The sequence below is a fragment of the Platalea leucorodia genome (assembly GCF_965183815.1).
Source record: "Platalea leucorodia genome assembly, chromosome: 17".
NCBI lineage: Eukaryota > Metazoa > Chordata > Aves > Pelecaniformes > Threskiornithidae > Platalea > Platalea leucorodia.
Window position 1 is genome coordinate 6,771,658 of NC_138839.1, and position 144,179 is coordinate 6,915,836.

At 41.4% G+C, this 144,179-nt stretch overlaps 1 protein-coding gene across 2 annotated transcripts; it reads left to right on the forward strand.

The window, feature by feature from the left end:
• Positions 1-12,755: 12,755 nt before the first annotated feature.
• On the forward strand, positions 12,756-73,416 carry PRDM2 (PR/SET domain 2). 2 transcript variants are annotated; one of them, XM_082328914.1, is made up of 9 exons: positions 12,756-12,844; positions 20,644-20,717; positions 29,561-29,678; positions 30,967-31,070; positions 34,639-34,791; positions 41,553-41,679; positions 64,011-64,121; positions 65,554-69,928; positions 71,913-73,416. In XM_082328914.1, exons 2-9 carry the CDS (start codon positions 20,709-20,711, stop codon positions 71,923-71,925), a joined length of 5,010 nt encoding a protein of 1,669 aa, XP_082185040.1. In that variant the 5' UTR covers positions 12,756-12,844; positions 20,644-20,708; the 3' UTR covers positions 71,926-73,416. The 2 variants fall into 2 exon arrangements, with proteins under 2 accessions (XP_082185040.1, XP_082185041.1); XM_082328915.1 differs by lacking the exons at positions 12,756-12,844; positions 20,644-20,717; positions 29,561-29,678; ... (1 more) ...; positions 34,639-34,791; positions 41,553-41,679 and adding an exon at positions 42,210-42,266.
• The last annotated feature ends 70,763 nt before the right edge of the window (positions 73,417-144,179 follow it).

Below are 144,179 nucleotides of genomic sequence, written 5' to 3' on the forward strand. Positions count from 1 at the left end.
CTTCATGAAAACCTTTGTCATATTTGTTACGTATTTATATGCTACTGAAAAATTCTTAATTTAATTCCCTTTTGTAATTTCACGGTACAAACATTCTAGAAATACAGACTAAAAATCCACGCAGAGGTCTATAATCCATATGCAAACTGCTGCAGTGTTCTGTGACCGAGCTTTCATTGACTTGTATTATCTAGCTTCCCATTACTAGCTCAGGACTTCAAAGGTAGGCTGAACACAAGCGACGTGGGTTTTAGTAGAATTTATGTGGAAGATAGGATCTTTTCTGCTTTGCAAGAAGTCAAACAGCACATTGTCCTAGGGCAAATACTTCTGTAAGCTGAAATGAATGATCAGTATACATGCTCGCAGAATCGAGGCCCAAGGTCAGAAGACTTCCTATGCATGAGAACACATCAGGAAACAACAGCTCCATACTTTTCACCAGCTGGCCAGGTCTGATTTTTATTCACAGGGAACAACATTCAATATATCAACACATGCTTTTAACGTAAAAGTCCTTATTCCTGATCACATTCATTCCTTTATAGTTAGTAACAGTAACGTTCCCTTTTGCAGCTTGGCTTTGAGTCATGAATGTGGCTCTCCCTAACAGACAAGTAGGCACCAGGCTTCCTGTGAGAATGCCAGATGTCACTAAAAAATATCATAAACATAGTTGTCCCCTTGTATTTGTGTCTGTGAGGAAGATATACAGCAGTAGCATGCTATGAAAGCAATGACTTGATGCATAAATATTTATAATACTTATAGGCATCAGTACAGCAATTCTTACAAGAGTTCATCTAAGGCATGTTTTCACTATACTAACAGAAAATGTCGGAAGAATGAATTCAATAAAACTAGCAACAATTAAGTATGAACCAGAAGAATTATGGAGATCTCAAGTTACTCCTATAAATTTAAAAAGTGTTCATTTATAGTTAAATAGCAATTAAAACATGCAGCAATTGCTTTTAAATGTAATTACTCACTATTTTAAGAGCACCTGCAGTACGCTATTGCATAACCATATATTATTTCATGAAAAAGTAAGTACAACCCGCGCATAAACATTTTCCATAAAGTTCTCAGACTCAAAAGCACTGGTGTATCATTCACTTGAGGATGACGAGTACTACCTCCAGTTCAGGAGAGTATGACTTGCCAAGGGTTATAACCACAGGTAAGCAAAAAGCCACCAACCCAGGAGTCTTTAAACATTTGTCCTGTCACAGCTTCATAGTAGTTCAAATAAAGTGATGTTACATTATGTTTTATGATAACATGATCCTTATAAGAATATTAAGATAGCAACAAAGGACACAGGGGGAAAAAGCAACTTACTGAATCCACCAAGAACCCTCAGGTCAGAAGTATGCTGATTGTTTTTGATAAAAAAAATTCCATCTAAAAATAATTTCTCCTCCACTATCTGAAGTTTAGTAGCATAGATACTGCTGAACCACTGCAATTTAAAGCTTAAGTCATAACTGGCCTACACCATGCCTGAAGACATTGTTATGGCTATTTATACTCATCTACCCAACTAGATCAAGTATCAGATTAACCATATCTATCCTTTTCTAGACAGCTTTTTTAACTTAAAGTATTAATCATACTGAAATTCTCAGCATCTAGTTTTGTTAGACAACTACTGATGGATATACAAGGTAATAGTGGATATGTAACTTGACATTAGGTGCCATAATGAGAAGTTTGAATTAGTGCTTTGTACTTTTTTCACAGCTGCAGCATGGAGGCATTTATGTATAAATAAACCCAGCATCACACTAGCCATGTGTCTTTGTCCAGGCCTTGTGTATTTAGGCATCGGACCAAACCCACAGCTCCCCCTGCTCTGCAACAAACAGTTGGACTGCAGCACAAAGATCCCCATTCAATCATGTAGCTTGTTAGGCTCTTCCAGGCTGGAGAAGTCAGATTTTCAGACTCTGGTAAATGCTAAACTGGCAAGTATCTTAGCAGGCAAGGAGTGCTGCACATTCCATGCATTTTCAAGGTTGTGTTCTGTTTCCAGAAAGCAGTTGGGCAAGGATGATTGATTTTGAGAGTTCAAAACCAAAACCAAACAGCGCCATCCACAAAAAAAGCAGAAAATGGAAGGAGTAGGGAAAGTAGAGAACTGCAAACCATTGCCTTCACTAAAATTTAATTTTCATTCACATTTCCAGATTGAGCTAAAATGAAACAATGGACTTGCCCACCTGTGGGGGCTATTTCAGATGTTAAGCCATATCAGTATTCAGATAAACTTGCATCAGGAGAAAAAAAAAAAATCTTAAAAATCTTTTGTTCTGACAGATTAGAAGTTTGTCTCAAAAAAAATCATTTTTCCAAGGTCAGGCATGCAGGGGCCCTAGGTCAATCTGATCTCTTCCTGCTCTACACTTCAGGTTATCACAGAATCACAGTTCTAAAGTGTTCTCTGGGGTCTCACAGCGCAAACACAAGGATGAGGAGCCACTTAATTCATCCTGGGCTGCTCTTGCAGTACTAGGGAGGGAAGGAGGAAGTGTTTTAATAAGGATTTAGGTTCATCCACTTCTAGTCAATGATTTAACTCAGTTGCTGCTCAGTATTGCCTTTAACTTGTTACCAGATGGCAGTCTTATTGTAGGAAACATGAGTTAAAGGGCTTATGTAATACAGAGAAATCCATTTTCTTAAAACATTAGTAGCTTCCTGTTCTGCATAGGAAAAAAGACAGAGGGGGTCTCTGAAGAATAGGACCAACTCTTTCTACCATTTTTCCCCTCAAAAACCAAAAGGAGCTTCTATTTTTACCCAGATTTTATCGGAATTGTTGTTGCATTGCATCAGTATCACTCTTACTTTGCTCCCTTTCCTATTGGAAAATAAGGTTGCAAGTACTTTCTGCTACTCTGGAATGACTAAACATTTTCTAACAAGGCAATTTTAAATGTATTGATGTTTGTCTTCGGAAATTAGTACTGTATGTCTCATTTGAGCTGGGAAGCAACTCCTATTTCCTGCTTTTATCAACCGTGTTATCCTCAAATAACACATTCCTTTAGAGTCCTGTAGATATTTTGCCTCATGACATTTTTGATTCATCCTATGCAGGAAACGGGGAAGGAATTAGCAGGCTCAGCAGGCGTCCTCAAGGGAAAGAGATGGGAACACCAGCTCTTCCTCATTTCCTATCTACTGTTTTGCAAAAAACCCACAGAAGTTGAATAAGCAGTAATAAGTGAGCATAGCATACACATGCTAGCTTCCTTCTTGAAGGAAGGTCCTCTCCTATGCACTTAGCACTGATGCAATTGGCTGAGAAATAGGGGACAGCCATTTGCAGAACTGTCAGTGTTTTCCTGCCTCCACCCACACAAATTGTTTATACAAAGAGAATTAAGAAAAGTCCACTTCTCACAACTTAGACATAGCTTTAGAAATTGGTGGCACAAGAGATTTTGACCCAAAAACCAGCCCATAAAGGTAAGTTGTATAATAAAATACAGCTTACATTTTTAACAGGCAGCCGCTGCTTTATTAGTAAGGTAGTGGAAGAATTTACATAGTATAAGTTGCTGCATAAAGTTACCCCTGTGATCCAGAGCTAGACTTAGCCTGAGGAAACTCCTCTTGGCACTAAGATCTGTCTCATAAGAGACAAAATATTAATGAGATTACAAAAACATACATTGCTATTAACCACAACTCACAGGGAGGCAAACCCTGCCACCTGTTTGTTTAAACCTAGAAGTGCTGAACTTAAGAAATGTTTAACTCATAATTATGAACTTACTCCTTGAAAACAGTTTTCCTGATGGATTCTTCTAGCTCATTTTGTCATGATTAATAATTACCTTTGTTCTACAACAAGCATGCTTGATTGACTGAGTGGAAAGTAATAGCAATATCTGAGAAGGTAAAACATGCTTGCACTTCATGCAGAAAACTGAGCAAGAACCACAAGAATGACTTAAGATTTGATACACCTGACAAGAAGCAATGTATAAAGAAATACACAAGCAGAATACTAAAATGAAAGACTCCTCACTGCAGGCTAATAATGCAGATGCACCATGACTGCACACTCAGTAAACTGTATCCTAGCACCAGCTAGTGGTAAGAATTAATGAAGGCATTTTCACAAGAAAAATGAACATGTCCATAAGAGAAAAGCTTCAGATTATTATATATTGCCTCCTAGCCATCAAGCCTGATTTTGTTTTTTTCAAATGCTTCCAACAAAACCAGTTATATATCGGTTTCACAGAGCATGCCTACACCATCTATACAGCACCTCAAGTGTTTTTGATTGATCCAATTGCTAGAAGTTGGAAGAAGCAGCAGTACAGACAACCACCAGATGCTTTCTCCATACTCAGTGCTATTTCAACTTCAGAGCCAGCTTGTCACTACACAAGTAGTAGGTAGCCAAAACAAGAGTTAAATACTACTCTTACCGTCCTTCCCCTTCCACAGGGTATTGCCAGCATCTTCTCTCAATATAAATATTTCTTGCATTTAAGTTTAAGTGATTAATTCAGCTGAGAAACTCGTGGTCATCCATTTTCTGGACCTAATCCTGTAGTGTTTGAATCCATTTACTAAGGCAGCCCTAAAACATATGCTCTAGCTTGCAATGGATACCATCAAATGTCGGCTGATAAATTTAAATTTCCCTAAATTTAAATGGACCTTATCTTTATTCCTGTGTCACTGTTGGTGTAATTGATACAGATTAATTTTAACCAGTTACTAGCCATCACCTTAGTACTAATCCTATTAAGTCTGACATAACTTACCCGACAGACTAAAGACCTCAGCAGCTGTCAAGTTCCAGAGAGGGCAATGTTCAAGTGAAGCATGTCTATTCAGTCTTGGACAGAAGTCACCCGTTCTGTAAAATGGAGAAAAATAAAGTCTTAGGTTCCACAGCCTGTGATCAAGAGGTAGTGAACTGACTTCACTGACTTGGCACCATTACCCTGTACCATCAGACATCCTGGTTACCTTTTGGCTAAAGTCAGTCATGTGGGAATTGTGGGAAGGCCACTTGGAGCACATGTATGGAAGCCAAATATCTATGACTAACTAGGTGTGACCGTACCATCAGTTCCATAAAGTGGTCCTGAAAGAGAACCTCTCCATAGCTATAGGAAAAGAAGCACTTTCTGGCCAGCAGATGAGGAACTTATGTATAGTGTTAACAGGCAAGCAACAAAATCAGACAAGAATGACAAGCGAACCATGAAACTCTTGTCAGTAGTGTAAAACTCCATTGATAAGCTTGGACACTGCTTCAACTTGTGAAAAATTAGATTTTTATAACAAAACCTGCTAGTGGTACAGAGATGACCCAGGCTGTAGAAAGCAGAAATAAATATAAGGACCGTGAAAGACCTTGAGGCTAAGTTAGAAAGGATCACCTAAACCAGAAGGAAGTGAAAGAAGCAGGAATACTTAAGTGTTTGAGTTTTAAGAGTCTCATTTCCCAGGACTTTTCAAGCACAAGTTACCTAAATATCTTAGTAGTTCAGCCAATTCTCTTGTCTGTCAAAAATGCTCTTTTAAAAAAAGTAGTGATATTACTTAAATTCAGAGCTATTAAGGAATCAGTAACCCTAGCAGTTCAACTCTGTCTGTCTTTCCCAGAGAAATTATTAGTTTAAGCGATAACATGCAGCACATTGTCTCCTACTTTTGTAAGGGCAAATTAGAATAGCACAGAAAGTTTTGATAATAGAGACCTTGTTCCAATTAACAAGACAAGAGTTGGCCATATTGGTATCACTTGGGCCTAGCTACTTCAAGGCTACTTCAGACCCTCTGATAAGAAAAATCTTGTCTAGAAATATTTTTTTCCTGCCATGGCTCACTAAGAAGTTTTCTGTCTCTAACCACGAGTCATCTTTTCAGTTACCCTGAATACATTCAGTCAGACATCCAGATTTACAAAAAAGGTTTTGCTACTATTTGTCTCTAGTGTGTGCTGATATTATGTCCCTGAGTGCTTCAGCACACCCAGGTAACCTGAAAGGCTAACTCCTTATTTTAGGGAGCACAATAGCAGCAATATTGATATCCACAGAATACAAAAAATTTAAGTGTTCAGAACTTTAATCAACTAAAGATTTGTAGGCTTCTCTGACCACCAGAAAGTGTAAATTGAAGTGCAAGTCCACCGGAACACCACCAGGTGGTATATGTTCTCAATGAAAATGCAGGGAAAATAAAGACGACTTGTACACACATAGCCAGATCTACCTACATTTCAAGCACAAAAAAGTGACTACACAACATAATCAACACAAGCAAAAACTTCCAGACAAAGAAAATTAAGAAGTCTATCTGGCAATAAACAGGGGCAAGAGAGGAACAAAGACCAGCACAGACTATGCCAAAACTAGACAGCTTGTTCTTGTTCAGTGTGATTGAATGATGGGTTCTGGAGAAACAGTACTGACAGTCACAGATGTGCCCTGATACAAGTGAAGAATACTACAAGGAAGTGACTGAGATCTAGAACAAGAGTGTTTGAGACAAGGTTGATACTGGAAGCTGTATTTTTATTGTAACAATGGATGTTTCCTTCACGTTCCCCTCACAATTATCCAAAATCTGTCACCTGCCTTTTTAACGCTACCGGTCTGTTAGCCTCACTGGTTTTGGATACCTCTGAAAACACAGGGGGATTGGCCTGCTCTAGCCTTTCTCACTCTGAGAAGGCAGCATGTTGCAGTAAGCTTTGTAGAGACATTTATAATTTAAGTGATCAGCTTGAGAGCCCTAGGATTCATACACAGAAGACTTCTACATCAAGAGTGACATGCTAAAATATTCATAAATTATGTGAGTGTATTTAATGACTCCAAACTAGCATTATGAATCCCACGCCAGAGATAAAACAGTATTTTGCTCCCCTACATCCTTTTACACCCTTTGCAAATAAGCATACAATGACACTCCTAAACTAAACTCCCTTTATCCACATAAGAAACTCCATTTGTGTCAGTACTTTGGTTATCACAGTTGAGATAAACACTAATTATTTCCAGAAAGAAATGCAGATTTGAACTTTGACAAAGATCCTGTCCTATTGGATCCTACCATAGCTTTAAAAACATACTGTCCATACTACACAGATCCTCTGTCCCCTTTCAAATGTTAGTAAGGCCTTACAGCATAACAGGAGGGAGTCTCATCCAAGTTTTCCCTTTAGCACTGTTTTGTTTCAAGCAAAGTATTGAAATAACACCTAACATTCTATCTGTGAAAAGCAGCAGTTATTAATGAGAGAAATTAATACTCTTTTTAATCAGAAGGACATAGGCCAGATTCAACTACCTCACACAGCTCTTGCATTTCTTTAAAAGAAAGAGTGTTAAATACCAGGATCTTTTTGGTCCACCTTTCACTTTTAAAAGCTATATATTAACTGACTCAGAGCAGCATGGAAAAGTGTAAATGATTTGGAACTTGGATAATCAACAAGAAAACAGGGAAAAGCATACTTGATTACAGGATTATGGGTCTCACTACATTAGAAGCATATGAAAAAAAATTGTACTGAAGGTACAGAGGTATTTTACTCACACTCAAAGCATGCAGACTAAATATATAGAACCTGGTTAAGTGACAACTAATTAGAAAACAATACTGTCTGCTATCAGTTGAGCAAAGCACAGCTGTTTAGAGCAAGAGTGATGGGATAAACCAAAAATACACAGGCTGGGAAACTACCAGTGAGGCCCCTAAGGCAGAATAATTGGAATCCCTGTAGTTCAGTATATGTAATATTGAGCTGACAAATCATGCCTTATGCCTCAGGTTTCTCCAAAACTTCAAATCTAGTTTCACAGATAAAGTAGAAGTTTGTTTGTGGATATCACATTACTCCCTATTCTTGTGTCTCAAAAGGCAGCAGAAATCTGTGAAGATGATTATAGAATTTAACCCATTACAAGTCACTGCCTGAACGATACAAGGATTTTACAAAGCAATTTTACTGCCTCTTGTCTACCCTCTTTTGGTTTAATGAGCCCCACTGACACCTAAAGAGGTCAGTATTACTATTAGACAGCTTAACAACACTACTCAAGTTATTTCAAGCAACTCCAAAAGCAAAGTGTGTGTTTTCTAAGTAATTTATTACCACACACAACTAACTTACTATTCAAGGATACCCTTATAATAGGTTCACCAAGCACTTGCCATACATTTGTATCATGGCTTATTTGCATCCCTTGTCTGTTCATTTATCCTATTCTGTTCCTATACTAACTTTACCAGGTTAGTACTTATGCTATTACACCCACAAGCTAGTATTCATCACAGGCATTCTCATCTTTATCTTAAGGAGATCTAGAGCATAGATAATTGGCTTGTTATCATAAATATTTTTATTATTAATTCATTATTATGATGCAGGGGCTGGGTCATGGGCAGACTCAGTGAAGTATTTTAGAAGCTTTTGCTATGATTTCTAGCAGACAGAAGTACCCTACCGCTTTCCCCTCGCTTTTCTTTCATGCTTTATTTTTCCTTTGTATTACTTCAGTCATCCTGAATTTTGGAAAGAAAAAGAATCTGCTGTAAGATACAAATAGAAATGCTATACTATGCAGTACTAAATGAAAACCTTTTACTATATATATAGTAGTGGTGCTTACAGTTAAAAAGTAAGTTTTTTGGTCAGAAGTGATTTCTTTAATGCACTGAGTATCCTTTTATTCGTTGAAAGGCCTTGGGGGACGTTTCAAACTAGAAGTTCCAAATATTAAGCCTAGAAGAGACTGTGCACCCATTTGTATAAGAATAGAAATAAACAGGATACAAGTACAACTGCATATTTACTACCAAATAGCTGACACGTTTGAGCAGATGGCTTAGGAATACCTATGGGAAGACCAGGACTACACACAGCTCATTCTGATAATAAACGTTCCAACTGCTAGCTACCAAAATTACTGATAAACTGACAGCACCAGACAAGTTTTTTTTCCACTTTTTACAGTGATTCACATAATATGCTTATCACAGCTACATTTCGTACAGATATTGAATGAATATTACTGTTTTCTACTCAGAATTTTGACCAAAAGAGATGAACTAACACTTCTTTAAAACACCTACAAGTGTGAGTTCCTTTGTTTATAGATAAAATAATAAATGCAAATCAATCTAAAACCCCATCCTGTCTTAGAGAGTGATTAGCAAACTCTTCAACATTTAGATTCTTTGTTTTTACTTACTCTCTTGTAACAGTTATATTTAAAGTCTTATTAACTAAAAAAATTAAAATTTGAGTAATATAGTTTGCCTTAGCATTCAAAATTCTTCTAACATTTATAACACAAACCTTCCAAGAAGCTATGAATTTTAACAAGAACTTTTTTGAAAGTATTATTATCTTTTATTATTATAAAACCATAACCTGGTATTAGTAACAATTACATACACAAAAGGAAACAGCTGGAATGAGCTGCCTGAGTAAACAGTGTTTCTACTTAGCTCAGAGCTCTAACTTTGCAAGAGTCCCTTCTTCACCTATGATGTAATAGAGTACAAGAAAAATAAGTTAATAGAATAGGTAGTATAGAATCATAGAATTGTTAAGGTTGGAAAGGACTTCTGAGATCATCAAGTCCAACCTGTTAACCTAACTGCCTGGTCCACGTCTAAACCATATCCCTAAGCACCACATCCACACATTCTTTTAATACTGCCAGGGACTGATTGTACCACTTCCCTGGGCAGTCTGTTCCAATGCCTAACCACTCTCTCCGTGATGGAATTTTTCCTAATATCCAACCTAAACCTCCCCTGGCACAATTTGAGGCCATTTCCTCTTGTCCTATCACTTGTTACTTGGGAGAAGAGACCAACCCCCACCTCACTACAACCTCCTTTCAGGTTGTAGAGAGCAATAAGGTCTCCCCTCAGCCTCCTCTTCTCCAGGCTGAGCACCCCCAGCTCCCCCAGCCGCTCCTCCCCAGCCTTGTGCTCCAGCCCCTGCCTCGCTGCCCTGCTCTGGCCACGCTCCAGCCTCTCCACAACCTTCTTGGGGTGAGGGGCCCAACGCTGAACACAGGATTTGAGGTGCAGCCTCACCAGTGCCCAGTACAGGGGCACCATCACCTCCCTGGTCCTGCTGGCCACACTATTCCCAATATAAGCCAGGGTGCCATTGGCCCTCGTGGCCACCTGGGCACACTGCTGGCTCAGGTTCAGCCGGCTGTTGACCAACACCCCCAGGTCCTTTTCCACTGGGCAGCTCCTCAGCCACTCTTCCCCAAGCCTACAGCATTGCATGGGGTTGTTGTGACCCAAGTGCAGGACCCAGCATGTTAAAACCAACAGAGTTAAGTAGTCATCATATAAGCAATTATACAGCTATAAAGAATGTCATACTGATTTAACATTCTATTTCTACACAATAAGAAAAAAACTGTTTTTGAGCAACTAGAAACAATTTCAGGTTTAAAAAATGATCCATTAAAAAGCTGTTCAAAGATAAGCATTTAATACTAAAATATATCAAATAATCTTTTTAAAACCTTCAATTAAGCCAGGTATAAACCAAGAAAACAACCTCAACTATACAATATTCCTACTTTATTACTACACAAAGCCAAAACCAAGCAAAATCTATAAGGAAATAAAAAAATACAGGAAAACACAGACAACCAGCCTCACTGAAAACAAACCTCACCTTCCCACTCTAGCCCTCAGCCTAAAATGACTATGGTTTTCCACCATGACTTTTAAAGTGACATCCTCCAATCAGTAGCAGGGTGAGTCTTCAAATTAAGCCTCGGAAGAGCCAGTACAGCCTTGACCAGGAAGGAACAGAGAAGTAGTATCAGTATTTGATCAAAAGCCTTTATTCTTTTCAGCCTTAAATGAGTTAGTAAACATGAATACTGTAGTAATGAAGTTATAAAAACAAAATAGAATGAATAAACTCAAAAGAAGTCTTAAAAATATCAAGGTTTCGTAGTTAGTGCTGTAAGTTTGTGGGTTAGCTTGTTGATACCTACTCTGCCTGGTTTACAATCTCAATAACAATACCTCTAGAATATAGGGAAAAAAGTTGCAGAAATAAGAAGGTAATAGGCTAATTTATTTTTTAAAAGGGGTGTGTTGTGAGCTTTTTTGGAAACTTTTTCTAGAGCTGTAAGTATGTTGAGGAAAGTGATAATTTGTATTATTTGTGATACTTTTGGGAAACCTTATACTTAATAACCTTGAAGGCAGGAAGGTTCATACTCTAGCTGATATGGTATGCATTTTGTTTTATGTCTTTGTTTTCTCTGTTATAGGTATGAGGCTCTAACATGTCAAATGGGAGCCTTGTTTTTTCTTAAAATAACCCCAAAACTTACACAGGTGTAATTAGTCTAGCTTACTTATAAAATGAAATGTTAATACAGCTAAATTAGAATTAAATTAATTTAGCCTATTAAGTTAAAGTAGTTTAAACATATTTATATGAGGATTTGCTACTACTAAAATTAGAGGTTTCAAAACTGGTTTTGGTATACTTAAGCAACATTTTAAAATATAAACATATCCTGAGTGTTCCAGGTGGGAAGATCACAGTGTCCTGTTCTTTTTCAGTCTGCTGTTGGTTGGCAAAGTTAAGCATTACCACAGAGGCATTCAAATTCTCTGGCTTCAGAGTGTGCGTGTTCCTTATGCTTGAAAGGTTATCTTTGTAGCTATGTTTGTTGGAAATATAGTGGATTGTTTTAAAAAGCTTCAGTTTGACAAGAGTGGATAGCTGGCTGATTTGCTTGGCTACTTGCTAAGGAAACTTTCCAGCTTCATGGAATGGGACTCCTCTATCCTGGTACTATATGAGTACTTAGTGCATCCAGTTTTAATGTTACTCCTTGATGTACATGCACAATGAATGTGAAAACAAAATAATCAAAGAAACATAAAACCTTTCTGAACTTTAGACCTCTAATGTATAACTGTATTAATGACTCCCATCTCCTACTGGTTTAAGTCAGGGGGTTTTCCGCTGGAAAAATGGCAAATTCTTAATGTTGCCATGTGAAAAATAGTCCTAGCCCATGAGGATTATATCTCTTTGACCGTATTACGAATACAAAATTCAAGTGAGAGAGAAAATTATTTTGCTCTTGAAATTAAAGAAAGGGAGACACTGTCACGCCCTGCAACACAAATACAAACATCTCCCAGGAGGTGACTGTGGGCTTTTTTTAACTCTCAGGTACTTGCTCAGACATTATAGTGAGAAAAATTAGATTTACACGGGACAGCACAATACATGTGCAGCAAAGATGGGCCTCAGCCTGTCAGACTGCTAGCCCGGAGAAACGCCCGCGCCGCCGCAGGGGGAGAGGATCTTCCCGCACATCGCCTCCAGTTATTCCAATTATTTCCCCTCAGCCACTGATTTTTTTCCTCGTTTTCAGTCAGAGGCGAGAAAACCACCTCCCTGCGGAGCTGCGTTACGAAGAAAATAAGAAAAACAGACTAAAAAAAAAAAGAAATAGGGAAAGAGAACCTGCTCTTCTCCACAGCTCATTGTCTGGGATGAGGGTGGTGGCGGGAGGCCGCGGTGCGGAGGCCGGCTCCGGCAGGTGGGATGAGCTGAGGCGGTCTCGGGGAAATACTGGGGGCGAAAGGGGTGCGGGGAGCGGGGGGCGGCGGGCGGGGGCGGCCCCGCTCCGGAGGGGGTCCCGCGGCGGGGGGACCTGCCCGCTGGCCTCCCCCCAACGTCACTTCCGAGGCTGGAGACAAAATGGCGCCCGGATGGTGCCGGAGCTGAGGCCGCTCCGCGCCGCTCCGAGCCGGGCCGCAGGCGGCGGCAGCGGCGCAGGTGAGAGGGAGGCGGCGGCGGGGTCCGTCGCGCTGCCCGCGGGCGCCGCCGCGCCGGAGGGCGGGACGGGGCGTGGGGGCGGTGGGCAGAGCCAGCGGCGCGGCGCCGGGGGCGCGGCTGGGAGGGGGGCCCGGCGCCGGAGGAGGGGACCGCGGCGGCGGCCCGGCCCGGCCCGCGGCGGAGGAGCCTCCTTCGGGGAGGTGGAGCCGCCCCGGGGGGGGGCCCGGAGGAAGGTGGCAGCCGTGGCCGCAGGGTGGGCGTGCGGGCTGCAGGTGCGAGGAGTGAATGGGGGACGTGTGCCCTGCGGGAGCTGGGCGCGGGAGAGCCGCGTGGAGGGAGGGGGCCCGGGGGGTGGGCGCAAGGGCGAGGGGGGAGGAGGATGGCGGCAGGGGCCGTTTGGAGGAAGGTCCTCCATCCCCTGGGCTGCTTTCCCAGGATTTTTTCTTGAAAACGCTGCCTCAGAGGTGTCAGCGGGTGAAGCAGAGCTCTGTGACCGCTGCCAGCCTGAGGTGGCGAGACAACTGTTGTCTTCCACATAGTTCGTAATACACAGGCTTCAAAAGTTTTTATAATTCACACGCCGTAAAGCTCCCTGCAGATGAAGTGTCTGCCCAGTTGGGTGAGCGGGGGCTCGGAGAAATTAATTTCAGAATTGGTTTCCTCACTGGAAATGCCCTCCCTAGGACATGTCCCATGAATCAGAGATTTCTTCGCGATGGTGCAGTGGTACCGTGGGGGAGAACATTTGGGGTGAGAGAGAAAATTTGCATGTGAGGCACTTAGGACAGATCGAGTGTAGTATCTTCAAGTGCATTTTAGATTTGAAGTCAGAGCAGCGTGTGGAGTGTTGCTGATAACTATCTCGTGAGCGGGTAGCTGAAGTCTTCAGTAAAGTTTCTAGTGGTTTCAAATTCGTGTGAAGCTGTAAAATTTCCATTTTGAAATAGTGAAGAAAACTTCAAATTGTTTTCAACTGTTTGAAGAAGGAAGGGAAGGTGATGTGGTTGCACCTGCTATCTGATCATTCAGTGGCAAGAGAAATTTTTTTCTTATTTGAGTAATCAACAGTGGACAGCTCTTGAGAACAACAGGACTGCTTGCGTTTCTGATGCCACTCCAGTTTGCTGTTCCCAGTCTATGCTCTTGACTTTGGGCATGTTATTTGGATGCAAAGTCTTTTTCACTTTATTCGCACATACTAAGTAGATAAGGAGAACTGCAGATGTACGGCGGTGTGGTATGTAATTATTATGTTGTTGTCTTTTGACACTTGCTACATTTTAATAAAAATGATGTGCATGTTAAGAATTCAGGTATGCTTTCCTTGGTATAGACAGAGAGGCCTCCAGCTCTTCCAGCTATTGAAACGCGTGATGGTGAATCAGTGATAGCGTTGGCACTCCAGATAGAGAACTGCATCATTGATAGATGGGGGGGAGTGACTTTTAAGAAATAAAAGAACTATTGGACTTGCAGAGACAGCAACGAGAACCATGTAGTTGTACCTGTTGGTTTTCAAGTATATAGCTCCCCGGATTTCCTAGGGTAGAAGTGTCTCAACGGCCTGTCTGCCCATGGCATAGACCCTAAAAATGAGGCCAAGTTTCACTTATAGCGAAACCCTAGTTACGTTAAATGAAAGCCAAATCATTGCTTTGGATAAAATACCTTGGGTAGAAACGCCATGATGAGTGTGGTGTTTAGAGATTCCTGAATTGATGCCTGTTTAGTGTAGGTACGGGGATCTGAAGAACAGCCTTCTTCCAGAGTAGCATGGAAGGTGGGGGAAGGATGTGGAAGTACTTATGTACATTTATATGTGCATCCTCGTTTTTCTGCATGAATAGTTGCTTGAAAATGGAAGGGAAGTAAAGCAGAAAGTCAAAGCAAACTACTATTTTTCTGTAAAAACAAAAATGGCTCTTGAAGTCCATCCTCCAGTGCAGCGATGGTCCCATTTCACTATTTTCCATAAAAGCCTTGATCCTTAGGGGTAAACAAGCAACAGTGTATAAAAAGGAGATCTGAATATGGTTGCTTACTAGGGGGCTGGCTGTTGAAAACAGAAGTTCAGAGAGATTTAGAGATGACCAGTGTGGTAATGTATTTCTGTATCATTGCTATCCAGATGATAGTTTATTTGCAGCGTGCCTGCAAGACCTTCGAATGAGCATCTCAACCAGGAAAAAAAAAAAAAAATTAGTCTGTGGCTTATCGCAAAAGCACAGCACCTTGATCATCATGAGTCATTTGCTTACTGGTAGAGATTGGATACTGCTACTTGTATGGTTTTTTATGAGGGATTTATAAACAGCTGGAGATCATAAACTCATGTGTTGAATATCTGCATGGGCATACCTTTTTAAAATACTGTAATATATTTGCTGTTGAACTTGTTAGCATGTGAAAGAGCAGGTATGATCCTGATACTTAACGACCTCCCCCCCCAAGGAAATATTTTTTTTTACCAATGTGTTATTGCTCTGATTGTATTCTTAGCTTAAAAATATTTCTTCTCTGCCTCTGTATAAAACATGACTGTAGACAAAAGTGGGAGGCTGAGTCCTGCTTTGCAAAAAGAAATCACTGAAATGGTCTTCGTCATGTAGTAGTAAATCGGCAATGTACTTGTCTGAGAAAATTTTTGTTTGAAGTTACTGGCTTTGCAAGTAGAATTAAAAGGTGCACTTATGTCTGAGGATTGGAATGGTATTTCTGTATATTTGCAGTTGTTAGAGACATTATTTTCTGTTGCTTCTCTTGACTAGTTGCTGTTTAATAAACTCAGGTTTTATTTTTGTGTTGGTGATTTCTTGGCATGGTTATTTGAATAAACCTTTCTAATGTATAACTGTTTGGTTACATGGCAGTAAGCAAAGCCTTTTTTCTTAATGGACAATAGGTAGTAGATTTTAGTGTTCAGAAAATCATTGTTTGCCCGTTCTTTTTTTTCTCCGTTCTTATTCTGGCAGTCTTGAGTAACTGCAAATGTCGTTGCAATTAAGTGCCCATAGATAGTGCTTCTTGTTTCTATCAAATACCTATTTTAATCTTTCAGAGTTAACATGAACTTAAATTTTTTTTGGCAAGCTTTGTTTTACCTAATACATTGAAAATTCGTGAATTAGAGTATTTCAGTATTGAATTGAAAAAATGTAAATGTCCTGATGTTTTTTAAAAAAAAATCATGTACTGCAACTAAAAACTAAAACAAAGAAAAAGACAGTTTCCAAAGCCCTGCAGTATCCCAGCCTGAACCTTGGTCATTAGGAAAGCAGACTGTGAGACTTTCAAGTTTTGTTCCTGGTTCTGTGATGAACGTGTTTTTACTGGAGCAGTGATGTAATGCACGTCCCATTTTCAGCTTCCAGAATAGGACTGATACTCCTATGCCTGGTTTTTCCTTTCTCTGAATTGAAAGCAATACTCTCTTTCAAAGGGCTTTTTGATTCTGGGATATTGTAAAAAAAACCCCAAAACCCACATAAAGAAATGATAAATATGGCTTATAAAATCAGAAGATAGACTATTTGGCATAACCTAAGAATGCTTACTAGAAGTACCATCTGATTTAGTTTGAAATAGATGATCTGTGATGTTGGGTTTGTATACAATTACTTGCTCTTGTTTGCAGACGTTATTCCCAGTAAGTTATATTTTTTTGTAAGGGAATATTTAAAATTCTGAAGTGTAGAATTCAGAAACAAGGTCAAAATGTTTCTTGTTTCAAGCGTTTTGTTTTAGAGTGACCACAGTGTTTCCTCAAGTATGAATACCTCATATATTCTTATCTACATAAATCCAATTTGTTGCCTAACAATGAGCCTTTCTAAATACACTTTTCTGAAACTCTAAGATTACGTGATGCAGTAGATCTTCTTTCCCTTTTGCTTGTTTCCCAGATGCTTTAATGTCTTGAGAAAGTGCATAGTATTTTCGTACTCATGAGATACAGTAGTAGGTAGTGGTTTGAAACAGATATGACTTGGCAATGTTTTCTGGAAATTAATTTAAAAAAATCAAGTAATTGTACTGGTGAGTGTGCTTCATTTTTGGCATTGAACCTTTATTTATCTTAAGGACTTCAGTGAATCTTCAAGGTTTACCATGGTAGATGTTATTAACGGTATTCGGGTCTTTGACCAGTAGATGCAGGTATATGTTGCTATTGAGTTTGGAGGAAAGGTTGAATGGAAATAGGTACTGCCTCTATTTGATGGAGCTGCTGATGTGACTTTCGAAGTACTAACGCAGTTATAGACCATTGCTAACTTTAAAACTTATTTAATGTGGTCATCATCACTTCTTTAAACTTAATATATCACAATTCCCCTGATGACAAATCAGAGCAGTATCATTTTATTTGGGGCTTTCCTGGAAAATCTTGCATTGGACTTGACTCTGTGTAGCTAAAAAGTCATTAGCGTATGAAGTGAAAGCCTGTTTCTGCTTGCAGTGACAAGAGTAAATACCTTGTTGGTAGTCATTGATCATATGGGGAACTAATATTTGTGCAGAATTTGGTTCGTGTTTTCTTGTTTTTCTTGTTTTTGTTGAACTTGGTGCACTAGAAGTTGAAACCCAAATTTAGTGTTACAGATACTTTGTCTTCTGTTCTTATGTTGTGTTTCATTTAGGTAGAAAGAAAACTAGTCACTGTACGTAAATCTCTATATAGTTTTAATTTTTTTTTTTCCAGTGTGATTAATCCTGCTTTCCATGTAGTTGAGTTCATTGTTAAGAAAATAGGTAACATGGAGGAACGAAAAAGTAGGGAAATATTTTCAGGTATTTTTTCAGTTAGAGAGCTCATACATGTAACTTGTCAGAACTGCAGGTATAAAATTTTAAGATGAAGTGTGTGTTTTAAATTAGTAGTTTTATTAATGCTTGTTGAAGCTTTTGGTTTACCTTAGCTTAATTTCTCATCTAATTGTGTTTTATGGTCAAGTGGTTCCTCTGGTAACTTGTAGCTGAAAGAGCACGGAATAGCGCAGTCTACCTAAACCGTGTTACGTGGACATTTAAATCCATCAGTATATTAAGATTTGTCATATTCTCCTAAGAAATACCATTGAGAGGTTCGGATATAACCAGTTCTATAAAAGCTCAATAAAGCATTTAAAAAATTTGTAAAAGTACCACGCTTGTTTTTTCTTTTGAAAATGTTTTTGAAAACAATATTAATTCTAAGCAAAATAATGTTGAATTAGTATATGAAATACAAGAAAAGTGTATTTTTACTGCTCAAATGAAACAAAGTTAAAAAAAAAGTATTTGTTTTTCAAATTTTTTACTAATTCATTTAACAACTCGGGTAAGAAATCTCAGCTTAGAGGAAATTTTCAGCTTGACAGGACTTTCCTTTAGCATCGACCCCTTCAACCCATCACTTAATTGATATTTACTTGTTGTCTCTCAGATTCTTTGCATTTAGTGGCTGAGTAGTGATGGTATTGAATGCTTGCTTCTGTAAGAGAGCGCTTTAAATCCTTGTTGCCTTTACTTATCTAGAGTTCTGGGTTAAATGCCTTCCTTCTTTATTCAGTGTTGAAAATCACGTATGTGCTTCAGATGACTGTCATTTACCGCAGTGTAACATATGTGCACTTCTTACAGTAGGTTTTCTAAACCACTTTCCAGAGCCGCGATAGAAAAATGGTTATGTGAACTGTTACGCCCTTGTCATTGAGGGACTGAGAATCTTCAGTGAGAGGGAGGAGAAAAGGTAGAAATAGGCAGCTGGAGACAATAATCACTTAAACTCATCTGCTACAGCCATAGTAGCTCATCAGGCTGTGCTCTAAAATCGTGTCAATAAAAGGTTCTTGCTTTTGTTGTCTTTATGTGAGTAATCGTTTTTTTGTTTTGTGGCCAAGTATAGAAAAACATGACATTTGTTACTAAAAATAAGTTGTTTTTCACACTAGGAAATGTTTTGATGCCTCTCTTGCTGTCCAAAATATTTCATTTATAATTTGACATTGTGTGGGTATTGTTCCAATGAACAATGAATAAAAGAGCATTGGATTTTTCTCTGTTATTCAGGCCTCATCTCAAGTACAGAAGTTTATACCGACTCCAACTTTTGCTTTTTCTTTCATCAGCATTTCCATGTGCTAAGGCGCCTTTCAGCAGATGACAGGCAGTCTATGGATCAAATTTCAGAAACCATTTGCCTAAAGCATTTGTGCAAAAATGTCTAAAGTAGAAATCGTATTTGTCAGGAGAGAAAAGAAGTCATCCAGGCTGAGGGAAGCAAAGGGTATGTGGAAGACGTGTGAGAAACAACTGCGTGCTAATGCATGAGAAACTTGGAGACAAAAGGATGTTATTGTCGTGGCAAGATTTGACAGTCTCAGGGTAACGAAGCCTGGGGAGCGTTCCCTACTTGTTCAGTAGTTTCTTGGTGTTGGCTATGTTCTCCGTCAGCGTTAGAGAAAACTTTAGAAAATGAAGAGCTTGGGATGTATCATTCCTAGGAATTGATTTGTATTTGACAAGATGTGCTGAAATAAGTTAGAAAGTTGTAATAGTACGTTCCAAAAAGAATGCTTTTCTTCCGATGTTTAAAAGCTGTTCAGATGGAGCTCCTTATCCTGTAACTGGTCTTTGCTGGTAAACTGTAAATCCCACAGAACCAGTTGCAAAACTGGAACTGAAATACAGATGTGTCAGATGTAGTATGGGAATATCAGAACAAAAGGAGTTAATCCTGAAGAGCTGTATACAATAGAAACATCCTTTTCAAGGAAATATTTCCCTTTTCTTATGAACTTCTTGAGCAACGCAACATTTGTATGAAGCTTGGCAGTATTTTCACTGTTGTTATGCAGCGTTAAGAATTCTGACAGTGCAAAGATGTGAAGGATTATATGAAATTTAGTTGGAGTATATTTTGCTTGAATGTATTTTAAATTAAATGTTAGTATTTATACAAAGTACTTAGTAAAAATCAGTTAATCATTGTTGTAATGAGAAAACTAAAGAGAGGGAAGAAATAGCAGTACTTGAATAAAGTGCTTTAAGTGATTAGGTACCAGTTAACCTCCAAAAAAGGGTATTGTTCATTTATTGAAAATTCTGTGTGGCACCAGGAATTATTGTTATTATTGTTTCCAGCAATAATGCTTTTTTGTATGTATTTAAAAAAAAAAAAAAAAGGAAAGGAAGTGAGTTGTTATACGAGACACTTCGATATGGCATCATTCTGACTAGTTTTGTCTTAAGTCGTGAGTTTCCAAATCTGATGCCTACCTGAACTAGGGAACCTTTTGAAATCTCAGGCTTCTGTTAAACAAGAATGCCAAGTGCGTTAGTGTAATGAAATACCTTGATAAAAGGCCCAATTTTAAGGAAGAATTTCCTGTTTCTAATACGAGAGAGTGGAGGCTCAAATGCATGCAGTTTGTTAATTTGAAAACCACTTAAGGACTTTCATAATGCTTTGATACTAAATTCTAAAGGGATCTGACCCCTAAAGTTCTAAAAAGTACTGCATCTTAAGCAAGCTAACTTGTTTTTAAAAACAAATGAAACAATCCTACTTGAGCACATTTCTGTTGCATCATCAGTTAAAACTGAGAGAAAGATTAATGGTAGATGTCTGTCTTGAGATTATTTATATACATTTGAGCTATAATAACAAAACTATAGCTTGGAGCAGATTTTTTTGATAAAGCAAGATGCTGCTTTGTGACAAATGCTTTAGGAAGAGAAACTACAGGTCTGTGTGTACTTTCAATTCAGTGTACGTTTGTAGGTAGGTACGTGTTACAATTGTCTGTTTTTCTTTTTAGGGCTCATGTAATCAAAGGAGTTTCTTTGTTGTGTGTATCTTTTCAGAACACAACAGGAATTCAAAATGAATCAGGTGAGTATAAATGTAAGACTTTATCAAAATACTTAGATGTTAGAACAGTTAATTATTAATAAGAAAAGTAAATCATCCACTAAAAAAGAAATGTTCTTTAAAATCTTCAGTGTCGTTAAATTTCATAATCCTCCTTTCCACAACGTGTATGCTTGTGAGATTTGTTTTATTTCATGGATTCAAGTTTTTTGTGTGTGAATTCCCTTTAGCAGCATATAAGTTATTACTGCTGGCATCTCTTATAAGAACACCTCTCCAGAAAAATCTGTTTCATCCCGAGGCTTTTGGTAATAATTCAGCTCCGTATAAAAGTGGCTTGAAAATTGAAGGCTTCCATTTTTTTTAAAACCTTTTTTTAACCACTTTACCTTTTCAAATGTGCAGTGCACAATCTGTCGCAGAAATGGATTGACCAGGAAGTGTCAGACTTTTCTGGAACCCTACGTGTTTCCCTGTTTCCCCTAGAATCAAGTGAAAAGACTGGGAAAGCGCGTTTGGTTTGTGATGCTGTACTCCATGGATGCAAGAATGTCCTGACTGGAGGGTGTTGTTTTAATCAATGCCAAGTGTACATGATTTTATTTTGCGTTTGTGTATCCAAGTAGGAATTACACATCTGTTTGTCTATCATGCACAAATGTATTAATTAAAGATACTTATAGAAAAAGTACATGTTGCTTTAAATTTTTCTCCTAAGTACTTCCCTCTTTGGATGATCTTACGAAGTCCCTTTGGCGTGGGAATGTGAACATAGGATATTACGCTGAAGGAATGCCATTTTTAATTTGCTAAAAAAGTTGGCTGTGAACAGAAGCTTTCTTAGCCAGAAACAGCCACGGTACACCATCATGTAAAGTGCTTTGTATACTTTTTTTATTGATGCCTGTATCTAATGAGTGCTTTTGTTGCCCTTTATGCCCTTACTTGATCAGCAGCAGCATTGAATACAATTAGCATGTTGTAGAAGCATATAGAACATAGAAGTATGCTCTCACTAAAGTTAGAGAAGTATATACATAAGTAATTACAGTGTGAAATGGGTTGGTGGGATGTTTCCTGTTGCTTTTTTCCTCTTATTTAAAGTGAAAAATCTTGAAAATATATACATGTGCTTATTTAAAAAATAAAAAGCAAAATATAATCTCTATCAGAGCCTTGAAATGTCCTGTAAAAAATATATATCTGTATTATATCTATACACAAATATAAATTATCATATACAATACAAATAACATTTGCATTAGCACACTTTGAAGCATTAGTAGTCTAGTTTGGGGTAGCTAGGTTAACTATTGCTTCACAATTTATTTCTATTGAGCCTTGAAATTTTTTCACCTGTAAGGTTTGTTTTGAATGGACTCAGGGGCATGAAGCGAACAGCCTATTGCTCTCTCTGCTTGAGTAATAATCCTGCTTTATTAGTCGTCCTGATAAGCTTTGGATTCTGCTAAAATTCTGCGAGCTGTAGATCCTAATCTTAAATTGTTATCGTTGGCTGTTTCCTTCCCATTTGTGTGTCCATGTCTCCTCGTGTCCTGTGTGTTGTTGTGTCCCGTCCGTGTCCCCCCGATCCGTTTCTAGAATTAAGATTTCTGTGCTGTATGAAAACAAATCCTTCATCTTTCTTATTGCGACTGCTACTATTGCCCATGCAGTGCTGTGATGTACGTCATCTTACAGTTAAATAATGAGATGACCCTGCCTCTGGGAGTAGCTAAAATAGCTTAGAGTCCTTGGTGTTTCTGGCTTTCGCATTTAGTTTCCAAAGTCTACAGGGCTCATATGGCTTTTTATTGTTCAGTTACCATTCGTATTAAGTGTGTATTTAGCATCAACCCTGTGGTGTTTTTTCTTGCAGCGCCCTTGTCATTTCATTCACTGTTGACAAGTTGTAGTGCCAGGTCTGTATAAGAAATGTTTTTGCCTGATGCCAAACATCTTTCAAGTGTTCTGTTCTCATATTTCTTTCATTCTGCTTAACTCTGCTTTTGGTGTGACTTCAGTGACCCTAAAACTAATTGGGCTATTGTTAATTTGGTTTATGTGAAAAGACTGCTAGTTTTGTCGTTTATCCCATAGAAATCTTGTAGTAGTGAAGGAAATCCTTTTCATAAATACTTTGATATGGCCTCCTTGTAGTAAGGAGAAGACAGACTTTAAAAAAAAAAAAAAAAAAGCAGCTGTTGTTAGAATTGATATTTTTGGGTTTCTTGGAAGATTGCTGCCTCAGGATAGACAGTATGCATTCTCTCTCTTTTAAAAAGAGATCTGCCTTTAATATGTGAACTACTTCATCAGAGTATGCTGAATAATTTATTTCGAAGAAACAAGCAAACATGGGGTTTTGATTGGTAGCATTTACTGCGTCTCAGACTGCATTAAGATAGAGTAGGAAGAAGGTTGTGTGCTACCTGGAAAACTGCATGGGTAGTCACTTAAAAAATGGTGAAGGCTTACGGTAACAAATGATACCTGCATTTGTACTAAAACTCCGTCCCTGCATTCCTTCTGAATTTTTCAATGATTATGTCAAATATTTCTGATACACCTTTAATTTTCAAGCACACAGAGTGAAATTATTGGCAAGAGGGTAGCCAGATAAGGTTCTTGGACAAGCAGAGACCTTTCTGCTTCTGACTTACCTTCCTTGTGCTAGCTGGCTGTTTGCATCAGCAGTCTTCCTCAGTCACTTGTCTCCTCACAGCTACCTCTTCTAACTTCTCTGGCAGGTTCCCCTCTCTTCAGTGGCATCCTTTCCTTTATCTTTTCATTTATCTTAATCCTGTTTCCACCAAAACATGACACTAACTGAATGTTTGTCATTCATTACACCAATCAGGGTGATTTCTTTTTTTCCTTTTTGCTCTAATCTCTGGTCATCTGTAAACATCTTGTTGCAGGTTCTGTTTCTACTCTGCTTAAATACCGCTTGTAACATTATAGTCTCATTTGTGGTTGGTCCATGGGTACAACTAGGTTGAAAGTGGTGTGAAAAACTGCTTAAGCAATGTGTTGAAAGGTACTGTCAAAGTGATTGGACTCTGAATTCGATGCAAACAGGAAAAGATAGTTCAGGCACCCCTTCAGCCCTCAAATGATTTTTTGGCTTTGTTCTCAAGTCACTTCACCCCGGCTAATTTGAATGCTAGCAATGTAATATTTCTGAACTTCAGAGTAAGAAGCTTAGAAGTGAAATAAGCTTCAAGGGCTTTTGTATTCAAAACTGCAGTCTTGGAGTAAGTGAAAAATTCCATATTAGGACTTCAGTTAAATGCAGAAGTTGGCTGTGGGACATGCACCAGTACGCTGTCCTTATCAAGAGGTGAACTTTTTAAACAGAAAAATAAATTTAAATGTGATTGTTAAGTGTTGGTGGAAAAGTGATTGAGATATAGTATTTCTTCTTTTGGTAGACAGACATTCCTTGGGGACAAGTTGTGATCTGGAAAATGTTTTAAGTAGCTACCTTTAAATTGCAAATAAAATGAGATTGCACTGATTTGACTGAACTAAATTGTTGTTTATTTTACTGTTTAGTATTTGGTTACTTATTACCATTCGTTTGAGGTGTGAAATGTATTGTTATGTACTAGGCCATATCCAATTTTCTGGTACTTAAGAAATCTATTAATATGACAGGTGTCGAATGAGTCTGAGCGTTGTGTTCTCGGAATGTAGCTGCTAGTCTGTGAGTTCTGTGAGTAGATGCAGAATAAAGTTCTGATTGTCTATTACTCCATATAAATCAACTTCTTAAATGATAGAACAGTTTGGGGATATTTATGGCTAAAAGGAGGTGTGACTATTAAGGAATATGGCAGACACATCGGAGGATATGACACAGTGCTATACACGTCTGTCTAAATCAGTTGAGTCTGATTTTTGAAGTTTTGGTAGGTTAAAATTTATTTGCAGGCTTGAGATTTTTAACTGCTCATCTAGCTAGGGTTGCAAAAAAAAAAAAAAAAAAACAAAACAAAAAAACAACCAAACAACAAAAAACCCCCCAAAACAACCCAAAAAACCCCAAAACAAAACCAAAACCCCCCAAACAAACCAAACCCCAAAATGAAACCCAACCAAAAAACCACCCCACTTTTGTGAGCTTGAAACTTGAAGTGCGTTGTTCTGATAGCTGTCTTATTCACTCCCTGTAGTCCCCCTCACCTGTGCCTATATGTAATTTGTTAGAAGCCACTGTGAAAAATAGGCTTGGTTCTCCCCTAATGAAATCATGGGGTAATGTACTGGAAAGATATTTAGGTTTCTTTGATATGCTGAGAAGAGCGTGTTTCTTTTTTGTCTGATGAGACGTGGCTTCTTGCATATCAGTTCAAGGCTAAGAGATGTCTGAAAGTCAGACTTCTTTCATCACTATTTTTCCTTTTGGATTGTTGGAAGAACAAAATAAAACTTTGCTCTGCTTTGAACAGACTTCAGCTATTATAATGAAAGAATAAGTATTCCTCCCCCCCCCCGGTCTCTTCACTCTCTTGGATGGGAAGGGATTTCTGGCATTCTGTTCCTTCCATGGTTTCCAATTTGGGGGTCTTTCTCCCCTACAAATAGCTCTCTAGGATGTGTCTGTGCAGCTGTTAGGGCTTACCAAGGCAGCGCTAGAATAACCTTGCTATGACTCCAGTTTTATCATTTTTCTCGTTGTTGCTGTTAAAGCTGGCAGAAGACACGTTCTGGTGACTTAACTCAGCAAGTCACGTCCATAAATGTAGAGAATAATTGCCATACGCAGCACCCTCACAAAGAGTGGGTGCTAAGTAGAAAAGGTTGAGAAGCTTTATCTGTTTTGTTTTAGAGATAAAAAACTTAAATTTGATAGCATATAGAGATGCTTTTTAAAATATATTTCCAGTAAACTTTCAGCATAACATAGTTTGTAAGTGGTCAGTGGAAAATGCTCTGAGCATTTCTCAGTATAGGAAAACTACTATCGTATCTCTGCTTCATGGTTATATGTAAAAGCAAGAATCATTTCCAGAAAGTTGGGGTTTACTTGGACAACTGTAGTGTTGCCCACGTTGTTGTTATTTCTCAGTTTAACACCTCCTAAAGCTTGTTCAGAGCTTAAGTATAACATCCTTCATATTAGAGTAGTTACCGCCATCACCACCAGTATTTGTTTCTGGCCAGAACAGTCAAGGTTCGATGTCAGGGGGCAGATAGGTTTTTAGGGCTGTTGCATGTGGTTCGACATACGCCTGGTTCTCACCAAGCACAATTCTTTCATAATGTGGCCAGATTTTATGGGAAGCTGTGCATGCTTGTAACTTTGAAATTCTGGTCATTTTTATTAGGAATAGTGTTTCCTTGATTATAATTGGGTGATAAAGAGCTAGTTGCTTAATGACAAGTGTGAGTAGTGTTTACTGTTGTGTTACACAAATAATAGTATGAATAATATTATAAGCAGCCTATTGAACCTTTTAGGCTCCTTAAAATGGAACTAATCACTTACTAGTCATTCATAAATCAGTTATTAGCTTTCTATTGCCTTTCAAACTTAAATATAAAAATACTTGAAAACCTTTTGTATTAATTATAACCTGCTGGCTAAGGATTCTGAGCTATTGATTTATTTAGAAATTATGATTAACATTTAGGATACTGGAATAATAACTTCTATGATATTATTTAAAACCCTTTATTCTCTCTAAAAGCTGCTTTTAGCTTATTCTGTTTGTTGCAGAGCAGTAAACTTGACATGCAGATACTTTAACGTCGCTCTTTGGAGCGAAATGGCATGTTCGTAGGTTGTAAATAGAGCGGTAGAAAGACAACGATAGACCCAGTAGTAGCTCTGTGAAGTACATTAAAATACAGGCTTCATCGTGTCCGCTGCCCTGCCATAAGGGTATTATGCACATCACTGGTCTCCAGTATGTGCAGGGTAGCTTGTCTCTGCCCGCCTGACGTTCAGTACTGGGTAGTACAGGATAGATGTGTGTTTACGGCAGAGTAATGGTGTATCCCAAGTGCAAGTTCTGTATATACATTGGAGGAGTTAGTTTACTGCAACATCCTCAATTCAATAGGTAAAACAAGTAACTTTTCATTTTTGTGAACTGTATGTACTTCTCAGAAATTTGAGTATGGTTTTCTCCTTAAGTTACTGTTCAGTCTTTCTCACAAGTGATACGTTTTCATGTAAGGCAATACCAGAAACTATTTTAGATTGTTTTTTGGGGACTGATTAGATTGAGTATGCCCAGAAGTCATCATGTGAAAAGGGGAAATAAAGAATGGCTAATATATGTGAAATTATCCTCAGTGTGGTGGGTAGCTGATGTTCTGGCTTTGCGCTGTATTTCCAAAGTCATCACTTGTGTGTTTCTAGGCAAGTTATTCCTGTTGCTGAAGCTTTACATCATTCTTTCCCTTATGCACAGAGGCACACACGGTTGTTTCGTTTGGAACTCTTATGTGCGTGTTTAGGAAATGACTGACAAAATTAAAATGGAAGCCTGCGTGAGCAGGTCCGGACCCTCAGACCGAGCGCTCTGGAGCTGGAATTGCCCTTTGTTTTGAAACTTTGGGATGTCCTTATGCTCTAAGCTGAAATACCAGTTAGCTTTCATCCTGAACACAAATAGTACAACACTAGGTTATGCTCAGGAAAATTGCAGTATATCTCAGTTTTCACTTAAAAGAATTGAAGGATTCTTTAAAAAACTACATAGAAAGTGGAAAATGCTTAGAATTGTGTTTTGAGTACAAATATTTTTAGAACTTAACAACTTTTAGCATTTAATTTCCTACTTCTCTATTAATAGACATGCCTTTAATAGTTAAATATTTTTTTTCCCCCCTTCCTATTGGTCACCAGTACTTTCTATGGACAGATATTTATGTGAAGTCAAACAGAAAATGGATGGTTGATAATACATAAATGCTTTTCCAGTCATCGTTTTCATTAATGCTGTCCATTATAGTAAAAAACCCTCTGAAGTGGATCCAGTCAAGCCTACGTGATTTTACCAACCTTTACTGAAAGTCATGTGCGGAGGGTCATAATGGAGAAACTGCTTTGCTGGCTCAAGCAGGTTTATTTGATCCACATTTGTTCTACATTTTGAAACAGAATTTGCAGGAGATGAGTGTCTAGGTGTTAAGAAAAGAAAATGGAACACAGTTGCTGATGCTTTAGTGCAGAATCAACTTGCATTATACTTCTGTTTTAGGGACTTTTACTGTTTTATTCTTTGTAGGAAACCCAGGATTTTAAAAAATTGTCAATAGAACGGTTATGAAATAAAATGAAAAAAGCCTCCTATTCTTCCTGTGTTCTGGCCGTTCTGCTGCATACTGTTTTAATCAAATAAGTGTATTTTAGCATGCCAGTTCACTTGTTTCATGTTACTTTAATTACTAGTACCATGTTTCAACAGTATCATTTGGACAAATGATGTATATGTCCCGAAACACTTCTAACGACTTCTCTCATCTCCTGACTCTTCAGTATTCAAAAAGTACGCAGCTAACAAAGATTTCTACTAAAAGCATCGTGTGTTGCACTTAAATATACTAGTCTTTCAGAAGCAGTCAGAAACATTTTCTAGCAGAAGAGATCGTATTTAAGATCTAGTGTACAACTGAAACTTAAAGCAATGAAAACTTTGTGGCTTATTTTCAGAAAAGATTTGGTCTGAATATTAGATTAGGTCTGTTGTAGCTGTCCGTAACTTAAAGGGAAAATTAATCTACCTCCTTTACTTTTTTAACTGAGTTAGACTTTCCAGGCAGGTTCTGTAAGAGCTGGCACGTTTCCCTGCTACCTACTTTTTTGAAGAATTTGAGTTGTCAATTTCAAAAATGGAATTAAATGTATTCTTTACAAGTATGTTGTGTAATCAGAGTAATTCTAATGCTTCAATAGAATGTTTAAGGAAATGTAGATTTTTATAGTGATAACGCATAGATAGTAAAACTCTAGGACTGTTTCTGTGAAGGCTTATGTGATACTTTTTTGAAGAAGTCTCAGCATACTAGACTGGGCAGGTAGATCAACTTTACAATGTATTTTATCTGAAATTTGCAAGAACTTTAATCAGAAATGGCACAAAGGAATGTTGTTTCAACATAATGTAGCATGTAACAACGCTATTACTGACCTAATTGATCAGTAAAAATAACGCAACTGAAAACTGTTCCATGGATGAGTTTTAGATTACCATATTAATCAGTGGTTTCTAAGACTTAACACTAAGCCTGAACTCTTCATATGAAAACTATATTCTGAAAAGTATAGATATTTTCCCAAGGTATAGAACCACAGTACTTCTCTGTTCATTTGTCTTTAGGTATAACATAGTAGTGCTGTCAGGTAAGTTATATTCAGACAGGAAAAATAAAATACCTTTAGCTTTATTCTCCAAGTAACTCAAGGGAGAATTTTGAATTTGTTTTTAGAGAGGCCAAGGAAAATGAATGAAATGGCAAATGGCCTCAGAGATACATGAAAACCTTTTCAGTTAGATTTCCTCCCTGTATACTGCTTGTAATCAAAACACATCCGTTAACTAAAGCAAAAGAAATTTACAACAGCTTTAGTTAGCAGTGTTTTACATATCTCTCTAACGTGGTCTTAGAGCTCTGCATTAAAGCATAAACAAGTGTGATGAAAATAATAGTGAAAACTTGAACGTTCTGATAAAAAGATACTTCTACATTAGTGTGTTGATGGAGGGGACCCTAGCTGAAATGGCAATTTGGAAATTTTACTTTAATTTCAAGTCGGGAGTTTTTGTAGCTCGTATGGGTTGATCATCTGTTGTGCTGTTGTTTTTATCTGTTAATGGTCGTGGCCCTTCTGGCTTTTTGACTTGTAGAACACAACTGAATCTACAGTCGCTGTGGAGACCTTAGATGATGTACCTGAGCACGTGCTTAGGGGGCTTCCCGAGGATGTGAGGCTCTTCCCATCTGCTGTTGACAAGACACGGCTCGGTGAGTACTGCAACTGTGAAAAGAGAATGAAGATTTTTACGCTAGCTCACATAAATTACAGTTGCTGTGAAAGTTTGGTGGCCTCCTGTGCAGCGTAGAGATGATGCCTGGTGCATTCTTCTGAAATAATTTCTCTTGGAAAGAGTGGACAGCTTCTAAGTTTCTCCAACATCCCAAGAGGATGTTCCCAGAACATCAGAATTGGGGTCAAAGGCGGACCAAGATGCCAATAGATTAGGTAATGAAGATACTGATATGTTACTTCAGTAGTTTGTTTTCATTTATAGCACTTCATCAGTTTTGTCTTTTGCAACTATCTTACTGTTGCCTCTTTAGAATGCTGCATCTCACTGTCCAGTCAATATAAAAAGTTTAATTTATAAGAACAGATTCAGTGCAGACTTGAAGGCTGCTATATGGAGGCAAGTGTTGTTTCTGTAATATGTCCAAAACGCTTGGCTTCTTTCTTAACAAAGTTTAACCTGGGAGAACTTTGATGGAAGTCAGAATTGCAGACTGGATATTTGATGTTGAAAGCTGGTAGTTTGAGGAATAAGCCTGACAATAGATTCATTGCTGCTAGTAACAGGTTATAAGCTCCTTGGAGCAAGGTTAATCTTTTCTAGTATGAACCTGATCTAGCATGGTCTGAATGAGAATGTTATGTTTAATTAGCAATTATTTGTCAATCTGTTCTTAGTTTTCGTGCTATAAAATGTGAAATGCAGCTGTCCGTTTTCAGTTTGGTTAAATCTTGTCAATAAATTTGTGGGCAGATGCACATATTTTAACCAATCCTAAATGGTTTTTTCCTTCAAAATATGCTATTAATTAGTTTCACAACTTTTGTGAGGGCTTCATTTGCCTGGCATTGTTTCAGAGAAAGCAAATAGGATTTTTGTTTTAATAACATATTTACTCAGCAAAACAGCTGAAATCTAGGACTTTACAATATAAAACCTGTAATGCTCTTACGGTATTTTGAATATCACCTGAAGGACAAGAAAAATCGAGGTAGTTTTTTTGTCTTCAGAGCTACAGTAGCGCATGAGCAAAGAATGAAACAGGTAAATGCTTAAACCTTTCATGATTGCAGTGAGTTCTGGGGAGAGGATTGTTTGAATTCATTTTAGTAAACTTCAATTTCCTTATTGTGATCTTAAGATTGTAGAATGCTCCCCAATCTGAGACAGACACATGTAATGATCTTTAGAAATATGAATTGTGAGTAGAAGATTTGCTTGAGATAAGTTAGATTAGTTTTAACTACTGGTATGTGTCTCTTCAGGTGTCTGGGCAACAAAATCAATTTTAAAAGGCAAGAAGTTTGGACCGTTTGTTGGTGACAAGAAAAAAAGATCTCAAGTTAAGAGCAATGTATACATGTGGGAGGTAAGAAACAGCTTGTAAATGGAAAAAGGTATCTGTCGCTAGGTCAGTATTTTGTATTTAGCCTTCAGTTTTTCCAGAGATTTTGGAAATAGACGTGATGTGAAATAGTTGCCATCTATGTCTGCCATTACAAATGGTTATTTATATAGATGCTTGGATTGAGCAACCATTCTGAATTACAAAGCTTTAAGCTATTGTCGTTGTTTTAAATTGCTGTAGTAATTTTCTTATATACTGTCTCTGGATCACACCTCCGCTTAAGAGTCTGTTGCTGATAAAGCTTTGCTTTGTTGGCTTGTACCCTGAGTGATAGCCCTTCTGCAGCAAAGCACTGTCAACTGCGTATGTAATTAGGGAAATTAGGAGGGTATGGGATCTCCTAAGGAAGCCACGGCACTCCTCCTCATCTAGCTCTTTGAAAACCAGCTTTGTTATGGGAATTGGTTTTGCTTTTGGAGTTTTTATAGCAGTTCTCAACTGTTGCAGTATTTCTTGTGCTGCTAGTGTTTGGGCTTGCCTTAAAGCAAATACTGTCCGGACAGCTGAATAGCTCTTTAAGCTCCACTGATAGTCATAAGACCTTGGATATTACGTAGGTTTCAAAATGTAGGTGTCTTAATCTGGAGTTGAATCCTATCTACAGTGTCTTTAAGGCAGTTCATAACTGCTTCCAAAGACCTCCTCCATCTTTCTGAAGGATGCCACATACAACTGGCTTTAGCAAAGCAAATGGTCAAGGAGGGGAGGGATGGAGGAACTGTGGCATAGCATGTTCTGGAACAGAGCGTGCTAGTTTACAGACTTTTAGGCTAAAGATAGTGATAGTAGTCATCCTTCTGGCCCCTGGCCTGCAAAAATTGAACTGCATAAAACACTGGATACACATAGAAAACTTCATGTTCGCCCCTATCAGAGGGGTTGATCTAGAACAATTTCCCTTAAATGCAAATTCACATTCAGGAAAGTAATGAAGTGTTCAAGTATAATATTTGTTGCATTGAGCTAATATTATCACAAACTCCACTGCATAAGGTATCTCCAATTTTGATCTGGTACAAGAACACTTAGTGAGATTGAATCAGTCAAGTAAATTATTGACCTTGCAATTGTTTTTCTCAGTGCTGGATTTTGAGTGTTCTCAGTGGATATGTCTTAGTATTTTTTTAAATTTGTGTTGAGAAGTGATAGTCACAAACAAGCTGTTAGAAAGTTTTGTAGTTTGCAAAGCAGGCGATAATGGGAACCCTTGCTGGATTTCAAAGTAATTGTGTGTTGCTTTAATACTGATTTTGGAATTTTAAAAAAGCAGCTAAAATGAGACCGCAGCAGTTGGCCCCATATGCTGATATCTGAAACCACTCCAGAATCTTAACTATTAGAAAATATGGTTTGTAAAAGGATGGTGGTGTGTGGGAGTAGTTAGGTATATTGACCTTCAGCTAGGAGAACAACCTTTCCCACAAGAATCCCATTTGTTTCTTTAGTGAAGTTAATCTGAAGGCTTCTAAAAGCTGGCATCTCCAGTCAATTTTAATAATTTTGAACTGTCATGCTAGAGGATCATTCTGAAAAAGATGAGTTTTGTGTGTCAGTGTATGCTTGCTGTGTCTGAGGAGAGAAATAGAGACTTGAACGTATTTTCATTTTCTGTCGGAGAAAAGCCACAAATAGGAAAATGATAGCAAGTGACTGAAAATCGAGGGAAATGCCGTCTGCCGATCTAGGATGACTGGCACAACTGGGCTGAATACTCTTGATCATGGTTTACAGGAATCACTTAAAGTGGCAGTGTTACACAGAGGGGTTGGAGCTATTTCCTTTCTCACAGTGCATAAGGCCTTTAAACAAAATTCTCTAGATTAGAAGCTTTAACTGAAAAGTAATAAAGTATTTTGTTTTGTGCAAAAAACATAATCTAGTATAAAAAAATAATAAAGTAATATATAAAAAAAGCAATAAACTATTATGTTTTGCCATGTATTCCATGTCTGCTAACTCTTCCACAGCATTGTTTGGCTCCTTTCTTCCATTTTAACAAAAAGGATTGCATTTACGGTCTTGCTCTGTGAAGCTGTTTACGTTTTCATATTACAAGGGCTGGGTGTGCTGATGAACATTCTTTCAAAAGTCAGCTGATGAAATCCATGCTGGAATAGTTTAAGTAAGGGAGATGTTTTCTTTGCTTGGAAAGGAACGAAGATGAATTTGTTATATTTATTGAAACTTTACCTTTATTGATAAAATTCTATTTTATTAAATCAACAGTATATCAACACAAAAGAAATCAAATTTGTTAAAAGGTTCTTGTTTTAAGCTGTTGTAGAAATGTACTTGAAATTGAAAATGTAAAACAATTGGAAAAGACTTAAAATTGCTTGTAAAAAGTTAAGTATCAGAAACAATGAAAACCTACAACATTGTATAACAGAATAGGAAGGCGACAGTGAAATAGGAATTGAGTTTATTCCTTATCTGTAGTGGTGCTAAGTGACTGTTGCAGGGGGTGATGAGCTAGGGAGGCTGGGTTTTGAAAAGAGCTCTTCCAGGCAGAGGCTGATATTTATAGACTTGACCGAAAGGAAAAAAGCAAATAATAAGATGTAATGGAATTGCACATATTTTTCCTTTTTTGTTTTTCTAAGAATCTGTGAGCTGCCCAATACTTCTGAGACATTGCGTACCTGTTAGTATGCCTGGGTTCTGAGACAAGGTAATGGAAGAGTGGTAGTTCCAGTTGCCACACAGTGGCATGTTCTTCGGTTTGGAAAAAAAATGTATAGCTTCCACTGATAGCTCTTCTTATAGGCATCTAATTTGGATTATAATAACAAAAGTGGGAGATGCATAACATGTCTTGAAAGAGAAGCAGAGTTGCCTGTCAACAGAAAATACTGAAGATGCCAGTAACCTTGCCGCTGTCTTGAAATGTGAAACAGGAGTAGGTGTTAAAAATTTTTCCCCAAGAACGGAAACCAAAGAATTTACACAGCATCTTGGAACATGCAGAAGTTTATTGACATGGTCAATTTTTTAAGGTGATTGCAAGATTTCTGAAAGGTTAAGATTTTCTTTAATACCCTGAAAGAAGATTAAATATAAACTATGCTTTCCCTTTTCATTCCAAATAAAGCAAATGCTTCTAACTTACTATAGAGTTACTTTTCCCAATTCATCAGATAGTAAAAATAAAGCTCTATTGCCTTTATATCTTAAAATCAGTCATTTTACTAAGCGCAAAATCTAGAGAATCGTTTCAGGCTTGCCAAACTGAAAAGAAAGCATAAAATGTTTTAAGTGTTTTGGCTTTTGAGCCCAAAACCTTCAGAGAAGGGCTTGCAGGCCAAAAGTTATTTTTTTCCAATTGGACCAGTTCTGCTAAAAAGATTGCAGAAGACCAGCAACGCTCCCCCCCGGTACAACCCCTACCTCTGCTCACATCCTTTGTGTTGTCTCTCTCCTTAGATGATGATTACTACTTTGTGTAACTTTAACACATGTAGTGTTTTAGCGTATGTACGTGTCGGTGTTAACAGTTCTCCATTTACTTAATGCCATTTTTGTCTCATAGGTGTACTACCCAAACTTGGGTTGGATGTGTGTTGACGCAACTGATCCAAAGAAAGGGAACTGGCTACGATATATAAACTGGGCACGCTCAGGAAAGGAGCAGAATCTGTTTCCCCTGGAGATCAACAGGACCATATACTACAAAAGTTTAAAGGTATCAATGTCTGATGAGTCGTTACTGCTGTTACCTGTTATTATTACTGCCTTTTATTCCCCTTTATTCAAATCTTATTTTTTTTACTATTTGTATTAATCAGATTTTGAAACATTTTATGAAATATAATTAAAATATTGCAAATGCTGCATTTCATTGGTCTAAATTCTTCTGTGCCAATACAGTTGACATTAAGATCTACTGTTAAAATATAGGATGTGTATGAACACTGTCTCTATCTTGTTGGTGAATTATTTGCTGTAGCACCAAATTTGATACAAACTAGAATGAAAAACTATAGCAGATTACATAAAGTAAATGTTTTTCTATTTCTGTAGATACTGAGACGCTTTCTACTGAGGATTTTTTGCAGAAATAGGTTACTTTTATGGTCTTTGCATTGTATAGCAAAGATTGGTGTCAAGATACTTTTATAGGAAGCTTCATGAAACAAATTTTCCTGGTTTTATACCCTTCCAGTTTTATTCAGGGAGTGGGGGGCAGGAAAAAGAGTGTAATTTCTGGGGCGTTGTATCTCCCAAACCAAGAAAAAAAATGGTTTAACTCTAAGTAGTGGTAGAGTATGTTAGTGTTAGAATATCATGGCTATAAAGTATTATTTGAATCCCTGATCAAGAACCTACTACCAGTGAGTATATATAGCTCACTTTGTTATTTAAAATGCTTTTGTGGGTTTTGGGCATACGCAGCCTTGCTGTTAGGCTGTTGCTGTTTCTCACATTTCTCGGTAAGGCTGACAACATGTATAAGTAACCAGTTCACTTAATAAAGGAGTGAGTTGATACCATGCAGTTTTGAAGTTTATAGGGCAGTATAGCAATATGTAAAACTGTTTATATTTTAGTTCACTCAAACTAGATTGAAAAAAACCCCAAACCTTCTAAACATTTTCTGAACTTTCTAATAGCTTTGAGATAGCATTCAAGTAGAGGTTCGCTGTTGCCAGCCGGATTATTGACTTCTCCTCAGTGTTTATTCACTGAGGGCAGGCTCCCAATGTGAATCTGTAGCCAGCTTAGTTTTCTCTAGACACTTCATCTTGGGTTGCCTCTGCCTTTGCCCGTAGTCGCACTAGTTCATTAACGTAAGTGTGCTTCTGGAGTCGCTCTGACATTTTAAATTCCTCTCTCACTCAATCTTTTCTGCGAAGATTTTAGTCCTGATAAAGACAGGCGTTCACATATTTCACATTTGTTTTCTGATGGATAATGTTGCACTTTGGAAAATGATTGTACCGCTGAAGGAGGCTGAGCACTGCTGACAGAATAACAAATACCTTGCCTCAGCATCTGAAATATCCTTTTGTTGCTTTGACTGTCTTCTCCTGCGACTTGATGAATTTTATCCCAGTAGGTCTTGCCAACAAGGTCATAACTGCCAAGCAGCTCTTTCTGAAGACATTACAGCAGCTGATAAGGATCGGTTTTATTGGTTTCAAAACCTGTCTGGGATTTGTTGCAGTGTGAGACTTTGAGTTTGGGATGCGAGGTTCTTCAAAGAGCCATCTTCAGCAGGGTTTATTTGCCCCTGCAGCAGCTGCTTAGATACATGTGCTGTGCCTTTCCCTGTGTGCTGTGGGATTGTTTATTAGCTTCAGTTCAGTGTTAGCAGTACCAGTCCCAGGCAAGCTTCGGGAAATTCCTGGGCTACATCAAAAGAAGCATGGTCAGCAGGGCGAGGGAGGGGATTCTGCCCCTCTGCTCCGCTTTGGGGAGACCCCCCTGGAGCCCTGCGTCCAGCTCTGGGGTCCTCAGTACGAGAAGGACATGGCCCTGTTGGAAAGGGTCCAGAGGAGGCCACAAAAATGATCAGAGGGACGGAGCACCTCTGCTCTGAGGACAGGCTGAGGGAGCTGGGGTTGTTCAGCCTGGAGAAGAGAAGGCTGCAGGGAGACCTTATTGCGGCCTTTCAATACTTAAAGGGGACTTGTAAGAAAGATGGGGACAGGCTTTTTAGTAGGGCCAACAGGGATAGGACAAGGGATGATGGGTTTAAACTAAAAGAGGGCAGATTCAGACTAGATCCAGGGAAGACATTTTTTACAAGGAGGGCAGTGAAACACTGGACCGGATTGCCCAGTCCGGTAAATGCCCCATCCTTGGAAACATTCAAGGCCAGGCTGGATGGGGCTCTGAGCCACCCGATCGGGTTGGAGATGTCCCTGCCCATTGCAGGGGGGATGGACTGCGTGGCCTTCAAAGGTCCCTTCCATCCCAAAGCATTCTGTGATTCTATGATTCTATGAAATTCATGTCGGTGTCTGCACTGTGTGCTAGTTGCAGGGAGCGTCACATCAGAAACGGCGTTACCTCCAGGCTGCCTCTGCACGAAGGCTTGCTGCTGTGCCTCTGAGAGGCCAGCGTAGGAGCAGGAGCTCTGAGTAGTTTTGGGCTTGGGTGTCGCACAAAGCAGGGCGCCGGGACCTGAGCTGGTATAGAAGCACTGAGTTGTTTCTGCCCTGTAGACTTAGTTCCAGGAACGCAGTGCGGACATGCTCAAACTAGTTCTGCATGAGCTGGGTTGGGATGACTTGGATTAGTAATCCCAGCTTCATGCTGCTCAGGAGTAACCAAACTGTTTCCAGGACCAAGTTAGTCAAAGAAGCATTGCAGCCGTGGTTCAGCGGTGCGCTCCTGCTGTTCCTTGATTGTCACTCCGTCTGTGACACAGGTAGCTTGGCAGGTAATTTAAGAGGTGGCTGTAGAAATGTCTTGAGTTGCTACACTGTGCAAAACTAGGTTATAATGTAAAGTTTAACTTAACTCCATATTGGGGGGAAAAAAGCTCACAAATCTGTAATAATGAATGTTTGTTAAAAGCACATACATGGTCCAGTTATTTTTTGAACCATCTATTTCAGTATATTTTATTGAAAATAAATAGAGAAGTGATATGTAAGGAAAATTCTGATCTTGCTAATCTGTGATGATTTTTGAAGGGAAAGTTTGACATGAAATTGGACAGTTTTCACTATCATTAAATATTCAGCATTCAGTCAGCATACTGATAAATCAGATCAAGATTTAGAAAGTCGCATTGTGTGTTTTTGAATAGAACAAGCGGACTGTTGTTGCAGTTTAATATGAATATTTTAAATCCAATGTTCTATTTAATTTCTTGTCTATTCCGAGAATATGAAAACCAAAGGAAGACATTAAGAAAGCTTGTTTCATCTAGTGTTTTGTAAACTTATTTTTCATTATTTAAAGTGACAAATTTATAGTAACCAGGCTTTTTAAGTAAAGTTAGCGTGAAGAAATTGGAAGTTAAGCTGCAAGTGACTGACGGCATGGGTAGGAGAAGTATAATGTAGAGGAGGAGGTTTCGAATGTGTGGTCTCAAGGGCAAGTTACTACATTAAAGCATTTAAATATTTTCTGTTGTATCAGTTTTTACTATCCTGTACCTTAGAAACCACAGGGAAAGTTCATACCTTGGAAGACGATTGTGCTGTTTTCTGCTTACTTTACAAAATACAGTTGCTTATATGTCTGCTTTTTATTTAAAGGTTTTTGACTCGCCTTCTGTATCAGAGATGATGATGTTCTTATAGGGTCCATATCAGTCTTAGATTCACATCACACCTTACTGACAACTGAGACAAAAGAAAGCATGTAATAAATAACATCTTAAGCGTCCTTCTCTTTCTGCCTATAATGTGCTGTGGTGTGTACACTGCCATTTCAGAACTGTTGTAAATTTACCGGCCCAGGTATGTACACATGGTTCCTTCCTGATCTTTATCATAATTCATAAATTTAGGGGAATTCCAGTTGGTGATGAATAAACAGCACAGTTTTTATTTACACCCAAAAGAGAATTAGAGTGGCTTGTATGTCACTTTGTTCTGCCTTACGTTGAAGCATTTAAAATGTTGTCATAGCTATCTGTTTTCTCTCAAGGTTTTCTTCAGCTTTTTGTGGGTTTCTCATTTGTAAGTTAAACAGGCTGATTTCCAAGCTTCTTTGCTAAGATAAGCAAAGTCCAAATTTGCTTGGTGTAAAAGAACCTCAAAACTGCACAGAGCTTTGACTTTCCTGTTCTCTGCTGTAAATGAATAGTAACAGGGTAGAACTTTTAAGTGAGCACAAGCAAATATTTTTCTCTTCCATCTCCTCTTCATCTTTACTGAAGGACTGAGGATATTTGTAGGCTGCTTTGCATATGCTTTCCCCAAGATGCATCTATGAGGGTTGTGATATTTCGATGAAACAGCTTAAACTCATTATGGGGTTTCAGAAGTTCTTCCTGCCTCTCCTAATGAAATGAGCTAGTCGAATAGTGTTGTTCTGCACATAGCACAGGACTTTGTAATTCTTGAAGAAGTAAAATTGCAGTGAAAATTGAGTTTCAAAAGGTCTTCTAAATAAGCTTGGCTGTGAAGCTGTCCTTGATTAAGGTGAAATTAATTTGTTTATGGAAGAATGTTTTGTCAAACAGGTTTATAGTAACTCAAGAACCTCCCTGTTACATAGGAACGCACGGTAACATAAGGTTATCCAGAATGAAAAATGCACACAAGTACTAATGCCACAAACTGTCCACCATGGCTACATTTGAGGAGATAAGGTCGCATCTGGGTGCAAAAGCACAGTATCACAGTAAAATGCAGTGTTGGTGGTGAAATATATATATATACACTGTAATAAGGTCAGACAGGCAAATGCCTATCTCGGTCTGTACAAGACGCATTGCAGTGTCATTTCATTGTATTTTTCGTTCATTCATTTTCATTGCCATTGCATTGTCAGTTCATTGTACCTGTACAATTTAGACCATTTGTGCTAGAATGTCTTAGGCTATAACTTGTTAGGATATTACTCTTGAAAATAACAAATTTTGAAATGACTTTAAACCTTTTGAACAGAAAATATTTGGATTAAGGAATGCTGAATGTTGCAGTTAAAACATAAGGTACCAAATGAGCCTTTCCAAAATTCATACCTTTTTTAACCAAGCTATCCCAACCTGACACTACTACACAAACAATCTGTAGGTAACTGTTTGAAGGAGGTTGATTTTTAGAGTTGTTGTTGGGGGGTGCCATCAGTAGGAGATGGCCGCGTGTCCTCTAGTGTCAGAGTAGCGGCAGAAGTGGCGCTTGGTCAGCGTAGTCCTTTTCTCGCTCGTATTGCTAGTGAGGGAGCTGGTTTAATTGCTTGGTTTTGAAGCTGTTGCTGCATCTCATTTTAGAAGTACAAGGTTAGAGGGCTTAATTTAGATCCTAGCGTAGTTACACCAAAACTAAATTCATCAAGTCGAATGTTGGTTCCAGCCGTGCGGTTAACAAATGGCATGGTCATTATCATCCTGTGTCTGCCTTGCCTAAAATTTTTGCCAGCTCCTTTCTCTGAGTTTGTATGTTGTTTAGATGAGAAGTTGTTTGCATCAGACAACTCTTCTTCATTCCTTGCTGCTAAACAGCTGCAAAATGGGACCATGCAAATAAGTTTACCACTGTTTATCCTATCAGGCCTCCAGAACTGTTAAGGAAGCCAAACCGTAGGGCTTTGCTTATATTATAACTTAAACACTTAACATAGTTGTTGGGATCTTGCATCTCTTGTTGCTCCAGTGTCGGGGGGTATAAACCACCCTTATCGAGTGCTGTGAGACCTTCTAAAAAAAAAAAAAAAGTGTTTTAGAAGAAACAAATATTACTATTGTTCTCGATACAAAAATTCCCTTTGGCTTCAGACTTGAAATAATGGTCTAAGGATACCCTTTGCTCTAACGTAATGACTCTGAAAATAGTATCTTATCTCCACAAGCCCAATGTTCATTAAGCCCTGGAAAGAGAGGGATTGTAGTTGAGGTAAAGGAAGGCATTTTAGTTGATTTTTCTTGGGTTTGGACAGAATGCTTCAGGAAATGGAGAGATAATGATGAAGATTTAAAAAACAGGTACAAATACATCTTTAGTCTGCAAACTTGTGGTCTTAGTGGTTTGACTCTGATAATGTTTTAAGGAGCACGTGAAATAATCAGAGAAACTAGGATTGATTGGTTTGGTGATGGTGCTGGGAATGAGTAGTAATTGCAGTGATGCCTGCTTGGCTAATTGGGTCCTTCCTGGGCATTTTTTTGATTGGATTAAAAAAAAAAAAAAAATTGGAATGCCAAACAAATCTTTCATTATTGTCTGTTAAACCTGTAGTTATCATCTGTTTTCCTCTGTATTCCCTTTAACTCACCGCGGCAGTCTTCTCCTGTATCTTTAGCGTTTGTTCCAAATTCCAACTTTAGTGGATGACTGAACAGTTTTACTCGTTATTTGATGCTCTGTGCCAGGTAGGTGTGTTTGGCTCGAGCAGCGCCCTGAGGAGAATTAAAGGGTAAATAGCAATAGTGATGAACGCCGGGGATATCGTTGCCGTGAGTGCAGTCTGCATGGATTTAAATCGATGTCGCGATTGGAGACAAATCAAAATGTTCCAGCTGGAAGTTTCAAAGCCTCATGATTGTGTATCGCTGTGTCATTAATTAATAATACTGGCGGGAACGGCCCCGTTGCTGCGGGGTTTGCGTTGGGCGGGGGGGGGGGGGGAGCTCGGCGCTGCACACGCTGCGCGCCCTCCGGCCGGCAGGGGGCGCTGGCGGCGGCGCCCTTCGCGCGCGGGGCGCCGCGGGCTGCGCGAGGCACCGCCGTCGGCGCCAGCGCCGCCGCTCCCCGCCCCGCGGCCCGCCGCCAACAAGCCGCCGCCTGATTGGCGCCGCGCCTCTCTCTTCTCTCCCGGCAGCCAATCGCGCCCGGCGAGGAGCTGTTGGTGTGGTACAATGGGGAGGACGACCCGGAGATAGCCGCCGCTATTGAGGAAGAGCGAGCCAGCGCCCGGAGCCGGCGGCACTCCCCGAAAGCCAAGAAAGGTAGGGCCCTCCCCGCCCGCCGCGCCGCGGCCCCCGGCCCTCCCTGCCCTGCCGCGCCGCGCCCGCGCCCCGCCGCCGCCGGCCATGGCGGCGGGGGAGAGGGGGGCGACCCGCAAACTTTTGCCGGGTGGGCGGCGGCGGCGGCCGCCGTGACCTTCCCCCGCCGCCGCCTCCCGAGCCGGAGGGAGGGCGGGAGGGCCGGCCGGGGGGGGCGGCGAGGCGGGACGTGGAAGTTGCGGTCTCTCCCGGCCCGGCTGGAAAAGTTGGCCGGGGCGGCGTGCGAGGCGCTGCTCTGTTTTCGACAACCGGGCGCTACGCGGGGAGGGAAAATGTCTCCGTCCGGCGCTGGGCAGCGCCGCGGCGGCCGGGGGCTCTGCGGGGCCCCGGCAGCACGGGAATGCCCTTTGCGCAACGGCAGGCGAGGCTGGGCCGGCCCTCCTGAAACTGTAAACTTTTTGGGTGGGTGGGGTGGCTGCTAAAATTATTTGCAGGCAGTGTTAACAAGCGAAGTGTCGCCGCGGAATGGGTTTCTGGTGCGCGCGAGGGTTATTTTTTTGCTTCAGTCGAGCGCTGGCGCAAACGGAAAAGTAAGGCTTTGTTATTTTCGATGGTTTTTAATTTCTTGTTATTTTGGGGGTCCTGGTGATCTTGTTGCTTATGAAATTTTGCAGGCAGCGTGAACGACTACATCTGGCTGACTTTGGCAGAGGAGGAAGGATGGGAGAAGGATTTCGGGGGGGGGTGGGTATACACATGGGGGGTACATGCGTTAGTCTTCATGTAAATACGTCTGTCAAAGCAGGCATCCATTATTTTTTCCATGATTAATTCTGTAGCAATATTTTTTTTAGTGTGCATGTGTCTCCACGCATGGCCTTATATAACTGACATTTTGACTACCGTTTTAGGCCAAAATCGCAATAGAAGCTATCGCTTACGGGGAGTAAATATAAAAAGGAAGTATTTACAGTTGTAGCACAAAGGTATTGATTCCTCTTGTAGCTGAAAATGTATATTTTGGAATTCTCTGAATGTTAGAAGTGAACTACAGAAGGAAAGGAGATAATATTTTAAGTGGCATCATTGTAAATTTTTTTTAACTTAAAATTTAGGGCCTGGTCTCACTTGTAGTGCAGTTGACTGTGGAACTTACATTGGGAACAAACTCAAATATTTAGGAGAACAGTCATTATATAAGGTTTTTTTTTTATTTTAGAGATTGAGGAGGGGGCTGGGAGAAAGAAGTGGTGCAACACAATTGGTTATTCTTTTGAACAGTAATTTGTAGGTTAAGCTAATACAAACTGAAACTCAAGCACTGATTTTTGTTTTGCTGCCTGTAATGGAAAGCATATTTAGCACGTATATAAATAACGCTTGGTAAATTAGAGGCTGTATTATGCTTTTTCCTAAATGTGCATTATCTTAGCAAATAGAGTTTGTGTGCCTGTGATTTACCTGAAAGGCTAGAAAAACAACTTGAAAGAATTTGATTACATTGTAAATCAGAAAAGCCAGACAGAATAATTTCTAAGGTAATTTTTCATGGCATAGAAGTTTTATTTGCATTTGTGAAGTTATAGATAAAAATATCGGTAAACTAATTTGGTGGTACCTAGGTTTTGGTTTTGTGCTAGTTTGTAGGTTTAAAGTTTTAACTGTTTTGGGTTTTACAGATTTCAGACTGTCATAATTAAGAACAATTGGTCTTTTCCCCCATTTTATAAACATAAGCTCCTTACCAAGGCTCACAAAGATAAAAAAACAACCAACCAACCAACCAAAAACCAAACAACAAAAAACCACAATGTAGATGAAGCATTTGAGAATAACCAAGAATAATTTATCTGTAGAATTATAGTCTTGTATCATGAAGCAGAAAGACCAAATTTGTAGTATTTAGTTGTTTTGAATTGTTATGATTAAAGTTTCAGCATCCATGCTGTAAAAGATAAGGCAATTCATAGTATGTGCTTTATTCTTTTCTAATACATGCATATTTTGAAATGGTATCGCTCTATTTTTAGTAGGTTCCATTGGAATTATTTTTACGCCTCTACATTTACTCTCAGTTATTTTAGTATTTGTAGTAACATCTGCTAATATTTGCAATTCACAGCAATTTTCTTATAAGAAGCATAATATTTTTCTTTTGATTTGGTAGCAGTAGCTGCAGTTAGGATTCCAAAATGGTTTCTACTGGTATCGCTTCTTTTGCAGGTTCAGCTATATCTCTTGGATATGGAAGTTTCTTAGCCCTGGGGTTGAGGTTTTATGGGAAAATAAAGGAAATTGTGATGAGCAGGATTAAAAAGTAATTTTTTTTTTTTTTTTAAATAGTTCTAACTATATGATAAAAGAGGAGTGGGAGGAGAAAGATGTTGTGACTTAACCTTATGCATGTGAAAGATTGGGAGTCAGTAATCTTTAGATTAGATACCAATTTAAGAAACTTGGTAGAGAGTAGCTCCTCTGGAGGGTTGTGAAATTTGAATTTATTAGCTACCTAAACAGATCAGTTAATTCTTTTTTGATAAACTTTATTTTGGCCCGTGTTGCAGGTTGTTGTCTTACACATTGAGGAGAAAATAGAACTAAGTAAGAACTGCCAAGTTTAAACAACTGTGAATGAGTGTGTCCTTCAGAAACACATTTTCCAGAAAAGTAAACTGACAGTTTAATACCTTAGAAATGACTAGACAAGACATTATTTGAGAAGTGTATTATAATTTAGTTATTCAAAACATGCAGTTATTAAATAGCTCATAATTATTCTGTATTCAGTAAAACAAATATCCTTTTGAATTTTTAATGCATCTTAGGCCTTGTCCTTGGACAGTTAAGATATCTGTCATTTGACAAATAGTCTTGTTTCTGCAATTTATTTAATGAACTCTGATTATATGAGAAAAGGTGACCATTTCACAGGTATTAAAAACGTGATGTGTTTTTCCTAATCAATCAAGGCTTTCGTTATTGTAAAGCTTTTCATATTGCAGTAGGAATACTCTTTATTTCTGAATAAATCCTCACAGGCTGTCAAGTCCGACTGTCTTACCATAAGAGGTAGGCCTTACTAAATTTGTAAAGTTGAGATGGCATTTAAGAATCGGCAGCTGACCAAGTCTAGGGTAGACACAAAGTACAGATTGAGCTGTTTTCCTTGACCTTGATCTGACCTTTGTTTGCAAGTGATTACTGACACAAGGTTCATAATCTCCTTTAGAGCATATTTAGGATGGCACCTGGCATTCTCCTCTACGTACCAGTCTTCTCTAACGTGTTTGCGGAAGGTGGGATCTTGGTTATGCCTCAGTCGCGTTTCTCAAAGCTCGCCTGCTCTTTACTTGCGCAACTTCTGCAGCCGTTCAATGTCTCGCACGTTTTTGTTCCTGTAGTCTGCATTCAAAATACTTTACATCTCCCAGGTGTTGATGTTCAGTAGTTACTGCCTGGCTTGGTCCTAGGTTTTCATAGCTGGAGTAAGTCCTTTACATCTTTTTTCTAGCATGCACAACAGTTGAGGAGTCGTTGCGGAACAGAGGCAGTTCTTACTAATTTATTTTTATGCATTGAAACGTTGCATGTTGTTGCTAAGGTGATGAGTGCGTTTGAGATTTAGAAAGAAATTTAGTAGGATAAAAGGATATTGGGGGGGCAGAATACAACCCCAAAGAAAGAAAACAACTTGGTGAACTTGGGTACCTCCGAAGATTTTTATCAGAGCCAACCTCTGTTATCTTTGACATGATTACTACATGGTTAAGAGCCAGCAGCTGCCGCTGCGTGGCCAATGACTAGCAGAAAAACAATCCAGCACATTTTTTCCTGCTTTTGCATTTTCTGAAATTTCCATTTATTTGTTAAGCGTTTATCATCTGCTTCTCCCAAGTTGTAGTTAATACGCTTCTGTCCTGCCTGCCAGGCTTGTAGGAAAATTTGTTCAAATCAAATGCATTAGCACAAGATTTTTCATGAACTCCCTTTCTAAGGAAAAAAAGAGAACAGCCTGGCTTTCACTTTACAGTTGAATTCATGTGTCTGTTAGAGGAGTAGCATGGACATTTTTTTTTCCTCTCGTGGCATTTCTTTCTTTATATATGGCAGTAGTAACATATAGTAGTAGTAAGCAGTAATACCGAAGATGAGTGTTTCCTTCAAGAACAACACTTTTGGAGTCTCTGGCTTCAGACCCAGTCTTCCTTTCAAAAGTAACTTTTCACTAACTATATAAAAGTATTTAAAAAAAAAAAAAAAAGATAGTCATACATAAAAATATCCAGTGGTTTTATCAGGCTATAATCTGCTTTAAGGTGCTAAGTAGGCTCCAAAGTGTAACTGAATAATGCTAAAATAATCTAGGCAGTCTCTGTCATGGATTATGTGGCAGATCAAAAGTCTGTTCTCAGAGGAAGGAAGGTGCTGATGTTACGCAGGATAAAAGTTTGCTCTGCTACATGCTTGTGAATAATACCTTCTAAAAAGACCTTTTTTAGAGGGGGAAAGAGGGCAATGTTTTACTTCTCCAGTACTTATTTATATCTCTATGGTAGTGGTTCCATGCTGTGCTGCTCAGTTGTATTTATGTCTTAGCTGTGTTCCACTTAGCACTTCATCTAGGCGACAAACCCCAGTGGCATAATTCGTACTAGTGACTGGAATGAATACTGCACGTGCCTCTTTCATATCTTCTCTCTGTGCAAAGTCAGGCTGTCGAGGCGGGGAAAAAAGTCTGTACTTTCACTTTACCAAAAGCACATGCTGCATAAGGCAACTTGAGTGGGAGGCTGTCATGAGACCAAATGACCTCTTACAAAACCCGGTTGTGTCACCTCTTAAAATAGGCTTCTATTGTAGTGCAGGCAAAACACCTGAATCGGGTTCACATATATCTTGGACAGCCCCTGGTGATTATTTATTGTAGTACAGTTTTAAAGTCTCAAACCGTTGCTAATAAATCTTTTAAAACTTTACTACCTTAAATGGCTCTACTGCTATCATAATGTCGCTGTTTCCCATAGTTCTTATCAGATTTCAGGGAGAGGATGAACTATAGGGGAACTCTTAGTAGATAATACTGTCCCAGAGAGAGTATGAGGTTAAGGTGGGTGAATTATGAATCAATTATCTTCCGTAATAAATTATTATTACGCCTTGTTTCGTATCAGCCTGAATGCAAAGTGCAACTTCATGCTTCTGCTTCAGAGATTCTAAATAAACGCTGTCATCATAAAAGTTACACTGGATTTTGTCTAGAAGCCTGCCTGTTGCTGAAACAGTGTCACATTACTGCTGCAGAAAAGGGAAATGTAAAGATGAAATAAGCAGGTTAAGATCTGTGATAGAAATCCTTGCAGGTTTTTTGTTAATACTTTCATAATCATTCTCACTTATTTCCAAATAATTAGCTGTACTTGAGAGTCATATAAATATGCATCCTGTTCACAAAAGGTGGGCCTTGGATTGCCATCTGGATGCAGACACAAATGGAAATCATGGCCAAATGATGCCCCGATTGCCTGTTTTTTAAGTTGCAATAATTTCTTAGTTAGGCTTGTACTTGGAATAAGTTTAAAAGTTTACTTCCAAACAGAAAAGAGCTTGTGAGAAAAATGACTGTGTATTCATTGGAATGTAGCTTATAGAAGGATGCTAAAGTTCTGTAAGTTTTACATTTGCAGCAAGGATAACATGAAATTATGTCCTTATCTAAGCTCTATTTCCAGTAGCTTTAAAGAAAAACTTAGGAACTCAAGGCTTCAAAATTAGCTGGGCAATGACTGGGAAAAGACAAGGGAGGAAGGAGAAGGTCAACAAGATCATCTGGAACAAAACCTTAAAATGGAATTTACTTTGATTTCCTAAAATCCCACTGATTTATGAGAAGAATTATATAACTCCAGTTAAAAAGCTGCATTTGGGATTTCAAGGGAACTGTAGCTCTCATGGCAGCTTCTCTCTGGTGAATATCTAATATATTTGAGGTCTTCGAACCAGCAGAAATCTTCTTCTATCCCTCATAAATGGGGCCCTTTGAATAGGAGACCCGTATTACTTTAAATTCCCATCTTCACTTCTACAGCAACGCCCCCAGTTCCTATGATAGCTGCTGCTCTGAGCTTTCCTGAACAGCGGAGTGAAATTGGTATGATTCATTCCAGCCTTGCTCCTGCCTACGTGTTTAAGAATAGGAGAAGATAAGCCTTCATTTCAGAGGTAAAAAAAAAAAAAATTATCTGTATTTAAAAAATAAAAATTCAGCACTACATTGCATATATTGACCCCTTAAACTCCGTATTTCTAAGTATAAACTTTTGGAAATAGGAGGCCTTAGCATTTTCAGATATTTCCTAAGTTATTAAAAACCATCAGTGTTTTTGCTTTAGTCAGGTTGTATCATATTTATGTGAACATTGGGAAACTTGTTTACTTATGTGCTGTAATTATAAGGTTAGGGAAGGCTGTAAGGTTTGTTTCTTCTTCGGAAGCCTCAGATGTGCTGTTGTGTATACACTCCCTTTAAGTTTCCACATGTGCAGCTGGTAATGGCAACCCACAGGTGCTCTCAGCGTGCTCTCTTGGCAGTGTGGGACTGTCCCTGTTATCAGTCTATCACGGTCGGTATTTGTGCTAGCAGTGGGATCAGACATCCTGATGTTTGCAGTGCGGGGGCCCCCAGCTTTGTCTACGCAAGCATCTGGCTGGTGATGCCCCTACGAAAGCTGAACGTCTTATAAGAAGAATTTAGCAAAGGGCTTGAAGGTGGTCGGGAATGCAGCGTAAGGACTCAGAGCTGATCATCAGGTCTTTGGTAAAACAAGTACTACGAGCACCTTGCATACTCTCTCTGTTAGTTTATCTCTGTGTTTTTTTGTCCTTAACTTGAAATAACAGTATGGTCTTCACGATTGTAACAAGTTGGCATGTTTCTAGCTACTTATTTCTGGTTAGAACAAATGTATGTATTTATCTAACATAACAAAAGTATTTTTCTTGGGTTATTTAGTTATTCAAATTCTAAAGTGTTCCATGTTTTTCTTTATACTTTTGCTTTTTCAGCCACACTTCCTTATACTATTTTTTCCAAGGTAAAAAAATAAAATGCACCTAGACCACAGTTGCAGCATTTCCTAGCAGATTTGCTAATGCTGCCTTCAGTTACATAACCCACAGTGGGAAGTGAAATGAGGCACAGACAGCTTTCCAGTATTAATTTTTTTTTTTTTTCTGTTGATCAGGGTTAGCTTTGAAACAATGAGTGGCCTGGGAAAAAAAAGAAGCTTGGTGTTACACTGCTAATTTTTTTTTTAATTAAGCCAGAGTGTTTTGAAATTATTCTTCTCCTTTCTTAGGAAAACACTTTTTTAATTTTCCCGAAAATAAGTTAAAAGTTACTAAGTTTCTATTGAAATATTACTTTCCTTGCAGAAGTATTTTATTGTATTAGGATTTTCCAGAACTTTCTTAGAATGTTCTCTTTGAAATCACAGAACTGTTTAAATGCTTCTGCGTAGAAGATGCGGAGAAAATTTGGTGATTGCTGTTTTAGGGAAGAGCTTTGAGATAAATAGTTTCGGAGGTTATGTTCCAAAATAAGAAGGGGATTAATTCCTGTGGAATAGGAGAATGGACACTGGTTTCCAGAGTGAAACAAGTGTTTTTCTTTTTTCTTCCCTTAAGTGACCTATTTTGTGTGTCAGAATTGTCCCATTGCTTCTAGCATACAAGAGAGCAAACTCAGAGTTACTGACTGCCTTACCTACATTAAAGTGTTCGGGTTTGCTCTCTCACTTAAATCTGGATGACTTTTATTCCCGTGAATAATCCTTTCTTGAATTCCTTTGCATTACTTCATGTTAAGTCAAGAGTTTACCAGACACTGTTGATCTTTCTATGGTTTCCTTACCCTCCTGTGCAATCTCCTGCTTCGTTTTTTGTTTTATAATTGGAGACTCTGGCTTTTATGGTGGATACAAGGTAAAGGCAATGATTGACTTTCAGTGTATTCTTATTTTATTTACCTCTAGCTTGAATCATGTCTTAATTTAGTGAAGGCTCTAAGTTCTCCTTGTAATGAGAATCTTCCATCCTCTTAATCATTTTTACTGCCTTTCTCTAGATGTTTTCTTTTTATGCTTCATCTTTTCAAAATCATTTGAACACTATTATTCATATTGATTCAATATCATTAACGGTACTAAACTTATTTAGAGCTTGTTTCTATTACAATTTACCATAATTTGCATCGACCATTTATTTTACTTGAATTGTTTACAGGGAACGTCTTACACTGAGGGCCTATCTACAGATGCCCCATGTAATTTATTATGCAACGATAAGCAAGCGTGTTTAACTTAACTTCAAGTGTGTGCATACAAAGTTTTGATAACTGGTTTATTTATGGGAAGAGATGCAGACTCCATTTGTGTGTGGCTGAGAGCCGTTTTCTTTAATTGTGACATCTCCTTTGCAAGGGAATTTGTGTTTGCACAGTCTCTCTGAAGGTTCTCATGTCACTGGATTACGAAACTGCAAAATATCAAAGTAATGTTATATTCCACTTATTAACTATTTAGTACATTTTCCAAATGAACAAAAAGGAGAAACAATTGTCACACCAGAGTGTATTTTTTTTTTTTAATCTTCAAATTTATTTTGTTATTCCTGCCAAGAGCCTTACACAGACTGACAGGGATGACTTTGAGGAATTCTCACTGGCCTACACTTGCTGTGTCAAGTTCCTCAAGGAAATGTTATAGCAGCCTAAGTTTTTACTAGGGTTTAACAGTTATTGAAATAACTCAGTGGTATTTCAACATTTGTAGCTAAGAAATTAGATAATGTCTGACCATCAGATATTCACTAGCAAATATTTACTTACCTTTTATACACTTTTTTCCCTGGACTAAGCAAGCACGGTATTTATTTGGATCACCAGTGCATGTAAGTTACTTAGGATGAAACTTTCAGAAGCACTTACGAGTTTACCAGGGTTGCTGTTGAGAGTTAATTTTGTTGTCACATTTTCTATCAGAGTTCTGCAAGAGCATTTGATAGACTATGATTAATGCTTTCGCACTTCAAAGAGGCAGTATTATTAATGCGATGATTGACATAAAGTTACTCTAGTGAGAGTATTATAGCAGCTGAAAATCTATCATCTTGATTATTATTACTGCAAAATGCCATGGAAATGGGTCCTCAGCTATACATCTATTCTAACTTGCATTGAGAGCCAGATGCCTCCCTTGAGTCTAGTCAAATATGAATCTTGTTTTATTTGGCAGTCCATAAGAAATAATTTGATTGTTGAATGGGAAAGACCTAGTGTTTCTGAAAGTGACTTGATTCATATAAATTTTGGTAAATTTTCTCATGCATCACCATTATTCAGAGCCAAGGCCAATACAAACTTCCTTATGTTGCTGCCAGTAAAATTGGAAACTCAGTGTCTAGGTAGTAAACTGGTGTAAAGCAGCTCAATGGCAATGATAGCTGACCTCTCTTCAGCAGTAAGTTTGTATCAGAATGGTAAAATACACACCTTTGCCATAGAGTTGCACTCTTAAAAGGCAACCTGTGTGATACTGGTGCCAAATATTAGAGTTGTCTTGGGCTTTTACCAAGGAGTAGGTCATACAGAGTTTCAGTGAGTTGAGTAAAAAATTGACTTGCCTGCAAAGTGTTCTGTTTCAAGTTGCAGGTGAAGAGCAGAGAGTCCGGTGTTTTAGATCTTACGGACCCTTGTCAGAGATTGCAAAAGCAAAGTGGACTTTGTGCTGAAACTTCCCTCGTAGCTACCAAATCCTTAACTGTTAAGTGGCGGCCTCCAGTCTCTGCACTCTCGTATAGCAGAGCTATGCTCTTTCTGGTTCTTTGCCTGCAAATGAAAATGTCCGCGTTACATTTCAGTGATGTTTTGTTTTCTGTTTTAGTTGACATTTCATGCTATGAAAAGATGTGTGCAAAAAGCTTCTACAACTTTGAAGTCCAGTTTGATCTAAGCAGGTTAATCTTGAACGTAGCAGTTAACTGAGCAGAAGGCAAATACGTTTGTGCTCTGACTGGGATTTGTTTTCACTTTATTTGAAAAACAGAGGAAGTTGCCATTCCCTGTAATGACTTTATGAGCCTATTGACCTTTCGTGATTTCATAAATTAAGCAGATACCAGTTTGCTGTTGTCTGGTTTGGGGCAAACTATAAATTTAGTAACTTCTGTTGTCAGTTCTGTTAACATGAGCGCCAACTGTTGCTGTTGTCCTGTAGTGCTCTCTTCTGCATCCTGAGACATGCACTGATTGGGCAACTGGAGCTTTACAGTTAGAGTTCCTTTGGAAATATAATTCAGTATATCTTCTGTTATCAGAGAAGAATGAAAAGCATTTCTCAAAGAAAATATCAATGGGCTGCAGCTGAAATGAATGAAGCACTTGGTGTCACAGAGAAAGCTAAACAAATATTTCACAATTTCCCAGCAGATAAAAATGTTCGGGGACTATATTGTACATTAAAATAATGAGTTTACATAATGTTTACCTTCATCCTTTATCTACTTTCATATATTAGAAAGGACCTGCAGTGATATTCTGCCATGTGACCTTGGACTGTCACTCTGAAGTTGGCAGGAGATGAGTCTTCCCAAATTCAACAGATGCAGAGAAGCAAAGTTTTCATGCCTGCAAATGCGTAGTGACAGTACCTGCTTATTAACAATTAAAAATCTTCCTTCTTAGGTTGGAGAGCCAGTTCTTAAAACGCTATAATATTTTTAATGGGGACTAATGGAAACATACTACATATTTAGTATAGTAGGTAGTTGGTAATTCCATTTTTGCTATCTCCGCTTAAGTTGTTAATCATGTTGTTTTCCTAACCTTGTACAAATTTGAGTGCATGTTCATTTGACATGTATTGTTTTTACTTCTCTCTTTTTAGTGTCTGAGCAAAAAGCTTAGGGAAATTAATTATGCTATGCTTGCAGTAAATAGTAACCTTTAAAACTGTACAGAAAAAAAAAAGAAATATTGTTTAAGGCAAGCTTGCATTGCATGCCAAAACTGATAGCTTGGCACTTCAGAGTGCGCTGGTGAAAGGAGGGCAATAAGGGAATCTGTGCAATGGGAAATACTACTGAATGTGTTTTCCAAAGTAATTTTCCCTTTTTGAAACAAGATATGAATCTATTGCAAATCTATTGGATTGCTGCTGATAACATTAAAAAAAGATTTTCATAAACAAAAATGTGTGCCGTATGGTTTTTTTTCCTATTGAATCCTCCAAAGTAAGGATTACCTCTGCAAGTTGTACTGAAGAGAAATAAGAGAATAAGAAGGTAAAGGAAAGAAAACGGGAAATGTATGCCAAGGGTGGGATGAAATGCATTGTAAAACAGAAGGGGGTGATTTTACTGAGAATACTGTTTTGTTGGAGAAAAATTTCTGACAAGTGACAGGTTGTAGGTATGGTAAACAAAAGGATTCCATTGGGTAAAAATGAATAACGGAGGGCAAATTTGAATGAACTTAAATAAAATATGTTGAGTGTGACCTTGTAGCAATTCTGAGGGGTTTAATTTTATCCATGGGAGGTTTAATCTGGTGGCAGCAGCGCTGTCCGGATCCCGCATCTGTGAGAGGCTTTGCTCTTGTTTCCTCAGTGTTGGAGACTCCTGTTACAGTAATCCCGGTGCTCCGGTTAGATACAAAGGCGGGCCTGTTTCCTGGGAATTGTAGCCCTTGTACAGCTGCATTCTCCAAGTAAAGCCATAGCCCATCTCTGGACAAATGTTTGGATAAACTCTGCATTTTTGGTCTTCCATGCAGTTGCAGCTTTTCACTAACCTTTCAAGAGTTCTGTTTGGCATGGTGGAGCAACGTTGCTCCTGATAGCAGACCACCACCTTTAGCAGCAGTGTCTGAAGGGCATTAGCTTTTGGGTCTGCATGTGGACTCAGCAGTCCTTTTTTTTTTTTTTTATTTATTTTTCTTTTTTCTTTTTTCTTTTTTTAAATGTAACTTATTGGTATGACCACTACTGAATTTGAACGTATGCAGTTTGTCAAACAGAAGAGTAAAATGGCAGGTAAAGTCCTAAGTAGTTACCTTTAAAGATAAGTTAGCTAAAAAACCCAGGTATTTTTGATCTAACCCTCTCAAATGTTTAGTGATCGAAATAGGGCCATGACAAATATTTGGGTTATTTATTACAGATAAAGGCAGACTGATCTAATAGTGATCGTTTTAAACTTTGTGGTACAAGTAGTCGCGTGAGGTCTTTCATTTGCATTATCTTGCAAATGATGCTGTCAAAATGCATGTTATTTTTTCATTATCTGAGTGTAGCTTCATTTCAGGGTCAGAAAAACATTTCAGGGAGAGCTATAGTGAATGTAGAAGTGGCATTTTCTGGATTCAAGTAAAAGCTCATATTGGTTAAAGTGGAGGTTTAAGTTTTGACTAATTCTCTGTATTTAAATACAAAATGTGGATGCTCTGTTTTTAACTGAATTGTATGTAAAAACTGGCTAAATATAGACAACACCAGTTATTTCTGGAAAATCTGTATGCCAGCTGTCATTTCTTTTGCTGCTTTTTTTGTTTTAATACTTAGCAAAATAAAAGCTAATGGAATATAACTACAGAGAAGACTGTTTATCCTATTTTCTGTAATAGGTTGGCTGTGTCAATGGTAGCTGTGGTTAGCTATCAAGTGACTTGGTAGGAATTTGTAGTGAATGGTGGGAGGCTGTGTTATTAGGGAGGGTAGGAGGCAGAAATACACAACTACGTGGAGTGATTGAGAAATTCTAGAGCAAGTCTGATTGCATAGTCGTGTATTCTGTATCTGCTGTTTTAGAAATATTGGCACGGGGGCAGAAATAACATTTTTAAATCTTGCTAAGATAAAAGCTCTGTGTTTAATTATTTACACTTAATTGTTTTATCACAGCTCTTGTGTGGGTTGAAATCGCATAGAATTAAACCCTGTGGATGTTTGTTTGCCATACTTTGTAATTGTTAGGTGACATTCTGTACTACCTAAGTCATTACGGATGAGTAAGTCTTCTAGTCTTTAAACTTAAGACTTCTATGATTTATACTCGGGTTAGTCAGGAAGCATAACATATTAAGGATTGCAATGAGATGCTGCAAATGTGGATGGCATCCTACTGCAAACAGATAATATAAACTACTTTTTGCCCCTCTTACAGAGGGTAATGGTACGTAATTTAATTTATAAAACATGAAGTGTATGAAGAACGGGAGACGATTCCTATTTCAATCTTTGTGGACTAGTGTAATACCACACATTTAAGATCGGCTTCCTGCTCGTAGGATTTTCCAGCCTAATTTTTTTTTTTTTAATCTGTTTATCTGAATTTTGTGAATAGCTTCAGCTAAGTTTTTCTGAGCTCGTGAAGAACTCCCTATAATGGCAATATATTCTGTTTTGCTTCTTGCAAACTGTTGCATCGTTTCTTTATGTTGGTATGGCATACCCTATGATGCCATGCTAACATTTCTTGTACTGATTATAATATAAGAAGTTTGTGGTGAGATATAGTAACGTGATCTTCAGTGCTATCATTAAAGTGGAGACTTTGCCAAACATTTGCAGAAATTGGTGTTTTAAATAGCCCAGCTCAGAATTTTCTTACACTTTCCATGGCAACAAGTTCATCCGTTATGCAAATGTCACATTAACAGTCTCTGTAAATGCATTGCTCTATTTCTTTTCTGCAAAATGGATATTTAGTGTTTGATACAAACATTTTAAAACACGTACACAGATAGGTGTGTGTGCATCTGTCTTCAGGTGTATTGAAATATCTTCCCAAGGTGAGACTTTATTGCAACATTTATGATCTGGTTGGAAAATGCAGCGATTAAAATGCTGCTACTTGTATGTGAAGTGATGGTTAATGTGTAGCAATATGTTTACACAAGAGGCAGTTTGATATTAATAGAATTCCTGTGAAGTTTGTCTTCCATGCTTCTTCTGTTCCTCTTTCTCCTGCTTCTACCGTGTAAGCTTGAAAGTGTCTTTTTAAGGAAGAGGAGATGCAAGTTCTGCTGGAAAAAAGTACAGAAGAACCTTTGCTCACTGCATTTGCTTTTATTCTTGATGTCAAGCAGCCGTTTATCTCTGCTGCTGCTGTTTGTGGTCTTTAAACAGCAGTAGCAGTACTGGGCATTGAGTTTCGAATTATAGCGAGGGAAAACACATTATCTAAAACAGTGGGGCATGCAGTTTCTCTTCAGAGACCTTAGAACTTCTGCTTTTGAAAGATCCCTCCTGGAGACCTTCAGTATCACTTGACACACGTGAACCTGTTGCAGGCCAGACTGTGTGCATACCCTGCTTCTGCCTCTCCTGCCAGCCTGGGATGAAGGGATGTGGAGAGCTGAGCTGAGACGAGGGTGGTCAGCCCCTGGCCTTGCCATTCCACGGGGATCGCGAGCAGCTCAAGTGCCGTGCCCTGCCGAGCCTTTGTCGCAAGAACAGTGGCGGGGTTGTGCTGAGCACGGGGCCTGACAGATAACACGAGCCTCCAGCTGTGGGAGCAAGCGATCCAGCAGAGAACGGCGAGGCCAACATAGGCTCAATGTCCAGCTTTGTAGTACAGGAATGGGACTTTGGCTATAGGTAACTTCCAAGATTTTTCCAGTTTGTTCCAAAATATATAGCTATATGCATTAGGCCTCTCCACCTTTGAAATTATTTGATATATTCAGTTTGGGCAGATTGGCAATGTAGAACTAAGATATTCTGTAGCTCTAAATTGTTCTCATGGTTCTCAGGAGTCAGAGGTTAAAATCACGTTGTGATAATTTTTTATGCTGCGAAACAGCTGATACCAATTTTAGTGTTTCATTTGCTTAACAGTACCTAAAATTATGCCTACATAAACTAGTTGTATCCGATAACTTTATAATGGTATGGCAAGAAAAATGCCCCACCAATTATTTATAATAATGATGGATTGAGGAAAACAGGGTAATAAAGGCTTTTAAATATTGTCGTTTTCTGCACGTTTTCATAAATACTTGACAGCATTGTTGAAACAGGCCTCTTAATGACACCGTGTATGTAGTCATTCAGATTTAATTGACATCCCCTTTAATTAAATGTTTGTTTCAAAAATTAAGCTGTGCCTTGTATGGCTTGGATTTCACCCTTAGAATTGCTGGAATAAGAATAAAAATGTGCTGCTTTTGCATCCTTTTTACATTGTTTTTTCATGTTCAGTTTTAGAAAGATTTAGTCTTGAAAATGGAAAAGTCAGTTCATGTTGTCATACTTAGTCTGTATTTTTGAATCGGAGAGGTAGGTACCTTCCTGCCTTGGGGAAGAATTTTGTCAGAGGTTGTTAGAAAGGGTTTTATGTGCGTGTGCACACCACCGAGTGGGATGCATCTCTATAGCCAAACTGGAAAATGCTCCTGGTATAGCGTGTCTTACACTAGCAATACAATAAAAATAAAAACTTTTTCTGCCTTGACTCATACCAATTCAGTCTGTGGGGGGGGGGAAAAAAATCCACCACCAAGGCTGTTCCATGGCAGCACTTGAATATCTGAGCCTTGAGGTCTTGGGAGGCATCCTCTTGGGTTCTGCAGTCATTTTTCTTGCTAGTACAAGAGCATTTTTCCCCAAAGCATTCGGTAGGCAGTGGTTTCATGTTTTGTTTCGTTTTAAGTTGAAGCTTTTGAGTTCAAAAGACGTTCCCTCCCCAGGTAATAAGGTGTGTGTGTGTTCAGAAGTACACTTCAGAGGTTTTTCAGCTAAGCTTGCTCTAATCAAGTTTCAAAGCAATATTTGAATACAAGTAGTTAAAAGGAACTTTGGTATATTGTGGTACTAACAGTAATATTATGTAAGAAATATTGGAAGTTAATGTCATAATATTTAAGTAACTTTGTTTTAATAAAGCAGGATTGTTGAGCTATTTTCTTTCAAGGTTGTCAGCTTTTCTATTCCTAGCCTAATATTTACTAGCTTTGTGACTTTTCCCTACTATTTTTACTCTTGCTTCCTCTTTCTCCAATAATTTGCCCATTTGAAGAATTTGACGTTTAGAAGAACGTAGTGGAATAACCTCACCTATCCTAGATCACTTAACTTTGGACAGCGATTTAAAAACGGTTTAGTTACCATAGGCTATGAGATGGTGAATGCTGTGAGTCGAATATTCTTTGACTCAGTAATGTGAGGGAGGTGTCAGTCTGCAGGGCTTAACATGCAGCCTCTCCAAAAATGAGTAACTATGCAACGAACCTGTAGTATATGCTTTGAAATGTGGATGTTGGGCTTAGATCTTTAAATAAAATATTTGCAGAACCTTGTGGGTTTGAGGTCATGTTTTCAGCAACTTTCTGTAATCGCCATGATTATACAAATAATCCTCATATACATATATTTATATATATGAGGCATGTCATACCTATCAGCTTTCTCTAAATGTTAAGGAGTTTTTAGCTGTTTTCGGTGACTGTAAGCAGCTCAACGCACAGGTATGCCGCTGTTTGTTTAGCTAAGTGGTGTGTGATTTGGCTTTGCTGTCTGAGCAGGTGCTGCTAGATAATAACAAAAGGTTTTGTAAACATGGTTGCACTATGTAATGAAGGGTGGCTAATGGTAGAATAAAAAAAAAAAAAGGGGCAAAAAGCAAAATGAAGACACTTAAATGCTAACAGAGGAAAATGTGTTAAAAGAACAGGCTTAGTATTCACATCTTCATAATGAGCATTTTGAATTCAATGCCTTTTTTTCTTGGTGCTTAGTTACTTTACTGTTTAATCAATGCCATTTATTAAATATGTGAGGTCTTCAGCATTTATATGCTGTGACGTTCACAGTTGGACAAGATTCTAAGAAGTCACTGCAACATGTTTCTGCATTTGTTCATGTTCCTCCAGCTAACACAACTTGGATTTCTTTTTTTTGCAGCAATTTATGCTGTTATTTTGGATATGGCTTTTTTGTGTGTAAAAGGCATTCATGTTTTTTCTAGCCTGTCTTCCAGAACAAAGAACTAGTCAGATTTTTACCGATGCCTGAAGGTTTAAGGAATGTACTTTGAAAAGCATAACATCTACTAGTACTCTGGATACAGGAACAGAGGAATTCTGGTGCTCAGCAAACTGTTTCTCAAATTAAAGATCAAGTGGCATCAGTATTTTGGAATTCATTATTCAGACTAACGTGGAAATGGTTATGCAGCTATCTTCTGCTGAATTTTCTGTAAGGATTTTTTTCTTAGCTTGTATATATACTTAATCTTTATTTCATTCTCTCCGATGCCAAAATACTGTTTTTTTTTTCAAGAGGAGAAAAAAAATCAAAAGTTGATTTATAGAATAGTAGCAACTACTGCGTGAGATTGATGCAAACTTTCACTAATCTGAGGCAGTCCCAAAGGGGTTTGACTAGTGAGCTTATATTATTACACTGTAATTTGCATCATGAAAGTGTGTGGCGATCGCTGTTTGTCAGAGTATAACATGCAAATTTGTCCTTTTCCCTTTAGCCATACCCTTTCAAGGTGGCCACGCTCGTCTGCGCTCTAAGACGATACGGAGCGGTGAGGCCCTGGAACAGGTTGCCCAGAGAAGCTGTGGATGCCCCATCCCTGGAAGTGTTCAAGGCCAGGCTGGATGGGGCTTTGAGCAACCTGGGGGTTGGAACCAGATGATCTTTAAGGTCCCTTCCAACCCAAAGCATTCCATGATCCTATGATAATACTTTTCAAGGGGTCTCTAAGGTAGCTTCTCCGCTGTTTTCCAGGGGACTTGAGATTTGAACAGGTATCTGTGGTACTTTTAAGCGACAGCACAGAAGGGGTACGGAGTAGATATGATACTGGGCTGCAGTTAGTTGTTGACTGTAAATTTCAAAGGAATACTGGAAACTCATACCAGTAATTCTTTTCCCTTATTAACCCAAGATTTTTGGGGAGGCAAATGTCTATCTTTCATATTTCTTGTAAGTGACCGAAACAGTGTTTGAGATCAGATGTGAGCGTCCTTCTTACTTAATGATCTTAACTTGGAACATACTTGCTGCTGTACTTAAAGGTTATTGAAGATAATAGCATTTTGTACAATTTAGCAATATTTAATTATAGAATTTGGCTCCAAGTGTGTGGAAAGACTGTGTTTAACTTCTTCCCTCCTGGCATCCAAGTATGCTTATCCCATCCCACCAGAAATAACTTGGGGGTTTTACAGTTCCATCAGTATTTTGGTTAACTGCAAAAATATGAGCACAGATAACTGTAGGTTGTTTTGAGATGTCTTGGTTTGATCAATAAAACGAAGTATGGGCAAATAAAGATTATTTCTCTCTTTTAAATTTGTACTTTGTTGTCATCCGAACTCCTCTGAAACAAGTGGGACTACAGCATAAGTATCGGCTGATGATCTGGACATTGGCAGTAGCATGAGATCCCCTGTGCCTATTGCAGTGTTTGTGCTAAATGTTACATAGGTATCGTAAAGGTGTAAAGGCAGGTAATGCTTGTGCTGACCTATCTACAACATGAGTGAAGGAAAGGGGAGAAAAAGGAACCATACTTAAAAATTAAGTTGCAAGACGAATTGATGCATTCCTCTTTTCATCTTTGTCACTATAGACAAGTAGCTACTTTCCATCTGTTTCTTTCATTCATTCATTTTCCTTTGCATCTTTCTTTTGCAATTCCTTTAATGCACATACACATATATTAAGTTCTGCCCTTCATTTATTCTTTTGTCGTTGTTTCCATTTCACTTTCCCTGTGTTTCATTCCTGTATCTTTCTTGTTTAGACCAAGTGGAGGATCCAGCTGGCAGTAGCAGCCATGTAGGACCCTTCAGGAACCTGATGGTAAGTGCACGTGTGTACTTATACTCAGGCTTCCACCAGGTTCTGTATTCTGAGGCATTTTCCCCTTCCTGCAGGCTTCTGTTAGTTCCTGACATCTGAAACTGTAAGAAAATTAAGGGACAGACCTTGGGCTACTCACTGATGTCCTTTATATCAGACTAGTAGGTTGCATTTTTCATTGAAAATCTGCAGGAAGAAAATGATGCAAATCTTTCAGGTTTACATGGATTTCAAAAGCACTTTGAGAACTCACGGAGGAAAGTCTATCAAAAGCTATTAAATGTCTTCAAAAGTTCCTGAACGCTAGGTGTGTGAAAGCTGGGTGAGCGGACCAATGAAGTATCACTTTACTATTACTCTATTCTTAAATTCTCTTCCTGGGCATCTGCTGTTGAACATTCAGGGCCGTGAAACGGATGCGTCTGGGACAGTCATTGCCATGCTTGAGTACAAGGGATTTTTTTAACCTTTACAAAGAAAGCTGCAACCTAGAAAATGAACAAACTAAAGCTGGTGAAAGGAAAACGTCAAAAATTGGTTGGTATCTCTAGTTGATATGTGTCACAAATTGATCTAATGCATCTAAAATTATGTATGTACGCAAGCAATTTTGCTTGCTATTCTGAGTAAGGGCAAGTAGGTGCTAGATGAATCTTCTCTTCAAATGTGTTTGTGCTTGAAGGCCAAGGACTTGAAACATTTCCAGCTGTATCAGTGAGCAGGTTGTATCGTGAGCAGGTTGCATTTTTTTTTTAGGAAGGAGTGTGGCAAGAGAACTTGCAAATGATCTTCTTTCCATCAATGGCACCAGGAAGCATGTGACTTAAGTAACTCAATTTTGGGTACAAATTCTATTCTAGTGATTTCCCAAATTATAATTGGTTTTGAGGTACTATAAATCTTACATTTTATAAATGGATGACACTTTGGAAAACCTATGCACGCTTTAGCACTTATGAGTGATTGTTGTTGCTTATACATACTTTACCTCACACTTTAAAGAGCACAATATATTTCTAATCTTGTTATAAGAAAGAATTAATTGGGTCTCGGTTTGAAGGCTTTTACAGTAACCTGTCATTATGCTGTGAAATTCAGTGCTGCTGTAGACTTAGATGTAGAATTGCCCAGTGACTTCATCTGCAATACCATCATGTGCTGCACTACCTAGTAAAATATGGTCTCTAACCGTGGCCAGGTTTGGCGTAGATGAGCAGGGCCTGTGGACCAATCTTTTCCTTCTTGTTTCCAGTCTCACCTGTAGAGGTGAGAGATGAATCTAGAATTTGGTCATTTAAGTCAAGATACTGATGTTGGTTTTCAAAACAATAAGCAGTCTGCAAAAAAGTTGGTAGCTCTTAAAGGGTTCCAGGAATTAAATACGTTTTGTTACGTCGATCCTAAGGTCTGTTGTGATACAAGTTTGATTCCCTAGGCATGTATTGAAATTTTACATTTAGACCTTTTAGCTAGAAATGGAACTGTTTGTTGATTGTGTTACGGTACGTTTCAAGAGCGATTTCAGGTGACTTGGCAGATATTTCTGGAAACTTATTTGAAATCCTTCATACTCAGATCTTGGTACTACTGGTTGTAATTACAAATGTTAGACGTGGTGATAATAAAAAATTATGTTCAAATTGATCATTCAGTATCCTGTCAGGTAAAGATGCGCTTAACCTCCTTATGCCTGTGTGACTGCTAAAATATACGCTAAATCTTCTGACAACTTGCAGGTGTTTGGTATAAAATACAATTGAATATTGTATTGTCAGATAAACCAGTGTTGGTTAATTATGGCAGGTTTGGACACAGGGATTGTTACAATATTTGAGGATATTATGAGATAATTGCTAGTTCACTTTAGGAAGGGTGCACGTGTATTTTCCAAAGGTGACAAAAATTCATTCTGAGTGACTGTTGTCAGGTTCTCAGCCTGAAAACTATTAAATTGGAATAAGAAAATAAAAAAAGGATAATTACATACGTGAAACTGAAACACACCGGAATCTGGGGAGAGCCTGTGAAATCTGAGCTCCTTGAGAGGAAATACAGATAATTATTTAGATAGACTAGAATGTTCAAATAAAAACAAGCGTTTCCTTTCAAAGCTGACCTGTCTCTGATCTGTTCTATTGGAGGGGGTTGCATACTTGGAAATTTTCACTTTGAATAGAGGAACATTTTTTAAAAGGCATTTCAGTTTCTTGGCTCAAGATGTGAAAAATATTTTTGAGGAAGAAAAGGAGGAACTTCTTGACAGGATTGTGAGTTGGAAGAACATGCTTCTAAATAAGAAATGGATTTAGGGCAGTGATGCACACTTCTGATGAGAGGGAAGGGTCAGTGCATTAAAAAGTAGCATTTTGTGTGTTAGAGGGAGCAAAGAAGGAATTTGGATTCCTGCTTCTGAGCAATTCTTGTTCCTAAGAGGTGATGTGGAGAAGTGTGACGTTTCAGGGGAGACTGGTGTCTCAACCACAGTGTTGTATGTAAAATAACCATTCTGTATGGAGAGTATGGTCTTTGCAATGAATTGAATTGGAAGACCTTGAAGTTTCATTCGTTACTACACAGTCCTTATCATAATTTCTATATATTATATGACTAAATCATTAAGATTAATGGAAAAAAATAGCAGTATAATTTTGTAGTGCATTGGTAAATGAAGTTTTCAATGTCTTTACATCCTGCATCACTGATTAGGTCTTCGCATAACACCATTTTGCCCTAATCTTCATTGTGTTCATCATCCTGTGCGACTAATACATGCTTCTTAATTTTGCTAACAGAAAGCGTTAGCAAACTTGTTTGTGTCAGTGGATACGATGAAATACTTTTATATTTTACTATTATCCAGTTCCATCTAATTTGTTTTTACTGCCTCTGCCTTGTTGGTCAAGATCATGCTGCTTTTAATCTTCTCATAATGTTATTACTTCACTGCTTTCATTATAACTCTCTTCAAGTCATTATTCAGAATGCTGATACAAATAGAGAAGCCTCTATGGGTTTCTACTTCATAAGGTCTTCCAATTAACATTAAGGATTAATAGTATATGAAGAAATTTCATATATTCCATATACTTGTATAAGATACAGTAATTTAATAGCCATATGAAGGCATTGGGTAACTGTATGATGTGGGCTGGTTAACTCTGGACAATGCATTTCTGATACAGTCTATTCTTGCTTTGAAAGTGAGTAAGGTATTTTGGAGTCTTAGGTTTTTAGAAACTCATTGTTACCTTTACATTTAATTTCTTCTGGGCTCTAGAGACTTAGCGCTTTATCTGAACGCTGTCCTTTTTACTGATCTGTCATTTGTATTCCTCGGGAAAATAGGGTTTCTACAGAAGTGTGTTATATTCCAAAGCTGGGTGTTTTAATTCTGCCATTCTGAAATATGAAAAATAAAAATTGTTGAACAGGAATAATAAATGTTGGTTTCTTTCTCCCCAGGAAAGAAGAAGACTCAGGAAGGTAAAAACAAGGGAAAGAAGGCAGCGGATACAAAACAGAAAAAGGCTGATTTGGATTCTACTTCTGCAGATATGAAGGATTCTAAAGAGGGTGAGTTCTCAAGTATGTTATTTTTCTAATTCTAACTATCTTTTTGAATCAAAGGACACTTTTTGTCATGTTTAGTGTGTTAGCATGTTGTGTCAGCATAGCAAAGTGAATGTGTTTATATTGTTTGCCCAAACTTTTTTATTAGTAAGGAACTTGGATATCAGAGGTATGTCATTAAACATGCAACTCTGGCAACAGGAAAAACTAACATACTGTAAAATTTAGACATAAATCCAAACTCCTTAGAACAGAAGAGCAGAGAAAAGTCCTTATTCTAAAATAATGTCTTTGGAGCTTAGTTATACAGTCATTATTTATTGCTGTTTAACAGAGGTCAGTGTCAAGGGGAAAAAAAAAAATACAGTATTAATGCACCGATTCGCTAAGCATGCTGTTTGTCCTAAAGATTATCGGCAAAGATTGTTTATAAATTGGCTTGGCTTTTTTCACATAGCATGTGTGTAAAAATACCTGAAAGATATTTTAAATATATAATTTTTTCTGTTTTGCAAGAATGTAAAACTTGCCACTGCTGTGTAGCCGATAATGTTTAAAGCCCTGTATCGGTATTGATTTCTTTCAAGCTTCTTTTCTTGAACTTCTTTTGACCCATAACTGTTCCGTTCCTTCGCTCTTCTGTCCCTTCTGCTTGCACACCACGTGCACCACTGTTCCAGGCATCTTATGCCCCAGCTAGGGAATGGAGAGGAACTTCTTGCTGTGTACACGTAACCATTTATACAACGTTGTGTGAGTTGGCAGCAAAGTTATTTTCTTCAGCAATGGATATATCTGACAGCAGCTAGGTAAGACTAGTATGCAGAGGTGTGAATAAAGAATCTGTCCACACCAATAAATGAGATGCATGCAGGCTCTGATTCAGAAGTGCAGGAAATAGCCATTCAGGCAATGGCTAATAGAAAATCTGATATAAAGAATGGAAAGTACTATGCCAGATACAAGGTACACCTTGCTATGCATTACAGTACAAATCCAGATTGTTTTATTGTTAATAATTTGGGGAAAGTGGTCAAAATCTAAAATTTGCTTGACAGGCTTCCTATGTGCTTTATCTATATGTATTGCAGTACTTTCCTGACACTTACTTGCTGTAAGAAAAGTCAGTGAAAGTTTGTTGGAGGTTTCTTGAAATGTTCTGGTACTCTTCAGGCTGGTTTGGGTTTCTTGGCCACAATGTTCAATCCGAAGATTCTCTGTTTAGTATAGGCAGTTGCTTACATTTTGCTGAAGTTCCAGAAAGGAAATTTCTGAATACAGTACTGAATCAAAAAAGTGAGTAGTAGTGGTATTGTGTTGAGCCATAAACGGTGGATATGTTGTGCTAGAGGAAAAGGCAGAAGAAAGGTGTAGCATACTTTGACGTGTTTGGTAAAAACGCCTCATACTTTTCCTTTCATACTTCGTGTATCAGGTCATAAAGAGGAAGATGAAATGCCTTCTGTTTCTGCTGTGCTGTCCCTGGAGCAAACAGCTGTGATTCAGGAAATGGTAAATCAAGATGTACGTCCAAAGCTGATGATCCCCAGTCCTACCAGTGAACCACAAATGGTAACTGAAGACAAACAAGGAGAAGCAATAAACTGTGCATCAGATGATTTAGATGATGATGAAGAGGAGGATGATGAAGAGGAGGAAGATGAAGAGGAGATAGAAGATACCAATATGCCTAAAGAAAATGCTGAAATGCCTTTGATATGTGAAGAAAAGTTAGACTCTATGGAAGAGCAAAAGAGTACGTCAGAAGAATCTCCAGAAAGCTCCCCAAAGAAAAAACTTGTTGTGAAAATTCCAAAAGCGAGAGGTGAATCAAATGGTGATGTTCAGGAAGCATTCATGTTTCCCTGTCAGCATTGTGAGAGGAAGTTTACAACAAAGCAAGGACTTGAACGCCACATGCACATCCATATATCTACTGTTAACCATGCTTTCAAGTGTCGATATTGTGGGAAAGCCTTTGGTACTCAAATTAACAGGCGAAGACATGAGCGACGCCATGAGGCAGGGCCAAAACGGAAACCGTTCTTAACACTAACGTCATCACAACACTTGGATAATGTTGCCGATAACCAAGTAATTGTGGATGATGGTCTTAAAGATGACCTGAATGTTTCCAGTCTTGTGCAAGAGTCTGTTGTCTTGGATTCTGAGAAGGTTTCCCAGGAAATGTCAAACTCCGCTTTTGCTGAGGAAAATAAGGAGCCCAAAGAATTACATCCATGCAAATACTGCAAAAAGGTTTTTGGAACTCACACCAACATGCGGAGGCATCAGCGTAGGGTTCATGAGCGTCATCTTATTCCCAAAGGTGTCAGAAGAAAAGGCTTCTTTACTGAAGAGCCACCGCTTCAGACAGAGCAGGCCCCACCAGTCCAGAGTGTATATATAGCAAGTACAGAAATAGAAGAGGAAGGTGAAGTAGATGATGTCTATATTATGGATATTTCCAGCAATATCTCTGAAAATTTAAATTATTACATTGATGGTAAAATTCAGTCCAACAGCAGCACTAGCAATTGTGATGTGATTCAGATGGAGTCCAACTCTGCAGACTTATATGGACTAAATTGTATAATTAGTCCAGTCACGGTGGAAATTTCCTCAAATGTAAAGGTTACACAAACACATGTGAATGAACCTCCTAAGGAACCCTCTAGCAGTGGGAGCAATGAATCCAAAAAGAGGAGAACTGCCAGCCCTCCTCTTGTACCAAAAATAAAAACTGAAGTAGACCCAGAACCTATAACTCCTACTAGCTCTTTAAATCTTCCTCTTAGCATTTCAACAGAAAGCTTACCTTTTCATAAAGAAAAAGGTGTTTATTTGTCATCAAAATTGAAACAGCTTCTTCAGACACAGGACAGTAAGAAGATAACTCCGTCGAGTGAAATCCCTAAACTAGGACCTTCTGTTACATCATCACCTATTTTGCCTCCAGCATCCAGTAGATTTAAAAGAAGGACCAGCTCTCCTCCCAGTTCGCCACAGCACAGTCCAGTACTTCGAGACTTTGTCAAATCAGGTGAGGGAAAAACTGTGTGGAATGATAATATTCGGGGTTCAAAAATGCCAAAGTTAGAAAGCCACAGCAACTCACCTGCTTGGAGCTTGACTGGAAGGGAGGAAAAAGAGACCTTGAGCCCTCTTTGCTTTGAAGACTATAAAATATCAAAAGACTGGACAGCAGCTCCGACTTTTGGCAATGTGTGCAACCAGCAGCCACTGGATTTATCTAGTGGTGTGAAACAAAGGTCTGATGTCAAAAATAAGAATCAGGTTCCCTGGGAATCTGTTTTAGATTTAAGTGTGCATAAGAAGCCTTGCAGTGATGCTGAAATAAGGGAATATAAAGAAAATTCCATACAGCCAACCTGCAGTGGTGTTAAAAAGAAGAAACCAACCACTTGCATGTTACAGAAGGTTCTGCTGAATGAGTATAATGGAACGGATGCGGCCACAGACAGCACGCTCGGCGTAAACAGGAGCGCAAGCCCAAGCAAATCCCTGGAGCCTCAGGCGGAACCTGACGCGGATCCCAGCCTATCCGCGTCGTCTTCTGTTGACACTCAGCCCCTCAGTTCCTCTGTTTCCCCTGTGCCACAGACGTCTGCTGTGCCTTCCATGTGCCAGCTGCCTCCTTTGTTAACACCAACCAACCCTCCTTCCCCACCGCCCTGCCCGCCTGTGTTAACCGTTGCTACATCACCTCCTCCCCTTCTTCCAACAATGCCGTTGGCAATTCCAGATGTGTCTGCCAGTGCCACTAATACTTCTTCTTGTCCATCGCCACTTTCGAACACTACTACCCAGTCCCCGCTACCAGTTCTTTCACCTACGGTTTCTCCTTCTCCATCTCCTGTTCCTTCTGTTGAACCCCTTATTTCTGCTGCTTCACCTGGTCCTCCAACACTGTCTTCCTCGTCTTCTTCCTCTTCTTCCTCCTCTTTCTCCTCCTCTTCGTCTTCATCATCTCCATCTCCACCTCCTCTTTCTGTAGTTTCTTCTGTTGTCTCCTCTGCTGATAATCTTGAAAATACTCTCCCAATAATAAAACAGGAAGAAGCTGAACATGAACAGCAGAAAGCAAGAGAAGACCCTCATACTTCAAGTGAATCAGGAGTAGTGCAGGAAACGTTCAATAAAAGCTTTGTGTGCAATGTCTGTGAATCACCTTTTCTTTCTATTAAAGACCTAACGAAGCATTTATCCATTCATGCTGAAGAGTGGCCCTTCAAATGTGAATTCTGTGTACAGCTTTTTAGGGATAAAACAGACTTGTCGGAACATCGCTTTCTGCTTCATGGAGTAGGAAATATCTTTGTTTGCTCGGTCTGTAAAAAGGAATTTGCTTTTTTGTGCAATTTGCAACAGCATCAGCGGGATCTCCATCCAGACAAAGAGTGCACACATCATGAGTTTGAAAGCGGGACTTTGAGACCCCAGAATTTTACTGACCCCAGTAAGGCGAACATGGAGCACATGCAGAGCCTGCCAGAAGACTCTTTGGAACCTTCTAAAGAGGAGGAAGATGAAGATCTAAATGATTCCTCTGAAGAGCTTTATACTACTATAAAAATAATGGCTTCTGGAGTAAAATCTAAAGATCCAGATGTCCGTATGGGCCTCAATCAACACTACCCGAGCTTTAAACCTCCTCCATTTCAGTATCACCATCGTAATCCTATGGGTATTGGAGTTACTGCCACAAACTTCACTACCCACAATATTCCACAGACTTTTACTACTGCCATTCGATGCACAAAATGTGGGAAAAGTGTTGATAACATGCCTGAGTTACACAAACACATACTGGCCTGTGCATCTGCCAGTGACAAAAAGAGATACACGCCTAAAAAAAATCCAGTACCACTGAAACAGACAGTGCAGCCTAAGAATGGCATGGTGGTTATAGCTGGCCCTGGAAAGAATGCCTTCAGACGAATGGGTCAGCCTAAAAGACTTAATTTCAACGTTGAGATTAGCAAAATGTCCTCGAATAAACTAAAAATAAGTGCATTGAAAAAGAAAAACCAGCTTGTCCAGAAAGCTATCTTGCAGAAAAAGAAATCTGCCCAGCAGAAGGCAGAACTGAAAAATCATCCATCCGAGCCAGACTCTCACATCTGCCCCTACTGTAATAGAGAGTTTACTTATATTGGAAGTTTGAATAAACACGCGTCATACAGCTGTCCCAAAAAACCCATCTCTCCCTCCTCTAAAAAGAATTTTTCAAAAAAAAGTGCAAGTTCTTCTTCACCTGCCAGCAGTGAAAAAGGCAGCAACCAGCGTAGGCGAACAGCAGATGCGGAAATCAAAATGCAAAGCATGCAGCCTCACTTGGGCAAGACAAGAGCGCGAAGCTCAGGACCTGCGCAAACCCAACTTCCCTCTTCATCCTTCAAGTCGAAACAAAATGTTAAATTTGTACCTTCCATTCGATCTAAAAAGCCAAATTCATCTTCGTCATTGAGGAACTCTAGTCCTGTAAGAGTGTCCAAAATGTCCCATGTTGATGGGAAAAAAACTAAGGTGGTCGCTAAGAACAATTCCGCTGGAATCTCAAGCAAAGCATCCCGGAAATTGCACATGAGAATACAAAGGAATAACAAAGCTGTTTTGCCAAGTAAGTCTGCTGTGGCAAGTAAGAAAAAGGCAGACAGGTTCACTGTAAAATCTAGAGAGAGGATCGGAGGACCTATTACACGAAGCCTACAGCAGGCGGCAAATGCAGAGGCAGCAGAAAACAAAAGAGATGAAAGCAGTACAAAGCAAGAACTAAAAGATTTCAGGTAAGCATTTAATTTGAAGTTGAAACAACACAGGAACACGTTGCTTGCAGTTTTGCCAATTTTCTTGGTCTCTCTTTGAGTTTCTCATACTTAAATAAAAAAAAAAAAAAAACAGAGGGTTGCATTTCCTAAAACACGGTTAAGTAGCTCAGCCATGCTGAGGTATGATGTACATACTTGATGCATTTTGTCATGTTGTCATGAAATAATACATAGTTTGTATAGAGAATGTCTTTAATTATAAACTGAATTGAAAACTCTGGAAAAAAAAATGTCAGTGCCTGAGTGCAAATAAACTTAACGTCATTAAACTTAATGTTATTGGAGACGACGACCTTGTATTTGATATCTAACATGTACGGTGGCCCAGAATCATTCTAGGTTTAGTTTATGGCGGTTCGCTAAGCTAAAATTCGTGACTGCGTTTTTTACTCACTAAAATAACTTGCATTGTTGGGTTTTAATAAAAAGCATTCTCTGCATATCATATTTTAAAAAACAAAACAAAACAAACCATGACCAAATACTTCAAAAATGTATGTGCATACTAATTGGTCAGATCATTAAATACTTAGTATAAGGGAAATAGATGTGTAAGAAAAGTTACATGAACATGTAAATTTGTTAGAAGTATCATGCTCTTATGTTTCAGTATAAAGAAAAATTATAATTAAAGTTCTATTTCTTTTTGAAAAGTATTTTAATCACAAGAAAGGGTAATACTTCAATAAATAAATAAAACCTTAACCTATGTGCCTGAGTCCCGACTTACGTCTTCATGTAGTCTCTCAAATCAATAGGATATTTTGCAAAAAGTTTATAACTTTGTTAGCGTGCTCCTGCCCTGTTAGTCTTGGAAACAGGTATCTGATCTGCTGAGTAACTTTCACAAAGCTCACTGGTAATGAAGAGTTCTTTTGGGTTTGGTAGTCGCAGTGCACGGCTGTGATTAACAGCAGATTTATGGCTGAAGGTAGTACTTTTTTATCAAAGTAATTGATAGCGGAGGAGGGGGAGGAACTGGCCGCCTCCTTCAGAACAAGCATCCCCTAGCAGAATTTGTCAAGGAGTGTCAAAAGCCAAACTGTTTGCAGCTTGTGTGTCTTACGGTGAAGACCTCTTAGGTGAAAATTTTGAGGAAATACTTTGTAACGGTTCAATAGAACAGAATTATTTCAAAGTGCTAGAGGGGCATTTGACTTAGAATAGTCAATAGCCAAATAAGGATGTGTTGAAGGAGAAAAATGTTACTGGAATTTGGAGACTAATGGTGTAAAAAATGCCTTTAAGGAACAAGAACTGTCTACTGGGTCTGTTCTCTTGGGACATAAACATCTTCATGTTACTTAATTCTCATCAGCTGCTCTCTTAGTGTTATGTGTGAAACTGTATTTTATGTGATGCCAGAACAGATCAGTAGAATTTGAAGCCAGAATGACACATGTTTCCATCTAAATTAATCATTTGACCTTAAGCAAAATAACCGAGTACTTGGAAATCTGTGCATATGGAAATTGTTCAGTAGTATTTGGGGTAAATAACACTTTACCTAGGGGCAAGATTTCCTTGACTGTCTCAAATACTGTTAGTTTACTTTGGCAGCTTGCAGTCTTTACTGGTTTAATGAATAGTTACGCTAGAAGAATTCTTGCTTTTTGTTCCTGAAATAATGTTCATAAATATAGATTGTCTAGTCAACTTTTTTTTTATATCAAGTATATAGTATGAAGAATTTTTTTGCCTTCATACACTAATGTCGGCACAGGCTAACTTATGATTCTACTCTGTAGGCACTGTTGGGTTTTGTTTGTTTGTTTTTTCCTCCCCAGGAAATCTTAGTTCTTAATAGTTTTTCAAGACTTGCTTCACGTAATAGTTGTCTCCAAATTTGTTTTTCACCTTTCAGTTTTTCTGTGTAAACATACTCCGTTCACAAATAGTTTGTTTTGTCATTTATCCTCAGTTTTTGTTTTTTATTTTCTAGGAATCTCCTGTAAAAACAAACCAAACAAAAAAAATCCCTTAATGACATGGTAGAGCTGTTGCATGCTCAACTTAGGATAAGCACTACGACAATGGATGTGAAATCCACCAAGCTTGCGAAACCAGCTGAAGCTGACTCACAATCATTAAATTGCCTGCAGGCTTCTTGCTAATATTCAGTGCCAGGCATAGACTTTCTTATTTTGTGCTTGACACACATGCTGGGCTACAGGATGATTCAGATAAGAGAGAAGGGTACTATTAGAAACAAAACCCACATGAAACCGTCAAAAGAAGGAGTGGGATTAACTAAACCAAATCTTTTGCTCTCGGTGTTTGCTTAGCTCCTGGTTTTGTCCGTACCTTCATGAATGCGTACAGGCAGTTCAGTTGTATACTTGGCAAAGCAGGTTCCTTAGTTTTGTCAGTAATTCAGTGTAGATTCAGGGACGACAAATGTTGCTGCACTCAAAGTATTTTTGTCATGTATTAAGTCTCTTAAAGCCTTTTGTCTAAATGAATCGGTAGAGGCCAACCTAGCCCGACAGACCTTCCTTTTCTTCTCACCTTCTCCTCGCTTTCTGAGTCTTTTAGATGTCCAGCATACAATGGGAAAAAGTCTGATTTGGATGTTTTATGGATTTTCCAAATTCCTATTTATACACGCAACTGAAACTTTATATAGCAATGAAATACTGATATCAGTTTCTAAATACCATATATATAATGAATGCAGTGTATCTTTTTATCGATAAGAAGGCTAGACCAGGACTACATACCTGTATATTTTGAAAGGTAAATATATAATTACCCTTAAAAGGTCGTACACCTCTAATAACTTAAGACAACAAATTGGTCTGTTGTTGGTAACAGCTTTTTATGGAAATACAGTTTGTCATGTGTTCATATAGCTTTCAAGATTAATGACAGAATTGATGGAAAGTGACTAGTTTCTTTATACAGCCACCCCCTTTATTTTTTTGTTCTTGACTTAAAAAGTAATCTACCTCTTAAAATTTGTAGTTTAATACTTGTTTGGTGAATTTGTGCCACTTTAACTTTCACTTTCACTATCATTCCCATTTTGTTACATTTCTGTTATGGGGACTTTATGTTGAAATATTGTATAAAGCATTTGTAGCAAGTTTAAAAAAATAAAATATTTAAAATTATTTAAATTGTTTTGGACACTTCAATTGTACTATATGTGATTTACATTTTACATTAATTTCATTTTGTTTTCATTTTGGGTTGTTAATCTTGGAGCATGTTCCTGTATTAAAGTTTGCTGTTAGTTATATTGTTTCTTCTATTGGAGAGTGATATAAAGACTATTCTAATGAAAACATTAAAAATTACAATTTGACATAAAAGTGGGGTTGTCATTGCTTTTGACCATTGTAGCCTTGCTGAAGATACTGCAAATGCAGGTAAGCCACCGAAGAGGGATTTTTCTCCTCCAGCGTGCGGTACATCATGTAAGTTGCAGATGTATTCAAGAGTCTCTGTGGTGTTGCAAGCGCTTAATGACCGACTAGATGGAACTATCATGACACATTTTATATAACTGTAACCAATAAAATAAGCTTTTTAAAAACTTGTGGGAAACTTGCCTTTTGTATGGAAACCAGATGTCCCAGGAAAAACGAAACAATGTACATCTAGAAGGAATTAAGTGTGCTTGCATCCTTTAGTTGTCTACACCCGGTTCACTGAAGCAAATTTATTAAAATTTATTAAATTTTGACACTTCTGAGTTAGTCTTAGATTTTTGTTTTATTAATTGTGGACACAGTTAATAAATTTAAGCTATTTTAATTAAAATGACACACACCATTTCAACTTTCTGTGATATTATAATGTTCTACTTTTATATGCTTTAAACTAGTGAAATGGTTTAATTTAAAAAACACATGTAAAGAGTTTTGGCTCCGAGAATTGTGGAATGTTGTATTCCACCGCCAAGATGTGCATTCTGCCTCCTGCAGCGGAGCTGGAAGCATCTGTGTCCACGTTAGTGTGGCAGGTGGATGGAATAATGTAACATCGTTAAGACTAACAGTACTACAGTAGCTAATTTCTTAGCATATTCACTACTAATCCCAGTAGTAAGTTAATATTTTATGTAGTTGTCTATTCAAATTAATACTTCGGTTTGAGTAAGATTCTTCGGCAAGAGCTCCCTGTTTATTTTCTCATGTGGTACGTCATTCCTTGAACACGTTATCCTCTCCATAACAAAGTTTTCCCTGAATTTTAACTGATAGGGAAGATCTGGTACAAGGATGCAGAAGCTCTAACGCTGTTCACGGAGTGTTCTTGCAGGCACATCTGCGTGGTGGTAATGCACACTGCAGTTTGGTAGTTGTGCCAGGATTAAAGAGGTGAATTCTTAGTCTAGCTTACAGCAGCAATTACATCAGTTAGGTGGTAGGACAGCCACAGTGAAGGTTTTTAGTTATTGATTAGGTTTTACTATATTTACCGAAGTGAAAACATTTTGTTCTGCATACCCATAGTTGTATTTGGATATTTTATAAGAATTAGGAAACATGAAAAAAAGGTAAAAACTCTCCCATAGTTTTGAAGTTCCTGGGGGTGGGACATAAACTTATCTTTAACTAGTCGTTTCACGTCTGTCTTCAGTTACCGACACGTGAAATACCGGTTAGTGTTTGGTCTTACTGCAGTCTTGGTATTTTGATCACCTTGTAAGGATTTATTAGAGATGTCTAGCATGAACTGATCATAAATAAACCAGCTTCCTTCCCTCATTCCTTAATATTACGGCAGAAATCCTGTTGCCATTGTCTGTACTGTTTCTCTGCTGTGATATTAAATCCTGTTGTGTCCCAAGGATGTTGCCACCCTGAGATGTTCACGCATGGTCGTACACACCAGTTCTCAAGTGAAGTGCTGTATGATGGAGATCTGTACTCCAAAGTGAGAGCTAATCATCAAGGAAGAAGCATTCCTAAATAGGCGACTCATCACGGATAGGAAATGTACAACTTTCATAGTTGCTATTGCATCTCATCTGCGTAATTGAATTTCTGTGGCGCTTATAACTGCCTCTTTATGATCTGAATGCAACAATAAAGCTGTAACGATGCCCACAAAGCGCTGATGTTTCTCGAAATGCATCCAAACAGGCAACAAAAACAATTAAACTTGTCCTGTTTACAGAGCCTAACTGACATGCTGATCGAGATCAAGTGCAGTGTCAGTTTAATAAAAGCAGTAATGCTGAAGTGTGTATGGAGATGGGACACCCACCGTTGCCCAGTTTGCTAGAAGGTGTTAAAACCAGCTTGTGTTGGAGACTGTCGTCGCTGTGTTCAGTGCGAGCACTCCCGGACAGCCCGGGTGGTGCCTGCGTGTGCTGTTCCCTGCCTTGCTCTGCGAGCCCCTCGCCCTTTGTGTAAGCTACCTGTAGTTGCTTTAGGCTAGTGTATTGCTGGTACTATGTTTTGTTGGCCTTTTGTATTGTAAGCCTTTTATTTAAAGTTCTAGTTTAGTTCTAGGTGATTTTCTTTAGGGAGATGTCATAGGAAACTAGATCCTGGCAATTTGATCTGTAAAGTCTCAATTTCAAATGTAGAAATGAATGGCACTCCCTTCGCTTACTGAAGTTTGTGACTTCTTTTCCAAAATTATGGGGCCAATTCCAGCTTTTACTGGAGCCAAGTTCAGCTAAAGCTGAGTTGCAAATGATAACCTGTGACAGACAAATAGCTTGTGAATGACCTTAAAACGAGAACTTAGAAGAGGTTACATGCTAATTCTAGCTTTTATTTACTGAATGTGTGATCTGCATGAGTGACATGATGTTCTCCTTCGTGATGGAAATGAGGTAAAGGATAGATTCTGAACAACAAGTGCATGCTGGTTTGGATCTGAGCTTTTGTGGTAAGTGAATTGTGAAAAAGAGGTAAACTTCCACAGCTTCTATTTAATTAAATTGGTCAAGAATTAGAAAGAAACTCTTGGGACTAGCATGAGATTTCCTAGTAGCAAATGAAGATACTTTGATACCAATATAGAGCAAAGCAGGTTTTGAATCACCCCTATACAATATTTAAAAATAGGGTATTAATACTTGTTGTAGAATTAATACCGTATCATGTTTGGTGTTTTTAAGCCGTAGCTGGAGTTATGAAAAGCGCTCAGTGGTTGGATGCACAAATCGTACAGAAGTTTAACGGGAACTCTGTAAAGCTTCACCTACAGAGCCACAATAATCTGAATTACTTTTTGAAGTGGATTGCTTCATCTAAACTTTATGGGCAGACGGTTATCCAGTGTGGAGTGAACGGGGAGCTAAAGGCTACTCAAAAGAGATACTTGAGAATAAAGTATGAATTCAAATGCTGAAGAGATTTCAAAAAAGCTTATATTCAGATAGCAGTAAAAATCCCTACTTTCCTGTTTATGTATGCCACGTGATGCATTTTAATTATATAGTTGCATACTGTGTTTTTTTGGTAGAAACCATGTCAGTTAATTCATAGGCTGGATCTGCTCTAGAAGCGAATAGCGGCTCTCTAATGGAAGAGGGTATGTGTAGGACCTTCCAGTGGTTTTTGGAAGAGTGGAAGGTGAGGAAAATAATTCTATTTCAGGGCGAGATGCAAATAAAACCCTATAAGAAAGGCAGAGTATATTAAGTGTACAGTTAATGGTCCGTTTTACACACCAAATGAGACAATGAAAAATGTTATTGAGGATGGGTCTTTATTCCATGTGTATGAATGACTTGATGTCATTTCCTAAGCTTTCTTTAGGATCTTGACTTTACAGTTTAAGTAATGTCTTGTAGGTATTTTTTGAGTGAAATTAATACCAAGGTAACGCTCGGACTGTAGCTGAAGTCGGGGCTACTTTGCGCTCATCGCTTACAGCCAGGCAAGGCTCCCCACTCAAATGTTTAAAACACGCGTTGGTTATTAGGCCAAGAGCGGGGAAGGGAGCCGTTGGTGTAACGCATCCCGCGGCTGGTGCGAGATCGCTGGCAGAACTCGGGAAGGAACAGGAGGTCTTGGAGTCCCGTTCTGTCTCTAGACCGCAGTCTCTTCGGCCACGAACTGCTTTTAAACCTCTTCCTTAAGAGGAAGCCTTGTTGCTGTTGAGTCAGCGCTGGCTGCTGCTTCCCATGCGTACTTCATCGCTTTTCATTCTCATTTTGCTGATCGTGCACGTTTAGTTCTCTTAGTAAGTCTTTAAAAATGCTTTTGGTAGAGTGTACTTTTGAAAGCATGCGTTTGGAAAAGAGTGTTGAAATACTGCTTTTTTTTTTTTTTTCCCCCAGATGCAAGGCAGTAAAACACGGAAATTCAAAGGGAAGCTTGAGCGGGCATCAAGTTGCAGGGAGCCTTTTCCTTAAGAGATAGGTAGCTGCTTCATTTTCCTAATTTATTCCAAGTTCGAGCGGTTTGTGGAGCATAGTATAGTAATCAGCAACATGCTCTCTGTTTGTATATATCTCTCTGCTTGTTTTTTGTAAGACTTTTATGGTTCACAAGCCAAACAGGGTCTCTGAGTCATGTTTTGGATGACAGTACTCCCAGAAACTGCCAAAGGCTTGTGAGAAATAGCTTTGATTATTCAGCGGGTGATGTTCCATTTTTCAGAAACACAGGCTCAGCGTTCAGTCTGTATGGGGCAAGGTGGTCTCGCACGCTGGAGGCGTGCTGCCTTTCAGGTGAACGGCAAAATTGAGACTTGCGCTACTCGTCGTGCCCTGTGTCAGTCAAAAAAGAGTAATAGTCTCGTATCTGGGCCTGTTTCAGCAGAGCCTGCCTCAGTTCCTTCTGCAGTTTAGGCAGTGCTACTCAGCAAAGTTAAATGCTTACGGTAAAGTAAACGTGAGGACGTTTTTTCAGGGAAGTGATTTTGTTGAGAACGCAGAGGATGTGCTGCCTGCTAAGGGTGTTTGAAGGCCTGGCAGCCAGTGGCAGCAGGAGAGAGCTCGGTCCGTGATCCCGCTGCAGGTGGGTGTTGAACCGTGAGCGTGGCGCCGCTCCAGCCCTGCTCTTGCAGGGACTTTCCTTCGGCCTGAGCAACCTCACCCTTGCGCAGGTCGCGCGTGCGTAGCAGTCACGTTCCGGCTGTGACTTGGTGGTAGAGTTTCTTTAGCATTTCATTTAGGTACTGTGATTTCTGCTGAACGTTGCAGTGTGCAAGGAGGTAGGAAGATGAGAAATAATGAATTCTTCCGTCATTGAGCTGCTTTGAAGAGTTGCACGCTCCAACTCCGCTGTCACTGGAGTTGGACTGAAGTTGTGTTCCCCGTTCATTGTGGAAAATGCCTTCCCTCATCTGTCATCATTTTGTTCTGTGGTTTCTTTTTCATGTAATGAGAGGTGCAGGGCTGAGGGGTCATACTAGTTCTGCTAGCCTTCAGTAATCATTTTGAACTCATTTGGAGCAACCATTTCTGTATAAAGCTGAATAAAAATTAACTACAGTCTTCCCTATGCATGATAAAGTTTTCTCATGCTTTTCCTCTGTCATGGATGTAATTCAGTAGATACAAACTTTCTATCAAATTATCAAATTAGATTATTTGACAGTGTAGAAGATGTATTTGAGTACTGCTATTTTTAATCCAACATTCTTCACCTTTTGGCTCGCACAATACTCTGGGCTTCTTTAAAAGGGCAGGAAGATAAATTGCTGATGTGATACTGTTCATCTCAATTTATAAACCTACCTAGACCAAGATTTCTTGAAATGACTAATAATTTCTCTGAGCTCAATTTGGAGTACCATCAAGGAGACTGATTTTCTGAAAGAGCTCAGTAGCCATTTTCAGTGCTGAATCTCTTTAAAGTGGCTACCTTAGATCACTAGTTGCTTTTGAAAATCTAGTTATGTTTAAGTAAAATGGATACATTAATTTTAGGTAGCCCCCCAGGTGAGTGGTAGGCACGGTGTGAGATTTTTTCCAGCAGTTCTCGGTGTTGGTTTGGTGCTGACCATTGAAGTTCACGGTGGTCTGAAGCGGGATTTCCCTGGGAGTGGAACTAAGTCAACAATGAAGAAACTTGAATGCTAGAGCACATGCGTGAAACAAAACAATTTTTGAGTTATTGTAGGGGAGCAATGCTACTTTAAAGGTATTAAGTTCTTTGAACCGCTGTGGTTGGAGAGTGCTCCTGTGTATCTTCTTGAAAGCTGAGAGTGCAAAGGATCTCAATAACAGGTTTTTCCAGTTTAGATTCATGAAAGGCCTGACCATAAAATCATAATATTCATGTTGTGTCCTTTAGCATCACGTGATTGCAAGATAAAAGCCTGACATGTTCCAGCTTTTTCACCGCTTTCATAAATAAACGCACGTAAGTCTCAGAACAGCTGCAGTACAGCACATGAAGAGCCTCTTCGCTTTCTGCTGCTCCCCCAGTTTTTGTACACAGAGGCAGGGCTCTTCTGCAGAAGAGAGACATCCTCCTCAACAAAACTATCCACAAACCTTTTTGTCGTGCTAAATATCTTGTTTCACTTAGAAAAAAAAAAAACAAAACCAAAACCAAAAAAACCCACACCAACTTTTTAAAATGTTCATGTAATTGGTGGTTGATGTTTTTCCAAGTCCTTGTTTTGTGTATTTACCTTCCCATTAAGCAATGTGCTAGTGCAAGAGAGTACATGCCAGTTAGGTTAGCAACACGATGTTTAGTCCTCACTGAGAGCAGAAATCTCATTTATCCATGCCCCGACCCCCCCCGCTTGCCGTCTGGCCTGTAAAATTACCTCGCCTAATTCTGCAAAGCCGGGAATTTAGGCCTCATCATCCACACCTCTTTATCTCTTTTTTTTCCAGGCAGTCAATTATTTCAGAAGTCAGTCTGTGTCAGCTTAGACATTGTTTTATTTAAGAGGAGTAAACAGTTGTCATAGAATACGTCCCTGACGTGTCTAGTGCTAGGAGATCTGTTGGAGTGTGTGCGTCTCCGAAATTTTGGACCACATGTGTGGGTTTTTTTAGATTAGGAGTGTGGAAGTATATGCCCTGCAAGAAAACCACGCTTTAATTGAGTGAACATCTATTACCTGAATGCTTTATCACGCACTGCGATGACTCTGCTCTGTTCGCTGTGCTTCACTGCTGTGACCAGCACCCGCAGCAGACCACTGCGAGCCTTCATTCCCGCAAGTAACGTGGCTTACTTGTCTGGGACGTTTCACTGAACTAAACTAGCAACTTGGAAGAATGTTAATTGCACGAGTGTGGTAGAAGACAAGGTAATTTGCATTAAAAATACCAAATGTATTTTGAGAATGTCTGAGGGAAGGGTGTGTGCCAGGATCCGGCATTTTCACTAGCTGCCTAGTTTGTGTGTGCTGCTCATTTCAAGGCTCAGTGGCCTAGGAAGGTGTGTGAAAGTAGGAATTTGACTTAGACAAATAAGGTGGAACTTCTGCAGTATTCAGGAGACAATTTAGCTGGGGAGTAGTAATGCAATGGGATAGGGGAACCTTTGCCTTTGTTCCTGCCTCTGCTTTAAGACTGACGATTTTCTGGGTGACCTTGGCAAATCACTTTCCTTCTGACTCAGTTCTGCATCTGAAAAATGGGGATTATGGTACTGACTCATACCGCAAAATGCTTTCAGATCCAGGGATTGAAGACTAAGACCTGGGATTTAGTGGATTTTTGTTGTAGTGAGGCTCACCAAATTCAGTGATTTGTTTCTCTCTTTAGTTAGGGTGTGCTTTCAGTTGAGAGAGATTTAGACCTTGTCTATGTATAAAAAAAAAGCATCATTTAACTTTTTGATTACCTTTAATTTATGGTATAGCTAGTAGATTTACCAAAACTGTTTATCTTGATTTGAAAGTTCTAGTCGACAGAGAAAACTTAGCGTAGATGAGTCTGTCCTGCTGCCTAACGTTTGGTTTCTGTGCCCTTTTTCTTGCAAGCATAGTATGTTTTCTGATGCTATTCCCCCACCACCACCACCTTTTCTCTCTTTTTTTTCTTTTGCTGGCTAGAACTGTTCCTAAAGAAAGGACGGGGAGAGCTGGGTGCGGGATGGGGTGTGCTGCCTGTTGCGTTGTGCGGCCCGGGATGCGCGCGGCGGCGTGGCGGGGCTGGGGCGCAGCCCCTCGCCCCTTCCCGATGAAGCCCTCCTTGCTCGCCTGCATCGGCACAGGGCGCCCGAGAATTCCTTTTCTTTTGCCGGTCTCGGGTTACCCCAGCGCGGGTGATGGTGCAAGCAGGTGCAAAGTGACAGTGTTAAAAATAGCGATCGCAATAGCTGTTCCTCCACGCGATGGGGGTACTTCAGCTCCCCTCCCCCTCTGCGATGAGCTTGTCTTGCAAACCCAGGGAGTTACTCCCGAAACATCCAGGCATCCCTCCGCTTCTTTAAGCAGGCTCTTCACAAACAGAGTTATCGCCCCACTTCAGTTCAGTATCGGTACAGAGGAGGGCACTGATTTCCAAACGGCGTTTACAGAGCGAAGATCGCTGCACGGGGAGCAGTCGGTGCTTTGCCCTGTGGTTTCAGTGCAGGGCTAATGGGGAGCAGAATGGAAAGGCAACAGCAAGAACTCCATTAAGAGCTCAATTTCAATCTCTGTCTAGAAAAACAATCCCTTTTTATCTTGTCCCTCTAATCCTCAACTTCTGAATAATAAGCCAATGATCTATTAGCTTTAAAGCTCGATGAAGTTAGGGGGCGAAAGATCCCTTTAGCACGTTGGTTGGGGGGGGCGAGGGCACGCATTTGAAAATGCAGGTCAGGTTTTCTCAGCTACTTTGTCTCTCTGGATTTGAGGCTTTTTTTTTTTTAAAAGTTTCCCACAGGATCTAGGCATGGGCTTATTGCGTGCCATAACACACAGATGATGTTGATTGCAGAAGAACTTTTACAAGTCATAATTAATTTTTTGACATTAAGCATTACTTAAATGGAAACATTCTAAATAAAAAGAAACTAAAATTTCTTTCTTCTAGTTATAGTAAAGAACTGAAGCCAAACAAACTAAACTTATTTTGGATATTCTGCTGTTTCCCTTGGTAACAGTCCTTATATGGGACAACAAAATCTGGCTTTTGTTAACTTCATTACCACTTTCTGATTCTTACACACTAGATGAATGCTTCAGTATTAAATTCACAAGGGCTGGAGAGTATGATTTACATACAACAATAACAAAACTTCAGCAGACTATTTTAACCACAAAGTTTAATTTGGAAATAATTGAATTGCTTACTTTTCAGAATTTCTGTGGTTTTGTTTTTGTGTTGTAATGGAAAATTTTGGGCTTCTTTATGTCTGACTTGCAGTTACACTGCGCTGCAAAACCTATATGTAAGGACAAACAATAACTGAAATCTCCTTTAAAGGGTGTGTATTGAACTCTAAAAATAACCTGGAGAAAAACCTCACTCTTAACTTTTCTTAGGCATGTTGTTATGTAATAAAATTGTATTTCAAAAGCTGCTCCCTTGGAAGAAGATAAGTGGTTGGGTTTGGTTAGACTTTGGAAGAGTTTGCCTACAGGAGGTCGGTATGGAATTACCGCACGCGTGGGGGTGCGCAGGTGCGAGGGAGCAGCCGTGCGTCTGCGGGCACCGAGGAGGCCCGAGTACGTGCAGTTAGCAAAAGATGCTGAATTAAAAAACAAATAGGGAATTTGTTTTATCTTTTCATGTAAGGAAGTTCAGCTTGGGTACACATTTGCACTGAGATTGTGTGTTTAGAATAGGGCATAAACCTTTCTACTTCCCTTACTTTGACTCATGTTTTCAGGCTTGCTTCTTGAAATCACGATCAACAGAGATGTGATACTGTCAGTTAAGATCTCTGACTTTCACTTTCACTTTGGGATTCTTGGAGTTACTCTAAAATTTGAAGTGAAATCAAGTATCACCCGCGCTGTAGCGGCGCTCGCTGTGGTGACCCGTGTGCGTCCCTGCCAAGTCTGCCGGTGCTGTAGTGGCAAAAGTGTACTGCAGGCTTTGACCTGGGGAAAAATGACCACGCGTGGCAGTACGCTTATGTGACGTAAAATCCCTTTGCCATAAATGTGTATTTTAAAACCTGATACGGACTGTCCTGAGAAAACAGATCGTGGCTGTTTAGTTGTTCTTTACATAACTGTGGATTTGTCTGTCTGTCCCAGTTGGAGGGTCTCTAACTGGGACATCGGGTGGGAGGCTGGATGCTAGTTCCAGTGGACATTGTCTGTTTCCTGCTTAAAGAAACTAACAGGGTACGTTCAGAACGAGGCAAAAAACCCCTCTTGCCTTCGGAAGTGGCTCTCGGTACTTGCAGCGTGGGTGGAGCGTAGGGTTTCTTTCTCATCACTTACTAAAGCCCCTACAGGGCCCTAAAGCATGTGTCTGCTTTTTTTCCCCTGGTACCCTAATGCATGTGTATGAGTTTCTTCTGCCTCTTTGTACAGTTACAGGCTCCGCATGGCCTCTAGATGTCCCTCCTCCTCTTCGCATAACACCAGCACCAGGCAATGCAAGAAATCCAACTGCACTGCATCCCACTTCTTCAAGGAATAGACTTCTGCATGTCCAACCAAACCAGGTACAGCAACGAGTCAGGCGCTGCCGCGGCAGGACGCGCAGACCTTACCTATCTTGTGTTTCTGTGGGCAAGGAGTGCAAAAGCACTTTACAGGTATTATCCGAGCCTCAGAAAACGCACAGTGTCATTGCTTGTGTTGTAACTGGTCGCTGATAAGAAAGCAGGGGTGAAGGGGGAGAGCAAGGTGCCCTGTGTCAGAAATAGGGCCTCTCAGTTAAATCAAGCACAAGGGACGAGGTCTTCTCTAGTGATGTGTACTTATATCCTCTGGATCAAAAGGATCTGTTAGGGCAGAGTCAGCTCTTTAGCCTCATGGAAGACATAAGGAGAGTTTTCTTTCATTTATGAGCTTTTAAGACCTGAGGTGTTGCTCCTCCAGATCCTGCGGGGAGCTTGAAAGATGGTGGTGATTTTTGTAAGGATGGGGTTTGTCCCCATCTTGGAAGCTGTCTGTATCTGCTCATAGTAGTAGGTAAAGGCTTGAGATGTTTTAGGCTGAATGGCTAAATGCTGAACAAATACTAACTCTGACCAAAAAATATGCTTGGCAATGTGTCTTATGGCTGGCTGCTTCGGTTGAATACCAGAAGCTCAAAGACCAGTATTACAATGCAAATTGCAGTGCCAGGATAACATACAGAAACATTAGTCGGGGTTGTGGCGAGATGAACTGCTGTAATGAAGCTATATGGGCTTGGAGAAATTAATGATCTGGTCTGGTGTTATTGGTGAAGCTCAACTGGTTTCCTGTTCGTTGACTTTAACACGACGCTGTCTTCTGCTGCTTCGTTTCCCCACCTGTAACACGCAGGTAATCACCTCCTTTGTACTGATGTAATAGCTAAGGAACATTGTACTTGCCTGTGTAAAGGTAAAGGCGAGAAGGAGTGCCAGCAAAATCAAGACACTGCAGCCTGAAATGTGTTCTTTGTTAAATATGTTCAAAAAATAACATTTGGGGGAAAAGTTAATATGAAGTTTACTACCTCCCGAAGAAAGGGAGCGGTGGTGAAGAAATGTTAACATCCCTACCTGCGGCATAGACCGTTTAGTTGTGGGAAACCCCAGCAAACGTTAAATCATGGGCATCTCTCTCCTGCGCAGCACTGGCTGAATGACTTGTCCTGCTGCCGGGTAACGGGCCGTTACTCTGACTGCTTAATCTTAAAGCTGACTCTGATTAAATGCAACTCTCTGTGTGTTTGCAGGTACTAGGAACTTTTGACTGGAAAAGGTGAGGTGAATTAATCCTCAAGCATTATCCTCTCCTGCTTTTTCTCAGATGAGGTGAGACCGGTTCCTCCGTAGATAACAGGGACAGCAGTTCCTTCTGCTGGAAGCAATGGCGCGCTGCTGTCACGTTGTCCTTCCTTCCAGAGGGAGAGAGCGCAGAGCAGGGCTCCTGCCTTCTCCAGAGAGAGAATGAACTGTGGATGCTGGCGAGAGGGTGATCTCGGGGTCCCCTGCCGCGTGGAGTCCACGCATCAACAGCCAGTGGAATAGCATGGAGAAACGTTCAGGCATTCGCAGGCAGATTAACCATGCTCAGAGGGTTGATGGTCTGGATGAGTCTCCTCTTTCTGTTAGAACACAGAGGGGTTTAACATACTATGCAATTAAATTCTGAAAAGACTGTTACATCATTTGGTTTCTACTTTACATCCTAACGGGTAAAGAACTGGGCATCCCACAAAAATCCACTGAAGGGAGTGGTAGGTTTTGCTGAGGTTTCCACATCTGAAGTCTGTGGGTACCCCAGTCTCTTGACTTTGTACCATTAGCTTTAACGGGCGTGATGGCGTTGCTTTCGAAGCGTGTCAGGACCCACATTTTTTTGGAAGACCACCTGTTAAGTGATCTCTCTGAAACGCACTGATAGCCCGGTTTCATAAAGGGACAAGCATCCATTTCTCAAAAGCTGCCATTACATTTGTTGCCAGTCTGGTAGCCTTGTTACGGTCAGGATTTATTTCTTTAGTGAGAGTATCAAACACGCATGTTACTGTGCAGTATCAAGCCACACTTTTCCTTAAATACGGAGCCTGTGTTTGCGACTCTCAGTACAAGCATGTTGAGTTTCTGTGGTCCTGCAGCGAGGGCACCCGTGAAGGTAGCTGGCAGCCAGTAAAGACAAGTTGCAGAAATGCACAGGTCAGTTGGTAAAATGCAGTGCAAAAAGGTCTCTTACCTCTTGCTCCAAAATGGTGACAATCACACAGGAGTGCATCAGCTGGCAGGGGTGCTTCTCCGGGCCCCTGCAGATTTCAGCTCCGAGATGAAGGGTTCCTTCTGTCAAGACATGGTTTTACAGGATCCCTACTAACGTAGCGTCCAGGTTTGGGATTTTTCAAGGATGCCAAGGGGGTCGATTGCCCTGTTTCCCCCTTATTTCAGTCAATTTATTCCTCTCCTTGTCTTTGCACTCCACACAGATAAGCACACATCTGTGTATGCACACGTTAGTTGAGAAGAAACAAGTGCCCGGTTGATACTCCTTCCCACCACCCTGAAAAAGTAAAAAAAAGGATCAATTTTATATATATATCTACATATATATATATGTGACATATATATTAATATATATGTATGAAATTGCTGAAAACAGTTAAATTTTTTATAGTTTTGATGAAAATCAAATTGTTCAAAATGAATGCAAAAGCTTTAAACTAAAAACATTGGGTTTGTTCACCATAAAAATGTTTTAGCTACATGTTGTTTGAGTTGGAAAGAAAAGGTCTTCAGGATCTTGTATTATCTAGCTACAGATTTTTTTGGATAAACCCCTATTGGAGGCTTTCTAAGTGCAATTGTGGTTTGGGGGAGGGCTGAGATGCTGAGGACCAGATGAGCCATAAAAAGCTACATCCCCTCCCATGTTGGAAGTGATGCTTCCAGGTCGAGACTGTGAGGCCGTCGAGATGCAGGCTTTGTGGGGAGAGCTTGTGCCGTTGCTGGCTGCTCCGTCTCTTTCCTAGGGTGGAGACTCTCTAGGATTTGTCCCCTCTTGAGCTTTTTGCTAGCAATAATTTGCTCTTGAAATATGTGATGTACTAATTCCAAACAAAGGCTGAAATTTCTCACGGCAGCCTTGGAAGACTGAGATTCTCATTATTCTTTAAAACCAGTCGGAAGCGAGTATCCAGATCTGCTAGGCAGCTTGGTAAATCTTGGTCAAATAGCACAGAAATTAAGTTTCCTGGCCTTACGTATTATCTCAAAGAAGCTGGTGTGCACATACAGCTCGCTAATCAGTTTGGCTCACTTGAGTTTTGCACGTTATCTTTCTTTTCATTTTCTCTCCACATTTTCTCCTTCCTCTCATCATCTAGTATTAGTATGGTAAACCCTGTTCTTTCAAACAGGAATTATCTTCCTGTGTGTCTGGACAGCATCTAGATCGTTTGAAAAAATGAATATACAGTGCTAATAAAACCCAGCTCCAATACACTCTGTCTTAAAGCACCAGTATGATATGCCCTTGATCTTCCCAGTGCAGCTTTGTTAGGCGATTTGTCGAAGGCCAGACGTACTATACAAATTTGCACTGGTCACTTGAGGATTGTTGCTGAGGAGGAGCTTTCTTGCCATGCAGCCCAAATCCTGCTTTAAACAATCGCTTCTTCGGAGACCCACTCAACTTCCAGCGACAGTAAGTTAATTTAAGTACAGAGTTTCTGGCACGGATGCTGCTGAGTTTAGTGCCTTTAAGGCATACCAATGAGGTTATTAGAGGTCACTTTTGTGCAATTTATTTTTGCTGCTTTTTTTAGAGTGGTATTAACTATAATAACTGACAAACTCAAGGAGAGAAGTGTGTAAATTGTTGTGATATATGAACGCTTTTCCCAGAGAAATTCTGGTTTATCACACAAGCCTGTAAATATGTATTTACAATTTTAAAAGCACGTCTTTATGTCCCTGGTTGTAAATGCTCCGTTTTTAAAGTTTTATAACGTGTGTTACTCAACCAAGAGACCACAGCACACAGCTTTATATCGTACTGGTCTATTTGAAGGATCCCTTAAGGTCTAAGCTGTGGCAGAAAAATATCCACGCCACTGACGAGAAAAACCCGTGGTCGCACCAGACTTTTCATCAGTTTCCCTCAGATGACAAACGCAGTTTTTTAGGGAGGGGGGAGAGTTGATTTTTCTTGCAGAAAAAAGGATCGGTTCAAAACGGTGTCATTTCTCTAGAACGATGAGGATATTTTGTTCACAGTAAATTCAGGAAAGTATGCCATTTTTTTTTTTCCAAGGCAGAATTTCACAGTTTTGCAGCAAATTTTTAACCTCCCCGTGCCTGCTGATGAAACGTGAAATTTTGCCCTTGACTAATATCACAAGTTCTTGTGAAAATTCAAGGAGAGGGTGGGGGAAAAAGCTCAGGTTTTGCATGTAGGGATTTGCGAGGCTGACACCGGTAGCTCTGCAGTGCTCTCACGACAATGCTGATACTGGGAAGTTTATTAAAAATAAACTGTGTGGAGATGTGGTATTACCTGGTTGGTGCTTGGGTTCTGAACATTGCTCTGGAAGACTGAAAGCTCTGTTGTCTGTCCGCCATGTAAAGAAAAAGAACAACAATAAATTAATGTGACAAACTGCATTATGGAAATATTTAGTATTATTTCAGCAAAGGAAGTCTTCAAAATGGAGATCCAATGTATTCTAGCTCTGAAATGGCTGAACGGTTAGGATTTTTCTGGTGGGTGGCAGGAGAGGAGGAAGGAGATAGAAATGTCACCTTGGTCTATCAAGCTCCATGCATGCTAACAATAATTACTGCAGACCAAGCTCTCCTGACGGCTGCAGACTCTGGGTCTACACGCTTGGATAAGCAGCACGCAAGCCCTTTGTAGTCTGGCCTCTCCGTTCAAAGCCAAGCCTCTTGTTGAAGCGTTGCAGCCCTGTGGAAGCAACGCAATGCAATGAACTTCAAGGGTTGCTGTCCCCTGTCGGGGGGTGGAAGTTTGAGCAGGGCATGAAGTAAGAGGGGTTTTTGCTTCCTAGAAATGGTCCCTGTTTCATTCATTGCTGTTAAAGGATATGCTCCAGCACAACACCTTGAGGGGGAATTTTCTACCTTGTCCAGGGCTGTGGGACTTGGCACTTTTGTAAGGGAATCGCTGAGGGTCGGCGGGCAGCCAGTCACCACTGGTGCAGTAATTCAGCCACATTCTTTAAAAAAAATAGCAGATACAACAAACAGGATTGGGAACGGCTGAAGCATAGGTATTGGTATTCATTTCACATAGGCTAAAAATGGCTCTTTTGCCCCAGAAAATCTGAAGATTCCTTACACATTATAAATCTGACCTGTTAGGAAGACATCACTGTTGTCACCGTTGCATGTTGTTGCCTTGCCTGCAGCAGCCTGCGTCAGCCAGCCTCCTCTTGCAGTGTTGCAGCCTACCTGATTTTTATTAAATGGCATTCAGTTTCGGTTAAGTTTTGAGCGATCAGGTTTTGCTGAACTTTTAAGTCTTTCCCTGCATGAGAATCTTCTGGAATATGCTTTAACTAAATGGCTACATACTTTCTTCCATCTGCCTGTGCTGTCACATGAAGCAGCACTAATTACTCCTTTTTATAAGAGGTGTGGCTTTTTTTGGAAGAAGACTGCCTTCAAAAACAGGTAAGGAGAAAAAGCTTTCTCATAACAAAGCTACTGCCTTGCTACCATTTATTGTACCAGTGTATGTATCGCGCTGCTTGCGGCTGCCAGGAGGCAGAAGGATGCAGACAACACGACACTGCCGGTGGCAGAATCCCTCACAAAATCCCAGCTGTGAAAACCAGTTAGGCTGTGTCAGTCTTTGATGCCAGTGCCAATTGTAGATAGTCCTTCAAGGCGATAGGATGTACGGAGTATCGTGTGTGCTCCGGAAAAAAAACACTTGGTGGACACAGAGGACACAAGTACATCACACCCGAGATGCCCAGCAGCTTGTCATCTCCTCTGAGAGACAGGTCAGCTGTGGAAGAACAGTAGAAATAGAAACGTACGCCAACATACACTGCTGAGTAACATTGTCCTGGATTATGAGCGCTGGAGCCTTTTACCTCTGGGTCGTTGGCTTGCATCGAGCCAAGGTCATTGCTCAGAAGTCGTTGCGGCTGATGACAGGCAGCCTGGGTGAAATGAAGAGCGGATGCTCCCAGCCCGGTCCCAGAAGGGCACCAGAGGGGATACAGAAATAGCGCTGTGCCTTTTGATGCAAGAGACATTTCGCTCAGTTTAGGGATGAGCTAGCCTGGGAAGCTGACAGAGAGGCACGTTCTGGCCTGCTGCTCATGAACAATCGTCATTTATTCTCACATGCAGAAGAGGAGGGGGGCCGACAGGTGCTTGGGGGGTAGGAGAGAATTTCAAGTTGTGCTGCATTTGTTTTATGACTTGCTTTGCAGCTGCCTTGGAAGAAGAAGAGGCAGTTGTTAAAGATTAGACTGCTCTGGAAATATTATCTTCGATGTGAGATGCTAATGCAAATAGCTCCCCCCCCCCCCCCCCCTTTTACTGCTCTGCTAAGTTTTGGGTCACCTTGACTTTAACAGGGCTTAGCTTATTAATTTTTTTTCCCTTGCTTTGCCAGTGTCAATGGCTGTGCAAAGAACTAGGCGAGAGGGTGTTATCTCCAGGCTCATCTCCTCCTCGCCCCTCCAGCTGAAGCTCTGTGGAGTAGACTGGGGACCAGCAGCACATCGGCCAATCTGTGCTATAAAACCTATTGCTCATTATTACACTCACATCCTCTCATCTATGCAATGTATTTACTCTCTTCTACATTGAATCTTCCTACAGCAGAGCGCTTAACTGACGGACTCCCTGAACTTCATTCTTTGGTTTCTCTATTAAGTGCAGCGATTCAGGTTTACCTAGGGTGTATCGATTTAGGAATGCATCTTACTTTAACCTTGAGAAGTGAAACATCCAGACTCTCTCCTTCAGTGCTCTGTCCTAGTAGATAATGCCTGTATCTGCATTCAGCTTCTCTTTGTGCCTAGCACTGGCTGATTAGAGTCCTTTCATAGTTGGTATTTCTTTCCTACAAGGATATTTATACATTAATGAAGCCATACTTCAGTCTTACTTTTGATAAACTACCTGCAGAATTCTCTTTAGAGTAGGACTTCTTCTCTCTGCACCACTTACATAATTTTCTTCTGTAGCATTCAAACTTCTATTTTTTTGAAAGAATAAAACCCAACCAAACAAAATTTTCTTTCAGCCAAGAACTGATGGAGAAGTAAACCGAAGGGAGAAATATGTTTAATTGCTGTCTCTGATGCCAAACCTTGAGTGCATTGCTTCACATTCATTGTGGGTTCTACAAATTACTTCATTTTCCTTGCGTGACACAGGCATCAGAATTGCATCAAGGTTCCAGAACTGATCTCAGTAGTGTTGTCTGCGGAGGAATAATTGCATCCATGCTTCCCCATGCGTCCAGCCAACGATTTTGCCAGCCCTCCTTGTGACAGTGCTGTGCTGGAAGCAAATGCAAAAATCCTTATCTGTTATTTTTTTTCCAGAGTTTCTGCCTTGTAACAGTGAAACACTGGCTTCTGCCACACAAGAAAGGAGTTCTCGCTTGCTACCGTTCGTTGCTGATGACATCTCATTAAGGAGAATGTCTGAATTGTTCTATGTTCTTTCCTGAGTCCTCCTCCATTACAGAATCCTTTGCTACTAAGAATTTTGTTGCAAATACCCCCTGTTTCTTGCACAGGGTATTTCTAGAGATGTTAAACATCCCTGTAATGAAATGCCTGTTCTACTGACGTAACGAGTTTAACCACATTTCTTTCCCTTTCGTACACGTTCATGTGGCACGTTGTTGTCTGTTGGGTGAGATAATTAGATGTGGAAGAGAAGCAGATACCTGTTAAGCTGGCATTTACCGAGGCTCTTCTGTCCCGACGGGAGCTGCTTCTGCGCTGCTGTCGCTGCGGGCTGGGTGCTGGAGGTGCACAAACCCACTCCCTTTGCGTCTCAGGACTTCTGAACTCCCTGTCAGATCAACTCATCATCAGTGTGGAGAAAACGAGTTGCTGCATCCTCATAAAATGACACGGGGAGACTTGTCAGCAAAGACGTTAGTCGTTCCAGGCCCAGTGCTAATAAAGCTGTCTTAGATGGCCTTTTCATTGCACTCGGTGATTTGATGGTAACGCAACTGCGCTGTTACTGAGCTGCGTGTGTTCCTGCATCAGAGGGAATTCCCTGATGAACAAATCTGTTGGGCTCCATCAAAGAACTCCTTTGCTAAGCAGCAATATTACAATCACATTGTCTCGGACCAGGAAGCTGGCATCAATCCGGAGCGGAACAAGGCTCTTCGAAGAAGGGATGCCACACGGCTGTCTGCTAGATCTGAGATGAAGGGAGCAGACCACAGTCTACTGCGGTGTTACTTGCATGGATTTTTCCTTTGAGATGAAGCAAGCACCCAGCTGAGATCACATCTTTCTTCTTGGTAATCGAAAGGCACGCAAGACCAAATCTGCCCCTTGGCTGGCTAAGGCTTTATCTGTGACAAAACTCACAGGAAGCAAATGCAGATAGAGTGAATTTTCATTTCTAGAGTTGGCTGTCAGACACACAGGCTTTCAGGGCCAGTGATCATCCGAAAGCCTTAATGACTGCACAGAGCTCCCACGGAGAAAGTGAAGGTCCATCAGAGCAAAACTGCCCGTGAGAGCTCAGTCCGAGGCGGTCACAGTCACGGGACATCTCCTGTGTTCCCTTTCGGTGGCCACGGGGCAGCGAGCGGAGTGCTGTACCCGCAGATGCTCTTTGCCGTGTCCGGGTTTCCCGTTAAGCGGGCGGCCCGGCAGATGGCCCGGGTCTGGCCAGCCCTGCAGGCACGGCAGAGTGCAACCTAAGGAAACGCTTGGTGTTTCGAGAAGGGCTGGCAGAAGTAATCAAGGTACCTGGTTGGGTTTTTTTGCCAACGGAAGTCTTTTCATGCATATTTGAGAATGCTGCCATTGTTTTTATGTCTCATTAAGCTTAAAGGAAGCTGAAACGTCCCGGTTTAGCACACAGCTTGCGTTAGGAAGCAGAAGAGCAGAACAAGTTCCCACTTACTGACGGGCAGGGATTGACCCTCTCCCTTTCGCCTTCCTCCCGCACTGCCGGTGCAGTGCGTGCACGTGCTTCGTCCGCTGCGTGCAAGCACAGCACCCCTTAAATTGAGCTCCAGTGTCTTAACAAGGGTCACGTTACTCCTAACCCTAATATTTTTCCTTTTCAACTAAAAAGATAAGCTTCAAGTCAGGTTATCTATCTGGTTTATTAGTAGTTATTTTCTGCGTGGAGTCAATCGCTGTAGCTGATGGAGCTAGCAGTGACCCCTGCAGAACAGGGGGGACCTTAAGGAACCTTGTACGTGTTAAACAAACCTCAGCTTGTTGCGGTAAGCACAGAAGCCCAGAGGAGGAAATCTGGCATTGGATCCTGCGTGGGACTGGGCACAGCAACGCAGTTGTCAGCTGTGTGAGTAGAATTCAGGTAAACTATGGTGAAATAAGTGGAAAATGTCATAGGAAAATTTCTGTACCTCATAGAGGGTCATTTCTTAGGAGCAAAACGTACTGAGCTAAACTGGAGCATCCCTTGGCCTGCTGCGCAGAGGGAAGATCAGGCGCCGGTGCGCTCCTGCACTGTTGATCTGCTCCCGGCGTCTCGCTGGGCGAGAAGGTAATCGATGCTGAGCAGGTACACAGCTCCCAAACCAACCCAGGGCTGGTTTTCCTGCTTTCTGGTTTTTAGGGACATGTACTGACTTGATCTAATGGCCGCAAGCTGTGAACAATGGTGGTAAATGAAGCGTGGCTGCGCAGCGTGTTGTGCAAGCACTGCGGCGCGCTGCGCTGCACGCGGTGCCCCATATAGAGCCATCAAACCCTGCTCCGGAGAGCAGGAGGTGCTGGCCAGCCTGCCCTCCCCCCGGCACTGTAGCTACAAGGCATGCTCCAGAAATCAAACAGCAAACAGGCTTTAATGCTTTCCCACTTTCTCTGTTCCCTCTCTGGGAAGGTTTCTTGTACCCAGGGTACCCATCCTACCAGTGACAGAGGCCTTAGCACCTACAGAATGCAGATTTTCTAAGACCTTTGGGTGGGTTTTTTATGCTTTTCAAGAACCTTCAGTGAACTCTCCTAACGCATAATGGAATTGGGAAGCAGGAAAAATGCGTTTGTGAATTGCTCTGCAACACTAAAACTCCTGAAATCTTCAAGAGCTGGAGAAGTTTTGTTAAGGAAACAGGGGAAAGGGACTTTCAGGTAGCCTCTTGTGTAACATTTTTTTTTTTTAATTATGCTTTAATACTTCAGAGCTGGATGCAGCTGTGCAGTGGATTTTGCAGAGAAGTTTCCTGCTACGTGATCGGGAGCACATGTTGCACGAGGTGATGCTGGAAGCAGAACTGACCCTAGTCCCTTCGCTCTTCGCCTACCCTTTCCCACCCAACTAAACGCCACTGTTCTTATATCAGCTTTTTCTGAGACTTTGCATAGTTTTAAAATGTGCACTTGTAGGCTTCAAATACCAGCAGGCTTTGCCCAAATGGCAGTTTGCTCTGGGCAGCTGGGCATGGTCAGAGAGAGCAAACAGGCGATGGAGTTAGGAAGGAAGAAAACAGCCACAGGAGTAAATACCTGAACGTTGAAGATGTGGACCGAATGGCCCAATTTTTGCTTTCCTCCATGTAGTGGACGGGAAGGTCGAGTTAAATCTCTGTCTTCTTGTGAGGACAGAAATTGTTCCCGTGTCTTTACCAAAATAAACATGCAAAGATGTCTCTGTTTTGCTTTTTGGACTGTACTCTGCCATAGCTGATCTGAGCCTAAAACCATTTAAATCATTGTAGGAAGGAGCACTCTCACAGGATGCAATAGCTTTCACAGTACAGAACCAGTTTAGCAGCTGCTAAAGTGCTAAATCTACCAGTTTCTTCGGGCTAGCAGGGAGATGGAGTAGATAGAATCAAATGATAAACCTGGGATTTTCTGGGCAACCCCGGTTCCCGGCTGAGCGTCCACCCTGGGCAGCAGTATTGCCGGAGGAGCTGCGCTGCCAGGGGATGTGACTTCAATTCCCTGCTATGATTTCCCCAGGTGTCCCTGGGCAAGTCACTTTGCCTCTCTCAGCCCCAGCTGGCTGCAGAAAGGGGCTACGAGCCCTGCCTCGCCAGGGCCTTGAGGACCTGCAGGTGACTCGCATCCTCTACCCCAGCTTGCTGGTGCTGTAGTCTGGCAGTTTTGTATTTCCACCTAGGTCACGGTGCGTGTTTTCCTAGCCGTGCGTGACCTTTCTTCCCAGCAGGCTTCCCAAAGAAAGCACTGGTGACTCATGGAGGACAAAATTATGCAGAGCTCCTGAAGTCAGCATCCTTTGCGTTGGCAGAGGGAGTTTTTAAAATGAAGATGAATCAGCTGTGTCAGACTTCCCTGGGAGTTAACTCTTGGCCCCTCTGCCATGCAAACCGCCCTGGCTGGCATTGACACCGGGAGGCCCAGCAAGGTGGGGGCCGCAGGCCAGCGGCAGGCGAAGCCAGGGCAGCGCGGAGGCGGGCTGGGGTACCGGCCCCTTTCCCCCTTTCCCTTGAGCATCTCAGCGAGCAGGAATGAGGGGGTTAAGGCAAGCGGCTCTCTGCTGCCTGGCTGAGTTAGCACTTCCATGTGCCTCCAGAAGAGCTCCCGGGAACAGCCGCTGCATCAGGGCAGGGGGAGAGGGAGGGACACTGCAGCAGGGCAGAGGAAATGTTATTTAACGGCGGCTCCAATCTCCTCCCCCTCGCCTGTTTTGCTGGGGGAAAGGCAGAGAGGGCTGGAAGGAAGGAATAAGCGACGGGGGGGCTAATGCCGAGAGCCGGCAGGGCCGCCGGGAGCGGGGGCTGCTGCTGCGGGCTGCTGGCGGCGGCGGGCAGGGCGGGCAGGGCGCCGCGCCGCCCCCGCAGCCGCGGGTACCATCTTGGGCAGGGGCCGGCGGGGCCGGGGGCCCCTCTGCCGGCGGCTTCACCGGCTGGAAGCCTCCTCTAACTTCCTAACGCGGAGCTTGGGCTCAAAGCCCCGGAGAGAGGCAGAGATCCTTCTGGTACTCCGGCATCTCCGAGCGTCCTCGGTGGCGGCTGGCAGAGGGACGGGCAGCGGCGGGGCTGGAAGGACGGAGGCTGCCGGTACCTGGCGCGGGGAAAACTCCGTGTTCCCCGGCAGGAGATGTGCCCAAGCTGATGGACCAGGTAGCTGCTGGGTTTAGACATCTCGGTTCCACAAGGAGAAGAGAAGAGACTCGTACGGTTGCTGTAACTATGGCAGATACCCCAGAAGGGGTCAGTCCTCGTTGCCCAACGCTAATCTGTGCCTGAGGCCACCAGACCTGCCTAGGACACACCACAAAACCCCTGGAAGGGGCAGAGACAGGTCTCAATGAAAATATTGATGACACCCAACTGAAAACATGCACGCTGTTACTCTCCCTTGAAAAGGGAGAAAGGAGCACCCTTCGGGCGCGGGAAGAGGCACCGCTGCTCAGTGGGGGTCTCCTCCTGCCCGCTGAGGGTCTGCGGGGGACAGGAGGCTTCTCGCAGCTGCTGGGCTCTGCCCCATGACCAACACAAAGGACCCGGAGAGAGCTATGGACTCCCCTCCGGTCACCTCCAGCTCTGCGGCAGGCCCCGTCACCTTCTCGCAAGTTTTCGGGCAGCAGTGCCAGCTGATGGAAGCAGGTAAGCGGGGAACGCGCGCGCGTACAACCTCAACATCCTACATCTCGCCTCCTGGTCTGCTATGTCCTTAATCCCTTCCCTCCCCTGTCCCGTTTCCCAGGTTCTTCCCCGAACCCGGTGTTTTCCCAAGGCGGAGTTGGAGCAACCCCTGTTGCGTTTGCACGCCTGCCTCAGCTTCTCCTAAAGCCACTGAAAAGCTTTGTGTCCAAGCAGTTACAAATTTGAGGCAAGGGTTGGGATGACTGCCTGTTTTGGGTTAATGTGGACTGGAACAAGCTGCCCTCACCCGATAGTGCAAGTTACCGTTACGTTTACGTATGTACACAGCACGTATAGCAATTTTTCCAATTTCAAAATAATGACATTCAAACCGGAGGCTGATTTGCTGTTTTGGAGGGTGACTGTTGCAGTACGGGGCGTCTCTAGGTGTGCGGATCTCTGCGTTGGTATTCAGTTGCATGAAGGACAAAGTGTTTGGTTTTTTTCTCCTTTGCCTTTTCTGGCTGTTTGTGTTACCGCAGCACCTGGAAGCTCTGTTCCTTTTCCAGTTCTTTTCCTACATTTGTAACGTCTCTACAGATGGGCCTAATTATCTGTTGTCTCTGCCTTTTGGGTATTAAGGAGGGAGTGTGTAACATGCCTAATCCCAAATTTTCCATTTTGGCCTCTTGCTGTTCTTACTTGCTCCGCACAGGTGCTCTGAAGCACCGGTCCACGCAGTGCCCCAGAGCTTTGCACTAGCATCCTCCTTCAAAGCAGAGTTCCCAAGACTAATGGGTTGGCATAATGATTTCTACGAGATTTGCTCTCTTTTTCCTAGCCCTGCTTACAGGTAGCTCTGAGAGTGGATGTATTTATTTACTTATGGCTGTGGAGAAAGCCTGGGGTTTTGCAATGGTGCCATAACAACACTTGCTCTGAATTTCTAGGGCTTGTTTTACTTGGACCTACTGGTACTTTCTTATTACTGTTTGTGATGGTGCATGTATCTTGGCAAATACGTTCTCCAAAATGTCCCATTCCCTCTTTCTCCCTCCTCTTTTTTCTCTCTTCTCCCCAACCAGTTCTGTAGCTAATGACGTTTGGGTTGTAATGTTTCTATTTACATGGTGAGATCCAAAATGTTATGTACCAGGGGTTTGCTGCAGATCTCTGCGTGACTTCTGTTGGGCCTCTCCTGGTGCTCTCACAGGTTGAGCTGGAGAATGACTCATTAGCTGACAGCTACTCAGTTAACCAAGCCTGCGATCATGCTGCTGCCTCCGAAGAAATGTCAGGCAGTTTTTCAAGAGCGTTTGGTATTAATCTTTTGTATTATATGGCCTGGGATCAGTCCAAAGGCTGTGGATCCATTATGTCAGATGTTACACAAAGACGAGATGTGTGAGAAAGCCCCGGTCATGGGTGAGGGTTTGTTTTCCAAGTTAGTAAGGCCAACCAGGTGGGAAAACACAGGTGGTAATTTTAGGTTTGTTTGCTTTTCCTTTCCCTTTCTTACAGGGAAATGCCAGAGAGGAAACCCGTGAATCTAGGGCTTTTGAATCCCTCCTCAGTAACTCAACCATAGGATTTTCTTCCTTCTGGTGATCATTTTAGTAGAATTTTCTAGATGTCTTCTCAGGCACATGCAGCCTTCGGGTACCAGGTGCAATGCAATGTAAGGGTGGCTGCCAGGAACGTCACTGACATTCAAAGCAAATGAGTAGATTCTACATGCGCGTGACTTACATCTGCGTGAGCTTTCTGTTCTTACGGCAATAACAATACATACTCGGTGTACCCGAGAGCAGCACTTCAGCCGATGTGCTTGTGGGTGTCTGTGTTCACAGGGCCTTGTGAAACTCGGCTGCCCAAGCTGTCGCCGCGCTGCGGGGTGTCGATGCGGGCGGGAAGGATGCCCTAAGGAAACAGGGGCGGACACGGGTTTGGAGACCAAGCTCCGCGTACTTAGTTGTGTCCTATGCCACTGGAAAAATGACGTTTGGGATAGGGCCATAAAAGGGCTCTACGTCGTATCGGGCTGTGCAAGTGCCTTTATAAAGCATAAGCCCAGATCTTGCCCCCTGTGATTCTTTTGCAACACCAAGTTCTGACCTGTAGAGCCCCAATTTCACAGGCAAGACTTGTAGGCACCCAGTACCACATCACTGTCGTTGGTGACATTTGGGCTTTTTTAATAATGCTGCGATGCGCTTGAATGATAAAGGTCCTGGCCTTAATTAAATGTCAGACTGTGTGCCAGGAGAAATGCCGAACTCTAAATAAATCACAGACTTGACAGCACAACTTTCATGTACCACCTGGAAAGATCTCATGTTTTTTATGGCTTCTGCTTTTGTTATAAGGACTCTTACCTCCAAAGCACCTGCCAGAAGAGCTGGGATCTGCCTGCAGAATATGCCTTAGGTTTTGCGTAGCAGTATCTGCCCTGGGGGGAGAGAGTATGGCACCCCCTTGGAAATGCGTCTCCCCTCTCGCCTAATGCTGCGCTTCAGTAACTTGCTCTGAAAAACAAACACTGAATGTCTTGAAAGTTAACTTTTCTCCTGCCAGCTGCACATTTTCCCATTTGATGGAAGACTTTGAAAAGATTTTTTTTTTTTGTGCTACCGATTCTGCATAATTGCCTGATTATTCATGCGCAGTTTTCGTAGATTTGCATAATACCCTAGGCCGTACCACGGTAATCACAATATTAGCCTAAAGAGTATGCTGTCGTATGGGAGCCCTGCTCCAAAGCTGTTTTGCCCTTTGCACAAGCACTTGGTCTTTATTTAACCTCTGAAGCACTGCTTACTTGTACATTGCATGGGATGCTCTCTGGAAAATTAGTTTTCTATTTTCCTATTCTACCCTACTGCACTGTTGCCGCTTACCTTACCAAGCGTACTCCGCCTCAGGAAGTTTGTTTGCTGGGACGTTGCAGTTACCTGGGTTTTTTTATTTGCACTGAGCACAGGGAATAGTGCAGATGGGAAGGCTGCAGCTGGCTTAACTCCCTGCCTTGGGAGTTCACCGACAAAGCTCCAGGTCCCCAAGGCAGTAAATCCGTGCTGTTGCAGGCATTAAATTTGCCTGATGCCCGAAAGATCTGACAGCGTCGGCTGGGGACACGGTCACCTTGCAAAAGAGAGTAATTCCAAAAGAGGGACTGTAATGCCTATCTAGGATTGCTCAGAGAATAAGGTTTTCATTTCATGGGCGAGCCATGCAGGTTGATTGGTTTTTCATCTGGTCCAACCTAACTACAAGCTGATGATTTTCAAAAGGAGTAACCGAGAAAAAGGCTGGCTTCATAACCTAGTCCTAAATCTTCCCGATCTCAGCTGAAAGTCCTGTCCACCAGGCAATGCTGGAGGATCTTTCTTGTTTGAAGCATGAATTGGAACCTGACACAGATTCTTGCTATAAATTTTGCTGAAACCAAAATGAAACTAGGTTTTTCTCCATTTGATGATTTCTGAATTAAAATAAATAAATAAATAGTCTGAAAGATTTATGATTGGCGTTACCAAACTTAAAAGTGAGACCGAGAATTTGAAGGGTATTTCCCCCCTGCCCTCCTATGAAGTATTGAATACATGGAGTGAGGCCTGATCTCAAGGAGAGTTACGGGCTCTCTTGAAGACTTAGGCTGAGCAGAGCAACCACTTTCTTTATAGGCGGGCAAATTCCAAGCAACTTGTTCGGCATAATGCAGTTTTCTGGACTTATCGCCGTGTATCATTCTCTGGCTCACTGCTCCATTAGATTGTCATTTTCCATTAATTCTTTGGCTCACAGATGCTGCTGATTTGTTAGGCTCCAAATTTTTTCTGTATCTTGCCAGTGAATTTTCCATTGATTATGAAATAAGAAATTCAGTTCAGGATGTGACCAGAATGAACAAGAAGGCTTAAGTAATTTGAAAGACACCAAGACTTTAAGATGTTGCACTGAAACTTTTACGTGTTATCATTCAATTACATATATATCATCCGGTATGTGTATTTTGTATCCCACTCTGATGGTTGCTCCACAAATGGATGTGAGTTTGGTTTGGCTGCCAAGTAGAAAATTAGATGCAAAGTTCTCAGGAGTTCTTCTATGGAAATTAATGTGGCTGAAAGCTTTTGCCTTTTTCCCCTAGGTTTGTAGTTTAGCTCTTGATCCAGTTCCTCTCAAGAGGAATGCAAGGAGAGAGAGATGCAGCATTACCTATGCAATATCTTTGTCCTGCAGCACGATATCCCTGGAATCTCATCTGACCTAGCATCTTATTGCAAACAGAACATTGAATATTGCAACATAGGATTCTTTCCTCTGGTGCCTGATTATGGTTTTTAAACAAACAAAATAGCATTTTAAAAAAATCTGCTATGTACCCTCTGATTTGGATGAAGTTTTCCTCGGGATCTGGGCTCCTTGAAGCAAAGACTGCAAATCTGATGTGTGTTGAATCTGAATGTGCCTTGAACCGTGAACCAAGCCTAGAGCTCTGATGAAGCGTAGATTGCGTTTGCGTGTCTGTCGGGACGGAGATATCCTGTCACTCTAAGCTTTTCTATTTTTTCCATGAAACACAACTTGAGCAAAACCTCATCTTAAAACTTCAAAACACAGCGATGTTTCCTTTAGCATCTCCTCCGCAGCAGCAAGGTGCTTCTCTGAGTAGGTAAATGGAGGGGAAAGAAGGGCACTTGGCGTTGAGCCGTGCTTGGGCAAGACTTAGGCCGTGATACGAAGCAGCGGCTCTCTCGCGGCAGAACATGGCGGGCAGCGCGTCTGCCGCCTCGCGCTGCGATGGGCGTTGGGGCAAAGAGCCTCTTGGGGGCCCGAGCCGTGCTCCTCTCCCAAGCCGTTTCCAAATTTTCCTTTCCTTGCAGATGCAATGTTTTCACCTCCCCTTGGGGAAACCACTCCCACCCCCCTTGCTGTTTTGCACCTGAAAAATGCTGGTAGCAAAAAGAGTTTTTACCGGTGTCAGCAATGAATGGGGAAACCGCGAGCAGGGTTCAGAGTTGAAAGTGAAGAACCTCGGAGGGTAGCGAAGGTACTGCTGTTTGTACTGATGCTCCAGCCAAGGAGTAATTCGGCCCTTGGTGCTGTTTGTGTTCAGTTTTTTTTTTACTGGAGAAGGCAGCAAATTTTCCTTGAACAAATTAGAACATTGAATATTTCCTTGAACGTTTCCTCAAGGAAATGCCTCTACTTGTCGCATCGGACACTGTAGGTGCGCTGACTTGTTTTTAAGTGATCGTAAGGCGTTGAGTCGACAGCAGCGCGATGCCTGACGAGAAAGGAAGCAGAGTCACAGCAGACACGTTTTCTAACGCACAAGCCAGGACCGAGGGAAGCCCAGCACTGACAGCTTCATAAAGGAGCAGAGTCACAGCGGAGCAGGAAGGGTTTTTTAAAAATAAAACCACAGATCAGTGCTTGTCTGTAACTTCATTTGCATGTGGGACATTTCTCTGCCTAATAACTCCGTTATAGCCAAGTCCTTTGTTAAGAAAACTTCACTAATATGATTGCTGATCCAAAGCATGCATCAGGCAATTGGGGAGGAATTTATGGGAAATCTCAGCCCCTCGTAAGATGTTGAAGGAAATCTCTGACCTTTCAAAATGAGGCTGAGGAGATGAACATTTACCATCTGTGCTCTTCTGGGTTTTTTTTGTCCTTCAGTCCCTTATGCGTTTTTCTATGACTTAATTAAACACCAACCAAAGAGGATCTGGTTTCAAACCTTTTACCTGGAGCTGAAAAGGAGCACAGGTGATACGGTTTCACCTTCTTCCCAAAAGCTGAGGTTAACAGTGTCCATCAGGCACTTAGGGAGCCGTGTCCCTCTTATTTTCTGCCACACATGTGTGGTAAAAGATGATTTAATGGGTTCACATCAAAGCTGCGATCTTTTCTGGTCCTGGGTTTCCTTAAGTACAACACTTCACTGAGCTCCGGCTCCAGCTACAAGAGCATTTGAGCAAATCTTTTGTGACAGCTCTTCTTTCCTCCCATGGACAACAAGAGCAAACAGCGTAAAATTTGCTTGGATCGGTTGGTTTGAGACCACACGGAATCAGGGTTCCTTGGTACTTAGCGCATTAGGTTTCCTACGTGCATTAATGAGTAATAAATTGTTCATGGTAACAAGTCGTTTCATTTGCTCTCCCAAGAGAAGACCACGTGTAGCAAAGGGCCTTTGTTTCCAAAGATGATTGCAGCAGTCTTGGTTGATGAGCGTGCCGCAGGTTAGGTCTGCGCACGAGCAGATTTCCTTGTTTTGGGGAAATAAGAAGCAGGAGCAGGTATCGGGTGAACGATGCGAGATGAACTCGGTGATCCCCAAGAGCCTGGTCCTCCTGGGCCATGGGCTTGTGATGCTCAACGCAGGTACCAGAAGCTGTCAGACTGCTGGCCAGCCCTGCAGAAACCTGGAACAGAAAATTATTTACTGCAACGTTACAAAATTAGGGCCAGACTGTTATTTCATAGAAATTCAATGGCAAGGGTGGGAATGTTGCTTTTTTCCTTTAACTAAATCTGCCTGCTCTTGAAGATTTCTGTTCCCTCGAGGCGGAGCTACCATCCGGGTTTGCGTCCTGGTGTTACGGCAGGCTTCAGCAGCTTGAAAGCAGCCGGCGTAAATCTCTGTGCTTACCACTATGGTGCTGGAGAACGTGTAGACGAGATCCCTGCCAACTTTCCGTGCACGATATCGTCATGCTAAATAACCTTGTGTGCATTGGTGTAGAAAAAGGTGTTGTTTTTATCAAAACCAAACCCCTGTTTTTCTGAGATGACAAGAAACGTATCAGAAACAAACTACTCCAAAAGCCCTTTGAGTTTTGGGTTTTAGGGGAGAAGAGGATAATCTGATTCTCCCCGGGGCCAGCTCCAGCACTAGGAGAAAAAGTCATTTACCTCTCCCCAGAAAAGCAATAAGTAAAAATCCTCCTTGACAGATGATGTGCTCCTGCCTGAGCTGAATAGATTAAGGCCACAGAAATGAAATGGGAAGATCACTAATATTTTTCTTTTCCACCCAGCGAAATGAGCTGTTACTAGGGATAAAAAAAAAGTTACATCTGTCTCTCCCTTCACTTTGTTAGGTAGTGCTGTGCTCCCCAGGAGGAAAACAGTGATCAGTGCCTTGTGGATGGAGTTCACTTGCTGTTTATACCTTTTATTGCTTTACAGTGTTCTTTCAATCACACAAATATTGTGCCATTGCTACTTGCTTGGGAAGCCGCAGGTGACCCGGGGTGCTGCACAGGGCTCCGGAGGGCAGGGGCACAAAAACCAATGGCTAGCTAACAGTCTAGAGATATTAATGTGAAGTGCATGAGAAATCAGTGGAGACCGCATTTCAGTGAGTAAAATGGGGTGTAACAGCTTGGAGGGTTTGTTATCTGCGAGTGGTTTGCCCGGTTTGGTTTTTTCAGACTTGAAGAACTGATGGGAGTTGCGGTGCGTGGCTGAGACGATGGGTCAGGGGTCTCTTGCTGCCGAGCCTAGCTGTTCCTAATGGCCAAATAGCAGATCGTGTCCTGGGGGTGATGGGTTGTACCTGCTTGGAAGAGGGGAGCAAAACAGTATTTTCCAGCAATGGGAAATTAGGGTATCTGGGTATTAAAGAAGTGGGGAAAGCTGGACATAGGCTGCAGCTAAATCCACATTTCCAGTGATGGATCTGGGGCCGCACTCCCCAAAGCAGTACTCTGGGCTTCTGGGATCTGATTAAGCAGGCGGCAGCAGCTGGGCCCTGAGCAAGATGCCCAGTGCCGTGGGTCTGCGTCCCACCCGCGCCGTGGCCAGGTAACTCCTCGGCCGCTCCTGCCCCGTGGGAGAGGCCCTTGTGCCGGGCGAGTCCCCGGAGACGTGGTTAATCTGCTCCAGCCCAGCACCGAGTAGCCCCAGGAGGGAGGAGGGGACGGTGACTGTGGGCATACTAATAAGTACGAAATTATGTATCCGTACCTATGTCTATATATATAATACACAGCAGGAGAGGTTTGTTCTTCAAACTGAGAGGAAAATCTTTTCCAAAATGTTAGGACTGCCGTGTGCCATTAAGTATCTGACAAAAAAAACCCCAACAACAGAAAACAGAAGGAAAATACTGAAAATATTTCTCTTTGCATAAATTAAATATAAATTGTTCCCTGTCATCTCAATAAGAGACTCAATTATTACAGCATCTGTGTAGTAACCACTTGCCAGCTGATTTACTCCTGATTAAATTACGGGTAGTGTTCATCTGCACTCCTGACAGACAAATTTGGTTTTGTCAATTAATGTTCACAAACAGCAAAGTATAAGGATATAATAATTCCTTCAAATTGAAAGCAACCATCATATTTTTATGACACCAAAATAATGAACTGAAAACGTGTATGATTAGATTTGCAGCCACAAACATGAATCAGTTATCCTTTCTTTCTTTGAGGCAATTTTAATGGCCATGCATTGTTAAAAGGAAAGTGGAATGAAAGGCATTAAGCAAGGTATTTGCCTTTACTATGGCTTTATCCTATTTTACGGAAGGCGGGGATTTTTGATATAGCTAGTTGAGAATTGTGTAAGTGGATATTTTTAAGTTGCCTAAATTCTGATGAAATAATGGAAGCATTTTACTAGAACGTATTCAAGCCATCAACGTTTTAATTGGGAAATGAGCTGAACAAGGCGGAGGTATTGCCTCTGTGCTTTATCATCCTGGCTAATGCAATGGCTGCAGTGATGAAATTAAAAACGTTTGAGCCTTTCCAAACCAAAACATTCCTACAGAGCCAAAATGCATTACTCTTGAAATATCTATACGTTATCCTGGCTTTGAATGAAATAAAATATATGAAGTTGTATGAGATAGGGAAGCTATGTTTGATTCCATTAGTTCTGGGCATGAAAGTGTAGTGTCATCAAACCTCTGTGTAAAGGGAAAACAGGTTAGGATAGAGAAACTGGTGGTTTTTCTGCAGAAGAGAGAGAAAATATTGCTGTGTCCCAAGGACTGTGTTGTCAGCTGATACGTCTGGGCATTTTTGCAATATCATTCTGTCAGACTTGATCCAAAAAGCACTTTTTAACAGCTCCCAGTAAAACAGCTAGAGATGGTGACCTTGGGGCGGATTGCCCTGAGCCTGGCTGATTATAGAATTCATTCACCTGGGTACAAGCTCTGCATTAGTGCTGCTCTGCCAACCGGGCTTCGCTGCCTGTCCTGGTGAGAGTAGGTTCCAGGTAATTAGATTTATTTGTATTTCTACTATTCCTTTTTTCCTGATCACCCCATTACTTGAGCAATGCAGTTATGCTCCGTGAGCTCCTGGACACGTGTTTAACGTTCCCCAGCGGCTTTCGGTGCTGTGATCCACTGCTGGATCCGGGGACCAAGCGCCCTGGTTCCTGCTGGCCGCAGCACGATGTGCCATGTTGTGTGGGCACGGTACCGCCCGTCATTTGTCGAGGAGGCTGGAACTGCTGCCCTCAACTAAATGGTTAAAAAAGTAAATGAGTTAAATTTCGGGAAATTCAGAGTGCGTCTGTAAAGGCTTGGCAAAACGAAAGGCGTCTGATGCTCTGAGTGTACACAGCTTGCAGCAAAATGAATCCTCATTCTCCCTGCAGCATCCTTCTGCTTGGATAAAAATAGTTTCTGCCCCTCATTTGAGCTGTTCAGGTTATTTTATCTTACAGAGGTGCTTATTATTAGCTTGATTTTGCAGACACCGAAACGAAGGTACAGCGTACTTCAGTGGCTGCAAAATTAAACAGCTCAGGCTGAGATTTGCCCAGAATAGCCCTGAGGATTGCTGACTGATGGCGCGGTGACTGGGACACCGCCGGGAAAGGTGAAGCAGGGAGAGTGGGCACCGGGAAAGCTTGCAAAGCATCAGGCCACCCCAGCGCTTCCCGGGGCGATGGGATATTCTGTTCTGTGCAGCCGGGGAGGGAGAGGAGAAAGGGTCGGCTCTGCCCTTCCTCCGGGCGTGAGCCTGGCCCGAGCTGTGCACAGCAAGGAAAGTCAGCCTGCGCAATTCCTGGGAATTGCTCTGTTCATGTACCGTGCTCCGTCTGCTCCACGCCTCCAGTGGATGTGATTTATTTTTGCATGCTGCCACTCCAGGACCCACTTACGTGGTATTTTCTGCAATGCTTGATCCAAACACAGCGATATCTGGAGGGGCTGGGAATTACAGGTAACGGCTCTCTGATCCAGCTGCAGCTTGCCCCGGCAGAGGAGGGCAGGACAAATCCTACGTACCCCGCCAACGCCACTTAAATCCTCCAAAGCAGCGCTTGCCAGGGTTGCTCTAATACGTGGAGGATCCCTTGGTTTTATTTTTCTGTGTTCAGCATGCAAGGCTGGTTTGACAAAGGTCTAGCACAAAGACCCAGTGTTTCCATGATAAACAGTACTTGTGTGCTTAACTGGAAGCGTACACGTAATTTCCATAGGCTTTAAATAAGGGTTTAATGCTTTCCTGAATGGACTGTAAGCTCTGTGGGACAGGTGCAGTGTGGTGCAAAGATACTTCAGTTCTCTTAAATGAATTGGAAATGCTAAGGCTGTGGCACCACAGAGCTCTGGGTGGGTTAATTTACTCTTTTTATCCTTATGTCCCAGCTGCCGCCGGTGGGGCTCCGGGCACCCACGCTAGCTCAGGTATTCGCCCTGCCCCTGACAGGCAGATCTGCGCTCCGAGTGACCTGCAGTCTGCCTGCAAAGATACCTCCTCGTTTGGAGGCAGCAGAGTCTTTCCCGGCATTTCCTGGGGATATTCCTTCAGTAACTGTTAAAAAGGTTTTCAGCTTCACTGGGTATTGCGTTAGCAGGTTGCCAAGAGAGTTGTCTTATTTCTCCTGCTGTATTAAAAATCTCCAGCGCAGAGTGCTTGAAGGGCTCTGGTTAGTCTGGGGAGATGCCAGTTACTTGTCAACCAACAGGTTAAATCAATACGTCGTTTTATGGTTGCAAAGGAATTGGGCTTCCTCCTCTTTCTTTCACCTGCGGGTAGGTAATGATGGCAAAGGACTTTTTAAAAACAGCTCTATCCATGGCTTTAAAAAAATCTCACTAAATAATCCAGCCCCTCTCTCAGACACGGCTCTCCGTCAGTCTGTGCGTGGCTATGGCCGGTACCCACAACCTGGATAACTCTGTTTGTCTAGAAAAGCTGGCATTTTTAAAATAAATGTCCTTTCTGCTGTGGTGCTGACCCCCGGCCGCTGCTGTGCTGCGGGCTCCTGCGTGCGGGGGAACCGGCTCCAGCGGCCGTGTACGGATCCCCATTGCCTGTCAAGCGCCTGTCTTCAAGTAAAAGATGCTTTGGGCAAAAAAAGTCTGTTTCTTGGAATGTGTTCTGTGAGATAGCACAAATGTTCTCAAAGAAACATAAAGCTTGCTTGTTTTTTGCCTTTTTTTTTTATTTGTTTGTTTCGTATTCAGCTCGGGGAATAGACTTCCAGCGGCCTGGTGCGGAACTGAGAGCGGTTTGTTTTTCACGAGCTTATCTTTCGCTTTGCTGGGTGTTTGTTAACGTGCTGATAACATGCGGACTTGAAAACCAACGAGCCATCCTCACAAATTCCTATGGATTTGAGTCAGGTATGGGCGGCCCCAGCTGAGTTGGTTGCTTAAAAAAAAAAAAGAAGTAGGAAAAAGACTTTTTGGGCTTGGATTTCTGTTTCTAAATGTCCTCTAGAAATATATAATTTTCCTCCTCCCCCCCTGAAGAACCAGGGCTTTAGTAAATAATGTGGGAAGTACAGCAAATAAATCAGGAGTTATAAATGTCAGCTACCTGAATTGATAAGCTAGGATTTGTTTTCTGTAAACAGCAAAATGCTGCTTTTGCGGATACAAAAAAGCTTTTATCTTCAAGGCAAACTGTAAAATAACTAGAAGGGTAATTTAACATTCACAATTGGTTAAATTGGATTAACTCCTGTAAAGATTTATACACATGTAGGAACCCCAGAAAAGGCATTTCAGAAGTGAGATTTTTTCCATGAAGTTCTGCATTTTGATTTAAAATTTGATATTCCTTAGAATCAGAGGTGCCCAAAATGAGTGCCATCGTTTCATGAGGGTCTTTCTGCTATTTAATATCTGTTGTTCACCTTGTGGAAAAACCCAAAGACAACGTTATCTCCAGCTTTGATGGCAAAGTATGCACAGGAAAGTTTAAAATACAAATGCGATTCTCAGGAACCTAACTGCCTGAATCTAATTGTGTCTGGTGCTGGTTATCCTATTGATCCTGACCATTTTACTGTATTCCAGATACATCTAGAAGTCTGATACTTCAAATGTTGCCCACAATTAAGCATACATTTACGTTTATCCACATAAAAAAGCAAGTGCAGGCTGGAGCTGCTGTTTTACTTTGTAAGTAGAACAGGTTTTTTTCGTAATTTTTTTCTTTTTCTCCCTTCCCTTTTTAACTTTTATAACCCAGCCGGCCCCAGTTACCTGGGAATGTCCCAGTGCTGTTTGACTGCGCTCCAGGAAAGTTCTGGTTTCCCTGTGGAGAGAGGGATTTTGCTATCCCTAACTTGCGTTGAGCTTGGTGATGTTTCACTCGAGGTTTGCTGCTGTCGTTCTTGTTGGTGGAATTAGGGAATCATGGCTTCAGATTGATGTTCCCCCCCTTTCCCTTGGGGAGGGCATTTTGTAATAAGTTTAAAATGATTAATGAGAGTGCGTGATTGTCATCCTTTCTTTTAAGAAAGGCTGAGTAGAAGCTGTTAGGCTTTGATACCCGTGCTCGTGCTCTTAAGCAGGGCTGATCAGCGGTTTGGCTTGTCTGTTGTCGTTGGGCATTTGCTACAGCTGCCAGTCCATGGCAAACCCTGTCTTTGCAAGTCTCGGCGCAGGGTCGGTAGGTTAATGACGGAAAGGATTTCCTCAGGGCTCCACTGTTTTCATTTATAGGTTTTGGGCACCTTAAATGGACAAATATCCTAATCTGGCCAATGCTGCTTTCATTTAACTTTGCAGCAAAGTTTTTAATTCATACAATGCCTGGGAACAGGCCAGGAGAGGGAGGCAGAGTACGCTGCAAAGCAGAGCTCCCTTCGAGTCTGGTTCAAATTTGTCTGAGTTTATGGATGGAAAAATGTTTGTGCTGCAGCAAACGGGCAGCCCCAGAACGGGGAGCCGCGCTGGGCTTCCCTGCGCGCCCTGCAGTCCCGTGGCCATCGCTGGTCTCTGGCTGGTGGCAATACGCTTGCAACGGGACCTGCTTGCTGGTGCTTCTCCCTAATTTCCAGTATCAAGTGAAGCTGTTCTGGGCTCCAGGCTACCCCTCGTCCATCCGTTCAGCCTGCAGTAATACCAACTGCACCGCGCTTGCAGTCAAATTCGCCTTTGCTGGTGGCTCGTGGTACCCCAAAGATGGGGGGGGCTCACTGCGGCGTGCAGATGAGTCTGGCAGATCCTAGGCTGAAAGCTAATTCCATGAGATGATAGCTGTTTCAGGTCAGCTAATCTGTACAGATTTAGGTTCATTTTAGGGTAATTAGGCTAATTTAATGTAATTTGATGATTACAAGCAGCAGCATTTGGTTTATCAAATAGGCCACATTTGGTACAAATCAAATATCAAATGTGTCCTGAGAATTTAAGCCCAAGAAATGTTCAGCTGTAAGAATCTTGTGGTGGTCGTCTCGCCTGCAGTAAAAAAAAAAAAAGGGGGGGGGGGGGAAGGGGATGAAAACTTGAAAATCAGAGTTTTTGTGTCTATGGCTTTTTCTGTTGTGAGAATTCACTTAGTTTTATGTGTCGAAGCCTCCCAAACTGAATAGCAAAATCCAAAAAGAAAAATTATTTTCTCTTACCAATAGGTCTGCTATCTGCCATTTTGCTGTTTAAAAAAAAAAAAAAAAGGTATTTCAAGGAAATAAATGTTTTGGGAAACTGTAACTCCTACAAGAGTCACATCAAGGGCCTCTCGTGCTTCTGGGGATCAGTCCAAATTCATCAGTGAGTTTTCATATAATCGTGCTCTGCGTAAAAGTTTTATTTGAGGTCCCAGGCAACCTTGGAAATTCTTCTCGACTGCATCAATTTGATTTAACTCAGCTTCATATTAGAGTAGATGACCCCAAATGGGCCTGGAGCACGTGCACTGTGCTTATTACAGGATTTTGCCTGGTGCCTGTTTAGGATCGATGCTAGGACAGTGTGACCAAGGAGACGGCAAAAGCCTTTGCGTCATGGGTAAGTGCAAGGAGAATGAAATGACTGCTTGGCGTTGCTTGCAGTACCCCGAGGAAGCCTGGAGTTACCCAGGTCAGAAATAACTCACCCTAAAATAATTACGTGATTGAAGCTTAGGGCAAGCTGCACATAGAATTTCTTGTCAGAGAAGAGGTTTTAGCTAAATAAAGTTCTGGTGAACAATTACTCTCATAATTCAGTGGTAATCCTGTTGGGGAATTGCTCTCAGTAACTCTTATATTACTAATTAGTTCAGCCAACATAAGGGATTAATAAATATTGCAGCACTCTTGATGAAATATTATTTGTCTATTCGCATTTTACACATGGCATACCTGAGGAATGAAGGTTTTTCCTCATTTTTGGTAGGCACAGAGGTACTGCTTCACTTTTCAGACGCAGCCGCCAGCTCTCAGCCCGAGGGTTTTTCACACCGGTAGCTCATCTGGAAACTTCTCCTCTCGTCCCTCGTTTGCCAGCACAGAGCATGGCATCTCTTGCAGTTTCTCATCCAACATTGTGCTCTGTCCATCTCTATGGGAGATACTCGGGCATTTAGTAGCTGTGATAGCACCTTGGTTTTTTTTTTTTAAAAAAAGGGATTAGGGAAAATGTGAATCTTTTGTGTGTGAGGTGGCCTTGGTGTCTTCTGGGTCTGGACCAGCGAGGAATGATATTGAACACCTCAAAAGAAAGGACTCTTCCACCTAGCTGCTGTATTCCTTAAAATCACAGCCACCTGACTCCAAATGCGAGCGTCGGGAGACGCCTGCCGCGGGGCCGAGCTGCGGGTGTTCGTGCAGCACACGCCGCGGCTGTCGGACGTCCTGGGTGGCAGCACGCGGGATCGTGGTGGGATCAGCCCGAGAGCAAAGCAAGCCGATCAGCTGGTGCTTCTCTGACCTGCTGATTATTTGTGTCAGCAAATGCACCTGAGGCTAGGTTAACCTTTCTCCATAAGCAGCCTGAGAATTAGTTATGACATTTCTTGTTAGGAAATAAACCCCATGTGCCGCTTTCTGCCTATGTTACCAGGGTTGTTTTTTTTTTCCCTTTACAAGTCTAAACCATTAGTACTCTAATGCATCATCTCGATGATGATTTCTCGTGGCTTGATGGTCTATTCAGCCCTCTCTAGTCTTGTCACTGAGACGTGACAGCATTTTTATGGCTCTCTTGCTAAGAACAGCTAATCAGAGTGCCAAGCAATTGAAAGGTCAACGCGATAAGGAGCAGCGCGCGTTCCCCGTAGGTACCCGCGTTCCCTATCAAAGCCTGCTGTGGGGAGGGAACACGGCACAGTATGAGCCTGACCTAGTGACAGACTACAGCAAAACCGAGGAACGACAGGCATCTATTGGAAGTCACTCTTGTTACAACCTCAAACCCATAATCTTCTGGACTTTCTTGGGTGCTGGAGAGGGTTGTTAGGCTGATGAATGGCTCCCTGCATTTGTTTTACTACAGGGAAAGAAGTGTGTCCGCTGTGAGATGCTTCCCTTCAGGGCATATTTTTGCATGCGGTGTGAAACGTTTCAAGGATCTGCTGTGGTGCCATTATTTCCTTTAATAAACAGAAATAAGCGTGTAATGAGAAAGAAGTTGCTAGGGTTGTTGCGTGATAGTAAAGAGTAACGTGTGTGAAGAAGAGGGATTGCCATATTTTCTAGGGCTGCAGTGGCTAATAAATGGATGAATAATTAAGCAAACTTGCACATAATTAACTCTTCAGACTGTGGGCATATGACCAAATTGGACAGACCTTTTCTCAAGGCATATATATTAGCCCTTGGAGGAAATCCCAAATCTTTATGGAAGAGCAAGGTTCTCCAAGCAAGTATTAGCTGTTTTCCTTGCTGAATTTCCAATTAACTTTACTAGGTCTTCTTCTGTTTCTATTTATTTTACAAACATCCTTCATTGTTTTACTGCTTACGTCTCACCCCTACAGCTCATCGTGTACGGCGCAATGTTTTTTCTGTTAAATGCTTTAGGCTTCGCTGTGTTCTCGTACACTGTATTATTCCTCATAGAAAAGGATGTAGAGAGTTGTAAAACTACTTCATGGAATTAAATATGTAAAGCTCACTGTGATTCAGGAGAAATTAAGGGCTACAAAACTTGAGGTTCTCTTAAATTTTTGTTTTTTCAGCCTGAATTTTTTTTTTTTCTGCAGCTTTGCACCTCCATTTTTTTATTTAACTTTTACAGGCTTATGTTTTCATTCATATTAAAGAAACCCTTAAGTGGATATTGGATGAATATAAGAGTTACTGCAGATGTATTTCACTCTCTGCGACACTGAGTTGTTGGGTGAGGACCTGGTCCTTGAAGATCCTGAAAGCGTTTTAGCAGATCTGGTTCCCCTTTGCTGCTTGGGTTGTAGATGAGCAGCGAGGGGAGCGAGTGTCGGAGGAGCCATCTCCTCTGTTGTTATGGGAACACCAGGGACGGCAGCAGAGATGGGATTTGTTGAATGATAGGTAAAATCAGAGCTCTGGGAGGAATGGCTCTTTCCTCCTTAGAGAAACGTACACTCTTGCTTTTGCAGCGACGCCCTGAAAACAAGCCGCCTGGCAATAAAGCGGGTTTTGGAGATGTAATCCGTGCTGGTAAAAAATACGCCTGACCTCCGTGCAGTATTGCTATGCAGCCATCTGCATACTGCTATGTGTGGATGTGCACCTCCTTCCCTCTCTATACTATCACAATAACTTACTCATAGCCGCTTGAGATGTGGGAAATCCATGTTCGCAGCTCTCCTGTACGCCTTTTTGCAGTTTATTGAATTATTGTGTGCTTCAGGTCCTGAGGTTCAACATAGGGTCTGTAGTGCTAAGCTACATCTATTTCACACTGTAATAACAGAGGCTGTACAAGTGTTTAATATAAACCAACTTGCATTTTGAGTAGCATGTCCTCTTTGAAGCATGAATAAAAGAGGCGACGCGAAGTCTTGAGGGATGTTTCAGGATGAGACGGTGCAGACGAGCCGGCTCCAGCGCAGCTGCGCTTTGCAGCCATAAATATTCACAGACCGGTGGGTAAAAATCCTCACCCATGGGTGGAGAGAGACTCTCTTCTGGATCTGCACGAAGCACAGCGCTTCCCTCTTTGCCCGACAAATCTGGCCCAGCAGATGCTGCTTGTCCTTCGCCGTGGCCGTGCACCCAGCCCGCAGGCTGCACGGGGAATGTAAATGGGAAAAACATACGTGGTTGTAAGGTTCCTGGTAGTGACGGTGCAGCTCTGAGTCTTGTAGCTTTTGGAGGCTGCTTTGGGTGGAGGATATGCAAGCTGGGTAGTTCAGGAGCTTATTTCAAATGCTTTTTCCTACTTTAAGACAAGGCAAAGCCTTCCACGTTTTGGAGCCCGTTCAAGCATGAAGTTCTGAGCTGCAGCAAAGTATTTCATTTCATTACTTTTCACTCCATCTTTCTTCCTAAAGATGTCTGAACCACACATAACATTAGAAATGCTTGAACGCGTAACAGTGAAACTGCAGAAACTTTGGTGTTATATCTGATTGGAAATTCAAATGGAGTTTGCTAGTGTGAATCTAAATCCGTCTTTCAACGTACTACACACGAAAAAGAAGGTGGGGATGATGTTACTAGAAGTTAGCATTTATGTAATAATTTGCATACATGATTTGCAGCATGGAGGTTTCTAAACAGTATTAAACCTCATGTTTTAAAGAATCGAATCAGGAAAATTGAAGATGATTTTTTTTTTTTTCTTCTGAAAAAACTGAGTTGCATCTAGTTACTGTATTTTATTTTCGGAAGCGCCAAGAATCCTAAACTCTCTCTAATGCTTCTGGAAATCACCTGCTATGTCTGTAGTCACTCCAGTTGTACCATTGGGATCTCGCTGGTCCATTAAGTCCGTGGAAGAGTTCACCAGCAGTGCCATGGCAGCGGCTGGAAAAGGTGTGTGTGCTTTTCGGGGCCCGCGGAGCGGCTGCGTTCCCTGTCCCCCCCAGGTCCAAGAGAGATTACGCTGAACAAGGGGCTTTATGCTATTGCGTTCTTTCTCCCCAAGACACGTATTTTGCCTTTCAGGGTCGTTTTTGCTTAATTCACTGGATCATTTCACATAACGACAAGAAAAATCAATAAAGCAACTAGCCCTCTCATTTTTTCTTAAGTATAATTGTTTCAAGGTTGCTATTTTTCACTTTGTCATTCTCCTCTTCCCTGCTTTTACCCAGCCAGGGATTAGAAGCTGCTGCTCGTTTGATATTTGGTAATAACCACAGAGTCTCTAGCACGTTTGGGAAAGACCCGTGAATGAAGGAGAAAATCCAACCCCTCGTTTTCAGTGTTCCTAGTCATTCCAGGAGGAAAAAACAAATTGAAATGTTGCAAGCAAGAAATGCAAATGTGCATTTTGCCAGCTGAAGAACTATAGGTAATTGTGATAATTCTGAATTGTCTGTCTTTTTTTTTTTTTTCTCCTACCTGACCCAAAAGTGGCCTTCTAATTTTTTTTGTGTTTGTTTGCTTTGTTCTGGGTAGTGCCAATAGAGACATACTGGGCATGTTGACAGCAGTGACCTTGTAACAGACATTCGTTATTAAAGGGAATAAGAAAGATGTGCAATAATTATCTGTGACTTATTTTCCAATCAAAAATAAACGCTCTTCCATCTAACCTTCTAGTCTTCCTGGAGAGACTTTACAAATGTGCTCATGCCTTCGTTTTAGAAGGGAACAAAGGAGATGCCAATTAATAAAAATCAGTAAAGTAATATTTTAAAAACTCAGTTTGTCCTTTGCCGTCAAAGACGCAAATGCCTGTTACTCTGCTCAAAAGCTTATCAGAAGAAATTCCCTTCGTGTCAAGGAAAAATTGCTCCATATGGTAACGTCATCACAAAAGAGAAACTTCCTTCTCTTGATTATCCCCTCCAGATATCCCAGAGTAAGAATCATTATATAAGAAAATAAGAGTTTTACAATTCCTGGTTGCAAATCTGATTGACTTTTGTTTCTTTGGGAAGAGGCAATATTCTGTTTTTTCCCCCTCTGTGTAAGAGCACTTTATTTTTAGGGGCTGTTTAGTAATTCCGAATTGCAGAGGAGCAGGTGTAAGAAGTCTGAATAACATCTGCGTGACTACGGATGAAAACATTATGACCATTATGGTGTAACAGGCAATAATATCCTTCAGCTGATGCGCTAAACCGGTGGGCTTGGATCTCCCCGCGTACGTGGCCGTGCATGCATTCCCCTTTTTCATTTCGACTGCTGGCCTGGGAATTGCCGTGTTGGGTTTTGACTTCTTGAAGTGGAGTTGTAAATCACAAAACAACTACGTGAAAAGGCACCTCCTTATTCAAAAGCACTTTTAACTGTAAGCACAGATAGAGATCTGATCTGCTTGGTTTACCAACAAAAGCTGCTTTTTTACTGTTGGTGCAACACGAGCAGCGCAGCTGCGGAGAAGCAAGCTGGGGCTCTTTTCTAGCTTATCCCTCACATTAGTTAAAAAAACCCGAAACACCCTTGTCGGAGGAGCTTTGAGCATAAGACCTTTCATTCGATTTGGAAGTCAGAAAAGGTATTTGTGGGATCAATTATTTTAGCTTGGAAACTTAGCAAGTTTCATCTGAAGGTTGGGGAGAATGTATGTAAAATGGCCATCGTAATTCTGGTTGTATTTTCAAATTTATCTGTATTTCTACTACTGTAGTAGAAGTATCTGTACTACTGGAGGTACTTCTATCTGTTACCAAATCCTTCTACATCCAAGCTAATAGGTGAGCTGCAAAAGGAAAATTATTTCAGACGAAGATAAAAGGAGTTTTTCTAATATTAATCCTTGAAAAATAACCAAGCGTATTTCTTTCTATATTTACCAGGTAATCCTTTAGATCTGATGCGCGCGTGTAGGAGGCATTTATGTGTTTTACAAAATACTTTGAGATCAGGGGAAATGAAAAGCAGTATAATTACCCTCTGGCCTTTTATCTTTCTGTGGTATCATCTCTAGAGAATGCAATGATGGGGTAGAGAAGCCTTTGCACAGCGGATAAGCATAGCCATTAGAGGAGACAATGCCAACTTAAAAACAACTGCGGTTTTCTAAGTAAAACGTTGATATCAGAGTCTGTGTCAATCTATTCTTGAAATCATGCAGCCAAGAAACAGCCACGCTCATGGAAGGACCCACGTGTAAAACTGATTGCTGAATATTCTAGTAAATTCTTAAAATATTCAAAGGATTGGTATTATGGGGGGGACGATGGCACAGAAAGAATATGAGCGTCTGCTTTAAGTGCAAAATACAAGTCAGCCTTAATTACAAATTTGCGATCAATGCTGCTGTATTTTGAATGTGTTGGTAAATAATTAATGAGCGAGTGCAGCACAAGGATGAAAATTTCCTTTTAAAACTGAATCTTGAGCAAATGCTGGTGCTTTTTAAAAGGGAGGAAGGAAAGGACCAGATTTATGATACAACTGCAATTTAAGAAGTGAAGTAGCAGTTTTATTCAGTAGTTCAATGCACACGAAGTGTTCCGGCCGCTCCGGTTTGCCACTATCCCCGATGCAGGAGCAGCAGCTGAGCGAGCGGGATCTGTAATTGCGTGGGGAATGTTCGCGTGCCAATAAGATCTTGACTGAACGTCACATCCACTTAATGGTGTTTACAGGGGAAAGGAAATCTCTCTGTCTTCACCCCCGAGAAAGGTCAGAACATCAATTTATCTCTGTTTGTCTGAAACCAATTGAAAGCACAATGCAAGTTTGTCACTTAAGGATTTTGTGTTTTGTTTTATTTTAAAATGGGTTTGTTAGGGGACAAAACGCCGGTAGCTCTGATTTCTTGTGCCATCACTTTATTTTCCAAAAGCCTGCGGGATTAAAATCCAGGTGTGGCTGTGTTCAGCGAAGTTTTAGTGGAGAATTCAAGGGGGATGCTTTCTGCATTGTCTCTTGGCTGTTTTTGTGGGCAAATCAAGGGGATTTCTTCTCTTTAGAAAACTTATATGTCCTTGTATGAAGTCAAATTTAATCAAACCTACAATACCATCCAAGAACAACAGCCCGTTTCTTCAGTGCAGTTTATTTGCAGAAGTGCTGAGAAATTTGCAGCAACACTTGAGGTTGCTTGTGGTTGTGCCCTGGAAATTGCTTCAGATTCAGTATAATGCAAAGTCCTTTGAAAATGCTGGTGCTGGTAGGCTCAGACAAGCGAGATATTTTCCAAATATTTCAGAAAAAAAAGATTATTTTTTGTTTTATCTCCGTCTTGATGTACCTCACTGTTCTGTAGACAAAATAGGGATGATATAATCATCCCATCTTACAGATTGGTGACAAAGTTAATGTTTTTGTATTTATTTAATCTTCTTGTATATAACTTCCAGACATATAAAGGGAAAGAACAACGTGGCAGTAGCACTATATATCTTATCTGTGATACATATGAAACCTTTTTGTTGCATAAAGGTTTTTACTATCGCATCCTCCTCCCCGGTGTGAGAACCTTGAAAATGTGCGTTTATGTTCCCCTCTTTGGGGCCAGTGTGCCTGGAAGGCAGCAGCTCTGGGCTGTCGTGGTCGGCCTGCAGCTGGCTGATCTGGGCTCAGGATTGCTCTGGGGCTTCTTGTTTGAGAGGGTTTTGAGCCTAAACCCGCCGTCAGCTTTGCTGGGTTTGTGGAGGGATCGCGGCGTGGCCTCCCGAGGTTTGCCTTCGGAGGAGCAGTAGGTAACGCAGCAGCTCTGCTCGCTAATAAAACCACGGTGTTTGCACCAGGTCAATTTGCTTTGCTGTTAATTAGCGTTATGCTACTGTTGCTTGAGAAAGGAGTAAATGCAACAAGTTGTTACTTAAAAAAAACCCCAACCCTCTCTTTTGCTTGCCCTCAGTGGGAACGCACGCTGCACGTGTTTCAGCAGTAGCGCAGGGCTCTGGGGTCAGCAAACCGCCTGTTCACATAAACGGCGTGAAAAAGCTTGTCTGAGTGGTCGCTAATTCCTGGTATTTTTTTGCAGGGGTAAAAAATAATTCAGTCTCTCTCATCTTGTGCTCAATCTCTTTTTGCCTACTTATTTTAGATAAATGAAAAGAAATCTTTCTCAGCAAGGTGTCCTGCTCCGCTGCCCAGCGCCATCCCCTGGCCATAGGGTCGACAGCTAAAACCCAGCAACTGCCTGAGAGGTTTTGGGAGACAGTGGTGTGATCCCATGGGCTCTTTGCACACCCCTGGGCAGGACATTTTGCCGTTTCATTAGCAACAACTGCCCTTTTCTTGTCTTGACCTCAAGGCAAAACTATTGCAATTTTCTTTTAGGACTGAGCGCTATGCAGCCCGCCCATCGGTGTTTGGGAAGAGTTGTTCGTAGTCGGCAAAGGCAGTGGAAGGAACACTTTAAGGGTTAACAGTAACATCTTACCACCTTAATTTTATGGCAGAACTGGTTCAGATTTTGGAAGGAATAAATGGTCTTAGAACTGGGAGGGCTGCAAAGGTGGTGTATTTACCAAGAGAGAAGAGGTAGCTGTGCAAGAAGAGGCTTGTCCCTGTGTGGAGGTAGCATGTCCCTCTCGAGCTCAATTCATTGCTGTCACTCCAGCTTACTGTTCAATGTGGCTGATGAAATGTTGTCCAGAATGCATAAAATGCAATACTATTAAATTCCAGTTTAATCTGAGGCAGAAAGCAGCTACCAGCGCATGCACAAATGCTGCCGTGACGAGTGTAATAGAACAAGACTGTAAACTATTGCATCGTTTTGCAATGGGAGCGGAGGAAGTTTTGGACATAAACACGCGGGCAACGCTCTCTGTGTTGCTTTGGTGCAACAGAGCACCTGGCTGACATCAACATTGCGCCAAATGCCATCCTTAAACCTTGGTAGTTTGATCACTTGTCTTAATTTTCTTCATTCCTAAAACGCATCCTGATAAACTGTTGATATATCAAGCTGGTACCATCAGGTTGATCTGTAATCAAGCGTAAGTGAAGCAGGCCCACCATGTTTTTCTAGATTTGCTTTGTAACTGGTATATGAAAGTGCCAAGACAATAGGATTTTATAGGTTCTGAGATTAAGTGGCCTGAAGATTTAGGAGGAAGTGGGTGAGTGTCTAAATAATAAATGATACCAGGAAAAACCTCATAGGAGAGATGTTAAGACATATGTTAACATTGTAGAATAAGTTACGCATGAGATGCGTCATCAAGAAATGCAAGTATGATCAGATTTGTACAAAGTGGTGAAGTGCTCCTTTGGTGACAGCAATGCTGCTACAGCGACACCAATATTGTAGCAATTTACCAAGCGATAAAATGGAAGTAATTTATTATAATTTTACAGTATTTTTTTCACATGGAATGAAAGGCTTGATTGCCTCCAGTTTAGTCTGTTTCACTCTTAATAACATTGATTTTACTGTATGTTTTTCTTATGTTTTCAGAGCCATTTTCTGAACTTGGCACAGGATTTAAATTTTAATGCAGTTGACAACATAAAAGCCAAGTTTTAAGAAATCTTATTATGGTAATTACATTTCCCTGCTGGAAGCTAATGTGTATATTACATGGAAAAATACTTTCTGTAGCTGGGCAGCCAGTATAAAGGGACAGTCAAAAAAAAAAAAGTTACGAGCACACTTCAAGTCTTAGGTGTAAGGTAATTTCAGTACATTTGAAGGACTTGGGACTAGTACATGCCTTCCAGTGCTTTCTTATATCTTTCCCCCCTTCTAGTGGTGAGAAATTTCTCCTAGAGATGCTTAATTCAGGCCTAAACTTTCTTAGAAATGTAACTGAGCTATTGTAATTCCTAATCCTGATGTATACTTTACGTATAATGTAAAAATCAGACTAGGCAGAACAAGTGCAATGCTTGAAAAACTCTGGGCTGTGAAATTTGGATGTGGTAGCAAGAATCACCCAAATTAATATTTTTAGGAACCATTTCCTAAGCATCTCCCTAGGGGTGGCGGAGTTCAGGAGAAATAAATTCATCGGACACCTTCTACTGCTTTATCTGCACAAAACATTTAAAATACGAGGACCTGGGGGAAGTCCTGGAGAGGTCCCAGCATAGATACAGCCACCCACTGAGGAGGAAAGGTAGACTGGGGCCATCTCTCCAGAACGGGTGAAAGTGGGTTATGGGAAGGCAGAGCGCGGTGGAGGTGGGAGGGAGAAGGGGCTTGTTTGCTTGTCCCGGGAGAGAAGTGGGAACGGTGGAAGCAGCACTGCAGACTCAAACATAGACAGGAGAAGAAAGAAAAGTAGATTAGGGTTAATGATTGTCCATCTCCCTTCTGCCTTGCATGTGAGAGGCAAGGGCAGAATGAGATGATAATGATGCATGAATAACTACAATGACAAAACACCTGCCTGCCAGGGAGAAGTAGTGAATGAATTCCTTATTCACAGTCTTAAAGCCCACATATAGAGTTAAAGCATAGCTGAGTTTGGGGAATAGAAGTCAAGAAGATGAATGGTTGGACCTTACTGAATTAAGAAGGAAGAGGAATAAAATAACGCACGTTGTGTATGAACACAGTGCCAAAGGAATGCGTTGTGTTTCACAGATGGTGTGAAAATAAGCGGTGCTCAGGAGAGCGGGACGGCACGCTGCCCGCTCACTACCCTCAGCGGCAGAGTGTGGATGGGATGAGAGGGTGGTCCCTTGGGGAAGAAGAAGAAACTTCTTTCCCCATCTTAATTGAAGAAAACCCTAGATTCAAATCGCAGCTGCAGTAAATATTAAATTATTTATACAAAGAGGAGGAACGGCTGAGAACAGCACACCCAGACTGGCTGGTGGCCCAGCGGCTGAGGGACCTGCAGGGCGTAAGAGAAAAAGAGAGAAAAATCTCCACTTGGTCTGGTTCAGATCAGCAAACTAAACTGAATTTCCCTATACTTAGGACTTTCTTTAGAAAGGCAAAAGGCTCCTGTTACTACCTGCATAAAATTAATGCATCAACAGCAACTCAGGAAGGCAAGAGAGTTTCAGTCGCAGCCAAGCCACGGCAAACCAGAAGTGCCTGGGGAAAGCAGTTTGGCCACGCTCAGGCTCATGTCTTACCATTTGTATTAATGCAAAGGGAAAACCGAAGGAGAGGACTGAGCTTAGTTCCTTGCTGGCATCCCAATTTGCTGCTTATTGAGAATAAGAGCTTTGCCTGTTTATGTTCACCTCCCAGTAAACAGGAATTTGCTGCCAGCAGCTCAGGGTGTCCTCTCAGCAGAAAAGCAACAGTCCGGAGGGATGCAGATTTGAGCCCTGCTGAGAGCTTGGAAAGAAAATATCCAACGGTTGCATTGTAACTTCTCCTCAGGAAAAGGTAAATGAATGAATTGCAGCTAAGCATTAAGTTTAGGTGAATACTCTTTGGATCCAGAGGTCAAATCCTGCCCATTGGCCTCAGCCTGCTGTTTTCCTATGGAGATAAACAGAGGCCGTTCAGGGGAGGCCTTTTAAAAGACAACTTGCCAAATGCAGCCCGGGCATGTAAAAACTCAAAGGTGCTTCCCATCACTCCGATGTCAAAATTTCTTTTCCTTTCTTGACCATCATTACAAGTGGCTTGTTTGTTTTCTGACCTTCATTCCTCAGTGCTGTTTCAGAAGCCCAAATGCATATAATTGGTTAAAAATACCCCAACATCTAAATCTGAGCTACCAGAAGTGGAAGGTCTACTCAATTCAGGTATATTGCTGTATTTTTGGTTTCGTCTTTGTCCCGGTTCTGCTTGGAGCTGGTTTGAACACTCATGCCGGGAGGAAGAATAAGCTGCACTAGGTAGGCAGTGGTTCAGGGACATCGTGGGGCTCCTGGTCTATGCTAGCGTCCCCCGCCTCGATCTTGCACCTCCTGCTTCACTTGGGCAAACTTTTAAAGCCATCTTGTGGCTCAGTGCCCAACTTATAAAATGACATACAAAGAACATAGTATCTGCCAAAGGCTTTAGGAAACAAAATCTACATGCAGCCTTCTTTGAATCATAATAAAAATACGTGAGCTCATACATACCAGGATTCCTCATCTTTTCACAACAGCGTTAGACAGGCTCACTGAAATCCATAAGCAATTATAGCAATGACTGACAGGTTTTTGGTTTTTGATGCCTTTTTTCTCTTTCTTATTAACGAAGTCAGTCATTTTAAGGAGGATCTTTGAACCTCAACACAAGACATCAGCTGGCCCTGGAGCAGCCGTGAACGCAATCACCTCTGTCTGCAGGGGTGGGATGTTAAAATCTGCTATGGCTGAGCTGTACAGACCCAAGTGTGGCTATGGTATAGATACAAGTGCTGATGCAATGCCGTGCTGAGTTGTTTTTGCAATTACCCACATTAGCACCTGCATTTGCAGATTTAATTCCGATTTCACTGCAATGCCCTCCCAGCTCAGAGGAAGAAAATAAGTCTTCATATCTGTTCTTAATTTCTTCAGTTTTATCTCAATATTTTGAATCCTGTTGGTGCAGTCATCATTACTCTGGTGGATTAAAAACAAAAACACATCATCCTAAGTACGTTTGCCTTGTTTCTAACAAATATGTTGCTATGGGAACTTGATGTTGCTGTAGCTGTTGCGCCAGATGCACCAGCTATCTGTCCCTAGACTGGTTTTTCTAATAAATTAATTGCATTTAAATTAAACATATGAAGTTATTTCATGTCAATTAATTTGAATGTTAAGCTGGGTATTTGCAGAGTTTCTCTCTTCCTACTCGCCCCACAACATTAATTAACTCCTCCAGATACTGCAGTCCATCACCTAAAGCTGCGGTCTTTCCCAGCTATCTGCAGTTACAATGCTCACTGCCTGCACGGGAAGTAATCAGTGTCCAAAATAATTGCTTTTCACAAGCCTGTAGTCAGCTGTCTTGTCAGATATTTAAGCTGTAATGAAACTGTTTCAGTTTCCAGGAAAAAATATTTAGCCAAAATGTACTGTAATTGCAGGTGGAAAGCGAAGCTGATAATGGAACTGTTTTTGTTTAGCACATCGTGTTTTCAGTTGTTGGTCCTCTTTGGAGGCATCTCCTCCAGCGCTGGCACCGTCATGCTCTCCTCTTCGCGTTTCTGCTGCGGGAGGAGGGGGTTTGGGTTCCTCCCAGTGTCGCTGTTTTGCATTAAGGGAATAAAAGGTGGAGAAAATTCATGCGTAGTGCAGAGTGGATGAAGAGCATCCTTGGGCACAGAGGCACAAACGATACAGGATTGCTCTGTGCTTTGCTTGTGTACATTCAGCCAGCAGTGGGCACTTATGAAAAATACCTAAATTCAAACTGGTGACTTTAAAAGTCTATAAATAAGATTATCCAAGAGTTGTTTCTAAATCTAAACTTTCTGAGAGCTCAGCCGCAAATGAATCCATTGCTTAGGTTTGCACCACACAGCAGTAGGCTTTCTCCTAAAATTCAGAATTGTTGGAGCCAAATATTTGCTGTGGGTACACGTGCCCAACATTAGCCTAAAGAAAGACAAAGAGGAAAAGATGGTGAATGTATGTAGCAGACTTAAACGTTTTATACGCAACTTTCCAATCTGTGGTCGTGAGCTGTAGAGAAACCGTCTGATAAATTAGTAGCCCACAGGGAGATCTTATTTACAAGGAAGGCAACAGAAACATTAATGTATCTTTATTAGCCTTATTTAGACCATATGCTTTCTACATGGTGGGGAAACTGCACAGTCCCTGCAGTAAAACAGCAGTGGGCATATGCTGAGTTAGAAACTCTTCTCATTGGCATGCTTGCTTAGCCCTCCTCAGCTGCTCTAACTTTTTGCTGCAGTGAAGCAACAGGCGAGGGAAAGCGGAGTTTTCTTTGTCTCCTCCAGGATTTCATTGGGTAACAAAATTATGGGGAGTACGGCAGGAGAGAATGCTGATTCTGTAGAGGAGGGGGCTGCACAAACTGGAGTTTGTAAGCTTTTGTGAGAAAAACCATAGGGAGGCGTTTCTGTTTGCTCTCACTACGAGATGGCTTCTAGCCTCCTTGGCCCCTGAGATCTCCCCCCAGAATAACAAGAGCTGTGGTGCAGCCTGGCACGTGCCATATTTTTGGGGGTTCTGTTGCGTGTGTCAAGATACCCTCTGTCAGAGCTGGGAAACGCTGTCCTGCACCTGCAAAATGCCATGGCTGGGCCTCACACGTCCCTGGGAGACGGGGTCACGTTGGTGGAGGGTCTCGTCTACAACCATGCATTACATGCAGACTAGCTTTGTTCTTGTCTGATTGAAACCGATGCAGTTCCTTTCTTATTACTGATCTTTGACTTGGATTTTGATAGGCTTTTGGGGTCGAGTTGCCACCAAAATCACTATAACCCAAAATCTAATAGCAAATTCTACACTTTTAAAACCATTCCTTAGGAAGGTTACTGGCGTTTTTGGATTAAGCTATAGTTACTTGTTTTTTAAAGCATGCACACATTTTTCCACATACGTTTAGATAAAACGAGTGTAGCCCAATGAAAAGGAAGTAAAAAGTTGATTACCATAATTTTGAATTTTATTTCCTATCTGGCTTTTCCTATTCCAAGTGTGTTTCACTTTGCAAACTGCTTTGCTTGGGTCAGACTAGTGCAATCCCTGCAATTTTTCCCTGAATGCAGTGAACCCAAGAGATCTTGCTGCTCTTCGTGGCCACAGTTTTGTTACCAAACTTCCCTTGGCACCTTTGAAGCGTTATTTGTTTATTTACTTTTTTAAAGCAATAAATGTCTGTGCACCATGGTCATTTCTTGCTCTCCTGTTGAGTCTGAATTTTTAACTGAAACATAAGCCTAAGCAAGCAGCCTGTTAATTCCTAGCTAACCTTGCTGGCTGATCGTAGCTGGAGAATGACAACGTTCCCATTTTGTTCCTCGCCACCTATGAAAGAAATAAATCGGGAGAAATGTGTGGAGTGAATCTTGGGGGCTACATTAATGCCAAACACAAAGACGCTCCTGCTTAGATTGTACTTCTTTGATTACTCAACTGAGTTATTAGCTACATGAAGAACACCCATTTAAATGTAAATCCATTCTCCTCTGTAATAGATAAATGTGCTTTCCCTTGAATTTGTAAGCAGAATACATCACTTTGATATACTAACTGGAACTGAATAAAGCTAGTCAGTAGACCAAGGGAAGGACGCGGATGGCTTTAAAGTGAATGGAACAGAGGAGTCCATCAGTTAGTTAATTAACTTCAATTTCTATTTTAATGAACTTTCTCTGGTGCTTGTTTAAGCATCCAGATGCTTGCAAATGTTTTTTCCGAACAACAGGCTTTTGCTGGCATGTAATAAATTATAAATGGGGGGTGCGCCTATCTTCTATATCCCAGAAATACTCTGTCAGTATTTGCGCTGCGGCAGCATCGATGTGCTGGCGGTCCAGAGCTGCGCTGTGCCGGGCGGGATGCACGGGTGCTGTCAGCCTTGGGGCCGGCGGCAGCACGGGCTCAAAATTGGAAAGAGGGGGGAAAAATCGCAGCGATTCAGTGTCTTGGCCTGTTCCTCGTGACTCTTCGAGAAGGCAGGTGATCAGAGCTGGAGGGTGCCTGAAGGTGACTGCTCTGGTGAAGCTCGTCTTCCCAGGCTCCTCCTGAGCAAGGGGTGCTTGGGCTAAGTCAGGTTTCTGCTCTGAATGTCTCTCTGGATGACTCTGCTATTGAGAATAGAGGGCTTGAGAGAACCTAGTCCTACTAGACCCAAGCTGTCCAAGGTGCGTGAAGGTAACCCTTCCCGCAGAGGTTATCCTTCCTAAATCCTCAAATATTCTTCAGGAACCGGCTGTACTTACTAATGCCAAGGAAATCCCCGTTGCTATTTGTTACAGGAAACTCTGGAAGAAACTTTAATTTCAAAATGACAGCGCAGCAATTTTTCAGATCATGCTTTGCTTCCAGAGAGGGGTTGAACAAGCCCCTGGGTAATGGCACCGCCCGGCGATGGCTGCCAGAGGACTACAACAAATGACAGTCCCGCGTTGGGTGTCTCGCCTCGGGCGCTATTTCGGAGGCGGGCCACGCCGGCTGAGCTCTTCAGCAGGAGCAGAGCTAAGCAGATTCGCAGTGCCTTGGAAAATCTCGCCCAGCAGCAAAGCTGGAATAAGCACATCCGAAATTAAATAAGCGGCATGGTTGGATTTCTGTCTGAGCGCAGTAAGAGGAGGAATTGTTCCGTGGGTGAAGGCCTGGGCTGAGACCTGGGAGAGCTGCCTGCAGGACAGACCTCCATCCACCCCTCCCACCCGCCCCGAAGCAAAGGCAGATGTTTTCCTCTTGCTGACTTTCCATAACTTATCCTGCCAAGGGCTCCCTGGGTGCTGTTGAGCAAATCGTTTGCTCTCTCACATCCAGATTCCTTTCTGCAGTTCAGCTCCTGCACTCTTGGCTTTTGTTCCCTTGTAATAGAAGCACTCTGGAAGAGGAAACATTTTCTGCATTTTACACAGCAAAACAGGGCCATGTTCTCACAAACAACTACAGAAATACAGTCAGGAACCAGGGAAACAAAAGGCAGAGTTTCACCTTGGTAGTCTGTAAGAAGTTTTCTGTTTTCTTTATCCTGGACTACTTGTGTTGTAATTGTAGATGCAGCCATCCTTGTTAGAGGAGGAATTTCAGTATTCCTGCTGTTATTGGAGGCTACTAATTGGATGCTTAATTCTTTCAAACATCAGAGTCATCTGTGGAATGAAACAGATTTAAAATCTAATAGTAATGGCTGAATAAATGCATCTGCTAACTGTAGAGCTTCTCAACTCTTGCTCACTGTAACTGTAATTAGCCGGTTAAAGCCATCAGACATCTGTGTGTTAGGAGATTAGGTCCGTCCTGCTGCTTTCATTAGCTCTGTGAGAAGTGGGGAGGGTTAATGAAACAGTACTCATCCTGGGAGCATTTTTTCAGTAATCGTGGCGACCAGATTTTGTAGCGATGGCTGCATTAAAAATGCACTGGGAAAAAAAATATATATTACAGATGGATCTGTTGCTGTTAGCTCAGGTGGTGGGAATAGTTTCTGGTTGTGCTCTGTCTGAGGAGGCCTGTATGGACTCAAATGAAAAGTTTTCTTGCAATGGACTGCTTTTGCCACAATGCTTTAAAACACTTGTTGCAGTTGTTTGGGGTTTTTGTGGTGTGTGTTTTTATTTTATTTTATTTTTTTTAACACTACCCCCAGCACCCGAGACCAGTTATGAAAACAGCAGGCTGGCTTGCAAACAGAGTCCTTCTTGCGAATAAATTATAAAAGGGGAGTGCCCGTCTTTTATATATCCCAGAAATATCCTTGCAAAATCTGACAGTTGGTTTTGGAAACTGCCCGGTGCTGCTTTTATTACTTATAAATGCCAAGGAAGAAATTAAATTGCTTTTCATTCTGTATCCCTCCAACCTGGGGAAGTTTCTGTTGAAGTCTCTGGAGGTGAGAGCTTTGCTTAATCCTCTTAAAATTGGTGCGAGTGCTCCAGGTCGTTCTGTCGTTAGAGCCCTGTTTGTCCTTGGGTCTTCTCTTGCTGCTCTGCAGATGGGGGAGATGGTTGATTTTTCTGCCAGTTTATCGCATTATTCTGAATCGCTGTGGTGCTGGTTATAACCCGGCTCTGGTATCACAGGGTGCCCGTGTTAAGCACCAGCGCTCGTCCAGGGTGCTTCTTGGCCAGGAGGGTATGGGGCAGCTCTCTGCTGCTTCTCGGGTTACTGGGAAAGCAAAGGCTTACAGTCAAATTTCTACGCCCCAGTTCTACTGCCTAGGCCACAAAATCACCTTTTTTCAGATATAATACAACAGAACACCTGCTGCTATATCCGAGATGTAGCTGTGTTGGGTTTTGTTGTTGTTTTTAAGCTCATTTTTGAGTTGTTGTACTAAAGACTTGGTCTTGGCTCTGTGAATTACCTGCTCTTGAACCTGTTTCCATACATTTCTGATTACTTGTTTGACAGAAGGGATAATTAAAAATTACAAGTCTGGAGATATCGTGGGGACAGTGGGATGGGGGAAGCTATTTTCTTTGCTGAGGTTGTGCTATAAACAAAGCCTTCTACACTTGGGTCAAAACTGTGTCTGGCAGAAAGAAAACAGGACCGTTAACTTGATGAGGATTTATGTCTGTTGGGTTTCGCTGTCTTTATATACTGACTACCATGGAATCTGAGTTATTAAAGCTAGATGACTGATGTACCTCTACAGACCAAGGAGTGACCCTGAACCTTTGCTAAGCTTTGAAAAGCTTAGGTTCATTTATTTAGATTTTCTTTCTCTGTCTCTAAAACTAGAATGGAAAAAAGGAGTTCGGGGCTCACCCGAGAAGGTCAGTGAAGAGCAAAAGCCCTCAGAGGTGACAGAGTTGTTGTGAACATAACGTTTCTACAAGTAAGACTTAACTAGTGGGCTACATTTTCTGGAAGTCTGCTAGAATTAGAGACTGAGCTTCGTACATTCATCTGCTATTTTGGATGCTTATCTGACTGCTCCACACCTTGCCTTTTGGTAATCACTACTCAATATTTCATCTTAAATTGATGGTGCGTAAGCTAAATATGTTCTGAATATGAACTGTTGCTGTAAGAGATCCTTTGAATATACGAGGGGCAGTGCTAATGAGCTGTGCATTACCTGCATCGTTGCTGTTTTTCCCAATACTGAGAGCCTGGGGGAGATGAGACTTTGAATAGTGATGGATTGCTTCCTGAGGTTTCATAAGCTCTCAAATTTGCCCAAGGTTTTGGGTTTTAAAGATGTAAGAGAGAACAGACTTTCTACAGCCACCTATTTTAGTCTTCAGCCAGTAAAAAAACCTGACTTAACTGGCTTCGTTCAGGGATGCCATGCGCTAGGTTTGCAGTATCCCAGGTCTTGGAGCAGTACTTCTATTTCCTATATTAATTATTGCTCCCCGATATCTCAGGATGCAGTCCCCCAAAACTTTTTTTTATGCACTTTTGAACTTGCAGCATTCAAGTGGGCACAAAGTAATGGAAGAAATGAGTTAATTTATCCCTTGTTTCCAATTAGGTTTGCGTACGAAGTAGCATGTGCATTGACTTAGCTCCACACTGAAGAGCGATACTCTACTGGGTCAATGATTGCCAGTTAAGTAGCCCCAAGATACCCTCTAAGGCTAATAACAGCCTCTAAGTAATAGCATGGATCAGTCTGCCAGGTCAAAAGCTATTTATTGTCAGAAACTGTGGTGTTACAGCATGCTTTCAGATGCGTCACCTCTCCATACTGTTTTCTAGGCCCAGCAAAGTGTGAGCTTACTCAAACTGATATTAACATTTAATTTTAATGGGCTAATTAAACTGACCACTGCAAAACCTCCGAGGTCAAGGGTAGTTTTGGATTCTATCAGTGAAGTCTGTTTTTCAGCAGAACTCTGACAAAACGCTGAGAAAGTGTTGTCTTCGTGTCAGGATCACACTATTCACCTTAGTGTTTTGTGTATTTAAACTTCTGCTTGGTACTGTAAATACCACCTTGTTTCCCAAAATTTTCCAAGAGATAGAAAGCTTATTTAAGTTTTTAAACAGATACAGTAATATGCAAACATGTAATTAAGATCCTAATCAAATACATAAAATTATTTTATTGTGCAAGCTTGGAGTTTTAATATAAAGAATGAAAAATGAATTGAATTCAAGTCCAAGGTAATGTAATCCCCCTCTGTGGTTCTGCTGGTTGGAATTTTAAATTCCGCGGAAGAATATGTGAATATAAGTCTCTTTTGCAAAGCACTATGATGCCAAAACATGCCGTCTGTAATGAGATGCTCATCAAATTTGGCTGCATAATTTGTGCCCTTAATTTATTGGGCAGAGACTCTTAATACATATTTCATATGTCTCCAAAGGTTTTATTTGGCTGCCAGCCTGAAAAATACCAATATTGTAAGGATTAAACAAACAAACAAAAAATATAAAATAGTCTAACGGAGAGACTAAATCAATACAAAAGAAATGTCTGGGTTGCGTAGACTCATTGGACAAGGCAGAGAAGCGTAGCTCTGGAGAAAGTGATGTGCCAAAGGCTTGCTGGAGCAGGACGGGCGTTCGGGAACACCTTCTTCGTGTCAGCTGTGGTCCTGCAAGACTCGAAAAAACAAATGGAGGGTCCGCGGCGGTGAGGCGGGCGCGCGAGCGTCGGCGATGGGGCGACCGTCTGACCCGCCACAGCAAACCCTCTTTTCTGGTGTTTTGCCAACTTGTTACCGTTTTTCCGCCCTGAGACCAGACTGTCTCAGCGAAGTGTGGTTCGGTGGTATGAGATTACTTTCGCACCGGGTGAATTAATGATATATGGTTGTGATTATGTGGATATAGAAAAATTCTGAAGATGATAAAATGTCTTGAGAAGGAGGGGGGTTGAAAAGGTCGTGGAAAACACAATCTGCGTTATTTATCACAGACAGCCACAGGATGGGCCAGAAATGGGTTCAGATCTGTAAATAACAGCCCTATAATTGACTTATGGAGCCGTCATCTGTACAATTAACTCCTTTCCACTGATGGTGGACATGGATTTCTTTGATCTGTACAGTGTTTGTAACTTCAAATCTATAGTTTTTAACTGAAAATCTATGCGGCCGAAGAAGATTAAAGTTTCTTCAAGTAGGACGCTGCCAGCGCACACAATATTTCTGTCTGATTTAAATGTTACAGGATCTTATACCCTGAAAGTGGCATGTTGCGTGTCAGACGTGAGCCAAATCAAAAGTTGAAACTGTTTTAGTTTTCAGTGGGTCTGTATGGATTCTTGTAGTAGGCCAATAACCTCCGAGAATGGGAAGATTTTGGAGATCTTCCGCTGACTGTGAGCTCCCCGGGGCTGGCTGCAAAGGCGTGGACTCGTAGGGCAGATCCCACTGGGGAAACCCCTGAAACTTGTAAATCGGGCAAAGAAAAATGCATAATTATTTCCCATTGTATATTTTCATGCGTTGCACAGAGAGACTGTTAGGTATGCAGCTCTGACTGTTTTATTTTTGCATCTTTAACTCCTGTGCCTTTTAAAGATCCGTGTTTCCTTGAAAATTCGTGGTGGATGAAAAATTTCTAATCTCCCAACCTAACCGAGTAGCTGGAAAGGAGCAGACAATTAAGATGCACGATGCTTTGCTCTAAGTGACAGACCATAAATCACAGCCTGTGGAATATTGCATTTTAATGCACTGCCTGGCCCTCGCGCTCCGTGCATCGCACTGCAGCGGAGCCCCCGCCATAGCTTAGAAATGAAGTCACTCTTTGAGGGAAGTCATGCTGAAGCTGTGAAAAGGTGTCAGGCCTTTGGTATGTTGCTTGCAAAAATAAAAAGAAACAAGTTGCTGGGCGTTTGCTTGCTCTCGCTTTTAGAGGAGGTATTTAGGAACTTAAAGTGTGTTTCTGTCTTGCTGCTCCTTAATAAATGTAATTTATGGCAGGAGAAATGCCGTTAGCAGAAACCTTTGTGACAAAAATTAATAGAAAGCATGACTTGGGGCAAAGCTCAGACCAAACTCACTACATTTTGCAAGGAAAATTTTAGCTCAACAATGTGCTTGGGCACTAAAAAATCCCTATAGTCAAGAAACACAGTCAAGAAAAACACCCTTCTGAATAGAAATGGATGTTATAGCCACATGCAAGGCCAGATTCACAATTTCCACAAAAAAATAACATAAGAATGTTGCAAAGTAGCTGCACAAAGTTAGAGAAAACTTTGATTTTTCTCTGATTGCTCTCTACTTTTGTCTTTAACATAAGCTGCCCAAGCTGCTATTAGGACAAAATAAATGGGGAGGGGGCTGTCTGGAGTAGTGCACATGGATTTCTCTGAATTTTGAGACGATTCACAGCTGAGTTTCACTGCTCCCCTCCCTGGGGGTGGTCCCCAGCCGGACCCTTCCTCAACGTGGGGGAGACTCCCGGTGGGAGCTGCTGGGCGATTCGGGGGCGGGGGACGATGACCTGCCCTTGCTTTTTTCTTTGCCTCCATCCATAAATTGTTACGAAGCTGATTGCTTCTTTGAGAAGCTGCTCATCTCTCTGTGAATTCCTGCTGCTCCCCATCCCCTCCGAGCTCCGGCGTTTTCTCTGTGCCTGAGGTATTCTCCGGAATTTGGCAGTTTTGTTTCTTTTATTTCTGAGGTGTCAAGTGCATACAAGGGGAAAATCAATGAGAAGGGAAAAAAAATACCCAGCCCCCCAAATCCAACAATGTAGAAAGAAAGAAGTGACTTTGCCTGTGACTGCCAGCACTTCTCACCTCCCAGTCAATGAATTCTTTGCAAGCGGCAGGGAGATGGAGGAGACTGTTCCTGATCTATCGCTCCAAAGGCCAGAGCATCCTCGCAGAAAGGGCCTCCGACAGGCTCCAGCCTGAGGAGCAGCTTCAATCTGCTGCAGGCTCAGACATAAATATCTCCACAAGCACCACGTGCTGCACAAATAATTTAAAGGAGAAACACATACCTTTGAGCTGCTTTCCTTTGTGCTGGGGACAGCTTACGGACTTAAGTGTGGGAGTGATTTAGTCCTGTTGACTCCAGAATGGTGAAGATTAGTGAACTGATCCCCAGACACCAAAGACTGTGTTTGTGATTTGCATGGACTAATTTAATATTGCTCTGGATATATTAATGTCCTCTGAATGTTATATACAGGGTGAAGTCCTTTTGCTGGTGAATCAGGTGTGTAGGCAGGTCTCAACACCTGCGCTATCAAGAGTCCCAAATTCAGCTGGAGCCAGGGACCACCTGATAAACCCCTCCACAGCACCCTCTGCCCCCACTGAATGTCCAGGAGAAACCTTGCCCTCGTGTTTGGAAAAGAGCAATACAGTCTGGTGTGCCACCACTGAAGGTCTGCTGCTCTCCAGTCTAAACAGGTCCTCCCCCGCTCTTCCTTCAGGATGCCAAACTGTGTCCTGCCTTTCAGTTTCTACCCGAAACTGGCGCTCAGTTCCACCTGCACTCATTGATTTATTCTTGTTGAAACTTAATGATCGATGCGTAAAGGTATACAAAGGCACCTCCCCCCTTAAAGATTCTGGCATGAATAATTCGTGTGTGTGTGTATGCATCACTCCTTGTCACATACAGCATCCTGCGTTTGGGACCTGGCAGAAGAAGAGGTCATCCCTTGGCCTAGCCAAGTATTAACTCGGAGCTGAATTTATCTCCCCCTCCCGCCTCAGGTTGCCAGCCCTTTATTTAAAATGAAAATGCCTCTAATTCTCTTTCATTTCTTATGCATAAAAATGCATTAATGATAAGGCAATTTTATGCTGCTTGAGCTTGTTTGACCTTGAAAGGTGTAGGAGTTAGTTTGAGTTTTATTTGCCTGAAATTGTAATATAATTTCCCACACCTTGCAACCCTGCTGTGCATCCTGGAAAGTCATAACCCACCGGCTGAAAAGTACCCAGTCTCTGGGTTTACACAAGTTTTTACCTATTGTGTTTTCCCATCTCAATACCACTTGGAAGTGGCATAATTAATTAAGCCATATGAGACTTGATGTATCTACAATGAAACCAATTTACTGAAAATGCCAGAAATCAGCTATACTGCGTATGAAAGGAACCTGATTTTGGCTAAGCCCACTGTAGTGCTTTTTATGAACTCATGACTCCTCCTGCTTTATTTTTTCCCCTCATTTGAGGCAACTTCAGAAGATGTGGTTGGAAGCCGAAGGAAGCCACGTTCTCAGATTTCCAGCCAAAAAGGTGCCCCTCTCCTTTTTCATCTCATGTTTATTATTTTACACCATCAAAGACAAAAATGTCAGATACTTCTGTTATAGGAAAAGCAATGTGTAGGAGTCACCAAAGGAAAACAGGCTGGAGGCTTTCTCAAGAAAGGAGAAATCTCATTGTTCGCTCCTTATCAACAGAAAGCAATGGCCACATTAAATGGAGCTGGGTTAACCAAATAATTAATTCCTCTGTCTGAAGCTCTGTGTCATCTCTGCATGTGATTAGGGGAGGGCAGGGATGAAAGGGTTTGTCTCTCGAGCTGCTTCTCTGTTTTATTTCTTAAGGTTATTGTGACAACACCCTCCTCCCGTGTATGCTCAGGGCTGTTGTAAAGCTCTTCCAAACCTTGCTTTCCATCAGTGACAGGCAGACGTGGGTTTTGGCACATCTGTGCTTCATGCGAAGCCAGAAAAAGCCCCTCGCCCATCAGGCAGATGTCAAACCCATGAGTCTGAACTAAGTTGGGTGGACAGGACGATGTTGTTCCTTTTCGTTTCCCTTTCCAAGTGCAGAAGGATTACCTTGGCCTGGAAACTCGGTGGAGAGGGAGTGGACACTCCTGTGCTTTCGTAGTCTTCCTTTGCTGAGCAATGGCCAAAAATAGGGTTTGCCAGCGGGCGGGGGGATTTCGGTGCAGGAGCAGAGCAGTGCTTTGTCTTGTTCGGCATTACGCACCTATGGGTGGCCAAAACCATGCGCATCGAGGGAAGAAGCAGTCTGGTCTATACATGTTTTATACAAGCTTTAGTCTTTTTTTTTGCATGAATTACCTCATTTAAGTGTCCTCTTCCTTTTCTTATGATAATTTAGACTATACAAATAACTGGCGTAAGGAGCATCTGCATTTATATTTTGTATTCTTACCTTTTGTTTCGAAAGCGTTGGGTACCTTAAAGATGTACAGGACGGGGCATGCCCCCCAGCAGCTCACGTGCTAAGCAAGGAGTGCTTGTTTTCGTTATAATCAGCATGACTCCTACAAATGCCCCTGCTCCAACCTGCCTGCACCTTCCTCCCCCAAATAAAAAAGAACGACGCCAGGGTTTGCGGTACATCGCCCAGCTTAACCGCTGCGTCCAAACCGCACTGTCCATTTCATGCTAAGCACACACAGACTTTGCAAAATGGGGATCGCTAATCTTTGCTTTTCCTAGTTTTCCTTAAACCATTTTAAGACCTCATATGAGGTCAGTGAGAGCTGCGAACTCTTCAAATTACATTCTGAATAACTTCACATTTGCCCTCCGTGTTCATTTGCGGCAATCAGTCTCCTTCCTGTTATCGCTGGATGAGTCACTCGCTGCTTCCCCACTTCACACTTGGAGTTTGCATAGCACGGTCGATTATGACCCAGTTTGGGTAATTTGTCCTCATAACGATTCATTTATCACTATCCAGAACCCACTTCAGCAAAACACTTAAATGCGCTTTAAAATGCTGTACTTATGAAGAATTAAAATAAGCACTTGCTTGAATGGTCTGGAGGTGGGGAAAGTTGCGTGCTAATCACGCTTTTCCCTTCCTGACGTTACCGATAAATGTTCCCACCTTACAGCGTTTTGCAAAAAGTAACAATTGGAGATAAATAAATTCGATAAGCAGAATCAAATAACAGCAGCGTGTCATTCCTGATTAGATTTGACATCGTGCTAACATCTATCTTCCAGAAACTGTGCTGCATTCATGCAAGTTTTTCCTGCTGGAATCTGGCTCTAAATTATAAAACTGTCCAAACAGTACAAAAAGATTTATTTCAATTCAAAGACCATCGGTTTGCCAGAGAACAACAGAGGGAACGACAGTATTGCTGGACACCTTTGAAGCACTCTTTATTTAATCATTTGCCTTTTTCAAACAAATGCAGAAGAAGTATTAAGTAGAATTGTTTCAATCTGAATGCTGCTCCACATGGGGAATAGTGCTGCAGCCATGTTCTATTTATTTTTTTATATATATACACATATATATATATGTATAAAAAAGCCTTTATCAGCTGAGTTGTGACAGTGAAAAATTCTACCGGAGTCCAAGCAAAGTTCTTAGGTTATTACTAAAAATCTCCTATATATTTTTATTTAAACCACATTGGAAATTCAATCTTGACTAAATAGTTCGTGGAGAGTTTTCATGTGTTAACAAGTTCACTCTGCGTCCCAGTAAATACTTTGTTTAATTTGCATTTGGGAGAAAATGTTCCTATTAAAACTGCAGCAGAGTGTAAGCTGCGGTATGGTGTATGGTTTCAGGACAAGGCTTTTACACCTTATTAGCATTGCAGTAAGGGAAAAGTACTTTAAAGAGCATTAAGAAAAAAAAGTCATTAAAAACATATTTGTCAGCTTTCAGAGATGCTAATGAACAGAAACATAATGACATATTAACAGCTTGAGATCCTCTCCTTTTCCAGGGAAAACTTTAGCCTCGCATACTTCTTTCATCTTGGTACGGAAATGCACGCTAATGACGGCTCTTTTCAGGACAGGAGCTATTTGAGGGTTTAAGATGTGGCAAAAAAAGCTGTATGTGTGTAGCCGCTCCTTTATTTCCTTTAACGTATAAATAAAACCATTAGAAAGGGCAGCCAGAGGAGGCTGTGGAAAAGGCCAGAAAATGGAGGTCTTGTACCTAAACGTTCTTTTTTGGTGGCGGTGGGAGCGTGGTGACATGTCACACAAGGAGGAAAAACTGCGAGGAGGTGTCTGATATTCCCCTCGCTGCAAACGTTTCTAAGGCCGAGGAGCAATTCTGGGGGGAGGGAGGTTGTTTTTGCTTTTCATTAGCCTAATCTCATCTGACTTTAATAGCGAAAACATGATAAACCTCATGTTCTTTTCATTAAAGAAACCCCTATCTATTCTCCTCTAGTTCAGCGAGTGCTATCTGTTGGCATTATTAAAGAGTTTATCATTTTGACTCCTCATGCAAATCACAAAGGGGCTGGAAGGATTTGCTCCACGGCTGACGAAGCGATTAGGTGAATCCAGTGGGCCCGTGCACCGTAATTGGCACCTAAAGATGCTTTAGACAGATGGTGCTGTAGATTGTGCAAGCAAATTACTTCGTGACCGCGGCTCCTTCTCTTCTACGTATTATTTCATAGATTTAAATCTACCCTTTATTCTTTTTAGAATACCAATGGAAGTATTTTTAAAGTGTAATTTTAAGCTATTTACTTCTAAAGATATTAATACAGTAAAATGAATCAAAATCACAGTAGACTTGAATTTATAAGGTTTTGTTTGTTTGTTTGTCTCAGTATAAAAGCAGTGTCTGTGTGTAACTCAGACTGAAAACTATATCTGATACAGGTTTCCCATTTCTATCAGAGGAAGAGCAAGGGTTGACTGATGAAAATTTATGCAAATAGACAGTCTAAAATGAGCTGACCTTTTCAAGCGAGGGAACTTTCCAGTGCACTGATACAGCCTATAAATGCACTTATCTTGCCTTTTTCTCACGGTAACTTCATAACCTCTGCTGATAACTTAATGATCATCAGCAAAAGGGCCCTTTTAATGAGAAACATGAAGAATACGTGTAGTCTCAATAGACTGTGAAAATGTAATGTTAACATACTGCCTACAGATAACCTGTGTGGTTTTGTGCTGTATGTGTAAGCACAGTATTGCCAGCTCCCCGCGTTCAGACGCTGAGATAGTTCAAACAGCATCTGTCTCCCACCTCTCCGAGTGTCTTAAAATCGCCTTTGCAATGTGGTTAAATACACACTTTGACTCTCACTATGGCGTTCGCAGCCTGTGCTCAGCTGCATCGGAGATGCAGCTTTCCAACCCGAAGCGGAGCTGTTCAAACCATTGCTTGTTTCCAAGAGATGGGCTCTGAGAAAACAAAGAGCTACTTAAGGGTGAAATAAAGTCACAGTTGCTGTCAGCTACAATCACAATAGAAATATTGCAAATGGTGGTTAAAAGGGAAGAGGAGGAGCCTTCTGGCCACCCCGTCTGGTCTCGCTGTTGTTCGGTCTGCTGCTCCATCCAGTAAATCAGGAGTAACGCCAATGAAATGAGTCAACGGAGTCCCACAAATACAAAGCACTTTGCAAGGGGAAAATCAAACTGCTGTAATACATGAATCACTTCTTGCCCTCTGATTCTCTCTCTGTGTTTCTTTGTTGTGTTTTACGAGCTGCTTTTCAGTTGCCTTCTTGGCCAAAGCAATCCTCTCGAAGAATTGCAAGAGCAATTTCTACAGCTGAGGCTTTTGTAGAGACCCACCATGGCAGCTGACCATAACCCAATTACGAGCCAGCTGCAAGGCTAACACCTCTGAGATGTCCAAAAAGTCATCCCCAAAATGCAAGCGATTTCTGGTCTTTGCTTTTCAATGGCTACCTTTTCTTTTCCCCTTTATCGGACTGAACAAAATGTACTTTGGCTCAGGCTATCAATAAGCGTCTGAAGATTTTCCTAGCTCAGGATTTACTCGCGGAGGAATTTAGAGTTAATGGACCCGTATGCGATGCTGTTGCTAAGAAACCCTGGCTTGCCTCTGTAATGTCCTTTTGCAGTGCCTCCCCGATGGAAACGCTCGTGTTTCAGCCTCTCCGGCTTGTCCAGAGGAGGGTGTGCTTCGCTCGCAGCTTGCCCAGCTCAGCCCCGCAGTGCCCACGACAAAATGAAATAGGAAGGCAATATTCCCTGTTTTCTAACCACCTTACCTCCTAGTTTCTGAAGTCCCGAAACTCCCGCCTGCCCTTTGCATGTGCCTGCAGCTGATTATGTATTTACCACCTGGGATTTACTGTGCCGCGGCTTTTCACAGCAGTGAGTGTGTTGCCAGTCTCGCACGTCTCGTAGCTAGGAGATGTCGTAACCCGGCTAGAGACAGAAGGACAATTTAAAAGCATAACCCATCCGTTTTACACTGGTAATACGCAGTTTTCTTGTTGCCATGGCAAACGTGGAAAGAAGAGCAGAGCGAGCCGTTCAGGTGAGGGAACGCTGCCTCGGCGGGGAGGCAGAAAATAGGTTTGGGGTTGTTTTCTTTTTAATGGGGTGCAGAAATCCATGGGAATGAAGCCAGAGGCCTGTGCTGCAGGAGTTTCCTTGAGCCGCCACCGTCTGTTGGTCTGAGATTTGTATGGGAGAGCCCAGGAAACCTGCACTGAGTCCTCATAGGCTTCATGAGACTCCATTTGAAGGGATGGGTTTTGTCCCAGTCTCTGCCCTGGGTGTGCTGTGGGATACCAGGCAAGCAACATAGTTCCTCTGGCTCTCTCTTTCTGCCCGTGATTTCTGATACGTGAGTGGAAGGGAAACGCTGGAAGCTGGAGAAGAGGAGGGGGTTTCAGAAGACCAGGGGTCCTTTTCATGCTAGGGTTTCCCAGCGCTTTTCCCTTCTCCAAGATGGCAGAGCAGCCCCTCGGGTATGTGGAGCCCAGTGCTTCGCCCAGCCACTGCTGGCTCAGCCCTCGTCAGGTTGGCCTTCTGTGAGCCTGAAATCATTGCGAGATGTTGAGAAAAAGCAGTGCAGAGGGGAGGCACATCGTTCTGCGTTGCACTGGCATAAATAAGGATGGAGTCCACCAAAGACCTTGAAGTTACTCTGGTGAGAGTAGAGGCGGCCTCTATGCAGCTGGAATTATTGGGGAGGTTGTTTCTTATTTGCACAAGTCCACTCATATAACATTTAACATTACTATTGAACTCTAGCAGGTCTGATGCTGACATCACCCTGACTTTGTAAGAAATAGAGTAAATAAATCTCTTGCACTGTGCAGTCAGCTCACCCTGCGCATCTTCTAAGAACCCCCTAAATATGACACCAAAATTAGTTTACGGAGCTGTATTATCATTTTCCTCTCTTTCTCTCTTTTTGGCTGTAATTAACAGGGACACTTTCTGTCAATCAAGCATCAAAATGATATGCTTTCCCTCCGTCCATCAAGATGCTTGTGCCAAAGAGAATGGTTGTTCCCTTAGGCAGCTGCCAGGGGAGAACACAGAGTGATGGGCTGGGTTATTAACAGGGCGAATTAACTTTTAATGTTAATGTTGTTGTTTAAGCATGTTCGGGAGCCTCGGGAAGCTGACAGGCTCTCAGAGACTCTAAGTCAGTCTCACTGCTAGCCGAAAGAGATTCTCACACAGGGAAAGACAGTTGGAGGTAGAGCTGCTCGGCATCCAAAAAGTGAGACTCTAGGATGTGTTGATCGGCTCCAGGGGTTTTGCAGGGTCGATAGATGGGCTATCAGGGCAGAGTGGTCGTGGCAGCAAGTAAATGTGCTTCCAGGTCTCTCATTTTGAGGCATCTCCCACCCATCGAGGGCTGGGCACCCAGAATCGCTGCCCTCCTTGAGCTGCACCTTCAGAAAGATTTAAGCTCAGTCCTCAAAAGCAAGTTAGATGCCAAAATGCCACAGTTACTCCAAGGCTCAGGAGCAAAAGAACCGTGGGCGTGTTTGAAAATGAAATGAGTCTCTGAGTCACTTCAGGGGTTTTGAACATTTTAATCAAAACCTTTTCTATTTACCTAATATTCTGTGTTACGGAGGAGAGGAAGGCATTTTTATTGCTGCTGTTCTGGTTTTACCTGCTTCGCACACCGCTGGGGTATCGCAATGATCTCATCTCTCCGAGTGCCTGGCTGCAGTCCGAGCTCCTCGCTTGGACTTGGCACAGGAACACGACTGATGGAAAATCCCAGTCCTTCCAAGCGTTGCTTGCAAAATGCTGCTTCCCCAGTTTCATACTGGTGACAGTTACTCCTCTTGTCCTTTATTAAAGTTTAATTTCATTGCCTTGCCAAATACTCTTGCTGCAAAGGCCACAGATGAAAGTGAGGAAAAGAGGTTAATGCAATATATGTTATCCCTGTCTACAGGGATATTTGTTTTTTTCCTACTTTCCAATTGCTGAAATAAATGCCTCCAGCGAATGTTTACAAATGCAGTGTGAGTAATTTAGATATAAAATGGGAGGTCGGCCATGAAGTCAAGGTTCAAAGCTAAATCACAAAACCTAGGAAAGTCAAAACAAAGAAGGCATTGTCTTCTGCAGCTAGGGGAATTTAGAAACAAATGATTTTCCCACTGGCCATCAACAAGAAAAATGCACTCAAACTCTTCCATGAGGCTTTATCACATGAAAAACATTATGAGCTACTCCCTCCCTACTGAAAATCCCATTGATTGCAACAGAGGTAAAAGCACCTTAGCAGGAGCATCTAGAAAACCTAATAAATAAAAAATAGTGATTCCAACCGAGACAAACATTTGAATACTATGTAATTAGTATTGAATGCTCTACTTGTTCTTTTTTGCTGGAAATGTAATAATTTTGACAAATGATCGTGCTCAGGTAGAATGAAAACATCATCACTGAAAAGAAATGGAAAATGCCCACGAAATTCTGTCAAAATGCCATCCTGAACACAAAGGGAGGATACGCTTAAACATCATCAAGATTTGTGTGTTTTCCAGATGAAACCTCACACTTAACATGCCTTTCAAAATCAGGGGGTTTTCAATGAAAGAAGCATTTCTGTAGGAAGGAAAAAAACCCAAGCCCAAGAACAGTTTGACATATTTCCTGCCATCGCTTTTCACCTCTGTCCGTGCCGGGAGCTATTCCAGAATTTCTTGTTAGGTAAGAGGAGCAGAGGCACAGCAATATGCCCATGATCTGGGCAGCTGCTCCAGAGTCATCCCTCGTCCACTCTGAAGGACGTGGGAGCTTCAGGTATCTTTATTTTGGCTGTGAAGCACAAGCCTCTCGCGAACCTAAAGCAAGACTTGCGTTACTGTACTTCTTGCGACGAGTGTCGAAAGAGCGGTTTCCTTCACTGCAGCTTGTATTTCCCATTTATCCTAAAGCCAATTAAATCGCATTTTCTGGGAAGTTAAACCCGTCAGTTTTTCTGACTGCTTGGGAAAAGGCCGGTGCGCTGTTAGACTGAAGAAACAGAAACATGAAAGGTTTTCTAAAACTGCTGCTTGAGTTACTTGCTCTTGCTTACAGGGAAAGCGAAGTCTGAAGCTGTGGATACATAGTTGATCGCAGGATCTTATTCTTTACAAAGAATACTCTCTTCTTGCATTTTATGGACATAGTTAACAGAAACAACAAGTTTAAATACTGGTCTGAAAAATCTGCTTTATTTTAGGAGGAGTTTATTCAGTTCTGTGCCCATAAAAATAAATGACATACTGAAGAAGCGTCTTGAATGTGAAGCTTTTGTTCCAAAGATATAATCATGTCAGGGTTATTAAATGCTGAATATGGTCTCATTTTAACTTCGATTGCATGAATATATTTCTAGATGCTTATTTTTATTCCACATAAATAGGGTTGGTGATATTGAATGTAACGGCTTAACGGGTACAAGTCAGAACTGGGCAGTAATTGACACAGTAATGTCAAAATTGCATAAATTACAAACGAACCAAAAGATCCATGGCATTGTACATCCACAGATGACATTCTCCCATGAGTTGAATAGTTTAAATGAATAAAAAAAGGTCTGGATTTCTCAGGCGGCAGAACGAGGTAATACTACTCCTGCGTATGGCGGATTGTGGGTCTTGGATGAGAAGGAAATGCAGGAGTAAAACGATTAACGGGCAGGAACTGACGGCGTGTGGCTCCGCTGGCGGTGTCAGTGCAGATGTAGCATCTGGTGTGGTCCTCGGTGTCACCTTTATCTGCAGCGGGAACCAAATCCCCCTCCCAGGCTCTCTCAGACAGCTGGTTTTGTGCAAGTGCTTGATAAAACTTGACCCTCTGATCTGCTGTACTCAGCCGAGTTTTATCAACCTGTACGTTTCCAGTGTTTGAATTTTAGCTTTTTATAATGCTCTGCCAATACAGTTTTTTTTTTAAGATAGAATTGCTAAGCCCGGCGTTTTGTTAGTGTCACATCTACAGTTTTAAGCAGCAAAGCTGCTCAAGAAGTTAGCTCCCAAGGAAATTTAAATACTTGCTTTAACACTATCCTCCATCCCTTCTTTCAGCTACGAAAAGCAAATATAGACACATTCAAGGAGAGATTTGCAGGTTGCCGGTTTTCATGACTTTATTGCAAGTCTCAATCGTTGACATTTTTCTTATGTGGCAAATCTGTTGGGTTTGGTTTTTTTTTTTTGTTTTTTGTTTATTTTTTAAGTTTCTAACCTTTCTGGTTAAGACAAGTGCAATCTTAAGGGTGAAACAAAGATCTCAAGAGCTGATGTGAACAAACCCAGTTTGTTTAATCTTTACATCTTGCTTTTTAAGGCAGTTTCAGGATTGCTGGTGGCCCTCTCTGATTATTGCATCCCCAGCAGACTGGCAAGATTCATTAGTCTCTCAATGCAACGACACGTAACTCTGCTTCACGCTCTTCCAGATGTTTGGTGGGAAGCAAATCAAGCTCAGTTGCCTTCTAACAGTTTCAGTTCATTCGAAACCCAGAAAAGCCTGCGATGTGTTAAATTCCCTTCAGGAAGTATTTGCTTCCACCTTTGACGCCGAGGAGATGGAGCAGCCTGTTTGCACCAGGAGCTGCTTGTTAAACCAGAACAATTCCTAATTTGTAGTGGGATAGCAGGGAAAAGCCAAACGAGTTCCTCACCAGTGGTGGCATCTTGCATTTGTGGTTTATGATGTTTCCGTGGGCTACAGAACTTGGATTTGCAGATGGGAAGCTGAAGCACTAAGGGTTTAGGTGACCCATCCAAGATCCCAGAGCCAATTTTGGGCAAAGTAGGAACCAGTCCTCCTGTAGCCCATCCAAAGCCCAGCAACACCATACCACTGCCCGTATGCAAGCACAGATGGACATCGCTCCTCTGAAGTCAGTTTGTAGCAGCTGGATATCTGGCCCATGCTGTCTTTGTGTTGGCATACGTAATTTCTGTTGTTTGCTTCCTTTTTGTCTAAATGAAGTAGCTATTGTTTATGAAATATAATAGTTGCACAATTAGCTAAAGAGGCAACAAATAAATGATTACCCAATAGAAACAAGAAAGCAGCAGCTGTAAAGCTGGGTTCCACCATGCCTTGTCCATCTTTGCAAAGGGTTTTTTGGTTCTTGGCAAATTTAAATTGAGTT

Bases quoted from the DNA above. Each gene is read 5' to 3' on its own strand.
- PRDM2 (XM_082328914.1), top strand. The intron at 34,792-41,552 runs GTATCAATGTCT...CTCTCCCGGCAG, and splicing joins TATACTACAAAAGTTTAAAG to CCAATCGCGCCCGGCGAGGA. The intron at 64,122-65,553 runs GTGAGTTCTCAA...TTCGTGTATCAG, and splicing joins TATGAAGGATTCTAAAGAGG to GTCATAAAGAGGAAGATGAA.